The sequence below is a fragment of the Lygodium microphyllum genome, chromosome 30 (assembly GCF_053477565.2).
Source record: "Lygodium microphyllum isolate KBCC chromosome 30, Lygodium_microphyllum_v1.1.10, whole genome shotgun sequence".
In the NCBI taxonomy this organism is placed as follows: domain Eukaryota; kingdom Viridiplantae; phylum Streptophyta; class Polypodiopsida; order Schizaeales; family Lygodiaceae; genus Lygodium; species Lygodium microphyllum.
The window spans coordinates 70092158-70214053 of NC_141164.1; the positions used below are offsets into that span (position 1 = coordinate 70092158).

Sequence of the window (121896 nt, forward strand, 5' to 3'; positions counted from 1 at the left end):
ATAGTCAGTGGGCTACAATGATGTACTTGGCTTGTTAGTATTGTGCCGCAGGACTAATGGGTCCTATAAAGTTAATTTCCCATTTTTCGAAGGGTTGTCCTGCAATTATTGGGATTAGCTCCATCTAATCCTTGTGAATCAGGACCTTTGGCTGTTGAAACTTGTCACAGTGCTTAACGAATCGTGCCGGATCACGAAAAAGTGTGGCCACCACAATTGAGAGTACAGTGCTTTGCAGGCTATTGTATCTCCACTAAAGTATCATGCAACAATTTCGTTGTGCGACTCTGAGAGCACATCGTGCATCTCATGCTCGCATACACATCTACACAATAATCCATCTTGCCCTAGCCTACGTAGCTGGCATGCTATCAACTGATAGGGTTGGATCTTGAGGATAAGTTGTGTGAGTCGGTCTTTCTCCATCGGTCGTTCAAGTAGTCCATGCTCAAGCACTTGGACTATGTCATCTACCCAATATGGCATCAAGTCAGCTTGAAATAAATTTCTCTCACTAGATAGGCTAAACAAGTTCGCATCTGGCAACTCATCGGCGATGCCTTGTCCATCGGCCTCTCTTGTGGGGATGCGTGACATGTAGTCGGCCATGTAGTGCTATTTTCCCTTTCATACAACCACGAAGAAGTGAAATTCTAAAAGCAGAAAGAGCCATTGAGCTATGCGTCCTATAGCACAAGGTTTGTTTACTAAATATAGCAAGGCTTGATGGTCCATAAAGAAAGTGAAAGGCATGGCTAATAAATAATACCAAAATTTCTTCATGGCAAATACCATGGCCAAACCGTCTCTTTCTATTGTCGAGTAGTTGATCTCAGTCTCAGAGAGTTGTCTGCTAGCAAAGCTCACTGGATAGCCAAGATTATGTTTGCTAGGTTGGCACAACACTATCCCCACAACAAATTTCGAAGCATCAATATGCATGTGGAAGGTAATGGTCCAATCTAGGGCTCGTAGAATCGGTGATGTGGTCAGAGCCTTTTTCAATTCCTCATATGCGCATTGGAATTCTTTAGTCCATTTGAATATAATCAACAGTTTGTATAGAGGTCTAGCAATCAATGCATAGTTCAGCACAAACCACCGATAATACCCCATACGACCTAAGAAGCATTGAACTCCCGTATAGTTGGCACAACACTTCCCCCATAATGAATTTCGAAGCATCAATATGCATGTGGAAGGTAATGGTCCAATTTAGGGCTCGTAGAATTGGTGTTGTGGTCAGGGCCTTTTTCAATTCCTCATATGCACATTGATATTCTTCAATCCATTCGAATATAATCAACAGTTTGTATAGAGGTCTAGCAATCAATGCATAGTTTAGCATTGCTGATAATACCCTGTATGACCTAAGAAGCATTAAACTCCCTTATAGTTGGTTGGGGGTGGAAGATCAACAATGACCCTGACTTTCGAAAAATCTATGTGGCAATGCCGTTCTTCGACACCACGTGCCCTAGGATGCATCCGTGTTTTACCTAGAACTCGCACTTTAAGGGATTCAGAGAGAGATGATATAGGCGACACCATTCAAAGATTGCTCGGAGTTTGTCTAAGTATTCTCTCCAGGTCGAGTGAACACATAAGTCGTCTATGAAGACTTCTAACTCTTTCTTGAGCATGTCTTTAAATATAGTGCACATAAGGAGTTGAAAGGTGACTGGACCCGAAGGGCATGACTGTGTAGGCATAGAAACCCCACTTAGTGTGGCGAATGCAGTCTTATGCCTATCGTTAGGATGCACTTGCACCTGATTGTATCCAGAGAAGTCGTCTAGAAAACTGTAGGCCTCTGCCACTCTCTCGAGCATGTGCTCGGTGTGCGACAATGGGTAGTTGTCCCTCTTAGTGGCAGCGTTCACCTTCTTGTAATTGACACACACTCTAATCTTTCCGTTTTTCTTCATTGCAATGACTATGGGTGACACCCAGTCTATGTGCTTAATTTGGTAGATGAATCCCACTCTAATAAGCTTGTCAATCTCTTCCTTGATAGCATGAGCGTGTTTTGGATTCATAGGGTATGGTCGATGCTTGATCGGCATTGCGTCTGGCGTCATGGATATATTATGAGTCACTACACTCGGATCTACCTCCTTAAGCTCTTCTAAGGACCGAGTGAATACATATATATACTCTCTTGGGCTAGGTTCACCTCCTTGACTTTGACAGGTCCCTCGATGGGTTCACTTGCTTGCCCTTGAGGTTTGGCACCCAGCAGGATTACTACCCTATCACCCTTCTTGAACTTTGTAAATCTCTTAGGGAGGTCATGTGGTTTTTGTTGTTCATCTACTCATGCATCCTTAGGCCATTTTTCCCTTTCTTCCTTTAACCGTCTACGCCTCAGGTGGACGGATAGGTCCCCCTTGGTACGTCTACTCTTGGAAGGCCTAGGTATTTCCGGGTCGCTCTTTGAACTCACTTTCGACTCAGAATCAAACTCCCCGTCTTCGCTAGAAGAGGTAGTCTCTCCTAGTGGTCGCAGCTCAGAGGGTGACTTTTTTCTAAGGACTGGCATGGCACCTAGTTGGGTTAGGCCTTCTTGTTCAAAGTCTATGGCTCCTATATGTTCCAACCTAGTGCAATCACAATCCACATGCATGACCCCTCTCTCTATTGTGAAGGTGTTCTTTCTTTATGGATTGAAGTATGCTCGTATTTGTTCTATCTCTCATCCTTTAGTGTTGTATTCTATGGTATCTATCCTACCCTCACTCTCGTCCACTTAAGGAGCAATAGTCTTTGTTTTCATCATCGAAAGTATCTTCGTCTGATTGCTCGTCGTCTCCTAGGTCTTGGTATGCCTCGTGTCTTTGATCGGGGACTAGGGCCCAATTGTACATGAGGTTTAGGTCATGCACCTTGGTCCATTGCCACCTTGGTTCATCTAAGAGATCTTGGAGTGGCTTGAAATTTGTTGCTGGATTGCCAACTAGATTGCCGGTCAAATACTCTAAATTCTCCTCGAGTTCCCTCTTGTTGTTTGGCACTTGGAAAGTGACAGGGTTGGGTCTATTGTGAAGATTTCCTGCCATCATGTAGACTGCTAATGAGGGTGTACCCTTGGGCTTGTCGATCATTTTAATGGCCTATTCATACTCCTCATTGTCTGAGAACAGAAGGTCGATGGTAGCAAGGACATGCATCCAATCTCGCTTATCTTCAGAACATGGGATATACTTAGTCAGAGGCCCGCAAGATTTCTTGATCTGAGCATCACCCTTAAGCATTGCGGAAATGGCATTGAGGTCGAGTGGTGTAGTCTTCCAGGAGTCCATTTCTACCCTTACAACTTCTGTTCTATTGCCTAGAAAGATGAGACCATTCCTCCAATCTTCGATCACTCTAGCATTGCACATCCAGGTTCGACCGAATAGGATGTCGTAGTCCACTCCCTTCATGACTATAAAGTCAACTGAGAATTGGACTCCTGCGATTTTTACTGGCCAAATTTTTAGAACCCCAAATGGCTTCACTTTCATTCCGTTAGCTAATGTGAGATTGAACCTAGCAGTCTCGACAGGTGGGTTGCTCCAAGTCTGGAGCACTACGTGGCTTAGTACATTAACTCTCGCTCCCTGTGTCTACAATCCCTTTCCTTGTTGTATCGCCTAGGGCTAAGATCGGTAAGACCGCATGCATCTTGATGCCTTCTCAAAAAGCATTAACGTGAAAGGACTTAGGCATGGAGCATAATATCAAACTCGGTATCTATGTCTCTACATCATGTTCTTGTAGGTCTGCAATAGCTTGCTCTTGTGATCCTTCAACCCACTGCTTCAAGTCTTGCCATAGGGGTTGGATGTTGCCTAAGAAGATCTCCTAGGCTTAGCATCACAAGGGTGATCACTAAAGTGGTGATAAGGTCGTTGGCTACTCATCTTTCTCCTATTCTGGATTGTCCTGGCCAATGGGTGTGACTAAATTGCTGGCCTGTAGCGTTAAGGCTTTGCCTAAGTGGTACTGCTTGTGGTGTAGTCGCATCTCTCGATTTTTTGTCGAGGAGGTGAGATTGGCATGCTTATGTTGGAGATATCCTCGATCTCATCCTCTAAGATGGGCTTAGCATCTTTTAGGTGTTCTTGGGCCTCCTTTACCCACTCCTTCACCTTCTCGATGGCCTCTAGTTGGCGCTTCAGGTTGGGGTACTCCTCGACCTTAGCACTTCCCTTTTTAGCCATCTTTGGGGTTGATGTCTTTGCCTCGACGTCAGTGACATTCTTTTTAACAGGTAGCATTGTGGCACTCTCAGTTTTGAGCATGATTTTAGCTTAGGGTCACTTCTTCCTTTGCCTACGGCTCTTCTTTCCTATCAAGGATGCGTCAAGATTGCTAGGACCTGGCAATGATATGCCAGCCTTCTTCATTTGTGCATAGGTCATGACATGCAATGGGATATGTGTAGCCTCTCCATCAAGATTCTCGACACCGAATAGCCCCAATGGGATAGATGGCACATTAGCCAAACTCGAGGATGGTTTTTGCTTTGGACAGTCAACGAAGAGATGAGTGATTCCACACTCAGGGCACCTTAGGTTAGCCTTGTCTCTATTTTGTTGCTCCCTTTCAAGACAGCGTGATGAGATGTGTCTTGGGTAATCGCAAGTCCAACATATGATTGGTTCTTGGGTCTGCCCTCCTAGGCCTCTACCTCATCCCCTACCTAATGCCATCACCGGTATTGGTCGATAGTCTATAAGGACTGCGTTGCCCTCATCGTCGTGCGAGACGTAAGGGTATACATAAGTCTCTTCCTCATTTGGCTCTTCCACATAGTGGATTGGAGCATCGCTTGGTGAATGGGTCACATAGAGACAAGGCATTCTAGGTATTCCAGTAGGATTTATGTCCATTCTAGAAAAAACCAGCTTAATGTCATTTGGTGCGGGAAGGGCCAATGGAGCTTCCCTTTCGAGGAATTATTGCGGCCTATTCGCTAGGAAAAGTTGACCATATGGTTGTGATTACGGAAGTCTTCTAGGCAATCTACAATGTGCAACGTCGTGACCAAATCTACCACAATTAGCACAAGGTCATGAACTGGGGTCTTGACACTCGACATGCAAGTGGTTTTTGCCACAGCACACGCATTGGACATATGGGCGCATTGGTTGTCTTAGCATCTCCTGCATCTTGGCTATTTCCATTTTCATGTCAGCCAATTCTTGGTTGGTGTTCGTGGCCTTTCTCTTATCTTGGATACTTGTGCCTAATCACTCGTTGGATGCTGAAGCTCTCTTTGAACTTCTAGTGTTGGTCTCTTCTTGGTTTGAGTTCCTAGAGCTCCTCTCCTTCAACTGGTTATCTACTTGAATGTCTTCTTTGAACAACCTAGCTAGCACGTCTCGCTGCAAGATCGAGTTGCCTACCAAGGCTTTATAAAGCTCCTCATTTCGTATTCCACTGATGAATACTATCGACATTGCTCTTTCGGTCGCCCATCGAGATTCTCTTGAAGAGACTCCTCACGTGGGTCACATAGTAATGGATGTCCTCTTTTTCTTTCTACTTGACTTTCATAAGTCATACTAGCAGGTTGTCAGAGTATTCGAGCTTGAAAAATCTCTTAATGAAGACGTTTTTGAGGACATTGAAGTTTGCTCGCTCTGCGGTATCTAGACTCGTGTACCAAGTCCCCGACCCTTGTCGCCTAAGCATAGCTCAAATACTTGAGAGCGCTGAGTCAAGCCAGTGAGACCGTTGGCCTTGCAGACCTGCTCAAACTGCTCTATGAAATTGTATGGATTGTCATGGGGCTGGTACTTATCAAGCTTCTTAGCAACAACTGGTATCTTAGACTGGCTCTTGAAGCCTTGGTTTACCCCTAACCCTACTAGTAGTGACGTCACTAACGCTGCTGTGCTCTGCTCTGCTACTATGTTGTCTAGCAATTGCTTCATGAGAAGCTCACTCAGTGCTCCTTCTATCACTCTCTCATGGTTATTTCAATTCATGCCTGCTAGGTTCAGCACTCACTGTAGCTCTCACATCTCTGTGTTCTATCTCAGGCTCCTAGTCTATTGGTCTCGGTTGTATTCCACTATGCCTTGCAGCGCTTTGTAGGCTAGCTTCCTTTCCTCCTCTAGGTCAACTATGATGGCTTCTACCGTTCTACCGCGGTGCTCATACCCAACGTGAGAATCATAGCTGTTCACCAACTACTGGATCACTTTTGGGAAAACTTCCAAGTCGAGTTCCTCATTCTACCTGCGGTCTACTTAGCTTTCTTCTAACATGGTTGTATTCTCTTGCTCCACCAAGTTGTCAATAAGGTTAAGCAAGTCGGGTAGATCCATGTCTTTGTCGCTATTCACTTGGTCCTACACTGGGCTCCGATTGCATGTCTATGTCTTGGGATCTTCTCCTATTTGTTGGTTCCTTCGAGTTATTTTATTTGAGTGAGTTCCTTAATTATTGCATACAATCCTCAAATTACCTCCACTTAGTGTGTGTGTTTTTTTCCCACTTGTGCTCAATCAGACTTTCAGCTGTGTTCTTAAGTGTACTTCAAGTGTTGGAAATCAAGGTGAGTGCGAAGAACAAGTGTCTAAGTGGCTTGCGCACTCTCATTTCGTCTTAGGCTTGATAGGATTGTTCGATCAATTTCTGGCCCATCTTGATAGGTTTTAGGGTTTCTTGCTGCATCGTCTTACTCGTTTTAGGTTCGTTTCAGGGTCTATGACTCCACTGGCTGCCATTAAGGGGCTGACTCTCTCAACAGACTACTTAAGCTGCTAAGCTACCGTGTCTTGCAAATTTGCCTATTCCTTGTGTCAGAATCGAGTTCTGGGCATTAGGATGGCTCACAAAGGTTTGCACGATTGAAATCTAGCTGGGTTTGGTGTAAATTTTCAAAAAATTTGCAAAAATCTGACTCAATCCAACTCGTCCAAATTGTAGGGGTCGAGTGGTGGATTCAGACAGGCCAAGGGCCGAATAGGAATAGTGTCTGAATTTGCGGCTCAGATGGCCGAATGGACATGATCGAGTCAAAAAGGGTCGAGTGGAAATGGTCAAGTTGGTTTGGGCCTGTCGAGGGCCGAATCAAAATAGGGCCAAATGGTACATTTAGACGGGCCGAGGCGAGAGGGTGGAGGGCCGAATTTAAAGGTGTTGGCCAAGTTGTCTGTTCGGATGGACTGGATTGGCCAAATGCAAGAGGGCTAAGGGCCGATTCTAGGACTCGGCCCAGAACCAAGCCACTCAGATGGGCCAAGTTGCGCGCGATGACGGCAACGCCGAGGATGATTTCGTTAAATCCAACGATCCAAGCAATCACACGACACACAAACTTCCAGATCACAACAAGGACATAGGAGGAAGGGTTTGATATACTTGATGCGTGCAAAGAACTTCCCGATGGCAAGATTGAATCGAATCACCAATGGAAGCTCTCTCTCTCTCTCTCTCTCTCTCTCTCTCTCTCAATGCTAGGGTGAAAAATGAGCTCTTCTATGGTCTCTTGGCCCTTAAACCCCTTCTCGGGAAAGATCTTGCTATCCCCAATCACTCACTTGCCAACATTAATAATTTCAAACACTCTTTTTTCCTTGTTTACCACAATTTGTGCCTTGTTTTGCCATGTTTTATAGCAGTAAACCCTACGCTTTTCCAATCCGATTTCTTAATCCTAACCTACGCTAAATGCAACAAGAATCAAAAGCAAATAACTGAAATGATTTCCCCTTCTTTTCCAATCATCAAACAACGAAATTAGCCAAAATACTTACTTGTATCAAATATCAAAAACCCAAACTTCCTACCTATCTCAAGTTCCGTTTCGGGGATGAATCCCTTACTTCAATACTCGATATGAGGCACGCAAGTGCTCAAGCTTGAATCCGTTGGTCCTGGCAAAACGGAACCAAAATGTGGAGGGAGCTCACACTCAATCGCCAAGACCCACAGATTGCTTATTGTTTCAAGCATCTTAAGTGAGCTCTAATGGCTATCTCTCACCTAGCTGATGTGCCTTTGAACCTACGAATGTAGTGAGCTTACCTCGATGCCAAAATGAGTTGCCTCTTCCCTCGCACACAACGATAGCTCCACAATCCTAGATGCTAGCTCAAGTATCCTGAAGCCTCCTCCATCAAGCTCCATCCACCATAGCCGTGCGCATGAGAAAAGAGAAGAGAAGAGAAGAGAAGAGAAGAGAAGAAGAGAAGAGGAGATGGTGAAGAGCTTCTCTCTCTAGATCCCTCACTTCCACACACTCACTCCCTCTCACACTCTCACACTCCCTCTCTCAAGAGCGCACACACAAGCAAGGTGAAGAGAAGAAGAGAAGAAGAGAGGACTCTTGTTAGCCATACACCAAAGAATGAACTTCCATTCACCTTTTGAACTTTATATACAAGCCCTAAAATCCCATGGGCACCCATCCCTTTTTACATGACCGACCATTGTGGCAAGGTCGTTTTTCCTATTTCCCTCTTCTTGCCTCATGCCTTAAGCCTACACCCGTCTATTTTTTTACAAATGGCATAGGAGGGAGCCTGGCGCTCTTTTACAAGAGTTTTTAGAGTTTTTTGAGGCACCTTCCATTTAAAATTGAACTTTTTGCCTCAGCTTAGCTTTAGGGGCTGCCTCTGTGTCTTTACTCTTTTTTTGTCATTTTTCTGCTCTTTGCTTCATATTTTCACCATCTCGAATTGAGGTTAACAGGGTAATAAATATATGAGAGAAGAGTCACAAAGAGAGGGGGGGGTGAAAAGGGGTAGGGAAAGAGAGGGAGAGAGGCAAAGAAATGGTAAGAGAGATTCAAGATAGAGAGAAGATAGTGAGCAAGCATGTGATTTCTTACACTCAAGGATACAAAATATGCATTTCATATGTCTTTTGTTTGTGGTCAGGTGCAATGTTATTTTTGATTATAACATGCAAAGTAAGTATGGGTAAAGTTTATAGGTTTGGTGCATAATAAAATGTATTGTATACATATATGAGTCTCTATACACCTAAATGCAAAAGAAGAATATGTGTTCATGCTATGGTTGTGCAATCATGTAGATGTTACAACTCTACACATGTTATGGTTGTGCAATGAAAGTGAATTGTATGGTGTTTTTACACTCAATGATGGTAAAGTCACTGTGTGATAGGGCACTGTAGCTTTGCTTCCATGTTGCCTCGCATTATGATAGCGAAGCGAGATATCATTCCTTATATACCTATTTAATGTGCCTTACGGGATGCGGGATGCAAGGATCAAACTCACACATCTTAAAACTCAACCCACGCTTGATCCACCATGCCACAACCCCATTGGCTGAAACATCCAAAGATTGAGAGCAATGTTCACCAAAAACATTTTCAATACGAGATACAAAAACCTTTTAACTTAAATTTTTGATAGTAGATAAAAAAACCTTTTAACTTAAATTTTTGATAGTAGATACAAAACCTTTAACTCAAATTTTTTATAGTAGATTGAGAATAATGTTCACGAAAAACATTTTTGATAGCAAATACAAAGACATTTAACTCAAATTTTTTTATGAGATTGTTGAATTAAATTGAAAGAACTGTGTAATAGTCGTCTGGGTGGGCCCCTCTCTGACTGGGACCCGCTGTGTGCTCTGCTCTCTGATGTGCCATGCCTCTCCCAGAAAACGGCCAAATGATCTCTGATCCATATCAGTCATACATCCCTGAAGTGAGCTGCTCAATGTGTATCTAGATCTCAACTCTGAGTATGCCGGGCATCTGAGAACAAAATGCTCCTCACTCTCCACCTCTGATCTGCAAAGGGGGCATATCCTCTCCTCCCGCGGGATGCCACTGGCTCTGCCACTCTCAATCATAAGTTGATGTGATGATATCCTGAGCTGTCTAATAAGAACTCTCAATCGATGTGGCATATAGATCTGCATATATCTCGGAATCTCTATGAATCCCTGCTCTGATATCCTCAAGAACTGTGTATAATAATGTGCCATCTTCAATGGCAGTGGCTGTGCAGGGCTGACCCATGTCCTTTGTATATAAATATGCCATATCTCCTGTCTGATGACTCTGTTCCTCTCAGAGAGAGAGAGGGTGTAAGTGGGAGCCTGATTTTCATATAGAAGAGGTGGGAGTCTATCAATGTCCAGCCCATGTCTGTCAAACCAAGCTCTAGTCTGTGCATACCATGATGTGGTATCCCCCGCTCGAGCCATCTCTTGAGATGCCATATATGCTCTATATGCAATGCGATCTCTGTCCATATCCTGAAATCTGTGTAGGAAGCAGACTGTCTGAAATAATGCCTCGACTAGCATGGGCAGTGTGGCAAGCTCTGCTCGCACAATGTCATGTGGGACTGAGGCCTTGCTGCGAATCAATCTAGATATCATGATCACCTGAGGTCTCTCCATCAATGTCCATACATAATCGGCAAAGCCTGGCCCCCATATAGCTGCTCCATACATCAGTGCTGGAGTGACTAGAGTATCAAAGAGCCACCCCTTGGTGCGGGGCTCTTGGAAATGTGCCTGATGACACTGTCGCTCCATAAGAGCCAATGCTGAGTATCCTCTAGTGAGGCGGTCACGAGCCGCCTGTGTCATCGAGAAAGTCCCTGAAGCTGCTGTAAAGGTGACTCCCAAATATACATATGATCTAGTGACCTCAATACTCCCTCCTGCTGCCATGAAAATACTCTGTCTGCGTATTTGAGCTGATGTATGGAATATAAGAACCTTGGTTTTACCAAGGTTAAATGTCATGCCTCTCTGTATGCAAAAATCATCCAATGCTAATAAGTGCTGCTGTAATCCCTGAGCTGAGTCTGAGACCAACACAATGTCATCTGCATATAGTAAGATATGAACAGTGGCTCCACTGAGATCTATACCTCCACTGGCTCGCTGTTGAATAAACTCTGCTATCTCATCAATGTATAGCCCAAATAGAGTCGGTGAGAGTGGCCATCCTTGCTTCACACCAATGGTGCTCACAAGGGGATCTGATATACCTCCCAGACATCTGACTCTGCCAGTAACCCGCTCATATAGTGCATAAATACCCCACATCATGTCATCATCCACCCCCAGATCAAGTAGGCGTCTGAAAAGCCTCTCTCTCGGAACCGTGTCAAAGGCTTTTCAGACGCCTACTTGAATAGAAAATAAGATTCGATGCTAATTAGAGGTAGATTAAAAGCTAAGATTACCGGTTGATTAGGGTCTATCATGAGATTGAAATCAAGAGAAAGAGACAAGATCCAACTGGGTAAAAAAAACATAGATATAGTGAATCAAAGGGGTGTAATTGTGTGATTTGAATGTTAATCCAAGTTAAAATTGGCATATTATTTTCTTTGCAAAATGCAGGTGTAGGACATACCAAGAGAAATAGAGATATTCACTTTCAATTGGAGGATGAATTGAATATGCACCAATGTTCAAAAGAACTGTGAAAAGGGATGATGCAATAAGATATAGGATGCAACAAGAAAGAAATGCAAGGGAAAAAAAAGTGAACCTTTGGGTTGATGGATGCATTTATCCACCCGATCCAGTCACTCAAAGGCCACCACAATTTGAAGGGCTTACATAATTTATAAAGTTTGTTTGTGAAGGCAATGAAGGATTGTATGGATACACATGTAGACTTGTCACGCGAGGATTAGCAAGATTTCATCAAGCCTTGACAAATATGCAAACCAAATTACAAGGGAATATGCAGTCTTTGATGGAAAAGGATAGATTATTGGCTGAGAAGGATAGGGAGAACCAAAGCCTACAATAAGCAATGTCTATCATTGAATATGCGATGCATGATACACACGTGTAGAATATGGAGTTATATTCTAAAGTTGTGGGGACTTGGAGAAGGATAATCGAAACATAAAGAGGAAGCCCACAAAAACTTTGGAGATTGGGCCCAAACCAAAGAAGTACGTCGGTGCATCCGATTAGTTAAACCAATTCATCAGTTAACCAAAGGAAGTGGACAAGATCATAGATGGATATATGCTCAATTTGCTACAATGAGAAATATATTCCCTCATGTAGAGAATGATACTATTGCCAAAGTCCTAAGCAAGGATATGGTAAAAAATGCATTGGACAATTGTAAATTCAGGGACATTGTAGATGGTGCCACAAGTGAACATCTTAGGGTTGTGAGCAACTTGTTTACTGCTACAGATGCTCAAGGATTATGTGACAAGGTGGGAATGAGTTTTGAGTCATACAGTATGCTCTATCAACAATTGGATATAGGTTTTAAGCAAGTCTTCAAAACTAAGCAAGTAATGCCTATGCCAAAACCATTTCACGTGAAGAAGGCTCAAAAATAACTAAATGAGAAAGTTTTAGAATTAATTGGTGAGCCAATGCATCTGAAAAACACACACATATTGAAGTATGGTTCCAAAGAAGTTGCATTTGTATTGAATGCATCCAACAACTTTGTATTGGATATATGTAGGGTTCACGTTGCTATGGTCAAGTTCTACAATATGTCTATGGAAGAATATAGAGGCAAGCTTAAGTTTGTCCTCAAACTTGATGAGAGTGAGATTATTAAGGGGAAAAAACTTGAATGTGTGAGTATAACACTTATGAATCAAGCATTAGATCCAAACATCGATGAAAACCATTCTTTATACTTCAGTGCACAATTAGAGAATGAAATATGGTGGCTTGTAGCATTTGGTGTACCAAAGGAGGACCATGAAGTACTTGAAGTTTTTTTTAACCTCACTAATATACTAGTGTTATTCAATAGCAAAATAATGGAGCAATTTTACACATTGAGGCTTTCGGGGACTATCAAGTTGAATGGCATCTTACAGGTGATTTGAAAACATTGAAGTGTATATTTGGTTTATCAAATGCAGTGAATGCAAAATTTCTGTGCATATACTGCATGCATACTAGGAAGAAAGGGAAAGATGGAAAGAAAGAATGGCTTGCTAAGGCAGGAAACAACAAGGTGCTCCAACATGTGATCAAAAGTCATGATAAATGGAAGGCTGGTTCTTGTGGATCCAAACTAGCGCTCTATTTTGGAAATACAGCCCGTGTCAGAAGAAACTGATGCTACATGCAAGAAGGTAGAATAAGTCCTCTTTGAAGTTGGATTGCATGGGGGCCAAGTAGAAATAAAAAAGGACGAGAAAAAATCAGGCAAGAGTGGAAATATCCCTTGTAAACCATGCTTTGGCGGACCCAAGGCAAGGAAGTTTATATCTCCACCTTGAGATGAGGAAGGCAATATACTTGTAAAACAACCATAGAAGTATGAAGCATGGAAAAAGTTGCACCTTGATGTTTCGGATTGGAGTAATGGGGGACGAACGAGGATTGCGAAGGAAGAACTGTGGATACACCTAGATAGATTAGCAGCTCTCTTATAAAAGTTGAGGTTTAGGGATGGTGATGCAATACATTTAAAGACACAATTGCTAAATTTCATAAGTCCATGGTGGAGGCATGGACTACAAAAAGCATAACACACTACATGGCTAGTATTGTCACCACTACAAAAAAAAAATCATCATTTCGAATTAGTTTGTATTTCTAATCTCTCTTCTTGTGCAACATATACTTGAAGCATATGGTCCATACTTTGCAGATCAAGGAAGTTTGGCAGTATGGTCAACTCAAGGCATGGAATGATCTCACTGGCAAGCTCGCTGTGCTTTTCAAAAGGCAATTAATCATGGAGGTGGCATCAATGATTCCAATTCTATGAGGCAATTATTACAATGGTGGTATAGGAGATTAGAGATACGATACGAGGAAAAAGAAAAGAAGTCCAAAACCTCTCAAGCATAATTTATAAGTAGGACAATATATGAAGTGAGAAAAGCAAGGTATGAAAATAACGCAGCTAGACAATGCCACACAGAATGGTTGGCAACCCAAGAGAAAGATGGTAACAAATGGAGACCTAGATAAAGATAATAATTTTGATGCATTTAGAGTCCATGAGAGAGCACATATACTAAGGATATGACACATCAATACTCCTATCTTTCACATGATATGCCTTGCAAATTTTGTTTAAAATTTCGAAGGTTGTCGCTATGTTTTTCAAAGTTGATTTCAAACTATGTTTTTTAATTATGAAAAATCAATTTCGAAATCCTAAGACAAAGATATGAAAATTTCAAACCTTGGAACATTCACTAGCCTAGAGAGAGGGGGGCATGAGGGGGGTGGTAGGAGACAGAGAGAGGCAAATATGGGGTGGAGAAACAAAAAGAAACGATAATTTTAAATTTTATTTACACCACAATAAGTTTAAAATTTTCGTAGTACTGTGAGTGACAAATGTCCCTTGGTAGCCGACAACAGTGGCCCTATTGTAGCTAATAATGGTGGCGGTGTCTGTGGTCAACAATGGTGGCCCTAGTGTAGTCAATAATGATGGTTTGCCATTGTTCAGAAATGGTGGTCCACATGCTCCAGTTACTCCACCTCTCACTACTGCTCCAGCTGGTAATACACATCCTCCAACACATAAGAAGCAAAGATGGAGACCAGGCACAGTTGCACTACGTGAGATAAGGAAATTCCAGAAGCGTGCCAACTTGATTATTACTAAGGCATCATTCTCTAGGTTGGTGCAGGAAATACTACAAGATCTGCAGTTAGGGCATCATCACAAGCTCTTTTCAAGGAACCAGGCAAAGAATGTGGGGCGATGATGGTCAAGCCAAGCCTTGCTTGCTCTCCAAGAAGCAACTGAAAGTTACTTGATTGATCTAATAAGTGATTGTCAACTTTTAGCCATTCATGCCTGACATATCACTATTAAGCCCATAGATATGGTTTTTGTTCGTAGGATCTGCAACAACAAGGATGCATTTCATCTTACTGTCAACAATATGCTTTGAGAAGCTACCTTGTAACTGGATCTATGTTTTTAGCTCAAGTTTGGTTGTCGATTGGGGTTGTAAGGATCTTAGTTTTGGGTTATCTTTCCAGTAGACCTTCAAGTATTTGTTGATAGCAGTGGCTTGCAAAATGGAGCTAAATTTTACCTAGCTCTAGTTGTACTTGGTGTGATGCACTATCTACCATGTATTTCATGGTTTCGTATTGCCAAATCCGATATGTGATATTGTATTTTGACCATGATTTGCATTGTGCATATTTTCAAGTTTCCAATTTTGAAAGTAGTCTCATTGCTAATAAATTCAATGCGCAATCACGCACACATCAATGATCAATTGTACATGCGTCAATGCACTATATCTTTACTGTATTTAGCGGTTTGGCAACACTATATCCGATATGCAATATTCCATTTGACCCATGAATTATTTTTTGTAAATTTTTAAGTTTCCAATGTTTCACGTAGGTTGACAACACATTTAATATGCAATTGTGCACACTAGGTGGTGAGTTTTTTTGTTATCAGTGAAGTATAATCTAGTTAATGCATTTTTAAAAAATGATTGAGCCATCAATTTTATAAATTGAAATCTAGTGAAGCTTCATCCATATGTCGGTCATCATAAAGACGCATGGATATTAAAAAATTAGCCCCATCAGAAGCCTCTAGGACACCTATACAGATGCTTGCGCCTAGGTGAGCCTCCAAAATGGTGTCCCAGAGGCTTCTGATGGGGCCTTTTTTTTGGATAGTTGATGTGTCCTAGAGGAGTCCACAGGTAAAATTTCATGTCAATCAGATCACTAGTCATATTTTTCCAAAGCCTAGATACATTGATTCAAGTTTAAGGATTTTTAAAAAGTTTGGCTATAAGTTTAAAGTTTCACCTCATTTTACACATTTCACTTTTGAGTTTTGAGTTTTCTCTCCTAGAAAACATGGTACGCACCAAGCAAGTGGCCTAGAGATACCCCCTAGAAATCCCATGCATAGGCCACCTCCCCCAGCACCACCACTATATCAGCATCACAAGCGTCGATGGAGGCCAGGCACATTGGCTTTTTGCAATATCCACCATTACCAGAAGACCACACACCTCTTGATACCAAAGGCTCCATTCTAGAAGCTGGTGCGGGAGATTATGGACTGCATATTGATTAAGAACAACATGAGGCACTTTCCAGATGGATCATGCTTGCAACAACCCAATCGATAGACTACCTAGGCCCTCCTTGCACTACAAGAAGCTGCTAAAGATTATCTCATTGCCTTGTTCTGAGACGACTCGATCTATGCAGTAGTGCATGCAAGGAGAGTCACCATCACCCGACATGGATTTACGGATAGTGAGGTTCTTTTGACGATGAAAGGATAGTCCTTGCGGAGATCAACAACGATAGGGGTGTACTAAAACATATACGGAATGTAGCTTCCAAAGAGATTTTGTAAAATCATGGTTGTAATTGTTAAAGTCTCGGATCTGGAGCATGGCAGGAGCTATGGAGGTTGGAAGATGAAGACTAAATTCATGTTGACATGGACAATGAGTAAACAACTGTTACACAAGTGAATTAGGTTTGAGGTTGGAATCTTGGACTCATAAAGACAATCCTGTGTATTGGACTGAAAATGACACTAACTAAAAGAGGAAAGCATCATGATATTGTATTCATCATTCTAAAAGTGATAATCAAGTACAATGCTTTATAAAAGTTGGGTTGTTCCACTCTCCTCACTGTGCATATGGGATTCAGGACATCTCTTCCTGGAGCATACATCATTTGCCTATTTCTCAATGCCCCCCCCTCAAATGATGAGTCTCTATACTTGCTGGCTTTTGCCTCCCCTACATGGTGACATGGCCCAAGAGACTAGCTCATAGGCAGCCTAGTCAAGTTAAAGCTTGAAACTTTACATCTTTGGAAAGGGTTTTTACAAAGAAAATCCACTAAGGGAAAAACATATGAAAGATACATTGAATATTTTGTAGAACAATATGTAGAGGAGTTATTGATGATAGCGGAAACATCTTCTTCTTCTTCTTTTTCATTCATGAATTGGTTCTAGTGGTGATCATTCTACATGTGCTATACTCTTTTCTTGTGGAAACATTCACTAGCTATATGGCAAGTCTTGCCAGAGTAATGACATATAATCTGATCCTTGTTGTTGTTGGTGCTAAGTCCTTGACATCGACCACGGCCTCTTGCTCCATAAGTGCCCTTCGTGTATAAGAGAATGTTGTTGGTGGTGTGTTCCTTTGCATCCTTGCTTTTAACTTTGCTTTCTCCATCAAGTAGTGAGTGCTCAATATCTTTAAGTGAGAGACTTGTAAAATTACTTAGGGTGGACACAAGATTCTCAAATGGATCCTTATTTACACTTGCAAGCAGTACAACTATTGCTTCATCTTCATCAATAGTCTTCTTCAGAGTTGTAAGCTGGGTTTTTAGGCTCTTGAACTTGTTAATGTGTATGGTCATGGACGTACTATCTTTTATATCTAGTTTATAAAACTTTATGAGTAATTTTACCTTTGAATTCTTTGCTTGGGTACCAAAGATCCTGTCAGTTCTAGCATCTCTGATGCCTGAGATATGATGTAGCACATCATCACTTAGTCCCTAGACAATGATGCCTAGTGCCTTCTTATTCATATTCTTCCATTCTTTTGCTTTTTTGGTGGAGCTACTACAAGGATCTTGCTTTCTAAGTCTTCTTTTCCACCATCTGCATCACCTTCATCATCTTCAAAGAGATCCCAGAGGTCTTTCCTCATGAGGAAATTAAAGTCGAAGGGCTTACGAGCACTCTCTTGTTGCTCCCAGATTATGAGTTCAGCATTAAAGCTTGCTGCAAAGTCATCTTGGCTTGGTGGGATAGGTATTGTTGGCACTACAGTTGGTTGAGTGTTCAACCTCATGCGTGCTTACTCTACCATCTATTATCTCTTTCTTTTAAGTGCAACCTTCCTTGTTGCACAGGTGTCCACTTGTTGCTGCTCTTCTGGTCTTGGGGATGGGGGCAGTGGGACAAGTTCTTCCTCTTAAGGTCCCATCTCAAAACTTGTTCCTGCCTCTTCCTCTTATTTGTCCTCATGTTGTGCTTTCTTGTGAACCCTAGGGTATCCACTTCTTGTGGGGTTCCTTTTTAACCCTAAAGTTTCAAATTAAAACTCTTACCTTAGTTTCTTTATTTCAATACTTTAAAGTCATCGTTTAAATTACTCATACTACAGACAAACACTTCGTTCTACATTATTATATTCTCGAATGTACTTGGATCACTGAGTATATTCAAGTCCAACTAGAGAAAATATTGAAAATTTTTAAGAAAAGAAATATAAAAGACCTTCAAAATCCCTTTGGATCCAATTTAATATTTAAATTTAAGAAACTAGTAGAAGAGCTGAGCTACAATATTTCATTATGCAAAGACAATATTGCATAGATTATAGAACTCCAGCCTGCAATTTAATTATGATTTTAACTAGCACGATTGACTAATTACAATATATATTATCGTACGCTTGGATCACAGTAAACTAAGATGATCAAAATTGAAAGTACTCAGAAGTTTAAAAAAATTTTGCATTCATTCTTTATTAATTTTTTTTTACAATTGTTCCACTATCTCAAGGATATGTGGAGAAGCACATTGTTTACATGTCATGGATTGCTCACTAGGAATCCTGACTTTTCTATTATCTAACTTGAAATAAAAGTTGCAGAGGGGCTCATTGGACAATAATTGGATTTTTTGTCTCAGAAAAGAAATGGGCCAATGGCTCTTTGTGCTGACCAGAAAAGGATTATGACCATTTCATAAGATAACCACATCTATGAGAGCTATATGTGTCTTATCTTGGGTATCTTGATCCAAGCTGATCCACTCCCTTTGCAAAAGCCGCCATATTCTATATCGAAAGCAAATCCATAGAGTTTTTCTAGTGATGAAATACCTGTAATAAAAACAAAAATAATGGTAAGTAAATGTGACTAACACAACAATTCATCTAAGCAAGACCTATGTCAATTAACTCAAGGCATGTAATGTAGTAAAAAAGATTTACATGAATGTGAGATCAGATTGGTTGACCCTATATTCAATCATCTTATCAAAATGTGTTCTTTTGACTTACCAAGACTCACCCAAGAGCTGACTCATCCATTCCAGGATGGACACTTGCATTGATAAGTAATCTTTATTTTCTTCATAAGATCACATGAACCAAATAAATGTACAAACAATGAGAATGGAATAAACCAACTAAGATGCACATCTTTGGAGCATGTGGTGGGTTTCATAGCACTATTGATGTCAAATTTTATATTGGACTTACATGCTCCTGACAACTCCAAGCTACCAACAATCAACCATTCACCATTAGATAGTGGCAGCAATGGGACATGCTACAATCTCTGGCTTTCTACTACATACAATTAAGTATAAAAAAATATTTTTTGAGTTGCAAGTTGACTTGTAGAGTTATTATCATAGATCAAAGAACCTATGTCTTCAACATGTATCTTGCCGGTCAAACATTCCACATTTTGCCATTGATGCAAAGTTGATGGATATACATGTATCTTGCCGGTCAAACATTCCACATTTTGCCATTGATGCAAAGTTGATGGATATAGAGCTGTCTCAGTAAAACAAGATTGAATTAGAACACTGCAAAGATTTTAAAAAATAACTCTAATGCAAAAGGATAAACTATGATAAAATTTAAAAACTTACTTTTTTGTTTATAATTTGCAATATAGTTCTCATCGTGTACAGAGATTTGTTTGTGCATATAAACATGCTGGATCATCACTTCTATTACTGTATTTATTCCATTAAACACTTTTCTGAACTCTAAAATTCTACCTTTCCAATGTTTGTTGGGGTTTGCAACATCCTTACACCTGACCTTGAAACTCCCTCGAGTACTTGGGTGTATTAAAATCCAAACCAACTTATAGTACTTATCACAAATCCAATTACCGCCATTATCTTTCCTATTGAAGATCTCCATTGCATGTTACTGATGTTTTTCCTCCATGAAAATATCTATAATAACCAAATAGAAAAGTTACCTATCAACATGTGTAATTTGCAAATGTTATCTCCAAATGAAATGAAATTTAAATGGAGAAATTAAAAAAAAACATTGTACTTTTAATTCTTTTCACAAAGAAGCCTAGAGATGTTAAACAAGAAGTTGACTTATAACAAGACCATTGTTCCTTCACTAACAAATTCCTAGAGTAAAAAAACAAAAGATATCTTGGGTTAAAGCATACATATAACTTAGATAGGCTTTGTCCAAATGAGTTGAAACTTAACCATGGAGCAGTAGAAAAAAATGACAATATACCTGTGGCTCTCTTTGCAAAATAAAGAACCCCAAAGATGTTGAAGAAGTTGAGTTTTTAAAAACTCATTGTTCTCCACTCTCGGAGACTCTTGGAGTTAAAAAACAAAGCAATGCTCAGTATGCATGTAACTTGCATACATTTTGTCCAAACGAGATAAAATTTAACTATGAAGCAGTAAAAAATCAAGACAACATACATGTAACTTTCTTTACAGAGAAACCGTAAGATGTTGAAGAAGAAGTTGAGTGTTTAAAAGATCATTGTTTTTGACTATAAGAGACTCCTAGAGTACCACAACAAAAGAAATTACATGTCAGAGAATGCACATAACTTGCACAAGTTTTGTCCAAATGAGATAAAACTTTACCATAGAACATCCATGGACGAGAACAATATAGCTATAAAGTTTTGTGAAGAAAATCTTAGGGCTTTGGTAGAACAAGCTCTGCTCTCATAAAACATGTGAAACTCACTTTGTGTTCGTGTAGAGGAAATGAAATTTCACAAGTTGCGGATAGGGCAAGCAACAATGAGGCTGTATAATTTCGTCAGGAAAGAAGAAGCAGAGAAAGAGATATGATAAATTTGAGTTCCGCCTAAGAAAGAGGGGGAAACTGAAAAGGGGAGAAATGGCAAGTCAAACTGAAAAGGGTCTGGGCATATTAGGAGGACTAGCCATGCAAGTGGGTCGAAACTCCGTCGCCAAGAAAAGACATGCGGCAATCTTGTTATGGTCTCTTTTGGCGACTCTCTTCTCAGACATGCAGTGCCACATCCCACTCGGGGTTGAAGCAAGCTCATCTTAACCTCCTCTCCTCTCCTCTCCTCTCCTCTCCTCTCCTCTACTCTACTCTACTCTACTCTACTCTACTCACATGCAGTGCCACATGCCACTCAGGGTTGAAGCAAGCTCATCTTCATCTCCTGAACTTGCTTAACCTCCTCTGCTTTGCAATGCTATGCTATGCTCTGCTCTACTCCACTCTACTCTCCTCTATTGCCATGGTCTCTTTTGGCGACCCTCTTCCCGGACATGCAGTGCCACATGCCACTCGGGGTTGAAGCAAGCTCATCTTACTCTACTCTACTCGACTCCACTCCACTCTTCTCTTCTTTGCTCTGCTCCGCTCTCGTGACCATACATGGATTGGGTTAGAAGCCCATGAAAATTCTAAGCATGATACAATAATACAAACTATTTGTTGCAATTTGCACATGTTGTAGTACTAATATCATTATGCCAAAATAGCCAAACTCTACATAATATTATATCGTTCCATGCACATCAATTACACTTTCATGGTTAGCATGGGTTAGGGGAAGAACGAATACTAGTATAATTGTAAATAGAAAAATTTACATCATCTAACAATGAAACACAAATGGGGCTAGAATATTTCATTAGTACAAGACAAATTGCAAGATAAGTTGCCATGCATTAAAATAACAAGGCAAAATAGTAAGTGATTAGAATACAACTCATGCATACCTTCAAAATCAATTTTCTAAAAAAATTTGAGATTAATTTTGTGTTAACCAAGCTTAGCCTTGAAATGTTAAACTATTAAATGTTGCCACACACACAGATGGAGTTTAGATAAGAGGCTGAAATATTGAATTTATATAACAATAAAAATGAAAGATAGGCGTAGAATAGAGCAATGTTTCGTTATGGTAGCCTGAGCTTGATGGCCATAGTTCTTAAGGTCGTGACCATGACATATAGACAATACTATAAGTTTGCCATCATGAATGAGACCCTTAATAAAAGAAGCGGGGGAGTGATGCCGATCGCGTTGAATAAGTAGAGAGAAGGCTGGTCAAGAGAAGAGAGAAAAATAGCAAAAGATAGAGAAAGAGGAGAAAGAAGACTAGAAGAAGTGAGAGAAAAAGAAGACAAAAAAAAAACAAAATGAAAAGAAAGAATGTGAAGGAAACCATGGAAACTGCTACAAGAAAGCTTGAAGATATAAGAGACTTTGATTATTGTTGAATGGTGAAAAAAATAAGCCTAATTTTTACACCATGCAAGTGTAACAGGTCTTTAAACTTATTTTTTCCAAAATAATAATGTGTTTCCACTTCTTTACAATCCATCCCAACCCAATGTTTTTTGCTTTCAATTAATTAAAAAAAGAATTTATTGCAATTAATGGCTCTAAATAATGGAGATGACAGAGTACTATTTTATTTTAGCATTTCAAGAATCTAAAGTCTAGAAAAATCGAAAGAAATTGAATTGGATTTAGAGTCAAAGATCAAGTATATAATATATACATCCATCTCAAAACATAAAGCTAGAAACTTGGCTATAAAATCATCATGATTAAACTCTCATAGATAGTAGATAGCATGTTGTCTACTACAAACCTTGTTATAATAAAATTGCAATAATTTTCTATAGACTACTTTGAATTAAATGTGCCATATGCCAAAATAAAGCTTATTTCATGTACTTTTAGTCTATATAAGCTTTATTTTTTTTGTTATTAGTTCAAGATGAAAAGTGTTTTAAAATAATGAGTTGTCAAAATAGTCTCTAGTAAAATAGGAGCCAAATTTGACAATTCCTTACCCAAAATAATATCTTTGAGGTAAATAAACTCCTCAAGATAGTTTATTGGTCTCCAAAAAGCTTCTTCAAGAGGAACACCTTGCCATTTGACCAAACACTCCTAGATTGATCACATTTTAAGCTTCTTCTCACTCTACCTTAGAATTTTTGGAGGAATGTGTTGAATCACGCATTCTTTATCCATATATGATAGTTTTTCCACATAATCCATTTGGGATCCAATATAAGGTTTGAGCTTACTCACATGAAAAACATTGTGAATCCTTGTGGATGAAGGGAGTTCTAGGTGATTCTCATCAACATAAAGCTTCATTTGATCATGTGCTTTCCCAAGATTCACTTCACACTTCTGAAGTAGGGCCTTGACCACATACTCTCTAATTCTTCGTTTCCTCGAGGATTAATCTTCTCATCAAACACGACCATAGGAAGTTGCACTCTATATTTGTACAAAAACCTCAAAGAGAGAGATGCCCATGCGACAATATGTGGAGTTATTATAGGTAAAATTAGCCAAATGAATCCATGAATCCCACACCTATTGTATATCATAAAAATAATCATAATAAAAATATCATAAGTAGGTCTCAAGCCACTTATTTACCCACTCCCTCCCCACTCCATTTCCCCCCCCCCCCCCACTGAGTTGAAAATCACTTATAAAAATTTGCTCTTCATAAACTTGGTATCTTAGTCATGAACTATGACTTGTGGTAGCCTATGCAATTTAAACATATGCTTCATAGATTGACTTGCAACTTGTGATGTTGTAAACCTAGTCTTTGTGGGAATAAGATGATCTACTTTGGTGAGTCTATCCACTATTACATAAATGTTATTCCATCCCTTCTTGTTTGTAGGTAAGCGAGTGATGCAATCATTCGAACTACTATCCTCTTCCGTTTCAAGATGAGATCTTGGATCAAGTGGCTAGTCATGAATTTTATAGTGTGTGCAATGGATACTTTGGATATTTTCAGATCAGAAGAAAACAATGTTCATTATCCCATGGGGACGCTTTTGCTATAGAGTAATGCCCTTTGGTCTAATGAATGCATATGCCAGCTTTCAAGATGGGTTAGCCAGATATTTGCCCCTTTCATTGGGAAATCTTTACGAGTGTTTATGGATGACTTTTGTGTTCCATTTGCCTTTGGAAATGATGGTTGTAATAAAAAAAAATGTCGTAAGTAAGTCTCAATTCACTTATTCATCCATTCCATTTGACCGTCAGTTTAGGGATGATGTGTTATAGATGGATTCAATTTTGTCTCCATTGAGTCGAAAATCACTTACAAAAGATTAGTCATAAACTTGGTATCTCAATCATAGACTATGACTTGTGATACCCTATGCAACTTAAACATATGCTCCATTAATTGACTTGCAACTTGTGATGGTGTAAATTCAGTCTTTGTGGAAACAAAATGACCTACTTTGGTGAGTCTATTCACCATTACATAAATGATATGTGTCCACTTACCTTCGAGAATAAATAATGTTTGTAATAAATCACCCAAACTAAGAGTACCGTCCTTATTTTATGGACAACATCTTGAGACAAAATTTTTGACATCCTTCCATAGGCCTTTCTAATGAAAACATTTGAAGATTTTGTCATAGGTTTTGAATACACCTAAATGACCGATTGTGTGTAAAGAATGTATTTTCTCCATTATCTTTTTCTTGAAATAAGAGGTATAGGGAATGAAAATCTTGCAATGAGACCATATGAACCCATTCTTGAGTTGAAACTAGGAGATCTCCTTCATCAATCCTTGCTATGATTTTTGGAATACATGGCTAAATTTTTCATCTAATAGGTAGGCCTCTTGGAGCTCCTCAACCCAATCACTATGAAGCTTGGTTATGAAATATATCTTGCATGCCTAAATCCTTGATAGAGAATCAATCACCACATTGTCTTCGCCCCTAGTAAGAGTGATGTCAAAATCATAATTTTATAATGTAGCTACCTACCTCCATTGCTTAGGAGTCGAATTGGATTGTGAATGGAAATACTTGAGGTTTCTATAGTCACTCTTTACTCTAAATTAGTTGCCATAAAGATAGTGATGCCACTTCTTGATTGCATTAAGGATTGCCTACATCTCTTGATTGTATACATGCATTTCCATCTCCTTTTTTCTTAGCTTGCAACTTTCAATTGTGCCTTTATAAGGCAATCACACCATGCTCTTGGAATAATACAAAATCTATATCTTGCCTACTAACATCACATTATATAGTAAACTCTTTTGAATAATCATGGCAAACTAAAATAGGACTCAAGTAAGTAGTTCCTTTAATTGGTTGATGAAGCTACTATTAGAAGTTATGATATCCTAAAAGAAAGCTTCCTTCTTCAACATACTCGTCAAAGGTGCTATAGGAGTTGCATAAAGAGGTTGTAATATTGGAGCCACCACTAACATTTTCTTGAGGATGCTAAAAGATTTTTCTTGATATTCCCTCCAGATATATTGCATACCCTTCTTGGTTAAAGTGATAAAGGGAAAACAAATATGTGACAAGTACCTTAAGTACCTACTATGCCATTTCACTTGACCCACAAATCTCATCACTTCCTACACATTAGTCGGAGCTTTGGCCTTCTTAACAACTACTATCTTTATTGGATCTATAGCGATGCCTTCTTCAGATAGAATATGGGCCAAGAATACTCCCCTCTTTGCTACAAAAGCAGGCTTGAAAGGATTTAAAAACATTCCAAATATCCTACATCTTTCAAAGCATAACCTAAGATGCTTCAAGTCCTCCCTCCTATTGCTAAAGACACAAAAATCATCAATAAATACCCTCATAAAAGTTGCTAGATATAGCTCAAAGACCTCCTGTACTTCATCCTCTCCCACTCTTGTAGATCTTCTCATAGTGTACTTATACCTTTGCTTAGCTTGAATAATGGCTTTCTATCCTTCCTGTTCTAGCACATCAGAGCTATCCATACCCTGAGACTCCTTTGTCTACTAATTTTCAGATTCCTCTTTTAATCCAAGTTTGGGATGGGTAGTTCGTGAGTCCAGAATCACTTTATGCTCCTCATTTCCTCACCTCTCCTAAAATTTAAACTGCTCCTAATCTTCAAGAAGGCTACGTGAATGCTATCCTGACTAGTTTTTTAATGCAAGTTGAATAGTTTGCTATTCCAAAACTGCATTTTCATCACTTATGGAATAATCGTGATACTCCTTAATAATACTATCAACATCTATATCAAACACTGGAACCACAAAATAATTTACTTGTAGGAATAGTTCCTCCTCATTATCTTCCACTTCATCTACAAGGTTGATAGTTTGAGCTACCACAGGTCTTGAAGTACTCTTCAAGTTTACCTTATTGATTGTTGATAATCTAATCTCCTTGAGTCCTCTAGGGATACATACATAATCATTCCCCCAATCTTGCCTCAATTTGGCCAGTTTAAACCACGGCTGCCTGAGAGCATGTTATAAGAATCCCCAATTTCTAACATCCTTAGCACAACAAAACTTACCCTAAACTTCAAGCCATCCACTTTTATTTGTTGATTCTTAAGGATACCTAATGGCTACAACCTCCTCCAAGTAACTCTATGAGGATTGTTGCAACTGGGGCATATGGATGATGTTGATGAGATGCTCTTGCAGGTCTTCCATCATTGCGGGTCCTTGCTACTGGCATTCCTCTCTTAATCCTATGCCTTTCCCATAGTTTAGAATTTTACCCTATAAAGTGTCCTTGACCTCCACAATAATGGCATGCTCTTGTTTGAGCAATTTGTTGCTATGCCTGGAAATTTTCCCATGGTTGTCTTGCTGGCATTCTTATAGGTCCTTTGAAGGGTCTCTACGGCATTGTGCTAGTAATAACTTGATTGACTACAACTGGATGCATAGCTCTTGGCCTAGTCTACATAACTAGCATATGTTGTGCCATCCTAACATTGGGATTCTACCCATGAGTGATGGTTTCATGGCCATTCCTTTGGCACATTTCACAATACTTTTCCTTCCTATTGGTTTCAAAAAGACCTAAGTCTTTCAACTTTTGTTTAATCTCCTTATCCAATTTACTCTCCTCTTTCTTTTTCTTGGTTTTATCCTTTGCCTTCTTCTTCTTGCTCTTTGCTGAACTTGATTTCTCATTTTTCTTTCTATGCTTCTTCTTGCTAGAATATTCATCATTAGAGTCACTAAATTCATCTTCTAAATTCTAAACTTAACTTACTATCCTCATCCTCACTATCACTTTTTGATCCTAAATTTGAATCTGAATTGGAATCCAAATATGAGGAATAATCATCCTTATAGCCTAGCCTCCTCTCCACCCTCATAGTAGCTCTTATCACGGTATTTAATGTATCATTCTGACCAAGCTCCACATTGGCTATTGGGTTCCTAATTTGACCCCTCAGACCCTTAATAAAATAAGTCTCTACTGATGGTGCATCTACAATATCCAGCTTATTAAGCAGGTTCTTAAACTTCTAAGCATAATCTTCAACCAACATATTCTTCTACTTGATCTTCTTAATCTTTCTCAAGATGTCTCCAAGATTTTTATTCTTCCCTAAAAAATATTAATCAAATTACTATCACTACAACCATTCCTGAATGAAAAAATTGACACGGACAGCACTAGTTTTCGAGAGACAAAGATAGATTGATAAAATTAGACATAAGAGACCATATCTAAGTGATGTCCTAAAGATCTCTCATTTCCATGACCAAAATATTTGAAAACATACAACTGATAATGCCAAGGACATGCACCATCCTTTTAGGTGAAATCATATAACATCCAATGTCACTTTACATATGTTGATTCTATGTGCCTACATACATACAAGTACTAAGGTAGAAAAGTACTAAGTGGATGATGCAATTCAAGCCCTCATACTGTGCAAAAAGGAAAATTTTACATCCATTTGATACATGATTCAACCTTTTGATGCAACCACTACTATGACAGTCCTTATAATGGCCATTTTAGCCACTACAGCAAAAGTCTCCTCATAATCAATACCATGAGTTTGTGCAAACCCTTTGGCAACTAGTCATGCCTTATAGTGCACAATAGATCTATTTGACTTATGCTTAACCTTGTAAACCCATTTGCAGTCAATAGCTTTCTTGACTTTAGATAAGAGTACAACTCCCATATGTCATTATCCATAAGTGTAGCCATATGTTCATCCATAGCACGATCTCAACACTCATTACCCATTGCATCCTCAAAACAAGTAGATTCCACATCCTGCACAATCTTAGCCATATATGCATAGTGAAGAGCTAAATAGCTATTATATATCAATTGTTGCATTGGCTTTCTCACTTTACTTAACATGTGTGGACCTAGATCACTACCAGGTGCTTTAGCAACCTCTTTACCTTCCACACACTAGGTGTTTTAATAGACAGAATCCCAAAATCCTTATCGAAGCTCTACTTAGAGCCATCTGAATTAGTATCAACATGAGAGAAACCTAATGATACATTTTTCACAATAGGTGAGTCCCTAACTTTCTCCTTACCTTTTCTTGACATCTATGATGTACTTGGTGAAGTAATCTATGACCTCAATCTACCACCTTCAAGGTCTATCAACAAAACCATGACCAAGAGACTCTTGTGGTCTAGTCAATGTCTATGACTCTTGACTTTTTTTTTTTGCACAACCACACTCTCATGCTCATTAATACCTAGTGTATTCTACACATTATTATACCAACTTACTGATTTCATCAAGAACAACATCCCTAGTAACTCTTAGCTCATGTGTAATAAGGTTATAGCATCTATATCTCTTCTCTGCTCTGCTAAAGAAAATATCTAACAAATACACATTTTTCTGCTTTGGGATCCAATTTTCTACTATGCAACTCATTAGGAATATGTATACAAGCAATACATCCAAATACTTTCACATGGGATAGATTTGAATTTCTACGCGTATACTTCTCTTCAGATATCATACCATGTACAACAATAGTGGGTGTCTTGTTCATAATGTATACAATAGCAGCAACAACTACTTCAACCTAATAGTAGTGAGGCAAGTTTCTTTCTAACATCAATGCACAAGCCACCTCTACAATATGCCTATTTTCTTCCTTAACAACTCCATTTTTCTATAGAGTATATCTACATGTATACTGCTTATGTATCCTATTTTTCTATAAAAAATAAAAAAACTCATTGGAGAGATATTATTCCCCTCCATCCAATCTTAGGCATTTAATATGCAACCATGTCTCCTTTTCAACCAAAGCCTTAAAGATTTTAAAGTGAGTAAACACCTTATGTTTTTCATTTATAAAGTAAACCCATACTTTGCAAGTATGATCATCAATGAAGGAAACATAATACCTACAACCACTCAAAATTGCAATCCTTGTAGGATCCATGCATCAAAATGTGTCAATTCAAGTGGCTTCTCGCATACATTCTTTTCATGTGGAAATGTGTGCCTTGCTTGCTTTCCATGTTGGCATACTTCACATACTTTATGCATCCCATCAACTCTAAACTTATGTAAGCCGTCAACAATCTATTTTAAGTGCATATATTTGAATCATCAATACACATTCACATGGCCGATTCTCTTATCCCAAATTTCAATATCATCCACAACACCCAAACCTTGTGCAAACATGGCAGCATCCATTTCAAGCAGACTTACATCAAGACTAAATAATCTGCCAACACATTTCCCTTTTACAATCAACCTACAATCATTTTTTAGATCTTCTTCATAACAACCATCACATGTGAACCAAACCTACAATCCATGTTCTACCATTTGACTAACAAAAATTAAGTTTTTAATAATATTTGGTATATGTAATACATCAACTAAGCACTTAGTTTTTCCATCTTGCATACTCAAAGGAACATTTCCAATATGAGTAATGGGATGAGCTATATCATTTTCTATCTCCGCTCTCCATAACAAGTCATGTGGTTAGAATTACTTGAATCTATGTACATACACCATTCTTTGATGAACCATCAATAGTCATAGTATTTATAAAATACTACATAACAAACAATTGTTCACTTCTATCATCATTGTTTCTGCTTCTACTAGATGCATATTTATCTTGCTTCTTTTTTCCATTTCTAATTTATGCCTTCTTTTTTAAGTAATTTTTAGAAATGTGGCCTTTCCGACCACAATGCCAGCACTCTCTGCTATCACCAGAATTCTTTTGCCTATTAGAATCTACAACTTGTCCTCTTTGACTCCCCTTCCTTGGGACTGTTCTCCTCTATTTTATTGTGCATCATAACCTTGACCATGACTACCACCTTGGCCTCTAGCAAGACCTCTATCTTTGGTAGTAGAGTAAAACACCTGTTCAGAATTGTCTTTACCTTGAGAAGAAGAGTAATCCAAGCCAAGATTATTCTCCTCCACTATTAGCATGGAAATCAAGTCTGCAAAATCAAGGATATCATTCCTTATATTCATACATGACCTAAAGCTCTTGTATTCATCTCCAAGTCCATCTAAGCATGCACACACACATCATCATTATCAACTACCACATTGATAGATCTAAAAGCTTCCACAATACTCTTGGTCTTCAAGGCATAATCATTCATGGAGAGACTCTCTCTTTTCACTTGGTTCAGCACTGCATCCTTCTAGCCTTTGTATTTACTTTGAATAACCTTACCAAATTCTTCCATGCAATAGCAAGGATTTTAGATTCCTACAAATAGCCCATCATACTATCTGTGACACTAATAGAAAGCCAATACATGACTTTACTTTATGTTTAATCCCAATCTTTCTTAGCCTTTACCTGCAGTAGCATTTCGTATAAGAACTTCAGGTGCTACTGCCATGTCTCCATCAATGTAATTCCAAACAACTTTTCCTTTCAACAAATTTATCATCGTAAATTTCAATGTAGAATAATTTTTATTATCAAGCTTCTTGCTAATAATTAGGTTGAAGTTGTCAGTTGGACAAAACAAAAAAGCTTGCAAAAAACTATAATCTACAAGCAAGCTAATACCAGGTGCACCATAACTAAATATGTAGCCTTTGTCATTAACTGCACAATAATAATTGAAATCTACAATTTTTATGCAAATGCCTTTTATGTATGTAACCCAGAAAACACCTAAACCTTATAAATTTAAGATCTATAACATGTGTGTTGTAAACAGCCAACACAGCTGGAACTATAGTATACGCAAGAACTACTATAGTAACTACTTGTAGGTTCAAAACAAAGATCGGAATGATCTCAAATGCCAAAAATCACAATAAAAAATCCCATAAAGGGCTTACAATATAGACAAAGTTCTTCTTGCTCATTAAGTTTCACTACTGTCGAAGATTGCAGCCCTGCTAGCCTCAAGAGCCTCTTATGGCTATAACTTGAGGTAAATCAAGCAAGGTGAAACATCTTCTTTCATGTTGCTTGCTTTCTTGATTTTATGCTCTAATGCCTTCGCCTCAACCTTTAATCAAGCTTTGTGTAGCCATGGGATGACTCTAGTACCATGAAAATAGACAAGAGGAAAGAGAGGTGAAGAGACCAAGAGCACATACACAAAAGCAATGGAGACTTGAGCACACAAAGAGATAGGGCTAAAATCTTCTTCTTTTTCTTTCTTCTTCTTCTACTCAAAAGAATTAAGTTTATAGCATGCTAAAAGACTAATATGAAGGTACCACAATGTGTATATATGTGGTCACTAAGTGTGAACTCGCTAAGGAAAGAAGAGGTGGCACAATGAATGTGCCATAACCAAGGATGGATTAGTGGGTGTAGTCCAACTATAGAATCACTGGTGTATCCTCATGTCGATCACCTAACATGCCAGTGAATAATATCATGTCACATCACCAAGGTACATGCTAGATGCCAACTCATGTAGAGCTTAATATCTTAATATACAACTTAAAAGCAATAGCAAAAGTTGATAAGAAAACATGATTCTCCATGTTGCCATCTTTCATTAGGGTCAAAAAATACTTGAAAAAATGCACTTCTAAGAAGTTGAAGACTAATTCTAGTAAATATTTTTCATTTTTAATTTTCACTATTTATTATTTAATTTTTAATCTATTAAAAGGTAAAGAAAGACTAAACTAGATTGTATCAAAGTATTAGTGGCATAATTATATATATTCAGGATTGAGAAGATCTCGTGTATGTAGGATGCTTCAAAGAAGATAAAAAATACACCTTCTTACTGGATATTAGCTCTTGGGAGTCCTTTTCTCATCATACCCTCAGTGGTGATCCTTAGTAGTGCTATTAAGTTTTCAATACTTGAATGGTGGCTTGATGTCATGAGATTATGCTCCCTTTGTTTTCCTATCCTTATGAATCTCTTAAGATCACTTCCCTTTTGTAGAAAGAAATAGAAAGGACTTAACTCCATTTCTTCTCTTCAAAACTTAAATAATAATATAGACTTAAAATGTGTAGGTTGGGGGACATGTGGATATTATTTTGGTGGTATGGGTTGCTCTCTTTGGTTATAAATATTTGGCCTTTTAGGATTGCAAGCATCACTACACTCCTAATATCTTATATTTATATATCTTTCTTCTAATATAATATATTTCTTATTTCACAAAAAAAAATCTATTGAAATAATCCTTCTAATTATAGATCTCCTTTACTCTATAGCATTATTAATCTTGTTTATTTTTTGAAAATGGGTTAAAGGGTGTTACTAGGATGTTATACAAAGTTCTCTACATGCATTAACATGAACAAGTCAATGGAGTTGGATAAATAAGTCATTAACTTTTGAAAAGTCAATGGAGTTAGATAATTGAGTCATTATTAGTCAATTTCTTACAACAATACAAGAGACCTACGAGAATAGATATAATTAATTCAATACCTCTTCTATCCTTTTTTGTAGCACGAATTAAAGATAGGTGGTATTATTTAGCAAATATATTCAATAAGTCTTCAAAAAGATAGTCTCTCTTAAATATAAATTATGTTGTGATTGATAGAACAATTAGTAAATGAATGGCCAAAAGAATATATTATCATAAAAAATGTGTTACTATTCAACACCTATTACATATATTTTTGTACCTCAAGAAGATAGACTGTCTTATGTACTAAAGATATACTGCATTTAATATCTCTTCAAAAACATAGTCTCTTTTAGGTCCCAACTATGCAATAATAGATAGAATAAATAGCGAAGGATTAGCCCAAAAAATTCCAAGCCTTATTATGTTTAAGATACTTCAAACTACCAACAATAATATTTCCATTGAGTGTGACACTTCAAACTAGATGTTATAATGTTTATATCAAGACACATTGACCAAGAGTAATTGGAAAAATCATGAGATAAGAAATGACAGGTACAATATGAATATATGGTTTTTACAAGAGTACCATATTCTTATATACATGGAAAACTCTCTTTGGTTCTTTTCTTAATCCACAAATTAAGAAGATTGCATTTCTTTGGGCCTTACTGTTTGTTACAACTTTTTATCTTCACTAGCTATATTCAACTTCATTGGCTTTATTTTCCTTGCTTTGGTATTATTTTATCTTTTTAATATCTCCATGCAATGTAATGTGGTAAAATAACAATGTAGCCCCTATAATTATCTTCATTACTTGGATAAAGAAGGTACGACATACATTTTCTATCTTCAAATTTTGTATGAAATCTATACAAGTAACTGGAATATGGCATTCAAATTTTCCCATCAAGATCTCAATTCATTGTCGTTGGTGGGTTTATTGATACATTTCTTTAGATCCTCCTTAAAGATGCTTGAACATCTTACATACTCAAAAAATATTTGTATCATTATATCAGGCATAACCTATTTAGGTGAAGAACAAACCAAGCAAAGAAAGTAAATGTCAAATCTGAGAACCAAGCTCACTCCAAAATGATAAATTAGTTGCAAGGATCATTTTAAAATTAAGAGTCTATAAAATAATATATTCAAATTTATAGATAGTTTCAAACATCCTATGGAAAGAATAAAAGGACAAATGTAAAACATGAAAAAAGAATAGGCTACAAAGAACTCACCCGTGATAAACCACCCTAATGTACAAAATCTTAAAATTTAATGAAAATTTTATTATTGTGTGTGCTAACCTAGTGCCTACTTTTCAAAATTCTTAATTTTATCTTTTGGTGGAAAAACAATTGTGTTTTGGATTTTCTTGATTGCTTGCAAAGGAGAGTAAGGATTATTGCTATCACCACTATGAGGATTGAGAGATTGAAATGGATTTTTCAATTCTTCATGGGTAGCATAAAGATAATTGTCTTCATAATTTGCCTCTTCTCTTGTCTTCTTGTCTTCTCCACCATCATTGTTCTAGCAAGTCAAGGTATAGAGGGGGAATCTTTCACTATCATAGCTTGTGCTTTTTCCCCTAGCGCACCCTCTTGAGCATTTGACAAAGCTTGACGAATCACGAGTGAGAGCAACATTGAGATCTTGAGATGGAGGCATAGATAAGTTGGAAAAGAGCCTTAGAGCTATGTAGATACCATACTTGGAGGTGACAAACACAATGATATTATGTCTAAGGATTTACTACACTAGGCAAGGTAATGGTTCTATCTTATCTTTCTTCTATCTTCTTTCTTTGTGTTTTCTTTGCATCCTTGGAAATAGGAGAAAGATAGCATCAACTAGGTAGACGAAGTCAAAAACTAGGAATTGTAACTCTTTACCTATCTCTCTCTTTCTCTATGTCTACCTCTCTCTCTATCCTTTTCTCACTCTACCTATCTCTCTATATTTCTATCCCTCCCTCTCCCTCTCCCTCTCTCTCTCCCTCTTCTATTTCCCTCTCTCCCCCTCTCTCTCTCTCTCTCTCCTCTATCTCCCTCTCTCTCCTTCTCTATCTCTATCCCTCTCTCTTTCTATCTATCTATCTCCATATTGTGTGTGTGTGTGTGTGTGTGTGTGTGTGTGTGTGTGTGTGTGTTGCAAAAAAAGCAAGAAATACCAACCAATTAATCCTTTAGCCAAGGCATATATAGCCTTGTAAAGTCTATTAATTGGGCCATTGTTGCATTGAACTCTCCCTTCCTTCTCTTAGTGATGCCCTTGAGGCTATTCTCTGACAACATTTGTTTGTGTGGTTCATTAAAACTTTGATGCCAACCAAGTGATGATCCTCATGTGATATTAGCAAGGCAGAGAGGTGGTGGCTTGAGGGGCTCATGGCATGTGCAACTAATTTTCTAATTTTCTTTCTTTAAAATTTTTTAAGGTAATAAACCTTTAAGTCCCCCCTTACAACAACCCATCAAGCCACCACCTCTCTGCCTCATTAATATCACATCATGCATCACCTTGGTGGCATCAAAGCCATTGTGAAGCACACAAATGAATGTCATCAAAATAGTCTCAAGGGCATCACTAAGAGAAGGGAGGGATAGTTTAGTACACCAATGTCCTGATTCATAGCCTTTGCAAGGCAATATAAGCATGGGCTAAAGGTTTAATTGGTAGATAGATAGATAGATAGATAGATAGGGATAGAGATAGAGAAGGAGAGGGTGGGAGATAGAGGAGAGGGAGGGAGGGAGGGAGGGAGGGAGGGAAAGAGTGAAAGAAGATAGAGAAGAGGGAGAGAGAAATACAGAGGGAGGGAGATAGAGACAAAAATAGAGAGAGAGAGAGAGAGAGAGAGAGAGAGAGAGAGAGAGAGAGAGAGAGAGAGAGAGAGAGAGAGAGAGGTAGGCATAGAGAAAGTGAGAGATAGATAAAGGGTGATAGAGATGAATAGAAGACTTTAAGTTACCTTCAAAGTGCTTGAGACTAATAGTTAAGGCTCAAGGATTCAGAAGATGTAAGCATTGATCCAATCTAAAGAAGCATTTTGGGTCCAAGATATCCAACTACAAATACAATAACTTCGTGGTCATAATACAAACCCATGTGCTCCCTATCAACTTTGAATTTCTTTACCTAGACTAGCATTATTAATACCATAATTTACTTAAATGGAAACTTAGTGCGCATTTACAAGGTATAACTATGAAAAATATTAATAAAAATGACAAGTATTGCTTGAGTTTGCATGAGTTCCATTAATTGCATCTTCTTTTGTGAAATATCCAAAGGACATTCTTCTGGGTTGTAACTTTGTCTTTTTAAGATAAGGTTTATTACTTTGGAAAAGAATTGGTTTTCTTAGCCAAGGATAAGTTGGCTAAGTCTTCTAGAATATTCAATGTGATTCAAAGTGATTGTTGGTTGATATAATGGAAAAGGAGCATTTTCTAGCTATTGATAATAGGCAAACTACCTTGGTTGTGTATTTGTAGAAAAGTTCTTATGCCCTAATGGCCAGGTTTCTGGTTACGCATTAAATCTCCCCCAAGGTTATAGAAGGAGCTATTTACAACAAAGCTAGTTTGTGACTGGATTGGAGTCTAGGACTAGCCCTAGATGCAAGAGGTCTCTCTATAGGGAGGACGTTAGGCTAGGAGGCATCAACAGTGCTAGTGGGGCTCTAGCCATAAATCCCTTGGGTCTATGGCCCACCCCTACAAGCCCAAGATGAACTTCTTAGAAGGCCTTGTTGTTTGCCAGATAAGGGTATATTGGTAGATTGTGTGCCATGCAATTTGGACCACCCCTACAAGCCCAAGATGAACTTCTTAGAAGGCCTTGTTGTTTGCCAGATAAGGGTATATTGGTAGATTGTGTGCCATGCAATTTGGACATGAGTCTCAAATTAAGGGACAGATTACCAACGTGGCATTGCACCTTGAAGAAGGTGCATGATAAATACATTTTTAAGGGGGGAGCTTAAAGATTATTAACCTTTAAAAGCTTTGAAGGAACAAAATCAAAAAATTAGTTGCACATGCCATCAACCCATCAAGCCTCCACCTCTCCACCTTGCTAATATCACATCAAGATCATCACCTTGGCATCAAAGCCGATGTGAACTACATAAAGGAATGTAGTTAAAACAGCCTCGAGAGCATCACTAAGAGAAGGGAGGGAGACTTTGGTGTGGCAACGACGCCTAATTAATAGCCTTTACAAGGCTATACAAGCCTTGGCTAAAGGCTTAATTGATTGGTTTTTCTTTTTTTATGCAACACTGTGCAACCCAGAGAGAGAGAGAGAGAGAGAGAGAGAGGGGGGGGGGGAGGGAGGGAGATAGATAGAGAACATGGAGCTAGATAGAGAATAGGGATATATATATATATATATATATATATATAGGAGAAAGAGGGGGAGAGAGAGAGTAGAGTAGTTTATTATCATCCCCACGGAAGGCCAAATTATGACCCATGGGACCTTTCCAGATATACAATGATTCTCCTCCCCCATGGTAGGAAAGGGTAGCTACAATGAAAGAACGATCTATGCAACATGGTTCTCCCGAAAGTGTAACATGCAAGTGATGAGAGCCCCTAGCTTTGATATAGGAGTAGTGGTCGAAAACTGGTGAAGTGGCCCCTGTAAAGGGATATCAAATTAAGCTTGCATGTGTGCATATGCTGGGCATGTCATATTCATGTGCTCCTCTGATTCTACACTCTGTAGTCCACATAGCCTGCATAACCTCATCTCTCTTGCCTATCCACTCCATGCACCTGTCTCGATCAATAAAGTGTGTGATCGAGTACGAAGTCGTGCAATACTCCGTCTAAATACCACTGAGAGTGGGTTGGCTATGTATGGTTGTGTGTGTGCCTTTGCCTACATGTAGGATTCCCAACATGAAGGATAGATATGCAGAGAGAGAGAGAGGAAAAGAGGAAACGAAGAGAGTGTTGAGAATAAAGGCCCTCATACCTTTAAATATGCTTGGGTGTGAACACACCCTTAGCACTTGTACTCATATATATATCTATCTAAAAAACCTAAAGTGACACGCTCATCATTGTACCCAAGAATCATGCACACTCTCTACTTTGCTCTCTCTCACTCTCTCTCTAAGGAACAACGACTGTCTCAATCTTGGTGCCTCCCCATCACTACAAACTGGTATGAGAACTATGGTTGAAGCATTGGTACTTCTTGGAGTTCGAGCAGGAGTTGTCACAAGCGAGTAGGTCGTGAGGTCATTTTCTGACCCGACAAGCAAGTGTGAGGCAATTGACGTGTTGCCAGTGCTGGTAGGAGCTGTAGGCGTGAATACGGCGGCACTTGTTTCTGCCGCTGCAAAGCAACTAATGGGTGACGACGAGCGAGCTCCAACCTCCACGACGGGGAAAGATGCGAGTTGCACATGCGCTGACAAGCTCAATAAGCTGACGAGCTGCACACGTGCTGATGAGCTGCACACGCAACGGGACTGACAGGCATCCTGCACACATGACGCGACTGTGAATCCTTGGCATAATGGGCATATGGGTATGGTCAACGGCCCATTTATTTGTTTACTTCTTCTTCTTTTTTTACCCCTTTTTTGCCAAGTGTTCACACCCACAAGCATAGATAAAAATTTGTGTCTTAAAATTTGGGGGTTTTCCCAAATTTGTTCCCGACACACATTGCATTTTTATCTAGACAAAAAATTATAGACATCGAATGTCTAGGCCTCAAAAATCTTTTGGTGATTCTCAAATGCAAGTGAGATTTTTTCTTGGATGAGTCAATTTCATTGAAATCTGTGCAATCTTGGCGTGAAAATTTGGGGTTTTTCTCGGATTTGGGGATTGTGATGCAGGACATGATAATTTGTCTCAAAAATAGAAATAATTTGTGACATTTTGCCTCCGACATTTGGGGGTTTTCATGTACATGCACAAATTGGACCGAAATTTACCCAATTTCTCGACATTAATGCACATTGTGCACCATTTGGTCATTTTATGTACATGTAGGTTCAATTCCATGTAATTTGGACATCCAACACTTCAAAAATTTGGGGGTTTTACTGAAATTGCTCTATTTTAGCAAAATTGGCATATTCTATGCATGATAGAGAAAATGCAGATGTGTGGTTGATGCTTTGAGCACAAAATTTTGGGGCTTTTGACCGTGTGTGTCAAATTTCATGCCCGTGGGTGTATGTAGAATAGAAATTGCGGCTAAAATTTGGGATTTCTCATGTAATGTGATGCATGTGCCCTTGGAATAGCTATAATCAGTTGTGGAATATTGTACCACATGATTTGGTGCTTCTAAAAATTTAATTTCAAATCTGAAATCTTTGCTTCTACATGGTCCTTTATTGTTGGTTAGTACTTTTTTGTACCTTGGTCATTTGGGTGACATTTTGGGCCTGCATTTGCTAATTTTTTTGTCACGTTTGGGTTGAAAATCTTGAATGGCAACAGTGATAGCAGTAATCTCATGCACATAAAGAAGCTTGAAGGAGCACATAACTTTGCAGTTTGGCAAAAATGGTGCTACAATATCCTGTTGCAAAAGAAGCAGGCAAAGCCAATTAAAACCAAAGGGGCAAAGCCCGCACACATGGAACAGGAAGATTGGGATGAGTTAAATGAGCTTGCACGCTCAACCATCGAGCTATCGATTTCTAATGCCTTGCTATTTAACATTGAAGGTTTGGATTCTGCATAAGCTATATGGACTAGACTACAAGAACTGTATGCACAAAAGAGTGTTGCAAGCAAAGTGCATTGATTGAAAAAGCTTATGGATTTGCGTATGAAAGAGGGTACAGCAATGTCTACTCACTTGAGTGAGTTTAACTCTATTTTCAGCCAACTGGTTGCCTTGAAGTTCTTGATTAATGAAGAATTTAAGGCTACTTCTTGCTTTGCATTCTTCCAGAGAGTTGGGATACATTCAGGACTGCTATGAGCAAGTGGAATGCAATTCTTTTGTATTCTGATGTAGAGAGTGCTCTACTCATGGAAGAAATGAATCGGCATAACAATGCATCCAGTAAGTCTTCTAGTGCTTTGCATACTAGGGACAGATCACAACAGAAAGGCAAATCTGATAGCAAGGGACGCAATAAATCACATGGCAAAGATGTTGAATGCTACCATTGAGGTAAGAAGGGTCACTTTAAACATGATTGCTACAAACGGAAGAAAGAGAAAGGAAAGGGAAAGAAGACAGATGATAGCAAAGAAGAGAAGAAAGAGGGTCAACCCAAGAAGAGCAGTGTCAAAATTGAAGAGGTGATGAATGTAGTCACTCATGACAGTGAGGACAATGGGAATGCCATACTTTTGGTCTCTTCACATGTTGGTGCACATGCTTTACTTGAACATACAAAAGAGGAAATTTTGTGGCAGGGCAGCTGCCCTGCCACATACAGCATTGTGTGCTTTATTTGGGCCATACAAAATAGTTTATGCACTGTGTACAATGCTCGTATAAACAAAAACAAAGTATACTGAAATCATAACATTGATACATGAAATAAATACATGATCGCATAATGAAAGCGACTGGTACAATCATGACAAGATATCACTACTATATAAAAAATGTCTACACAGATCAAACAACCAAAAAAGAAGGGTGTGTGAGCTCCAAGGATCCAAGGGCAAGCTACATATCCTCGCCATCCAAAAGCTCGTCCCGCCGCAAAGGAGCATTGAACGGACTTTGCAAAAAAAGAAACAACAACACATCAGTCCCCCATACAATAATGCATTCTAATTAAACATGGTAACTACGGAAAAGAAAGATGAGTGACTTACAGGGCCACCGCATCTATACAATCGATCAATGCAGTGAGACCGTGCCTCTCTGCATATCGAGTCTCAAGGCCGGTCGAATCGCGATTTGTGATGGAGTGCTGCAAAGAAAACAAAATACTAACTGTTAGAAACATGATTGTCAGTACAAAGGATATTGCAAAAAAATAACCAAGCAAAACAAAATAAAAACTTACAAAGTCCTCCAGATATGTCCTATGGTCGCCACTCCCAAGATGTGGACCACTCTAGCCTCTAGTCGTGCCCTTGTCACCTCACACTATAGTCAATATGACTATATTGAGAACCATTTTAGGCTTGGTTGTAGAAGATATGCAGCTCATCCAGATGGATGTAAAGATTACATTCTTACATGGTGATTTGCATGAAGACATATACATGCAGCAACATGAAGGGTTTGTGGAAAAAGAAAAAGAGAAGACATTATGTAAACTCAAAAGAAGTTTGTATGGGCTGAAACAAGCACCAAGAGAATGGTATCATAAATTTGAACATTTATGCAATCTCAAGGTTTCCATAGAAGTCAAGTGGATCACTACTTGTACAGTAAGAAGGCAGCAGATGGCAACCTGATTATCTTGGTTATGTATGTTGATGACATGCTGATTGATGGCAAGGATACTCATGCCTTGGACTCATTGAAGCAAATTCTCCATAGCAGCTTTGACATGAAGGATCTTGGTGATGCAAATCACATTCTTGGCATGCGAATACTCAGAAATAGGTCAAAAGGATTGCTCTATCTATCTCAGCATGAGTATATCTCCAAGGTTTTGCAGCATTTCAATATGGAGGGGGGAAAACAATTCGGGTTCCACTGCCTCCATATGTGAAACTTAGTGCAAAGGACAGCCCTACATCTGATGATGAGAAGGCTAAAATGACCAAGATACCATATGCTTCAGCTATTAGCAGTTTGATGTATACTATGGTTGCTACACGTCCTGACATTGCCTTTGCAGTGGGAGTGGTTAGCAAATACATGGCAAACCCTTGCAAAAATCATTGGGATGCACTGAAAGGTATTATGAGATACCTCAAAGGCACAAAGGAGTTGTGCATCTGCTTTGGAAAGCAGAAGGCATTTGTTGTTGGCTTTACGGATACAGACTATGCTAGCCATGCAGATTGCAGAAAGTCCACTTCTAGGTATGTGTTTACCTTCACAGGAGGAGCAATCTCTTGGATAAGTAAAGAGTGATTGAGAGAAAGAGAAAACTTTAAGTTACCTTCAAAGCATTAATACTGATGGGAGCTTTAGAAGATGGGAGCATTGAGCCAAGCTAGAGAAGTGTTTTGGGTCCAAGGCATCCAACTACAAATACAATAACCTCCTAAGCCTAGGTGCCCCTATCAAGTTTGACTTTTTTCACCTAAATAAATGGTTAGAAGGATAAGTGGTCTAAGCAAAGGTTAGAGTAGCATAATTAATATTAGGATTTATTTGAATGGCAGCTTAGGCCCCATTCAATAGCAAGAGCCCTTCACCAAGGGGAAATTTTAACTGCAATGGAGGCTAGGACTGGCTTCTAGGAGGCACCAAGTGTGTTGTAAATCCCTTGGGTCTTTCAAGGATTGACCTAACCCCCCTACGAGCCTAGGATGGACTTCCTAGAAGGCCCTAATGCTAGACAAGGGTGGATTGGTGGATTGTGTGCCATGAGAATTGGACAAGAGCTCTTAATTAAGGCACAAACTTCTAGGGTGGCATTGCATCTTGCAGAGACTAGTATTTGTGGCTAATGAAGGAAGCTATCCTTGCATATTAAACATAAATGTGTTAGAATAATTAAATAACTAAAACACGCCCTCGAGGAAGGGGGGTAGAATCTCGATGAGTCTATCCTGTAGATGGTTGATCTTGATGAGCTAAGAGTTTTCCTTAAAGGACCTAGAACTAGGAAAATGCCAAATGCTTGATTAACTAGTGTGTTGTCCTAAACCTTGATCAATGCCAATTTTTGGACTGGAGTGGAGACTAAACCTTATAGGCAGAGGGCTTGATGCATATCGCTCCCCCTTATTTCTCACTCACTATGAACCAAGTGCGGCATTGATCTACTTTGATTTGAGTCAACTTATGAATGCAATGGCTCAAAGATTGATATTAGACAAGTTGTTAGGTGACCTTAGCACCAAATTAGGAACCTGGAATTAAGTCAATCTTTGTGGTTCATGGCCAAAACCTTTCATTGTGAAGTGAACTCAAGTGAACCTAGGTAACAAACCCTGTGTTATTCGAAGGAGTACTGTGGGGCGTCACCTAGGAATATATCTTAATGGGCCACTAAATAGTGTCATTAAGGGCTGCTCAAATGAGCACATTATAGTTTTATTTATAGAAAGGAAGAGAACTACACTAAAAGAAATTTTGATTCTTATGTGAGGGAGTTTTGAACTACAGAGATAATTAATTGCAAAGGGCATGTGAATAGTGTATAGAGGGATTAACCTCTAGATGGTTAAACTTAGCATTTTGACTTTCTTCTCAAAGAAAGAAGTTGGTGTTGTCGTTGCTAAAAAAGGATGCAGAAGACAGACATGGAATATGCATGCAGGCCATGTGGACAAAAGTAAGCAAATGATGAATTGGCAATATGAAGGCAAAAATAGTGTTAGAGATGGAGTTGGAAATGGCAAGATTTTGTAGCAATGCAAGCATGTGAGGGGTGGTGGGAAAAAATGTAGGTGACACTAGCTTGAATAATAAGTGGAGCATAGACTAGCTCATTTCATCATGGAGCCTATGCAAGGGCTGGAGGAGGCATGTAAGGCATGAAGAGGATTTGGAGTGAGGATAGAATATCCTAGGGAAAGGGAAAATTGAAGCATCATGTTTCCATTTCTTCCTCTTATGACTTTTGTTTTTTCTTCTTTTCCTTCACAACAACTTGGCAGGTCCTCCCTTATAAATACCAATGATGATGAATAGGTTGTGCAAATTCTTGGACCTTTTTACTTTGTAATAGACACATGGATCAAGAGAAATGGAATGGAGTATGATGTTGCCTATCATGTTTTTCTTCTTATTCTTTTGATGAACATGGAGCTTGTACCTTCCTTGAACTTGTGAAAATTGCAGCATACCCTTTCTTGCAAGCCTTGAGACAACCTCTTCTCCTAGAAAATGTGCCAATGATAATAGCCCTTCAAGAATAGAAAATCCCCCATATCTTGGGCAAGAGAGGTTGCAAGTACACTCACATGGCCTCGAAACCTATGAGAAATAGTCTCTCCAACAAGAAAAATCAGCCTTCCATTCAACAAGAATGGAGCACACAAGAGATATATTAATCATCCTCATCCTCACTCTATCCCTCTTCCATGATTGAAAAGAAACAAGAAAGGAAAAAGAACAATAGTTGTGGCAATGCAAGAGAGAAGGAAAGATACATGCAAGTAGGATGATAAAGAAGAGAGAGAAGGAGGTTGCAACCACCTCTCTCACCCACCTTTCCCCCCAAGTCGCACAACTCCCAAACCCACCTTTTCATATTTCTTAAAAGTTTATTTTACATGAAGCTCTTTGTAGACCTTACAAAAGAGAATTTTAAAAATTGAAACACTAAAACCTCTCAACTTTTGCAAAACACACACACAAGTTTTCATGCTCATGGCTTTACAATGTGGACCTACTAAATAGCCATCCCAGATTATAAAGGAGTTTTACAATGATAGCACACATTTAAAAGAATTACAAAGCCAAAGTGCTTAGATTTTTGTTAGTGAAGCCTACATATTATGCCTTTTTCTTACACAAATTTTAGAGCTATCAAACACCCCCCCCCCGGAACTTTCTTGTCACGACCAATCCTTTAACTTTTAAAACCTATTTCCACTAGATCTTCTGTCTTTGATACACTAGTCTCCCCAAAAGCAATCAAATACTCATCATCATAATTTCTTGGAGCTTGTATAATAACTAAAATAGTAAAATGACCAGTATGCCACAAAAGTCAACATCAAATGTTACAAGGATTCTTGAGTGATCCTAGTCATGCATGCCCTTGTGTTTTCTAGTTACTTTTGCAAGTAACACTAGTAAAAAAACTATAACGCATCATTTACTAGAGCCTTTTTTAGATTGGCTAAAAGATCCCATCAACTTGTGAAAGGATCGATCCTAAACTTTCTCATTTGGTAGGCCTAGTGAGGTAAACATTAGTAAAGAGTCCCACGTCCCTTAGGCATTCAATTTAAAGGTTGATAGGTAAAAGGAAACCTTCACCCATGTTGTAATTCAAAAGGTTTGTGAGCATAACTTGATAAATTAGTCTTTCTATCTTCATACCATTAATCATTAATTTCCTTTAAGTAGTAAACCCATATGCATAGATGCATGTTCACACATATGCTCTCTCTCTCTCTCTCTCTCTCTCTCTCTCTCTCTCTCTCTCTCTCTCTCTCTCTCTCTCTCTCTCTCTCTCTCTCTCTCTCTCTCTCTCTCTCTCTCTCTCTCTCTCTCTCTCTCTCTCTCTCTCTCTCTCTCTCTCTCTCTCTCTCTCTCTCTCTCTCTCTCTCTCTCTCTCTCTTGCATGCAAAACTTACATAAACTCAAGTTTGGATCTCATGAAGATCAAGGTGGTATTCCAAGTACTCATGGAGCTATACTCATGGATTTGGTCCTAAAAAATAACATGAATAATATTTGTGGAACAAATGCAATATGATGATTCTATTATCAAGCTAAATGCATGGCATGCCAAATTTGGATAGAAGTCCTATTATTTTAGGAGCTTCAATGCTCTCAAAGTTTACTATCTTTCACATAATCAAATCACTCCATTCTCACCACTATCTAGTTTCCTCTCACTCTCCCAAGCAAGCAAGAAAGCAACAACATGAGCTTGTAGTAGACTCATCTTCTTACCTTCATATACCTTTAAAAAGGATTAATGATGGTCTCACAATTTGGGCAATATTCTCTCAATTCACTCATGTCATTCCTCCATCATCAATGTGCTCCTTGAAGTGCTCTACAATAGAGGAGAAGCTAGAGTAGGAGAAGGACAATAATAATAATAACAATAATAAGATAGAGAAGACCTTCTTTACTCCCAATCCCTCACCCTCACTCCTTCACACACAACCTCACTCTCAACCTTCTCACCATAAATGGGAAAGAGAGAAGAAAGGCAAGAGAAGGATAGAGCTCCTCTCCACCAAGTCCCTCATTGACACTTGAAGCAAGAAGGAGAAATGAGACTCTTAAGTTTACACACACCCAAGTGAGCACTTTCATTCACTTTTTAGCTTTTATTCATAGGCTTACTGTTTAGGGTTTCCTCCATATATTGGCCATCCTTCCCTCTTTTTGGCCTCTTGACCGGTCTTTGCCACTTCATGCCTACATCTTGAGTTAATTAAACCGATCCCCTCAAGTGAATAGAAGATTGATGCTCGTAACCTCTTAGGCCATGAGTCTTCCTATCCATCTCGAGACATTTTGCACTTTGCATCAGAGGAATTGAAAAGGAGGGCTAGGGGGTTAGAGACAGAGATGTGGACCAAAGCCATCGGGTATTCTAACTTGAGGACTCATAGGTGCAGTGTAGTGATAATGTATGTATTCTTTTTTTCTTTTTGTTGGTGAATAAACATGTATATAAGTGTTATATAGCGAGGCTTATAGCTTTAAAAAATAGATGGACAATAATAATAATTAAGAGGCCAATCACAAGAATGATTTGTCTCATCAAATTGACATGTAGTAGAGCATCCGTGGTTTGAATATCAAGCATAATCATTTCGAATTGCAAGCATCACTATTGGATCCAATGAATTTGATGAAGAACCTAGAGTACAGACAGTGATTGGAGTTCGTGGATCAATTCACACATCCTTTTCGAGGAAGTAGAGGCTCTTGGGATAGAGATCAAGGTACACCTTTTATGTACAATTTAGGGCCTCAATGTTGATGGTTCCTTACATGCCTTAAAGGTAGCAAAGACTTTTGAGTATTTTAGTGTCTTCAGTATTTTCACTCTCTCAAGCTCTATTAAGAATTATTTTCATCGGTACTCCATTGATGCTTTCCTTGGCTTTAGTGTATTAGTAGAAAACTTGAGATTACATGTAGTTGATTTTGATTTGAAAATTAAAGTTTTTGGCCATGAATTAAAGTTCCATGACATTATTGTACCATGAGTCGTAGCTTGTACCCTCCCTCCCCCACATAAAATGCTACAATGCTTCCAAGCACTATAGGGACTAAGTTATTAAGGTGTGTACAGAATTTTGTTTAGACAACTATTTATATACAATATTGTAGAAAATTATTTATTTATGCACAAGTGGGTAACTATAGTACAATGTTTCTTGACCATGGAACAAGAAAATTATAAAAGTTGATATTGTATTGAAACTATATACATTATGTAAGCAATAACATGTCATAGTACATCCCCTAGCCCAATTGGCAAAAGTAACATATAATTCCTCCTCTGTGAGAATTTATTCAACAAAGGGTGATTGAGCACCAGGTCATGTATTTCAACATTGCACACAATTGCAAGTATTACATAAGTTATATCATTCATGGAGTCCCATACTGCCTATGTTTTCTCAATAAGATTCATTTGTTGAATTCCAAATTTTGTCACTAAAGCTCATATGGTAAAACATTATTTTTCAAACTTGCATTTCTTGGGCTTTGAGCTTAAGCACCTTCCCTTCCTTCATGTTTTCTTCACAATTGTCACTATTATGTAGGAAGAAATCCAACAAAGCACTAAAGCTCATATGGTAAACCACTATTTGTCAAACTTGCATTGTCCTTGTGCTTTAAGCTTAAACACCTTCCCGTCCTCCATGTTCTCTTCACAATTGTCAAACTTGCATTGTCCTTGTGTTTTGAGCTTAAGCACCTTCCCTTCCTTCATGTTTTCTTCACAATTTTCACTGTTATGGTAGGAAGGAATCCAACAAAGCGCTTTTGTGTCGGCCTTATGTGTGTGCTATATTAGCATAGCAAGCATGTCTCGGTAGTGTGCATAGATATGGTCTTGCTCATTCTTTGTTAACAACCACTTTAGGAATTTTCCACACTCGACCAATGTCCCTATGTACACATAAAAAATGACATATGTAAATAATTTTATCTCACTTATCAATTTCCTTGAGGCACTCCATCACTCCTCATTTTGCACCTTCTCTTTTATCATTTCCATAATCTTTCATTTAGGCTTTAGGTTTGCTAGGGATTGTGATCAAGAAAAGAATTTCTTTGCAAGAACTAAATTAGTGGCACTCTCAATATTTGCACTTATGCCCCAATTTTTTAAGTGACTATTGGTTTGTTCTTGAGAAGAGTTGGTTGTTTAAGCGATAGCTGGGGATGCAACTATTTGGATTCCACTTTGGATAGGAAAGTAGTAACTACAAGGCTAGTAGATTTGGTGGGATAGGTAGTTGTGAGAAACTATTGAAGAGGACCATGGGATTGGTTTGAACTATTATGGGGCTCATTTGATTTGGGAGCATAAGGAACAATCTTCTAGCTTCTTTTTGTTGTGCATCCACCAGCTCATTATCTTTCCATGTAGCATCTATGTTATTGGTCTTAGCGGAAACGCAAGTTTGTTAATATCATGTTTCCTCTATCTTTTATAAGGTGATGAAGGCTTGGACTTATCAAACTTTGATGCTCAATTGGACTACCAACCATTGTGGGTGGTTGCTTTTCGACATTTAATTATTTTGCTACCTTCATACTTGGTTTCTTTTACTTGAACAAGGTAACATTGCAGGAATTCAACACTTTTGGCTCCTCCATTTATATAAGGATGGTCATTTCGAAGAAATGGATTTAGTTTTTTGAGCTTTGGAAATTGTGTATTCTATGACTTTCCTTAGAGGATAATACCAAGTGTAGGGTAGTCATCTTGACTACATGAGAGAATATCTCATCAAAGTCAATTCACTTCTCCTACTTAAAACCCTTAGCAATCAATCTAGCCTTATATACTAGCTCAAGGCAACCAAGGGTACTCTTCAAATTGTACACCCACTTGCATGGCAATGCATGTTTACCATCTAGAAATGAAACCAAATCCCATGTGTAATTTTCTTGCATTGAGTAAAACTCAAATAGCATGGCCCTCTCCCAAGAGTGACTAATCAAAATTTGATATGTTCTCATCAATATGAGCAATATGAAAGTGTCTACCATGTGATTATATATAAGAGAAGTTGGATAGTGCCAATCACAATCACATGAAAACTCTCATCCTTTATTAGTTATGTGGGTCGAGTTGTATATCTCTACAATTTGAGCTATTATCATGGTTAGAGATGTCTTTGCTTTCTCATCTTGTGTATAATCTCGATGTTGTAGGTCGCGGGGCATGTCATGAATAATATCATCTTGTTCCTTTAAAAAATCCCTAGATCATTGGGCCGTTGTGCAAATGTAGGCAGCAATTTGGATTACAAGGCTAAGTACAAATTTATGTACATGACCTTCGTCTTTAGCCCTTGATGCAATTCCCTTAATATTTTCTCCTTGGGATAGTCAAATATTTGACAATTTCTTCTTTGAGAATAAAATGGCATTTGATGGCTTGAAGATCACTTACTCACACTAATGAACTCTCTCCTACCAAAGCACAAGAAGTCTAGTTGGTAAAGTTATACAAATCTATCCTGCCAAAGGACACAATACTATTTATCATGTCCTTGCCATAGCCAATCAATGCAACATCGTTTCTTCTTAGTCTCATTTGTCCTTACGAAAAAGGCTCACATGGCTAACTTGCAATGATACACATTCACCCATGCCTAAATAGTCATGTATAGTCCACATCAATTAACATCATAAAGAAAACTCCATTTTCGTTCCTAGTTGTGCCATATCGATTGCCTCTACACTTCTCCATGGTGCTTTAAGCTCTTTAGTCAACAATTCCAAATCCACACACATGCCCTTAATCCTATGTTTACTTGGAATCAATAGAGAAGGGATCAAATGACCCTTCTTAATGGTGGATAACCAAGGTGGGATATCATAGTTCACCAACACAACAGTTGACCATCCATTGCAATTCCAAGCCACAAATTTCTAGACTCTGCTACAAAGCCTAGAAACTATGTCTTGATACCTTGCTACAAAGTCTGGATACTTTACAACATTCCTTTCATTGATATTGCATTTGTATGCCATGACATGACACTAAAAATCTCGTAAAACTTTGGAACATATGTCATCTTCTTGTAGATCTTATTAATATCAATAACTTCCACACTTGGGCCATGCAAAGTTGATTCTCAATAGTGGGCTCTATTGTTTCACTTGATCCACACTTGATGCTCTATTTTGAAAGATTTGATTGTTGATCTCTATAAACTTTTAAATTTGTATTTTTTGGCTTGAAAAGAAATGCTTCATGGATTTCAAATACTTCTAGAAAAGCACCAAGTTTCATGAATAGCCATGCACAATGCTATATTCAACTCCTTAAGAAAAGCTATTGTTACACATGTAGCTAAAGGAAGTCTTTTATTTATCTTTTTTATAATTTATTTGATTTTTGTTTTTTTAAATTGGTTATGAAACTATAAAAATAAGGAAAATGAAAGAAAAACTTATATGTAAGTGAAGGTAACCCTTGAAGAATCTTTTGACTATTGTTCTTCATTGATCATGTTGTTGTTGCCAATTTTCACCACTATCGACGCGTTGCTTTAGTAGGCAAGGCTCTATTGGGGGTAAAGGCACCTCCGCCTAGCCGCCTATGTATTACTACACTGACAGTACCTGCCACAGCACACTGTAGGTGGCGGGCACCCATCACTGTCACTTTATTCTTTATTCTTTTAGTGATAGATTGAATAGAGGAAGGCCCAGTCACACATTGTGACTGTTGGAGTGTCCATTTGATCTCTCTCTCTCTCTCTTTCTGGCTCTTGCTCTCCCGCCATAGCTCTTTCAAGAAAGCTTCGATCCTTTTCACCTTTCAACTAGTATTAGAGCATGGATTCATGACTACTTGAGCTTGGTTCGTGGAGTCTTCAGCTTCCTATTGATTACCTATACTCATTGGGTCTTCTTCCCGGTAGCCATAGCTGACTCTCTTGAGCTTCCATCACTCCCCAGCTTTCCGAGCACCTATCTGGCCCCTTTGGGCATCCTCATGGTATTGCATCAGAGGTTTTTTCTTCATTTATTTTAAGGTTTCATTGTTGTTCACAGATACAATAGGGTTTGCAAGATCAAGGGCAACCATAGCTCCCACCATTGGAGCTTATTCACATCATATCCTACCTGAAGCCTTTGTAGGCCATCTTGGGCTTGTACTAGGCCTTCATTGGCTCAAGGTTGAGCCCTCTTCCACCTGGTATAACCTCAACATGAGCAGTAGAAGACATCAGCAAATTAGCGTGATTTGCGCATGTTTCTTGCAGCCCCTGGACAACTCCTCTGCTCTTGCTAATGATCATGCTTGGACACTTGGACATTGTAGCACTATTTGGATCGATCCTTGCCATGCTTTGAGCCTTGTAGAGGCTTTGGGGCACTGATATTCAACTCCAGTTTGACTGTGTATACAGCAGACCTGTTATCTATATCAGTCACATACCTTTACATGAAGATTGGAGCTCGTCTACACTTCTCTTAATGCCCGTATGCTAGGCCATTGATGCCTATTGGTTGGTGGATGTAATGCTAGTGCTTTTCCATGCTTGTGGCCTGATCTAAGGGTTGCAAATACTCAATTCTAAGCAGTAAATCACTCATGTACAACAGTGGGCTGAAGCCTATTACTTCATGTTTGCTTATGCCTCTTGGAATCGGGACATGCTTTGGAAATATACATTGATGTATTGATCATTGGGGATCGACTTTGAGCTTGCTATTGCTTCGGATCATTGGTTGAGCTTGAGCTCGCTTCGCATAGCATTTGGATCTCCATCTTTGATGTACTTATGGCATGTACTTTACTTATGTCTGACCGGTCTTGACATGCTTGGCCTATGCCACTACTACATGCTCGTTACATTGTCTGGAGTTGGATGCTATTGAGCCTTGCTTTGGCTTGACATTTGATTGCCTGGAGCTTACTTTGGCTATTTCTCGGCTTGCCAAAGTTACAATTTGAATGTACTTAATGTCTACGAATGCTATGTACGAATGCTACACGGCCTATATGCTCATGAGGTCTTATTGATACTTGATCTTGGATATTCTGGCACTAGTGCTATCATATGCTCTTATTGAGCTTCTTTGCTTGATATTTCCTACTTTTGTGCCAGTGGGAGCATCTTGATACACTTTACGACATTGAGGAGGTAGTTTATGCTACTTGAGCATTCAGATACTTGAGACTGGGATCTTCACCTGGATGTTGCATGGTTGATATGTCGTGGTCCTCACAGATGTATTTGGGCTGATTTGGGCTTTGCACTTCTTGAGCATACACCTATTTCTGTCAGGTCTTGCTAGTGTTATATACACTTTGCCCTATTACACAGGGGGTGTGCCGGCTTACTAATGGATTCATTTGACATGCTTGGGTGTTTGATCGATTTTCATATGACTGTCACATGATGATTTATGTCCACTTAATGTTGGTTATGCTTTAACAGTCACTAGTTGACTTGGTGCATTCATTTTGCCTACATTTTGCTCTCATTGTACCTAATTGTAATTTATTACAACAAACAGTTATGCATGGACTGACGTGGAATTTTTATGTTGAATCATCCTGATTTTATGTACTTTTGATGGTGCTTGGTGGGTAGCATCATTAGCTATCAGTTCGTGGTCATTTTGCCTTGATTTTGGTGGTATTTTGGCTGTTGACAAATAGAAAACAGCAAGCAGTTTTGAACTGTCTGCACCATTTTGGACTATAGTATGGCATATTCTTCCACTGACAGTGCTATCTTCAACATCACTAAGCTTGATGGCACGAATTATCCCTATTGAAAGAGCCAAGTTTGACAGGTATTGGTGCAAAAATCTCCGATAAAGCCACTAAGGATGCATGGTGAGCAGTCTGAAACTATGACTTATGACGAATGGGATGAGCTTGATGAGTTATGCAAGTCCACCCTCATCTTGTCTCTCATTGAACAAGTGCATTACAATGTGGTTGAGGAAGCACATAGTACTTGGCAACTTTGGGATAAAATTAAGAACCTCTATGACAAGAAAAGTCTAGCAAGAAGTCAGATGTATTTGCTAAAGCAGCTTATGGACCAGCACATGAAGGAGAATATGACAATGTCTACTCATTCAAGCCAGTTCCATGCTAATCTTAAGAACTTGACTTCGCAGGGCATTACCTTCAATGATGAGGTTACTCTATTGTTTTTACTTGGGACTCTGAGTGAGTCATGGGATGTATTCCGCACTGCCTTATGTGCTCCTACTACTATTCTGAACTTGCCTGATGTAGAGAGTGCTCTTGTGTAGGAAGAGATCAATTGTAAGAACTTGGATGCCTCTCGTGTGTCGCATGCTTTGACTATTAGAGGTAGAGATGGTAATGGAAAGAATGACCGTGGGAATGGCCGTGGCAAAGACTCGCAGAAGTCTAGGTCTAAGTTGTGCAGCAAGTCTCGTGGGAGAAATACTGATGTGACATGTCATCATTGTAGCAAGAAGGGTCATATATGCCCACAATGTCATGAGTTGCACAATGAGAAGCGCAAAGAGAAGGGAAAAGACAAAGTACAAGAAAAGTCCTTTGATCGAAGCATGGTACCTATGAAATCCAGTGTGAAAATCGAGGAGATAAATGTCATACAGAGACTAATGACTCCAATGGGAAGTACATACTTGCAGCCAGTTCTTGTTATGCTACATCGTTGATCGAGGTTCACTCTATGTATGCGCAGTGCTAGCTTTTGGATTTTGGTGCTTCATTTCATGTTACACCATGTCGTGAGTGGTTCCATTCCTACCGCACTGTCTCTAGTTCAGTTTGCTTGGGTGATGACATGTCACTTGCTATTGTTGGTATTAGGGATGTACGACTACGGTTCTCTACTAGCAGTGCTTTCCTATTATAGAATGCACATCATGCACTTGCGCTTACACACAGTCTTATGTCTGTAGGGTGGCTTGATGATGCTGGATTTCATGTTTCATTTGGAAATTCTGCTTAAAAGATCACCCATGGCAGACTTGTGTTTGCTAGAGGTACCAAGGCTGGCAGCCTCTATCCTCTTGTAGTTGATGGATCCTCTGTTGACCATATTTTGTCAGTGGGTTTCATCCCACATGTATCTCTTTGGCATGCCCATTTGGGCCATATGTCCTTGAAGGGAATGAAAATGCTTTCTGGTTTGCAGTACTTACTGCCCCTTGACTATGCATGTTTTGATTCATGTGAGCATTGTCTTTATGGCAGACAGACTAGAAATACGCACAAGAACTCTGGTAGGATACGCATGAGTAAGCCCCTGGCATTGGTACATTCGGATGTTTGTGGGCCCATGCCCTGTCAGTCTATGGGTGGTACAAAGTATTTTGTGACGTAAATTGCATCCAATCTAGAAATTGTAATGAAGAAAAAAAGCTAGTGGAGATTAAGCAATCAAGGGGTACTCACAACTCAAATGTAAGTATGCAGCTTACACCATAACTTATATATGAACTTAGAAAGTTGTCAATTTTCAATCCATTTTCCTAAAATTTCCAATGAGGCATAAAGATTTTTGCTTGCTTGTCTATGCACCATGTGCTTCAAACTAAGTCTCTATGTTAGTCATCTCAAGGGAGAGCTTCATGCCCTCATTCTCACTAGGATTGGCAAGCAAATACTAGATAAAAAATAATCTCTACTTATCAACCAACTTGATCACATCCTCTATTGTCACCCACCTACTCGTGGTGCTATAACCACATGTTGATTGGAGAGGTGTGTGGATTCCAGAGGCATATTGATTCTTTCAATCATGTAATTGGTTATGTTAAATGTACGAAATTCACTTACAATTTTAGTGTGAATTTGAAATATCAAGAGAGGTTAAAATGTGCACACCCACCAATAGGGCAACCAAGGTCATTGTTGCTACTCACAAGGAAATAATGGGAATGGTTTTAGGGTACCACACAAGTTTGACACCTACATGTATTCCAAAATTAGTAAAGTCATAACAAAGCTCTTCCTAATGGCTAATTAAGGTGTGTTGTTCAAGGACATCCTCAAACTTGAGCTTTGTCTTTAGACCTAGCTAATCCATGCCCTCTTCCCTGCACTTTACTACCATTTCACACTTGACAAGGATTGCCCTATTTGTCATGGAAGATCTACTCACAAGAGCAATTGTCAAGTTCCTCTACTACTATTGAATCAACCATGTGAAGGAAGCAACTTAAATTGCAAGAAAATACCTAGAAATCTTTATAAGGGGAACATCAAGAAACATCAGATAGAGCATCTTGAGAGGCAACAAAAAAGATAAACATTCAAGGATAAATGAGACCATGATGATCAAATTTGGTCCCCCACTCACCATTATCATTGAAGATGACATAGAAGATGTTCTCACCACCTCAAAAAATGAACCAAATAGCACCACTAGTGAAACAACTACTATTAAGCTACATGACAAGCCTCAGGAACAAGCCAAGAAGTAGAACAAACAATACAACTAAAGGGGTAAAAAACGATATAACTAGAGGGGTAAAATTTTCAAGAAGAAATAAGACAAAGAGGAAGTATGAATTTAATATGTACTGGAAGCATCTAAGCCAAACCTTGAAGCATAAGTAAGGTCACATGATTGGAGTGAAGCAAGCAAAGAGACAAGGGGAAGTAGAACAAGCTAGGTGAGAGATAAGTTTTCCAAGGACAATGTAGAACTTCTTGAAGGATAAGAGGTCCATTGAGTCCTCTTCTTTGAGCTTGAATGGGACATGTGTTACAACACTTACTTATTACTATGTTATTTCATTGGCCATGAGATTATGTGCAATCTATTGGTCGCTCTTCTTGAATAAATGACAACTCCTTGAGTTTTTTTCTAAGGATTTGGCTAATGCTTCCATGCAAATCACACTTGAGAACCAAAATTGACTAAGCAAGTTCAAAAAAGCTATTGCTTTAGCATTGCAATTTTTTAAACACATCATTCATCCTTGGATTATACGCAATCAATTAATATGCTAATGAGAAAAGTATATTGGCTAGGATGTTAATGTTGCAAGAAGAAAACTCTTCTTATTCTAGTAATATCCTTTCTCATGCCAATATTCTTTATTGTTCAAAGCCCATGATTTCCTTAGGTGTTGCAATTCTTTCTTGCCATATGGGATGCCTGTAGTGATGATTTACGATAATATGATGAACCCTCTACACAACATTTTAAGTGCTGCCTAGATGGAGTCATAGAATAATATCTAAACCATCTACATGACATTTACATAAAACTGATTTCTAAGGACATTAAAGGAGGTGGCTTAACAACAAAGACCTATGTCTTCATCCATGGTGACATCTACATGACATTTAAGTGATGTCTAGATGTAGATGGAGCCATAGAGCAAATTCCTTAGGATATGAAAGGAGGTGGCATAACAACAAAGACCTCACCATGTTATACATATCATTAACTCTCTGCATTTGGGCAAACCATCCACAATGGTTTTATGGGACCTATTTTTTAGCTAAGCTGGATCAAAGAGTTTAGTCTGCGATCTTTTGGTGGCCACTAAGTTGGCAAGCTATTTTGTAGCCTCAAACAAGACACGCCTAAATGTGAATGTTGAATTGGTCAAAAGTGCTATAAGTAAAGTCAAAAAGCCTTTATAAAATCTATCTTCAAAATGGATTGGGGCCAATCCTAGTTCAACATCCTCAATCATTGTATGCTCTTTTGATTTAAAAGTGGCACCTATAATGCATTATATGGGAAGACATACCTGATATAGCAAGATTAAGATTAAGCTTAAGTGGAGATGGTAGTATAACTAGTGAATACATGGAAACAATGGCTTGCAAATGGCAAGTGAATAAGAGCAACTAATCATAGATGAGTTCCATCACATGCTCAAGCAATCTAGCTATAAAATTAGACTTTTGGGATGATAATATTTGAATGTTTAACCTTCCGAACCTCTCGCTTGCTCTATGTATAACAATAATTCAAATACTGAAGGGCATTTGTGATGCCAATCAACTTTCCCTATAGCTCACATAGTTCTTGGAGAACAGTACTAAGACTGAATGGATGCAAAAGGTTATAAGCCAGAAACGAAAATTGTTAACCCGCTCATTTCATCAACAATGAGACACATCAGATAAAATTCTAGGCAAATGCTTCTAGGAACCCCTATGATCTAATCAAGAAGTTAGAAAAGTTTATAGGTCAACTCAATGTGGTTACACATATCTTAGTGGACAATTACTGGAGCAAGGATGACCCTTATAGTGATCTTGCTACTTGGAAAGTACCTAGGGATTGTGTGGGATGAGGAAACATAGGATATAAAATGTGATGAGAGCTTTTTCACTCAAAGCAATCTACAAAAATTCAGAAAAGGTGTATAATTAGATACAAGAAAGAAAGATACGAGGGCAAAATAGTTTGATAGACAGAAAACCTGGTTTGCTGAAAGAGGTTCAAAGTTTTTTGGTTAAGTGTTGGAACTAAGCTTAAGACCTACAAAGTGGTGGGCAAGATGCTAATAAGATTGTTTTTAGTTTATGGCTTGTCCACTATGGATGATGTAAATCTTGTTACCTAGACATCGATATGAATGTCCTCGAGTTTATCATCAAAAGAAATGAGAAAAGATTCATATGCAGGGTATAGAGGAGACGGATCAAGGAATAACGCCCTCCCACAGATACATATGATCAACAACTCGTGTTTTGGAAAGCTAACCAAGAATATGACAAAATGAAAGCAATTTTATGGAAGTATAGATAGGTGGGCCGTTGAATGAGACCAATTACCCCATGTCAGGGTTTCTTATGATTAGTAAGGGAAAAGTTACCAGAGGGATTGGCTGATTTTCCAATGGGTTCACCCAAGAATTCCAAAACATAATTTTATGCTGCAATTTCGGGACTCCCCTGAAACCTTTGCCAGTGACTTCTCCCCTTGTGTCAGGGGTAATCCCCTGATTTTGCAACTCCAATTCTGCAGGGCAGTGAGGATCAGCAAATTCTGATGTTAAGTTTCAGTATTTAGCTATTACACAATGCCATAACTTAATATTTTCCCAATGCTTTTTGCCTCTTTCATCAGAATGACCCCTTGACTTTGCAACCCAAAGTCTGTAGGGGCGCATTGTGCATGCACGATTTCTGATTGTAATTAGAAACAAGATTTGGCTTTAACTTCTTAATCCAATGACGCTTCCTCAATCAATGACAATGTCAAATCCTTAGGGAGTCCCATGACGCTGTCCAAAGATCCCACCTGCAATGTATCAGGACCCAAGTGCTTTTAAGGACCATCAAAGATCTGAAAATTCTCTTGTATTTAGCTAGCACTAGCTAGCACATACCATAGCTGCAACCAGAGGTGAGACCAAAGGATGCTCCACCATCAACCCACCTGCTGCATAGAATATGGCACCTTCTTTTATCTGTCACATGACCCTCTTGAAGTTAGATTTAAAATTGTTAGAAGTTAGATTTAAAATTGTTAGAGCTGATTGCTGTCCCATATGATTAGCTGAAACAAAGACTTACCAAGTTTTCTATCACTTCCTCAGGTATTGGATGGAAATAAATCTGCACAATTGTTCCATGCCAGGGGAAGATAAGAGGCAGAGACCATGATTCACGAGACAAAACACATATCAATTTCACATCATACCTCAGTTCTATCCACACCCCGGCTTGTTTTTCCAGTGCTCAAATTAGTAACAAGCACCGCCCCGACAGTGCTGGCTGGAGCTCTTGAGTAGCCTGCAAACATAAAGGGAGATGCAGCCATACTCTAGTAAGGCTTTCCCAAAGCAGAAAAGAAAACTCAAGTTATGTAGCAATCTAATTCTGGTTGGTGGCCCACATGACTACTGACAGACCATCTTGCTTAAAAAATTGCCTACGGTAAATGTTCTGCTTATTTACGTCCATACAACCAAATGCTGTCGATATGCTTCTAGCAAAAGAAATCCTATTATCGAAGTCGAGCAAAGACAAAGTATGTAACCCAATCAAATTATGGTCTCATAAACACAACTTTACCCTCTATAAATGCTCGAGCTTCCGCTTCATCAGATGGCTTCTCCCTAATGACACCATCATGTACCACAACCTGTCACAATAAAAAGCTTAAACGCCTCTTGAAGGAGACTTTTGCTAATGATAGTTTTTTGCATTGGAGAAGAGCATTCATTCTCTGTAGAAACAAGAAATTACCAAATTTATGTTATATATCCAAGCAAGACATCTTGACACTACCTACATTAATGACTTATAAAGTTTGGTCATGGGACAAGAAGTAACACTTCACAACTGGATGGATGCCCAGTAATAACCTTGCAAAAAGAGGTTTACTGATCATTGGAAACAAGATAATGTCATGGATATACCATAGAATATCATGCATGAAAAAGACACAATTATAAACAGTTATACATTCAATAATGGATGAGGCGAGATAATTGATCATGATAGATCGCAGCATTAAAGACAGACATGCCTAAATCAAAACTTCAATCATTAGCAGTTTTGTTACTTGACAAAAGCCACAGCTAAGCTATAGCAAGCTATTTCATGTGCTGGAGAGACCCAACATTTGCATTCCATGCAGACAAAGAAAGCAATTGCCAATTCCTTGCATTAACAACGAGTACCACAAAAGCTGATGATGCTGCAAAGGGGAAAAGTGCATCTGATGCAACAAAACAGTTCTCCAAACATTGCTTGATATCAAGCAATGATTGCTTTGACCAGACTTACTGTGTGACTGTCTGCAATCACCAATCTCTTGCATATAACAAACCTGTGCTGCAAAATCTGGTGATTATGTCATAGAGGAAAAACATGCATCCTATATAGAGAAAAAAGGTCTCTACAAGTTGCTCGATATCAAGCGATGATGGCTTTGCCGAGATTTACTGTGTGCTACTGAAACACCATTTTAGTTTTGATGTAGCACCAGTGCATGTTAATATGGAGGAACTTATTAGTTCACTATTGCATTTCATGTGTTTAAAGTTCCCGATTTGCTTAGGATGGCCGAAATCCAATTGTGCCTGTAGAAGAACATGACCCTGCACTTGGACAAAGAGGAGAAACAATCACCATTGTTTTGCATCCACTTGTCTTGCATATGGTTTCTATCTTTTTTGCTGAACTGTGTATGCACAAAATTGTGGTCATCTTTGGCTGCAAATCACCCCATAATTGAGATATATTTGAGGTAGAACTTGTATCCAGAAAATAATGCACTGATGATTAGATTTCAGACTATTGAGATATGTCCTAAGGTTTATGATTTGCATCGAGGACTGCATGTTACTAATTTACTTTCAGGTACAGTGGACCCATGGCAGCACCAAATATGAGGATTCTGAATAACATCCAAAAATCTGTTTTTCTTTCTGTTGGGAAATTTTCAGCATATGCCTATCCATGTCTAATATAGGAGAAGCACTTATTTTACTAACTTGTTTGTCAGGTTTCTGCACTAAGCCATATTAACACAGATGGAGGAAAACTGATGGGGACTTTTAAAATGGCAATCAATTTGACAGCTTGAGTATGCACTCAATTTGAAGCATATTCCCAGATTGGCAAACAAATCTTTGGTTCCCTTGACCATATCCTTCAGTATTGAGGTGACTCCTCATATTTCTTACCCTGTAAACTAGAAGAGTTAAGCTGCAGTAATTAAAACAAATAAATGCTTCCTCTCTAAACCATTGTGCGACTCCAACAATCCTTCCACACAGATAAAAGGTGATGTAATTACCCCTTTCTAGGGATTTCCCATTATCTGGATCGCCCTGATGGTCTGCCAAATTAGTCAAACATAAGGTTGTTACAAATCAATAAGTGTCTATCTGTTTCATCAATTGAGCTTGAAGGTCTGATAAATGCTTTACTTTCAAAATGTCCAAGCCGCTACAGCAGAGGAACCAAGAGGGGAAGGAAGCAAGCCGATCTCTATCTCAGACAGTAGACACTTGCTAGAAACCCAGTTGTTTCCTTTCTTGAAAATCATTTCCTGAAAAAAACTAAACTGAAGGGACCGAATCAGTCCCTTATCCATCTGCAGGCAAGAGCCCTAACACCAATTTGTAGATCGGAGCTTTACATTGCACATTTGAATCATTACATCTCGATCAACCTTCATGCACAAAGAGAGAGTTTTCTAAGGCCTGGACTCTACAGGTTAATGAAGACCACACCACAAGAAGCTCCAAACCAGTCCCTTTCAGCTGCTGTATGCAACATCTACCAAAGCATTAATAGAAAGTAAACCCAGTAGTGGCAAGTAATATTTTCTTTATCACAAGATCCCTTGAGATTAATATTACCTCTTGGCAACTCCAATGAATGAAGGTGATGTCCAAGGAGTACCCAGCATTTTTCAATATATAACAAGAGCTCAATGTACATCTAACTCTTCACTAGCTCAGTAAACAAGCTTTCTACAAATGCAAAAGGACAGGAGCAACTTGTTGTGCCAACAATGAATGAATGCTAGCATCATAGATAGCGCATATTATTTTATCGAATGGTAACTCCAATGCATGAAGCTGATGATCCAAGGTGTTGGATTGAATGGACAGCTCAATAGACAATAAGTGCAGTAGAGAGTGAGAATGAGAGTAGACACACAAAAGAAGCATGCAAGAGTACTTTCACTAAATGAATCACAAGAATGAGAATACAAGGTATGACCCTAAGGTTATATAGACCTACACACTGAAGTGTGTTCATGCAGTGAAAAAACCCCTCCCACGCAAGAGGGTAAAAACTGCCCGTGGATAGGGTGTATTCACATCAAAACAACTCAAAGGAAAATACAAGATGTGTTTAACAAACCCCCTTGGAGTGAATGATGTGAACGAAATAGGGATGTCACAGATCAATCCCCAAATGGAAGTAAGCCTAAAGCTTTGCAAAGAGCTTCATACTTTTCTTTGGATCTAACCTTGGTGCATATGTCTGCTATGTTGTCCTATGTAGACACATAGACCAAATCAATCTCCGCTACATGGAGCCTCTCTCTTATTTAGTGATAATGTACCTCACTGTTCTTTGGAGTGCATCAAATATTGGATTTCATGCAACTATCAATGCACTCTAACTGTCAATGTAGATACATGTAGCTAACGGAAGTGCAATACGTAGGTTTGATAAAGGGTGTTTAAGCCAAACATGTCAGAGTGCAGCGATGCGGAAGCGTAGGACAAAGACTGAGAGAGAGCGAACACAGAGAGAAGAGAGAGAGAGAAAAGGAGATAGTGTAAATGCAGAAAATCTGCGGTGTAGTATGTTGTATAAGAGTGCAGAAATACACAAGGGGGCAGATGAAATATCTGCGTATGTATCCGACTTGATGACCTCGATCTCCGTCAGCCCGAGCACAGTCTGTCTTAGCCAACAGATCTCAAGATCAGAATCTGAAATCACTGAATAATCTATCAACAATGTGCTGGAGGACTGCTATATAAAGCAGCAATAAAAGGCATAAAAATAAACAGGTCGGCCAAATACTGTCCGACTGCACTGCAGGCTGCCATGTGGCACCTGCACAGTCTGCTGACGTGGCTGGCTGCTGACGTCACATTGTACTCTGTCTGCTACTGACGTGGCTCTGTAATCTATCTGCTGTACCAAACCCTAACTGTGCAAAAACCCTAACACAGCCTGTCCAAGGGATGACTCTAATGCTAACACCCCCTCTCAAATCTTGGACGAGGCATCAGACTGAGGGATCTGGAATGCTGCCGAAGAAGAGCCTAGGGAAGCGCCTTTGTAAACAAATCTGCAAGATTATCCTCCGTCTTGCAGTACTCCACATCAATGGTCCCATCCAAAAGCTTCTCCCGAATGAAGTGATACTGGATCTCAATGTGCTTTGTCCGGGCATGGAATACAAGATTCTGTACCAAGGCAATGCAACTCTCATTTTGCATTGCAGTAGAGTAGGACGAGTCCGGGGGCAGCCAAGCTTCTCCAACAATCTCCGAAGCCACACAACCTCACATGTGGTGGAAGACGCAGCCCGATACTCCACCTCAGTAGAAGAAAGGGCTACCGTGGGCTACTTCTTGCTACTCCAAGAGATAACACTTGTACCCAAGATAAAACGGTAGCCTGTAGTAGACTGTCGGTGGTCCACATCGCCAGCCCAAATCCAAGTCACTCCAACCTGCAAGAACCATATCTGAAGCATCTATACCTGCGGGATAAGAAATCCCTAAATCAGAGGTCCCCCTCAAATACCGAAAAATCCTCAGGACAACCTACCAATGCACCTGTTTGGGTTCCATCATGAACCTTGCCAAAAGACCTATAGCAAAACAAGATCAACACGAGTGTTAAGAAGCCAAATCAAGGATCCAATCAACTGACGATGGCGTGACACATCCATCACCGGAGAATCTGAGTGTGAAGTGGCCTTCCAATTCGGATCCATAGGAGTAGTAATGGGCCGACAAGTCTCTATCTCAAAAGTCACCAAGAGCTCCTGAATGTACCTCTGTTGAGAGATGAAAATCCCCCTCTGAGACTGATAAATCTCGTGATCCAAGAAGAAATGAAGAAGCCCCAAATCCGTCATCTCGAATGCCTAATGTAAAGTTATCTTGGTCTCTTGGACCTTCTGTGCATGATCCCCTTTCAAAATCAAATCATCAACATATAACACAAACAACACACGACCAACCTCGGAAGTGTGCGCATAAAGCTGCGGATCGACCTTGGAGCGCCGATATCCCAACTTCGACTAAAAAAACGAGTCAACCTTCTCGTTCCAGGAACGGGGAGCCTGCTTGAGGCCTTACAAGGCCTTCTTCAACCTGTAAACTTTCCCATCCGAGGATCCAAAGCCAAGAGGCTGCTCAACATAGATCTCCCTCCTCCAAGTCACCATTAAGAAAGGCTGACTTCACATCCAATTGATAAACAGGCCATCCCCTACGGCCAACCAAGGTAAGAACAGCTCGAATAGTCACCATACGAGCAGTGGGGGCAAAAGTATCATGGAAATCAATGCCTGGGCGCTGAGCAAAACCTTTAGCAACAAGGCGAGCCTTGTGCTTATCCAAAGAACCATTGCTAAGGTACTTGGTCTTGAAGACCCACTTGACACCAATCACCTTCTTGTGAGAGGGACAAGGCACAAGAGACCAAGTGCCATTCCTCTCAATAGCCTCCAACTCAGCTTCCATGGCCTTCCGCCAATGATCAGACTGCAGAGCCTTCTTCACTGAAGTGGGCTCTCGATCCTGCATAACACGAGTCAGCAACAAACAATAGTTGGAGCAAACAAGCTCCGAAGAATGTGCTTGGGTCCTTCGTGACATCTACGATCCATCCTGCAGTTTCCACTCCTCAGGGACCCCATCGATCCCTGAAACTTGGAGTGTGTCACAGGCCCAACGAGGAGGAGGACGAACCTCTCCCCGTCGCTCTCCATCTACTGAAGACTTAGGAACATCCACCGGCAGAAACTCCTCGGGGGTGACCGATGGAAGAGAAGACTCTGAATCAGAAGAAGAATCTCCATCAAGAGGCTCTGGCTCCAAAGGAATTGTCTCGGGAGCCCAACTCTCCCCTGGATCTCCAAGGAAGGGGTGCTCCTCACCCTCCGCTGTGGTTGGAACTTCCACGAACCACACATCTTGGCTCGTATAGACATCCCGCTTGACGGGATCAAACAAACGATAACCTTGGGACTAGGACCTATAGCCAACAAAAACCTATAGTTGGAAAGCCGCCTCAAACTTATCACACTGCGTCTTCGAAATGTACACATAAGCGTCACACCCAAAGATCCTGAAATAAGAGACATCACGCTTAGTCTTGAAGTAAGCCTCAAAAGGGGTCATCCTGCTAACGGCCGAAGTGGGAGATCGATTGAGGATGTGAACTGCAGTAGCCACCACCTCGGCCCACAGAAACTGAGGTGTCTGCCGGTGCTCCATCATGGTGCGCGCCATCTCAATCACACTTCGGTTCTTCCGCTTCAAAATGCCATTCTCTTGGGAAGTGTTGGTGTTAGCAAACTCCTGGTGAATGCCCCTATCTACACAAAAACGAGCAAACTCATTAGACATAAATTCACCTCCTTTGTCTAAACACAAGGTCTTCAGTCGCCGACCAGAACAGTTCTCCTCAAAGAGAAGCCAATCCTTGAAGTGAGAGAAAGTCTCCGACTTCAAAGTCAAGAAATAGGCCCAAGTCATCCTGCTGTAGTCATCTACGATCAACATGAAGTACAAGCTCCCCTTTAGGGACTCAGTCCTCATTGGGCCACATAGATCCGTAGATACAAGCTCCATGGGTGAAGTAGACCGCCTAGAAGCTTTGTTGGGAATCGCATCCCGATACAATTTCCCGCGAATGCAGGAGACACATGGCTGATGGCTCACCACTACGTCCGGCAATCCTCGGACAAACAACCCTCGCGACGCCTTCCGAAGGTACTCGTAGTTCAAGCGGCCAAACCGAGCATGCCATAACTCGGACTGTGTCTGAGAAGTAAGAAGAAGAGAAGTAAGAGCTGAAGAAGACTTCAATTTGTAGACGCCATTCTCCTCATACCCTGTAGAGAGGACCTTCCTCGATCCACGATCAAGGACTCAAACATTATCACTGTCAAACTCCACCAAGAGGCCAAGAGCACAAATCTTATGGACCGAAAGTAAATGATACCCCAAACCAGGCACATGCACCACCTCAGAGGTGTGGGTACCACCATGTCCATCTGGAATAAGCTGCATCTCACCCCGCGCAGCGATAGACACAGAAGAGCTGTCTCCAATGAAAATCTACCCACACGAAGGTCGTAAATGGGTAACACCAACACGAGAAGGAGTCATGTGCCGGAAGGCACCATTGTCCACGATCCATTCACAAGCTTGGAGAGCTATCATCGCAGCATCAGAAGGCTTCGGTGTAGAGTCCTCAATGATTGCTAAGTATAGAAAAGCAGCTGATGAGGGTGCAGCCACTACTCCAGAGTCCTTCGTCTTCTTCTTCTTGGTATCCTTCTTATCTTTGTCGGGGCAATCCTTCTTCCAATGACCGGTCTTGCCCCACAAATATGGCAAGTCGATTCCTTCTCCTTGTTCTTATTGATTTGTTGTCCTCCTCCTTCTTCTTTTGGTCCTTCCCCTTCTTCTGAGAGGCTTGACCAACCAATGCCTCCGATTTGGAAGCATTCTGTCCCTTTAATTATTCCTCCTGGTCCAAGACCATAGAAACCAACTCTTCCCACCGAAGAGTCGACTCCTGCCTTGATGCAATAAGAGCAGAATAAAAAGTACCAAATCGTGGCGGCAACTGGGATAGTAAAGTGATCACCATGTCTTCGGAGGAAATAGGCTTCCCTGCATTTTGAACCTGCATCTGAAGTTGCCGAAGCTTGTTGATATGTTCCCAAAGCGAATAAGACTTATTCACGGACAAGGTCCACATCTGCACCTCCAAAGAAACCCTCTTCATCAGGGTCATCCGATTGTACATTTGATCGAGCTCCAGCCATATCTCTCAAGCCACCGTCAAGTGCTCGATGTGAGCTATCACGGCTGTAGTGCAAGACAAAAATAGAAAAGATCGAATCATGGCATTCAGTTTGTCCCAATGAGACTGAGCCTTGGTCAAATCCGCACGAGCATTGGAAGAGAGTTTGGACTCATCGCTTACCGAGGGCCTGTTAATCTCCTCCATCACCGGTTCCACCAAATCATAAGACTCCAAAATGGCCAACATCATCACCTGCCAAACGCGGTAATTGTCACCATCAAGCTTTTGATCCGATGGGAAGAGCTGGTAGGACAAGCACCTTCCTGTCCATGATCGCCTGGAACTCCAAATCAGTCTCTGTAGACATGTTAACCTGCAATACCGGCACAAACGCAAAATCAGCCCCCTCTGACTGTGGAAACGCAGCCTTCTACAACTGGTTCCTTCACTGCCCAAACCTTCTTCAATTGCCGGAAGCGATGAAAATGTAAAATCTGCAATGGAAGGCCTCAAACACAGCCTTCCTCCCCTTCGAACAACAATAACCTGTAGCAAATTCACCGATTAGACTCCTTTCCCGCACGCCCACGCTCGCTTCAGCCTTGATCCGATGCGCAACCCTCCTGCTCACCCTTGAATCCTGGAAACGCAGCCTTGTGTCGCGCTGAAATTTCCTCTTCAGATAGGTTCAGCCCTCAATCAATCCATCTTCACCACTCTGATGCCATGTCAAAGTGCAGCGATGCGGAAGCATAGAACAAAGACTGAGAGAGAGTGAACACAGAGAGAAGGGAGAGAGAAAAGAAGACAGTGTAAACACAGAAAATCTACGATGTAGTATGGTGTATAAGAGTGCAAAAATACAAAAGGGGACAAAGGAAATATCTGTGTATGTATACAACTTGATGACCTCGATCTCCGTCGACCCGAGTATAGTCTGTCTCAGCTAACAGATCTCAAGATTAGAATCTGAAATCACTGAATAATCTATTAACAATGTGCTGGAGGACTGCTATATAAAGCAGAAATAAAAGGCATAAAAATAAACAAGTTGACTGCATTAAATGCAGCCAACTGCAATAAAATAATGCCAAATATTGTACGACTGCACTGCAGGCTGCCACGTGGCACCTGCACAGTCTGCTAACGTGGCTGACTGTTGATGTGGCATTGTACTCTGTCTGATGCTGATGTGGCTTTGTAATCTGTCTGTTGTACCAAGCCCTAACTATGCAGAAACCCTAACACAGCCTGTCCAGGGGATGACTCTAATGCTAACAAAACACACTCATCTGTAGCTGTAAAAGCTACCATGTATTCAACTTCACAACATGAAGTGGTCACTATAGGTTGCATGCAAGCATTACTAAGTAAGAAACAATTTTCACTAGCAAGCACTTTCATGTCAAAACATCCTACCCAATCACTATATGTAAAAGCATACAAGGAAGTAGAGATGCTACAAGGATAAAACAGCCCCAAATCTCGTGTGCCTTTCAAGTATCAAAAGACATGCTTAACTACTTGTCAATGCCATGAGCCTAGGCTATGCATAAATCGGCTCAACTTGGATACAACATATTGAATCTCCGTCGTGTAGTGCACAAATCGATCAAACATCCAATTGCCTGCTGATAAAGAGAAGATTCAAAAGGATCACTAGCATCCTCAAGGGAAAAATGAACACTTGACTCAACTAGAGTAGAGACAGATTTGCAATCCTCAAACCGAAACCACTACACTAATTGTCCAATGTACTTGGACTGCATCAAAACAACACCCCCCTCAACAGTATCGAATTGGATACCAAGATAGTTGTGCAAGTGGCCAAGATTTGTCATAGCAAATGCTTGTTGTAAATCATCCTTAAACGCTGAAATTTTCTGCTCATCACCCCTAGTCGAGAGAATATCATCAACAAACAAGATTAAAACGAGGAGAGCATGCCCCTCCTATCTAATGTAAAGAGTACTCTTAGTCAGGCTATTCTGAAAGCCTAGGCCAATCAAGTAAGAATGAATCTTCTCGTACCATGCCCGTGGTGCCTACTTCAGCCCATACAAGGCTTTTCACAATGGTAGACTTTCTTTTCCGTATCCTCCCTTACTAACCCTGGTGGCTGGTTGACATAGACTTCCTCATTCAAATCACCATGTAATAAAAAAATCTTAAAGTCAAGCTGATGTACATTCTAGCCATGATGTGCAGTTAAAGCAATGACTATACAAATGGTCATCATACATGATGTGGGTGCAAAGGTCTCTTTGTAAAGAATGCACCGTCTTTGACATACCCTTCGCCACAATTCTAGCCTTGTAGTGATCAATGCTAACCTCTGCATGGCATTTAAGCTTAAAGACCCACTCCGTGCCAATGGTACACTTGCCGTTAGACAAGTCACATTATTCCCAAGTATTGTTAACTTGAATGCTCTGCAACTCTAATCACATAGCATCTGACCAATGTGTATCCTCCAAAGCATCCTCAACACAAAGAGGCTCTTCACCACAAGTAGTGGCCAAAAAGTACAATCTATAAAGTTCCCTGATGCTTGATGAGAATTGCTTCCCAAACAGCAGCCCTCTCTACAATCTCTGCATCATCATGATCGGCTGCCTCAATGGAGGGAAAATCAGGTTGAAAATCAACGTGGGCAGGTTGCTAAATTTGCTGCAATGGTGCATGAGATTGAGCGAGTGTATGCTCAATAATCTTTGGCAATGATCTGAATAATGGCATAAGCAAATCAAACACATTCAAGGCCAATAGTTGGTCAATTTTTGCAATCACACAAAGGAAATTCTGAATTTTCAGCAAAGACAACATCTTTACTCACAAGCACGTTGCTTGTAATCAGTTGATACAACCTATATCCTTTGCTCTCAATATTGTACCTGATAAAAATGCATTTAATCCCTTTGGTCCTACAACTTGTCTCTTTTGAGATAGAACATGAGTGTAGGCAAGACATCCAAAAGTACGCATGTGTGCAACCATTGGCTTTTTGCCATTCCATGCCTCATAAGGCATGACAATCTTTAATGCCTGAGTAGGCGAACGATTCAGCACATAGCAAGCTATATAAATCACATCCAACCAAAACTTATCTAGCGAAGACTTTCCTTTAAGCATACAACTCGACGTCTACCTAAGAGATCTATTCTTGCGCTCAGCAAGACCGTTCTATTGTGGTGTATAAGGCATAGTACACTGATGAATAATGCCCCTAGAAGAAAGAAATACTTCAAATTCCTTTGACATGTACTACTCTTCTTTGTCAATGCGAAGAGTAACCAATTTGCAGCCACTAGAGTTTTCAGCCATGGCAATAAAATGTTGAAAGCATGAGAATACCTCTAACTTGGCCTTCAAGCAAACCACCCAAGTGTGACATGTGTAGTCCTCAATGAAGGTAACAAAGTAGACACATCCACCAAGAGAGAGAGTACACATAGGACCACTATGCACAAGTTGCAATCTCCGTGTAGCACACACACTCCCATCCTTGGAAAAGCTGAATCTATACATTTTGCCAAGCAAACACCCCTCACATATATGCTTACGAGGCACACGCATTTCAGGCACAGAATGCACCATATCATCTCTATACAAGTGCGACAAGCTATTAAAATTCAAGTGCCCAAATCAAGCGTGCCATAACTCAACAACAAATAAGGCAAAGAATCCACAATCATGGTATCCGAACGAGGTTGCCTATCATAAACATCAAGTCTATACAAGCCACGGCACAAAGTACCAATGACAGCATTCACATCATCATCATGTGTATCCGTACCACATCCTTTAAGGTGACAACATCTCCATTCACTACATTAATAAGGATTTTCCCAATGCCTTTGATTGTGTAAGTAGCATTGCTGACACATGTGACATTGCCCTCCTGTGTAGCAACAACCAAAGAAATAAAAAGATATCTGCACGAGGTGATGTGCTTCTAGCACCACTATCAAAATACCAATGCTGCTCACTATCCTCTTCTGAAAAGCCTACATCATGTATAGTGGTGTCATAAGAACAAGACACTACAAAAGCATATGAACTGAAAGTCTCTCCAAGATGAGCTGTCTCATTCTTTCCGCCACTAGACCACTAGATGTGGTAGTCGTAATAACCGATGAGGCTTGTTTCTTCTTCACCTCCGCAGCCTTGCGCTTGCGACTCTCAAGATCTCATGCAATGGCTTGCAGCAATAGTTGCACCTCTTTTTTTTCGATGAGTTATCCTTGCCCTTCTGATGGCTGGATGAAGAACATGATAATTTCCCTTTGTCTCTATGATGAGATAAGGCAAAGGCCCGATCATCCGAGGCAGTAGCAAAGTGGTTGAGATGACTCTACTCCTCTTGCAATAGAATTGCAATCAACTCATCAAGAGAATACTAATGCCCAGAGCCACCTGAAGTAGAAGCACTAGCATCTTCGGGTATATTAGGGCTTGCTCATCATATCTTTGAACCCATGACATTTCCCCAAAAGCCTTTCACAACCAATACATGCTTCATCATGTATGACCAAGTGGAATAGTTGGCACCATCCAACTTGTCATCAACAGAAAGCATCCCAAACAACTCATTCTGATTTTTTGTCATCTTTGCACATACTAAATACACAAATGTAGCTGAGGCAACTGCTCAAATTTGTCTGAAAATGGACAAGCGAGCTGTGTCCCAATACCTGTGCGCGAAAAAAATGGTGTAAAAGTAAAACGAGATGAAAAAAAACATAAACCCAATACAAATGTCGATGTTGGTGCTATTCAGGCATTTGCAATCAAAAGCGTTGGGGCAGTAAGCTGAAATTTGTCAAAATCCAAGTCGAATTGTGTGATCTGGACAAAAATCCCCAAAAATGTCAGAGAAATTACAGAATTTTCACAAATTCAATGAAGATTCGTGAATGGAAGAAGTACCCAACCAAAAGCCCCAAGTTTTTAGATTGTTTTGCTATTTATAGCCACCTCTGTAGGCATGATCTAGCACTTATCCCATTAATCTACCTCCCAGTGATCTCACTGGCAGCACACTTCACATTCACATGCAGGGGTGGCTGTACTCAGGACATCACATAGGCAGCTTGTTTGTTCCTTCACATTCATGATTGTATTCTCTTTTCTGATTTTTCCTTCTGCTTGCACTCTCAACAGGTGGATGCTGGATGAGAATAGAATTAGCTAATGAGTGCAAGGTGCAACATTAGTCTGAGGTCTGAAGCATTTAGAAGGATACTCTCAAAATCCAGGGAAACACATCTGAAACCACCTTCTGCAGTTATCACAAACAGGAGGACAAATTCCAATTCAGTTTCAAGTCTCTGAAAATATCCTCAACACATAAACCTCCAGGTGCAATTCCAACAATATTGGCCCGTAATAAACTAGCAAATGCAAGTCTGCAACACTCGTGATTAATATAATAGAAAGTACAATTCCAACAATATTGGCCCATAATAAACTAACAAATGCAAGTCTGCAACACTCGTGATCAATATATTAGATAGTACAATAACAAAGGAATCTGTACTAGCAGCATGTATCTAAACAATGCTGTTCATGGAATCCATGCTCTGTTTGGGTACTCTCCTCTCAATACGAGCATCACTAAAACAAGGATTTTGCTGGGAGTACAAGAGTGTAAGTTGGAAGCACATATGTACAGGCACTGATTGTGGCACCTCTATAAAGCAAGCATTCATCTGTCTTGGCTGACCGAATGATCCAACTTCTACAGTTGAACTGACTTGCATAGCTAGTCTGTTTGCATAAGCATCTTTAAATGCATATGTATGTAAATAGAGTGTCTCTGTGCATCCACCAGCTGATAGACATGTTGCTAGACATGGCTAGATGTATCCTTGAATGGGTTCATCTTGTTTGGTGTTAACTAAGCAATTGACAACATTTGGCTAACGTGCAGGCAAGAACAGCAATGATTCCAGGGACTTAATAAAGTTACAATAAACCTTTTTTTACTTTTTGTTGTCCTCTTACAGGTAGAAAACTGAAACAGAAGACCACTCGCTAATTATACTCATAATGGGAGGTATGGTGCAGTGATTTCCTATTCTCTTTGTATTAACATACATAGTGAAAAGGTATCTACATAAAAATACTTCTCAGCAAATAGCATGTTTCAGGAGAAAGCATAAAAGACATAGGTTAGCTAACTTTTGGTTTTGTATAAGAAGGATCCATCAGTTTGCATTTCTAACCTAAGACTGCCATCCTGTGCTCAATCACACTGCAATGCACTAAGTAAACATTTTGATTCTCTCCATAAGCTTGTGGCATGAAACCCAGAAATGAGAAGAGAAACAATTTTAAGTAGACAATCATAAAGGCAACCTGGTCAGCAGTAATCAAGAGGGTTGTTTCCCCATCAATGGCATCTTTGTCAGTGTGATGTGTTCCTATCTTCCCCAAGATAGCCTCTGCCTGCAAAAAACCAAGAATCCACAATCTTCATCCTTGAACCAAGAGTAATCTTGTTGATTCAAGAGAAGAATCTATTTTTTCCTAAAAAACCAAAACATGGTCAAAAGTTCCCAAACACACAGGAGAAGATTTTACAAGTACTCAGTAACACTGTTGTATATTATTGCTAGCTGCTTCCTTCAAATACTGTCAACCCCTCTTTTAAGCACATCCTCTGTCAGCTCTTTTCACAGCATAAGCATGGACTAATTGTAACAAGAAGCCACAAATTGTAACAGGAAGCATGGACTAATTGTAACAAGAAGCAACAAAATCTTTCACACATATTCAATTTTTGCTCTGGAAGAAGGATTCTACATGATTGGGCCTTTCTTGGACTTCCTAGAATCACATCTGCACTCCGAAAAGAATGGGAGGTGGGGCTGTTTTGCATCTGGAGACACATATGATCACTCTTCATTGGTCTCTGTTCAGGCTTTGTGAGAGGGACAGGTTTTTCCTTTAAGACCAAGGTATTAAGCATGAAGACACCAGGATTCCCACTTCATGGTGGCATGTGATCAACGCTGAACAGCCTATTCATCTTAAATCCTCTATGCTCTTGAATCATTTGGTACATTCCTGAAGACTGTGCTTGCCAAATCTACTTGGCATCCCCCTCCTGATCGTGAGCAAGCAAACTCTATGAGAGAAGAATTGCTAACTGTTTTGAAGCTTGTTTCATGGGAAGGCAGACAACAAGACTCCTGCCTACAAGTGCTGTCATCATGTCTTTTAGATCAGTTCGCCAAGTCTTTAATGTTCCCAGAGGCTATCATGATTTATGGGACACCATTTCAATTTCTTTATGTGCTTTGCAGTCTTTTCCCCTTTTGAACCAAGACACCCATTGGCAAGATTGGATGCTTAATGGTCGGCTGCATTAAGTAATACTTGGTGGAAATCTGTGGTGATGGTGGGCTAGCTTAATAAAACTCCCTTCAAAGTTTACATACAACGTCTTCATCTAGTTAATGTTGGCTGGTACTCTTCCTCTTGACTCTGCACTCTTGAGACATATTTAGAATGGTTGCTGTTTCTTTTGTACAACATGTGAAGAAACTTCTCATCATCCATTTCTCTCTTGTCCAATGGCGAGAAAAGTTCCGTCTCTACTGTTTGCTAATTAGTCTTGAGTGGTAGGGCTATCAATGCTTGCAAAGGACTGGGTTTTTGGACAACTGAAGTTCTTAGATCATGTGCAGCCACAGATGAAAGGTCTCTTTCACTTTTTGTGCTTCTGGGGCTAGTGGCACAATAAGACCATCCAGTGAGTATAGGGGGATATAAAATGTGATAGCTGGGTGAGGACTCCTAGAACAAGCAAGCTAGGGCCAGATATGTCTCATGCTGCTGTTGAATTTGGACGACCTCTCGTTGGTGGCAGTATGGCCTCCTCCTGCTAAATGCACTAGTGGCCCAAATCTCCTGTGCTCTCTATAGCAACAACCCTCCCCATCTCCTTGTCCCTGGATCTCTCTGTCCCCTAACCGGTGCGGCTCCCTGATAGAACTCTGTCAAGAGTGTCTGTCATGCTCTTCCCCTATACCTACTGCCAGGAGGGATGCTGTGACTCTCTGGATCTCCAATATGTATCGCCCCAAATATCTCTGATCCGATGTGCTCATCACCGACTATATAGTCTGCTGCCTCTGAAAAAGTGTATGAAAATTCTCTCGTATCTGGGCATAGACACCACACTTGCATAGGAAGTGCTCTTTTGCCTCCAACTCCTCCTAGCATAGTCGACATATCCTCTCCTCCCTGGGTACCCGTGAGGCCTTGCCTATCTCTATCTCCAGCTAGTGTGACAATACTCGGAGCTGGCCTATGGCAACTCGCATGGCTTGTGGCATGTAGCAATCCATGTACAATGATCTAGTAATGAGCCCATCCTCAATGAGGCTCATGAAAAGGTCTCTGTAGTGTTGCACCCTTGCGGGGAGAAGGACCTGGGGTGCCATCCATGTGCTGTGTGTGTGTGTCTCTGAGACACAAGTCCTGCCTGATGATCATGTTCCTCTCTATCCACGAGAGCTCGACAAAGGGTGAATCAGGTTCATACAGGAAGGGAGGGAGGCCCGTCATGTCGGTGTCATACCTAGCGAATAGTTGCTCCACCTCCAAGTACAATGAGATCTCACATCCCTCACGGGCCATCTATCTAGAGACCTCCAATGCCCTCCACGGTAACCTATCAAATGTCATGTCCTATACTCGCTATGTAAAAGTGATGATCTAGAAAAGGGCCTCTATCTCCATGGATGTCGCAAGAAACTCTACTCTTAAGTATCTCGTGGGGCATTGAGTGTTAGCTACGTATCATGCATGATAACAAAATGATCTAAGACCGCTCTATCTGTGTCCAAACTGATGTGGCTAGTCCAAGGGCCCAAACAACTGTTGAATACATGAGACAGGCATGACCATGGTGTCAAATAGCCATTGCTTGGTATATGGCTCCTGCAAGTATGTCTGTGATACTGTCTCTCTAGCCTAGTTGTCCACATCTGACGGATGGATTGACTCATCTGATCCTTCCTGTCCAAGATTATATGTCCGATGGAAACTGTCCAACAATTTGAAAGTGCCTATTTCTAACCATTTGGGGTTACTTTTTGGTTACGTTGTAGGTGTTGTTTAGGCTTCCTCTCCCACAACACACATATACATAGCCCCAATCTGTGTGTGTGTGTGTGTGTGTGTGTGTGTGTGTGTGTGGCAATATATTCTCTCCCTCTCTTTCTTTCTCTAATTTCAAAATCAAATTTCAATCTCAACTTTCAAGCTCTCTATTCTCAAACTCTCTATCCCTACTCTCTCAAGCTCTCCTTCACCGTATCTCTGCCCTACCTCCACTCTCAAGCTCTCCATCCTCTCTATCCTCAAGCTCTTAATATGTAAACTTCTTGTATAAAGTCTCTAAATGTTTGAAGTGTATTATTGTATTATTCTAAGTCCCAACATTAAGTATAGGAAATAAAATTGTATGTACAATTTTTTTTCATTGGAAGTAGTACCAAACATAGGTCCAAGATTTATTAGTCCAATTAGTATTGTACTAGTATCGGATGGTACTAATCAAACACCATCAAACATGACAACCATACTCTCTAGAAGCACCGATGATGCATATCCCTTGGTGGGACGATCTCATGCCACCTGTGCCATGGAAAAGCGGCCTAATGTGGTAGTAAAAGTGACTCCCAAGTAAACATATGAGATCACTATCTCTACTAGCTGCCCATCCAGAGTGAACAATGATCCCCTACGGACCTCGGCTGATGTGTGGAAGATGAGGACCTTGGTTTTCCCAAGGTTCACTAACAATCCTCTATCTAGGTAAAAGCGGTGGAGGGCTTTGAGGTGTCTCTGGAGTCCCTAAAGTGTCTTTGAAATCAAAACAATATCATGAGCACACAACATAATGTGGATATGAATACCTACCAAGTACCAAGTAGCTCCTCCTCTGGTGATGTAGTCCGTGATCTCATCAATGTATAGCCCAAATAAGATGGGTGATAATGGGCAGCCCTGCTTCACTCCGATGGTGCAAGAAACTTCTCTAGATATTCCTCAATTATCTCCTCCCTGTATGTGAAATGTGTGTGCGTGTGTGTGTGAGAGAGAGAGAGAGGGAGGGAGGGAAAAAGAAACAAAGATAAGGCCAAAAAAATGGCTTGTGAGACAAAACCATATACAACAATGATTGTCACTAGATATCAGTGTTGCATGCTGAAAGATAATTACTCATATATTGTGCAAAGAAGCTAAAAGTGATGTACAATACAATGCCCATGTAGAGAAACAAGAAGAGGATGATGGGGTGGATATAGGGAGCAATACATATCTAGCTGTGTGGCAAAATATGAATATGATACATTGAGAACTAGCTCCACCCAGTCGAGATCAGCAAGTAGATTATGTCGTAGATCCCTAATGAGATAGTGTGGGGGGGTAGCATCAGACTAATCCCTCGACTTTGTCAAGTACTGCTTGTATCACTAGCAGATCTCCCTTATCCCTCTTTGGTGTAGCCTCTGTGTCTACCCCTCCACCTATGGTCGTTTTGCTACTTCAGTCTCCTTAGCTCTCTATACTCTCACACTTCTTTGTGTAGATGTTTTGTGTGTGGTCACCATTTGGAAAAAATCAGTGAGTTGTGACTATCATCCCCTTCTCCACAGAGTGTCTACCTATAGTAATGATGTGTACAACCTTTGAATCCCAACTACAAATTTGCCCAAGTGGCACTGGTTTGGAAACTCCATGACTAGTTTGAGGGAGGTGTCTCCTGTAAATAGTGTGTGGTATCTAAGCTCAAACTATACTATAGGCCCTGCATTTGCAGATGTAGCACTCCTCGCTCTCCACCTCCTCCTAGCATAGTTTGCGCATTCACTCAACTCTAGGGATGCAAGCTACTCTCCCAAACTCAATTGCGAGTTAATGAGAGGAGACCTTGAGCTAGCCAATGGCTCCTCGCATCTCGTGTGGCATGGTCTGCAATGTATGCAATTGGTAAAGCTCGTCACATGACTAGTTTCACTTAGTGTAAGAGAGGTTTATGGAGGGGGAGTCAAGGTCATACTGAGAGGAAGGAAAGTAGACTATGTCGATCCCATATTCTATGAGCCACTGCTTGATCTATGCATACCATGAGGTCTCATGTCCTACCTATGCTAGCTGCCTCAAGGCCTCAAAGGCTCTCCCAGGTAGTCTGTTTGGGTGCATCTTGAATACTATGTGCACGAAGCTCATGGTCTGAAACATCATGGGCGGTGCAACAAACTCTTCTCTAATGATCTCATGTGTACAAAGCTCATGATCCGAAAAAGGGCCTCCAGCATCATGGGCAGTGCAACAAACTCTTCTCTAATGATCTCATGTGGTACTGATGGTTTGCTACAAATCATCCTTGAAAGCATGATGATCCGTTGTCTCTCAATCTATATCCATAAATATGTAGCCACACCAAGGGTCCAAACACGTGTGCCATACATTATGGTTGGTGTCACTAATGTGTCAAATAGCCAACTCCATGTGAAGGACTCATAGGTGTGTTTCTAACGGCACTATTTTTCCAACATGGCCAATGTTGCAAATCCTCGTGTAAGTTGATCCATGGTTGCTTGTACATAGTGAATCTCCAAGGGGATGCAATGAAAGTGACCCCTAAGTAGCCATGAGTCCACAACCTCTGTCTATCTAGCTCCTACAGTGAAGACCAATCTCCTCATTAGGGCTGATGTGTGGAAGATCACAATCTTTGTTTTCCCAAGATTAACTGTTAATCTACGCTAGGTGCAAAAGTCATGAAGGGCATGGAGATGTCATTGTAGACCCTCATTTGACTAAGAGACCACAACAATATCGTCACATAAAGCATAATAGAGACTAGTGGACCTGCTATATCCTCCCCATTTACTCCTCCTCGTGTGATATGGTCTTCTATCTCATCAATGTGGTCCAAAGAGTGTAGGGGAGAGAGAGCATCTCGGTTTACTTCGATGGTGCTACAAGCCATGTTTGAAAGTCCTCTTGGGCATCTCACTCGGCCTATTACTTCTCGTACAATGCATAGATGATAGAACCCAAAATCCTATACGATGGGATCCCCAATGTCTGCAACCTTTGTAGTAGTCTATCTCATGGGAATCAGGATTGTATCAAAGGCTTTGAAGAAATCCACAAAGCACCAATAGAGTCTCTTCTTCCACACTTTAGCTTGCTCAATCATGCCTCTCAAGGTAAAAATGTGGTCAAGTGTAATCTGAATCCATCCTATCCTATTGCTCTCAATCTCCCTCTCTCTACACAAGTGCTAAGCCTTATCTCCATCACTGCTCCACATATTTTGGTCAACATGTGGCTCACCATGATGGTCTTGTAGTTACCAAGATCTAGGGGATCTCCAAACTTATGGATAAGCACAATGCTATGCATGGTCCACTCATTTGGAAAGCCTTCTGCTAGTAACCTATTAACATGAAAGCAAGGAGAGGAACCAAAATGTCCCTTGTGTAAACAAAGTGCTCACCTTATATACTTGTGTAATCCATCGACCATCCGTGCTATAGGCACTCTTATCGCTCTACTCACCATACCATGTGTAATGAAAGTGGATGTGGTAGGGCGAGGCTCTTGGGAGTGAGGAATCAATGGATGGTGCGGTACATTATATGGTCTTTCTACATAGAAGTATCATATCTCTCGGTCACTAATGGGTGTGGGGCTACATTGCTCTCGCAAGCTATTTGTGGCCACATGTCAGTTCATGAATAAGTGGTACAGATTCCGATATCGTGCCTCCTCATATGCTTGCCATTTATGGCAAGTCACAGTCCCCTTTTACTTGCGGGCCTTCCTCTTTGTAGTATGCCCTCGTCCTCTTTGGATTTGGAGGTGTCTATATACTTCCCTACACTCATCAGCATTCCACCTATTCTAGGCCATGGTCCCAGGTCAAGCGAGTACCCTAGTCTATGCGGAGTGTGGAAATCTTTGGAGGGCAATTGAGTGTAGGATGGAGGTGAGCTGGAAAGTGAGTGTCCCTAGGGGAGCAATGTACTCCAATTATATCAGCCCATTATAGATGTGATGGTTGGAGGGCCCCTTTTGCTTGCGGGCCTTCCTCTTTGTAGTATGCCCTCGTCCTCTTTGGATTTGGAGGTGTCTATATACTTCCCTACACTCATCAGCATTCCACCTATTCTAGGCCATGGTCCCAGGTCAAGCGAGTACCCTAGTGTGTGCGGAGTGTGGAAAGCTTTGGAGGTCAATTGAGTGTAGGATGGAGGTGAGTTGGAAAGTGAGTGTCCCAAGGGGAGCAGTGTACTCCAATTATATCAGCCCATTATAGATGTGATGGTTGTATATGTCAGCTAGCTCATGTGTGAAATAGAAGGTGGTAGGCTAGGTGTGTAGCTTTGGGCTTGAACTTGCGGGTATGGAGAGGTGGATATGGTGAGAAACAAGTAGGTATGATCAACTCCAATTGAGCAAGGAGAGATGGTGAAGAATCTGATAAGCAAGGTAGTCAGGTACAATCCCTCTGATCCGTCCAATCCATGGACTTAGAATGATACTCAACGTACACAAAAAAATGTCGGATAAAATCCATTGTTTCGTAAGGTCATTAAAAAATACATAGAAATTTAAGAATTAGGCTAATAAATATTACTTGTTTTAACATGAGAGTGGCTATCCATGAGATAGAGTATCACAAGGAATTATCCATCCAATACTAATACAATTTGCAAATCACTAATTTCTTTGCTTTAGCTTTCAATAATGAGTCATGAACATGACGAGACTCGAGAGCTTGAGACAAAATGTAAATCCAAGACTCTAATCAAAAGTAATTTCCATGATCCAATTTCATTTATAAGATTGAAAACATGTACAATGGATCAAAAAAAGAAGCTAGCTGCAATGATGCATCATGATTCATGGATCATGGTATGGCAAGTCACAAGTGCCAAGTACAAATAGTAGTAGCTACAAAAAGAAACTGAAGGCTAAGACTCAAGGTGAGATGTGTGTAATGCGAAGGCTTCATGAAGAGGCTTTGGCATTGTGATAGGGGTAAAGAATATAGAGATATAGGTAGAGATAGGGGAAGGGAAAGAAGAGGAGATAAAGAAAGAGAAAATAGAAAGAGAGCTACACATAGGGGATAAGACATGAGAAAGAGGAGAATATAGAGGTAGAGAGAAGTGGATGGAGGAGATCTGAGACAAAAGAGTAGAGGAGCTTATAAGAGAGAGGTAGGACTTAAAAGAAGAGAAGGTGGTAAATGGGGTACAAGTAGAGGTTAGTAAGGATAAAGAGGAAAAAGGTAAAGCCAAAAACCGGTTTTTAAAAAACACCACCTCACCAAACAAAAAAAGGGGGACAAAAACTGGACAAATCGTAAATGTCTGACCAAACTAGACAGATTGTATTATATGGATCCATCCGCGGACAGAAGGCAATCCTGCTAACAAGCTCCATTGTCTTAATGGAGCCTAGTACGTAATCCACCGTGTTAGAACCAATGGGCTAAAGCACGTTAATGCTCCAAATCCAAGCCACTTCTTCATCCCGTTATAGATAATGAGATGGTGTCCCTACCCTATATATTGGCCATATCGAGTATTATCTCCTCTAGTATCAACTAATACCCTTCATGTGTCTGCATCCTCCACATCCATCACTTGTTGTCGCCCTAGATCCTCAAAATCATATGAGTCACACTATCTACTCTGTATCCTAGCATTAAAATCTTCAACCAAGAGAATCTCTCTTGGCTAGCATAGTGTAAATCCCATCTCAAAGGTCTGCAAAAGGTAACTCCCATTTTGCTCCTCCCTTGCCTTGTTGCTCCTACTATTGAGGCTTCCCAATAGCATATCTCGATCCCCTCAAGGGAAATTAGCAAAGGGCAATGTGTAGCATGCGGTCTTGACAAATCTTTACTCTGATCCACGTGTATGGTGCATCATCTATCCTTGTAGCTCCTGTTTGATTAGTATTGCCACTCCTCTTGACCATCTAGTGGTGCCATGGTGTCTCATGCAACTTCTGTATGTGGACTCCCAAACATATCTCTGTAGAAGGGATCCCTAAGACCACATAGTACAGTTTTCTTCCTCATGAAGGTGGTCCTCTCCATCTCACCTTGAAACCTCAATATTAGTGTGCACTTTTGCAGCTCCTTCCCAACTCTCTGGGCCTTGGTAAAGGCAAGTGGGTCTTCCACTTTGTATCCGAGGTGTATGCATAAATCCTTGCCATCCTCTTTGGGTGATGAGCCCTCCTTGTCGGGTATGTCATTCACCATCACATTCAAACACCTTGCTTATCTCATCCTCTCTTTTTCTACTTGTTTTTAGTACAAAATGGTATGGGTACATATCATACCAATCCATACAGAACGGACCAGTCTGTACATAGTACAAGTGCAACTGTCCTTGGAAGCAATTGTATGAAGCACTACCTCAGGCTCAACATACAACAAACAGAAGACTCAAAGACAAGATCTTCCTACCATCAATGCAACTCTTGCTCTTTCCCCCTCTCCCCCGCCCCCCCCCCCCCCCCCCCCCCTTTTTTCCAAAAAACAAAAAGGAAAGTAGTATGGATCCTTAGAGCAGTCAGGCCAGGAGCACCGAGCGTCCCATTTTGTACATTTGAGAGATCTGTATTTCATCTGATAGATCTTCTCATTGCCCCACAAAGGAAGTGTACTGTGCATACGTCTGCATGGTCAATGTGCATAGATTCATTTGGGTTGTTCTCCGCATTGTATTGTGTTCTAGTTTATTTGTATTAAGGTGGTATTTTGTGTTGTTGGCTTTTGTTGTGTTGACTTGTGTTTGAGCCACATGTCATGTTCTCTGCAAAGGCATGCCTTGGAAGTTTTTCAATAGAATGAAAATCACAAAGTATTTGAAGTTCATCCTAATGATGAAGACAAACACATAGCTGCACAAAGGATCTTCCTTACAGCCATGCAAGGCATTGAACTATTTTGCTGATTAATGACTGCTTGATAAGAAGCCTCACACCCCTTTGTAGTAAAGTAAAATAGCTGCATCAACTTTGTTGGCAACTAAGGTTGTAATTCCTTTAATAAAGTGCATAAACAGAGCTTTAAAAACCATATATTTCCATAGAGAAAGAAACAGAAGCATCAAGAACCATCCACATACTGTGAGTGAGAACTTTGGTTATAGACTATTTGTTAGCTTTCTGAGGCAACATATTTTTGGCATAAATAGACTGGCTGTAAAACAAAAAGACAAATGCCGTGAAAGATATTTGTAAGAAGAGCAATCTTTACTTTGGCTTCTGCCAGGGCCATAACAAGGTCTTCTGCTGTTTCCTTGCGAATTGCTTTCTCATCAATATCTGCAGTCTATCAATCCCCTTTTACATCTCAACATTGGAATTGACAGCAACCCACCAATATCAATTTGAAAAGAAAAAAGAGTGTGTTTTTAAGCAAGATGAATACAGTTGATAAAGTCTAACAAATCCTCTCATACCATGACTGTAAAAGAATAACCCATCTCCTTGAGAATTTGTTGTCTAGTGGCAGATGAAGAACCTAGGATAATCTGCAAAATAAGTTATACTCACAAAAGTCAACTGAAATAGGCCTTCACGATGAACACCAAAATCTGCATTGTCAAGAAACTTGAACCTGGATAGGTTTCCAATTTGTGAGAAACAAGGTGGCAGAGGCCCATGTTTGTGTTCTTCTTAAGATACCTCATTTTTGGAATAAAAGAAGCTATCAAAGGATCTGTGAAGTTTGATGGCTATTGCAATCTTCTACTAGAATAAGTGGGTTGTCTACAATAAAATGTTCAAAACCAGAACTCTTAAGCCTTGCTTTCCACAGAGAGAAAATAGAGGCTCTTTGGTTTACCTAGTGTGACACAGATATCGCCTCCCCATGAGTACTACCTGTCCTTTACCGTTTCTTCCTTCCATTAAAACATAAAATCCTCAATCATTGATTATCTGTCCCAAATTGGAATAACCAGGATACAGCCTAGCCATCCCCATGTTGGAATACCCATGCATACCATTTATATATTTTAGGCCTTTCATTCTAACTGAGCTCAAAGACAAAACTCGGCATGACACATTTCATCCCCTCCCCATGGGTGCTACTTGTCCTTTACTGTTTTTCTCAATCACATCTATGTCAAGCTGAAAGAACCAAGATACAGTCTATGCATTGTGATTCTTCATGTTGAAATAACTACATATAGAGTCTAAATATTTCAAGCCTACAATTGAAGCAACACAAAACCTGAACAGTTGAACATCCTTTTTTGTGCCATCAATTCAGCATTCTTCTTGTCTCCCTCCTCTTTAGAAGATATTTGCTCTCACCCAATCAGGTTGACACCGCTTGTACTTAGTCCTGCTCCCCCTATATTGCCATTTGGAGCTCTTTCTCCAGGTCTTCTAATGAGATAGAATCCTCTGGGCCCTCTTTTTGGATGGGGATACTGAAGATAGAATCCTCTGGGTCCTCTTTTTGGATGGGGATACTGAGGCATAACACTGTACCATCCTATTCTGCCAAGGCTCTTTTCTTCTTTTGCTCTACCATTGCAGATCATTCTTTGAGCATCCAATGTCAATGTCTGGTCGGTGTGAGTTTGCAATATGGAAGAAATGAAAGGAAAAAAACACAGAAGAAAAAGTAGAAAATGGTGAAGGAAACAAAACTCAAATATCAAAGAATGCACAAAAGGAAAGCTGATACCAACAGCCCCTGCACATGTGGCCTGGCAAATTCATTAGGGCACCAAACTCCAAAAGGTAGGTGGAGAAGCCGGACTGAGGAGAGAGGAGAGAGAAGATGAGTCATGGCTTGTGACAGTGACAGCAGGAAAAGAGGGAAGTACTGGTTACAATGATGAGAAGGATAAAAGAAGACCCTATAAATGGTGAGGTATCAACTGAATGGTCCGACCTGCAGCCTAGAAAACAACATGCCAGCATACATAAAGTGCCTCGAAAACTGGCCAACTGGTCAACTGCCAGTAAAGAGTATGGTTGCCTCCGAAAAAAATCCAAAAACAGTCCGCCTGATGGTCAAACATGTCCGCCTTCCCATGGAAAGTGCCACCCAGCATGCAACAACTGCAGGAAGGTGATAAGATAACTGCTGCTATGCCACATGGGGTGCCAAAGACTGATCTGTGAATGCTAAGAAATCCTAACCTCTGCTTGATCTGCAGCATGCCTATGATGAAGTCTACTCTCAACAGAAAAAGATTGATGGGCAAAGATCTTGTTAGAACTCTAAAAGTCCTTGCCAAACTCTAGCTAAGGCTTGTGAAGGTATGCTAGGATTTGCACAGAGAAAACACTCGAGAGTGGACAAACACAACTAAAACACGGTGAGCTTAGATAAGAATGCAAAAGGAAAGAGCAATAGAGTAATGAATGAACGCATGGATGAAGAAAATGTGACACAAATGTAGGGAGAACAATAAAGTGATGTGTGAACGCGTGAATGAAGAAAATATGATACAAATGTAGGGAGCTGAAGGAGCAAAGATTGGCCCAACAATCCTCATCTCTCGCGGAAGTGGACTGACACAGAGAGTATCGAAGGGTGTTGTCCTCCGAGAATGGATCCCACATGCAACAAAGCTGCCAATGATGATGTAGAAGCAGTAGCTTGGAAATGAGGGTGATGAAACACGACAGCCAAGGGCTAGTAAATGCAGTAGATGATGTCATGAAGTAGCTTGGAGCCAAAGCACACGCCTTTTGGAGATGAACTGTGAGTGGGAAACTGCTGTATTATCTGATGTGCACAATGAGTCCCTTTTATAGAACGTACTAGAGCCAAAAAAAGTCTAGTGTTGTACAAAAAAGTGAAACACCTTTTTGGTGCCATTTAATGTGAAAGAGGATAATTTAAAAGGCAAATTTTGGTAGCTCAACCTCCTCTCTTAGGACCAAAAAGGGAGATCAAGGAGAGCGAAGCAATGGCTCAGCCTTGATGCAAACGTCCCTCTCCAAAGAGACTAAAGCATTGAACCAAGGGTGTCATGATGGACTACCCAAGGACCTACCAAGATTGCAAGCACCATGGATACCCTCTTTTGAGTCACCTTAGTGAATGGGACTTGGTCTTTTTGTTTTAAAGTATGTGTGTTTTGGGCTAGCTCCGTAGTTCATACAAAATAAGACCCAATTGACACACACAATCAAGGATGTTGATATAGAGGTATAGAAGAAGTAAAGGGGTAGTAGATGTAGTGTGGTAGCTGCTCAGGAGTGGTCATGAATGATATGCTTGATGAGGTAAAAGGGAAACATGCTACACAATGCGTGTTTCCACCTCGGAAGGATGCTTACTCTTGTAAGTTTTATCCATGCCCAAGGGCCCAACATATACAGCCAATGCAAATGCAAAGGAATAGTGCATACAAGGGCATACTCTTGCATGCAAGGTGCCACTTGGACAATGCCCTCTTTACAATAATGAGTGATGAAAATGAATAATGCATTGAAATTTGATATATGCAATGCAAATTGAGATACAACATGGAAGGGATGCCGACGTCGCAAAGAAGAAGACAATGCTAAAGCTTGTATGCTCCATGTGGAGTAAGCAAACCCCTCTTGAAACCATGGATATAGATACCAAAGGTAGAGAAGGAGCTGGTGTCAACTTGTGGTGCCAAGAATAAAATGAAAGATGAAACCTAAAGTAGCTTGTTGTCGAGGGTACACCTAACACCCCTCAGCTCAAAGAGCTTGAAGAAGAGTCAGCTATCTAGGTATGTAGGACGTACGCATACTTAATCTCACAAGATGGCTCCTATGCTAACCAAGCGCTCTAGGGGAGCCCGGAACTCGACCTTAGGAGATGGCTCCAATGCTAGACAAGAGTCACTGAGATAGCAATCCACCATGAAAATAAACCTAGTAGATGGAGAAGAAAGACCTAACATCCCTTAGCTTGTAGAGCTCAAAGGAGAATCAATCACCTAGGCAATTGAGATATGCCCATACTCGATCTTGGTAGATGGCTTTTGTGTTAACCAAGAGTTGTAAGCATACCCAAAACTTGACCTTGGAAGATAGCTCATGTGCCATAGCTCATGTGCCAATCAAGAATGTGAATGCACAACCACCAAGGTAGGAGTGATAGAATTTGCCAATTCTATAGGCAATGCCCAATGTTTTAGTTAGTTGGTTTGTAGTGTGAACACAACTACATTAATAACTTGTGTCACCACTTCTAGAGTTAGTTTTAGAGTTAAATTAACTCTAGTTGAGTTAGTCACTTTTAGAGTTAAATTAACTCTAGTTGAGTCAGGGATACGTCTAACTTACTTAAGACCTATTGTACTTTCATTCTAGCACTTGCATCTTTTGAGTGTGGAACTACTGCCACTCTTGCTCATTGTCTTGTGTTCTCTCTCTCTCTCTCTCTCTCTCTCTCTCTCTCTCTCTCTCTCTCTCTCTCTCTCTCTCTCTCTTCAACATTTGGTATCGTAGCAATTCACAACAGCCACCTTCAGCCAATACCGGTTTGCCAAGGTTTTTTTGCAACCAACCAGCCCGAGGAAGAGAAGTTGTCGTTTTGGCGGAGGTGCTGCTACTATTTTCAACCTACACATGTGACACAGTCTCGCGTGCAACTCTGCACACATAGCCTCTCTCAACCTTAGCCTTGCCCGCCATTTTCTACAGATCTAAGAAAAAATGCAAAAAACCTAATTTTCCAAATTTAGGGGTTTTCGAAAATTTCTGCAATTTCTCATTTGTCTTACTCATCTCATATCTAATTTCAAAGAAATTTTCAATTTTCCACACTCCATGCCAAGAAATTTGGGATTTTCGGCCAACTTTCCCAATTTCTAAAATTGCCAACATTGCGCAATTTCTTCAACATTGGTGCAAGAAATTTGGGGCTTTTCATTTTTTTGGCTCCATCACCCATCACAAGGTGGATTCCAACCTGCTGGTTACTATTGGCACACGTCATGAGGCATCATTTCTATAGAAATTCAGACTATAAGGTATAAATTTCTTCAATTTCTTTGAAATTTTGTGAAGAATTTTGGGGCTTTTGCCCAACACTCATTCCAAGGCAGATAACACGTACATCAGCATTAATTTGCCATGACAATCAGATTTGGCAGCAAAATTTCAAAAAATTTAGAAAATTTCGTGAGACTCACATTAAATTGCTGTAAACTGATTTCTTTTGGGCACACATTTCGAGGCAGTGCATTGCTGTAATTTGCAGGCTGAGTGCTGATTTTTATGGCATTGGGTACATTTGGCAAGATTTGTGACAATTTGGTACTTGCATTCTAATCCTGTGGGGATTTTTGATATTCCATAGAGTACATTCTATACTTCAACGTCGAAGTATTTGGCTGTAAATTTTTGTCCATTACTGGCAGCATGGCACGTCAGGGGAATAATGATCAAAGTGGCATTCTTGATGTCCTCACTCAAGAGGACAAGCTTGATGGCTCCAACTACCCGTTGTGGAGTGTTATGGTGCACAACCTTCTTGTTGCAATTGCAAAGGACTTGTGGAGCTATGTTACAGGTGACTTGCAGCAACTAGGAGGTCTAGCACCTCAGACACCTCAATGTAACACTTGAGGATAAGTTACTGGCGCTAATGCTACTATTGCCCCCCCCCCCCCTCCTATGAAGGATCAAAAAAAATGGGATTTGAAGGATGCACTGGCACATTCTCTAATTGCCTTTTCTGTAAAAAGGGCAATTATTCCGCACATTCAGTCTTATAAGACCTCAAAATCAGCATGGGACACACTCTAGCGTATGTTTGCTGCCCACAATGAGGCCAAGATCTCCTATCTTCAAAAAGAGTTAGCCAATGTGAACATGGATGAGGGTGATAGCATGAAAAATCACCTTACTCACATACAGGATTTGCGTCAACAGCTACTCAATGTTGATGAGGTTATTCAAGATACTGAATCGGTGAACATCACACTGAACTCTCTTCCAAAGTCGTATTTCGGTTTCCACGTTTGATATTATCTTTGAGAGGGAAGCAATTGCCCCTTACAATTGTGGAGTTGGAAGGCCTCCTATTGCATGAGGAACGGACTCAGAAGAATATTACATTGCATTCAGGTGATGTAGCTATGCTTTCCACAAAGGCAAAGGTAAACTCGGACAAAATGCAAAAAATCAACAAAAGAAATATGTTGGACAGCCATCAAATAAGGCTAGAGTAGACGGAAAAGAAGGGGTTTGAAGAAATAGAAGACGTAGAAGAATAGTAACAAAAAGAAATAGAAAATGAGAAGAATACTAACAGAGATGAAGCCTGTCAGTTTATTTCTGCACTATGAGAAGATAAAACTCTAATAGACAAAAACGTGTATAAAATAAAACCTTCCTCTATGCTACTTAGATCGTCAATCTGATGCTTCCATTGGCTCCGAAAGGGGGGTAAAATACCAACACACCTGGCTAGAATTCTGCCAGATCACTCCCTCTTCATCTCCTACTTCACAGTGTTGTTCACTGCCTGAAAACAACGATCACGCGTCGCGCGATTTCGCTAATCTTTCTTTTTACATAAAATCCTTTCAAAACAACTGAAAGCTACATACATTCTTTTACATGTTATCCTAATCTAGAAGTTGTCTACAGTTTTATGGATTTTTACGAGAGATAATATCTAAAATATCAAAAATTGGCTAAAACTTGTCCAAAACTCTAATATTTTTGAACCATGGACACTAACACTAATGTCTAAAATGGCATTGGCTCTCTAAATCGATAAGAAAGCTACACTCTAGATTTTTTTACATGGTCTGCGCATAGCGGCATGACACCACTCTGGCACAATAAACTATGTACTAGGTTCCATCAAGATGATGAAGCTAGTTAAGATCCTTCACCATCCCTCCCCCCCCCATCCAATTGAAGCAAATCATACCTACCTATCTCTCACCCTATCCTCCTCCCCACACTGACATATTCCAGCCACCACCAATACACCACCTACCTATTTCTACTTCAAACACAAGCTAGATGACATATACAACCATCACATATATGATGGACTCGCATAGTTTGAGCATACTGCCCCCCAAGGACACTCACCTCCCAGCTAACCTTTATCCTCCACTCGACTACTCTCCAGAGCTTTCCACACTTATCCCACCCAACCTAGGATCATGCCTCAAAACAGGTGGTACAATGATGAGTGCACGGAGCTATATAAACACCTCGGGATAGGAGTAGGGTCTATTACACAAAGGGAGACCCGCATGCAAATGATGACCTTAATTCATTGTAAACAATGAGTATATGAGGAGGCATAGTATAGGATCTATACCATTTATCAATGAGCAAAAATGAAGCCACAACATGGCACAAATTGTGAGAGCCAAGCACCATTGGAGTGAAGCAAGGATGTCATCTCTCCCCTACTCTTCAGTCTCTACATCAATGAGATAGAATTCACATCACGCAAGGAGACTATGGGTTGAAGATTGCATGTATACTTGTCTCTATTATGCTTTATGTTGATGATATGGTTCTAGTCTCTAAATCACAAGAGGATCTACCGCAACATCTCCATGCCTTTCATGATTTTTGTACACGTGGATTTACAGTTAAACTTGGGAAAACCAAGAACTTGATTTTCCACACATCAACCCTAGTGAGGAGATCAATCTTCACTCTAGGAGCTAGACAAGTACAAGTTGTGGACTCCTATGTCTACTTAGGGATCACTTTCACTACATTTGCTAGGAGATTCACAATGGCACAGGCAACCAAAGACCATCTCACAGGAGGGTACGCAGCATTGGCCATGATGGAGAGACAATGCGACCAAGCACACTTCTAGGAGCCTTGCACATGGAGATGGCTGTTTGACACACCGGTCACACCAACCAAGGTAGCTAGCTCATGCAGGATAGGAGACTTCATGGTATGCAATTTTAGGACATGGACCATCTCCCCCCCTTTTAGTATGACCTTGACTCCCCTAGGACCTTTACCAATTGTATATACAAGATACATGGATTTCACCCAAGCAGCCCCTTCCCTCAAAGATGTTGGACTATAGAGACCACTTCATGAAGACTACAACCGATGGCTTTATTGAGAGACTTGGATACCTAAATATATACATGCCACATGAGAGGCAAGGTGGTCACTGGCCAACTCAAGGTTTCCTCTCACCAACTTGAGATTGAGACCAAGAGGGCAGCCCACATCCCCAAAGTTGAGTAAGATCTACAAATTATGGCAAGAGAAGATGGAAAGCAAGCAACACTACATCTGCACATGCAAAGCCTATAGCACAGTCCAAGCTAGATACCCCACACTATTTGGAGAAGACACCTCCCTAATTCAAAGGCCCTACACATTACCACTACATGCTAACACTACACAGAGAGGGAGGTGTTAGTCCACAGCTTATTGATTTCTTCCAAACAGTGACCACACACACAACACCTACATAGAGAGGGTTAACAATCCAAAGAGTTGAGGAGATTAGAGCAGCATGCCACTCGCGGATACAACTTACAAGGGTACCAGACACAAATGCTACATCAGAGAGAGATGAGGTAGATCTACCAGCGCCATGAGCAACAATTGACAAAGTTGAGGGCCAAGTCTAGATGCTACCCTCGTACTATTCATCTAGGATGTATGACATACTCTACCCACTAATCCTGCCTGGGTGGAATCAAATATACGAGTATCATTCAGTCACACAACTAGACATATACTACCTCATCCTCCCATTGTATCCCTATATGAGCACTATTTTGTCTTGTACACCACCTTAGCTTCTTTTACAGTATATCACTATCCATGTTTCAACACGTCACACTTTGATGCCTAGTGACGATTAGCATTGTACATGGTTTTGCCTCATAGGCCGATTTTGGCCTCAAAAGATTCATATATTTTTCTTTCTTTCCTTTTCTCTCTCTATCAAGAACACCCTCCTTCTCATTGTTTGGGTGAGGCTCAGTTAGTGTCCAGGGCTAAGGGGTGAGCCAAGGAGTTTGGCATTGACAAAATGGCTAGAGATGACTGCATTGTCCCAGTGAATCAAGGCGGCAGCACTTGTAGAAGGAATGTCAACTATGAAGGGACTGAAACACATTCATCTAGACAGGGTGATGTTGAAGACAACTCTAAATAGACATAGGCAGCCATTGATGACAATTAAATGTTCATGCAAGCCTTGATTTTGGTGGCTCATCGTTTGCTATCTCAAAGGTATCACATTTTCTAGCATTTGGTGTGCCACTCAACATGACTGTTAAAATTTATAATGCATCGATGATATTGAAACTAAGATCTCACAGGAAGGATATTGCTTCAACCCCTATTGGTCTAGCCAAAAGTAGCAAACATCGTCGGCTCTTCAAGAAAGGTAGAGTATGGGGTTTGTTATGATGTTACTTGGAGCTGTTGTATCTTTGTCAACTTCTTCAAGAGTTAGAGCGTGCATAGGAGCAACCCACATCCAGAAATGTATCAGCCCAGGATGATATTGCAGACATTTTCCCCTAGACCAGCCTTGGAGACCAACTGTACAGAGTTGAAATTGGAAAGATATGATTTTCCTCTTTTGGAGGCTTTCATATTTACCACTCACTTTCATTATGCACATGCTTTTAGTCTCTCAGCTTATTACTGTTCTAATTACCTGATTGTCAATGAGAGGGGGTATTGAATCTTCAAGGTCCACTGCTAATCATGAAGCTTTTTCAGGTCTTTTTGTGGCCATCTATGGGCTCTTGGTTTTTGCACATTTTGAAATACTGTTCCGACCAGAACTTATGGACCTTGGTTTCATCACTGCAGCCTATTTAGTCTTCAAACTCTATACAATGCATCGGTTCTCAGTTTCAGTCAACAGCCTGGGTTCTACGTTTCTATATCTTTATCACATTCGTATTTTTTTGGTGTGCACTTCTTTGCATCCCTGCCTTCATCAAAATAAATGGAAGGAAAAGTAAATATTAGGCTTTTCTTCAAATCCCGACACTTTCTATGACAAGGGTGTGCCATGCTTTCTTTCTTAGACATAAGAGCATTTAATTGCTGAACCATGTGATAGAAACACGATGCCACCAGGTACTACCCTGTAAGTGTTTGCAGCAGTCTGTCATTATGTGCTACCTCTAAGCATTTCACTATATGGTTGTCACAATGCTGCCCTTACAAGTGGGGGCCTAGGTGTACAGTGCTAGATTAGGATATGCTGTAGTATGGTCTTAACTTATTCTTACAAGTGGGGCCCTAGGTGTACAGTGCTAGATTAGGATATGCTGTAGTGTGGTCTTAACTTATTTTGAGCTAGTGTTAGCTTTACAGTTCAGTGGAGCTATAAAGTGGCAATTGAATTGTAGTAAGTCTAATGAATGGAGGTAGTGCATTGATTTAATGCATGCTTAATTCTTGGCCTACGAGATAACACTTACTGATTGGGGCCTAGTTCTAGGGTGCTAAATTACGAGATGGCTGATTGGATGAGTGGCTATGGTTTTGCTTTGTTTTGTGTCATGGTTGGCTTTTCATATTTACGACTATAAAACAACAATGATAACATGTGTTATAGTGTAGATGATAACATGGGTTACAGTGAATGCCGAGAAGCAAAATTAGCATTTCAGTCACAGTTTTGGGTCTCTGACGCAGGCCCCTTCGAGTGATGGTATAAGAAGCCACTTTCAGTGCAATCTTTGGCAAAGTTCACAAACCCTGGTTGGTGAAGTCTATAGAGGTGCCAAAATCCCTCTAGAATGTAGAAGCAGGGCATCTATTCAATGCTTCCATTTACTATACCAAAGTCAGAGTGTAACTTCGCCTGTATTGACAGACCTGAGACACATAACTCATAAAGGAAGGTGGGGCCAGTCTTTCCCTACCATTGACATCCACTACTTGTAGTTTGTCAATGCCAGAAGGTGCAGCACGTTTCCTGCTTCATGGCTCACCATTATCAAAACGATCATCCGACGAATATCCACTATTTCAATGCAGTATACCTCGCTTTTGCGCTTCGATGGCATAACTTGGTGAAACAATGCTACATCATCACATTCTACGATGGAACTGATCACAGAGAGAGAGAGAGAGAGAGAGATTGTACCTTCGCAGGTTTCGCCATAGCTCTGGAGGCTGGAGCAATGCAAGGCAGGATACGCTTCGCAAAAGGATCGAAAGGAACACTGCGTTGGAGGTGCGTTCGGGTAGCGTGCGTTGTCAGCGGACAGAAACCGAAGATTCGATTCAAGAAAGAAAATAAAAATAATAAATTTCCAAAAGTGTTGGAAGGTTTCTTTCGGGCACTGCCGCACTAGTGTAAAAGGGCTAGGGCAAGGGGACCGGTGAAAAGACAACCCACAATAGAGACTACAGTCCCACCAAAGTGACCACACACACCCCCTTGTAGATTGTAGCAAGGTCCCTTGTATAGAGGCAGAAACTCGATGTTTTGATCACAGGAAAGGAAGCGGTTCTAAACCCACCCAAATACCTATATTGCTATGCACATAACTTATCGAACCTCTCTTTAGATACTTTTGTGTTCCTTTATCATTTTGGTTGTGGCTTTGGCAATAATCGAAGCACCAAAATCCTTCCAAGCCTACCCAAGAACTCCCAAACCTAAATTCAAATCTCCCTCCAAAAACACACAATTCAATGTCTTTACTGCTCCATTGTTGTGGAGGAGAGACCATTCTCCCCTTCCCCTCTCTCTCCCCTACTTCTTTTTCTTTGTCTCACAACAATGTAGCTCTCTCTCTCTCTCTCTCTCTCTCTCTCTCTCTCTCTCTCTCTCTCTAAATGAGTGAGTGAAGAAGAAAGAAGGAAACATTTAGAGAGAATGAGATAAAGTGAGTGAAGCAGAAGAAAGAAATAAATAAAATTTTAAAAGAGAGGGGAGGGAAGGAAAGGAGCAAGAGAGAGAGAGTGTGTGTGTGTGTGTGATAGAGAGAGAGGATCTAAGTGTGAGTAACTAAGTGAAGAAGACGAAGAGAGAAAGAAAGAAAAATTTAGAGGGAGGGAGGGAGGGAGGGAGGGAGGGAGGGATGGAGGGAGGCGGCACATAAAGGAGGAGAAGGAGAAGAAGAAGGAAAACAAAGAAAGAAAGACAAATGTGTGTGTGAAGAGAATAAAGTATGTGAGAGTATGTGTATAAAGAGAAAGAGAAAATGAACTAGAAACAAAAAGAGAGAGATGGAGAGAGATGAGACACATACAAGAGGAAGAATTTAAGAGAAATGCAAGAGAAGGAAGACGAAAAAAGTAAGATAAAATGTGAGGAAGAAGTGGGAACAACAAAGTAGTCATGAAATAGCATGACAAATGCTATTTGAGCATTATAATTGAAGTTGTGTTCAAGCTCTCATTTGGACCACTTCATGAGCACTACTTATGATCATACTTCTTCAAGCTTGTATGGCTATTAGAAGTGCTTATAAACATTGTGGAGGAATTTAAACTTTTAATCTAGGAGAATCGTGGGGCTCAAATTCACTACACATTCATTAATTACATTAACTTAACTTATAAAAAATAAATGTATATATTAAATAGGCTAGCGCTCAATGGGATGGCAAGAAATCAAATTAGCATGCTCTATCCATAGCTCCACCTAATTGGCTATAGTAGTACTCATCATCTAGTCTAGCCATGTTTTTAATGTTGGAGTAGATAATGTGGTTTCCTTGACCATGGTAGTAGGCACATATACTTAAATCCTCATAAAGGCACCATAGCAGCCATAGATACTTTACACCCTCTGAGGAGCATTACCATTACTTGCTACTAATAGCCACATGGAGTTTCAAAATGGGAGCTAGAGTAAAGAGGCTTTCTATGACTTCTACATTTATTGGTATCATGCAGTTGACCAAGGTTGTAAAGATAGATAGCTTTGAGGCAATCAATAAATCAGAATATTCTTTATAACTTTTTGACATTAGTAATGGTTAAAAAACCTTTCAAAATAATAACTTATGTGAAAAAAAGATATAGTCATTTAGCACATCCACACTAATTCTATGAAAAATTGTGCCCATGTGACCAATTTGTTCTGTAGGTTGAAAGAAAATGTATATGATGGGAAAGACATGGGTATTATGTAAGACATAAATCCACTACATGTAGTACATAAGATTTGATACGTTAAATCTATCTACATAGTCTATAGAGACTACTTATCTATGAGCAAAAGGGTGATTAGATAATCTTAGCTATTGTGGAGGACAATCATGCACTCAAAAACAATGTCATCGTCTACATAAGCATAGTTTGATGAAGGCACCAGCATGGGAAAGGAGGCCATCATCAATTTTGGTAGCCTTTTTGTAGTTAGAAGGAGAAAGTTGAGTAGTACCACAAATGTAAAAAGGGAGAGAGAAGATATTGATCAATTTCCTAAAGTTGCATCCATTGGTTTGGGGGACTTCCCCGTGAAGAACACCAACATTGCTCTTGTGGAAGACATTTTTTATCACCTTTTGTGCATCCAAGGTAATCTTGCGGCATGGTCCCTCAACTTTCTCCTCCATGAACTTGTGGAGACTTTTGGCCAAGATGTCAAAAATGACTTGTGGGTTGACTTCTATCTTGAGCTTGTAGTCTTCTACTGTAGAGAGTTCCTCACTTTGTGCATTGCCACTCTTCTTCTCTTTGTTGACCATCTCCTCTTTGACTTCCAGCTCCTCGTTCCCTCACTTCCTCTTCAACGATGATTTAGTCTCACTGTCCACATTGCTCTCATTGTCATTCTCCCCTATGCTCTCTAACATCTCCACATCTTGTGCCTCCACCTGATCAACCTTGCTCAAGATCTCCTTTGCCAAGCTCCATGCATCATGGTGCATGGAGCTATTCCATGTGATAGGCTCCCTTAATTCAGCTCATGCATGATTAATGTGGATTGTATGGTTAATCAATCAACTATAATGAGCTCATAATAGCCCCATGGATAGTCACTATTTTGCCTATTCTAATAGCTATCTATTCTTTGTACACACTTATGTTCTCTTTAAAGTAGAACAACTTAATTGGGGATATGTTAATTTGAACCTCTCTCTCTCTCTCTCTCTCTCTCTCTCTCTCTCTCTCTCTCTCTCTCTCTCTCTCTCTCTCTCTCTCTCTCTCTCTCTCTCTCTCTCTCTCTCCCCCCACACACACACATGTGCACGCGCGCGCATGCGCACACATACAATGTATGAGAATGTACTACGATCAATATCATTTATCATGCTTGTCACTTATATATCAAGAAAGACATTGGAACATACAAGTAGGAAGTTACATCACCCAATCAACATTCAACTAAGCTTTTATGCACTCATTTAAAGCTATTCACATGGATGGTGATGCAATCATCATGCCCCTCTCTCTAATGTGTTAAAGATATGTGCATTGAGGATGTTGCAAATGTGAGTAGGCATGGAAATTTTGAGCATGATTAAAAAGTAAATTTACTTAATTGCATGAGAGAGCCAATTTATTCTACTTTCCAATTGTTGCTTTACTCTATAGGAGAGATAGGAGAGTTACTTGACATGAAGTTGCTTTCTAAAAACCTTAATGTGATTTATGTTGCATTCTATAAAAACAATGGTGATTTGATGATTGTAGAGACAACGCGAGGACATTGAAAAAAATGTTATGGAAATATGATAGGAACTTGCAAAGAAAATAATAAAAAATAATTACTTATTTAAGATTTAATATCATGTCATACATATTTGTAATTACTAAGCATCTCATGAAAAATAAAGGATTTATAGATAATGACCAATTATAAGCTTGCACGCAAAAAGAGCCACTTAGAATCTAGATGTCCAAATTACATTCTTGGTAGAGTTTTTGAGGATAGAGACCTTTACTTCTTTTGCCTTAACTACACACAATGGTGTCCCTTTCGCATATTTACATTTTAACTTATTCATTATCATGGTAAAATATTTCTATATGCTCCATTTCATGTGGCATGGCCTTTTTCCCTTGATGAACCTTCCACCATTTATACAAAGAGATATGCTGCAAGTATTGCAATGCTTCACAAAAGAGACGAACATGGCAAAACATGAGAGGATACCTTATACCATATGCAAACATGAGGATGTTCATACATGCTTGCATATGGATGGAATAAGGCAAACAACAATCATTTGTAATCTTCCATGTGTTAAAACCTTTCTCTTTCTCTTAGATCCACAATCAAAACCTACTTCTAAAACCCCTCCACCCACCCCTGAATGTCCCTAGATTCTAGATACAAGAGTAAGATGTCCATCCAAAGCCAAATGTTGGTACATGTAGATATGGAGGGAAAGAAGTACATAAATTTTATCTCCTACAATTAACATTGTGATGGCTCTTCAGTAAAATTGATCCATTATGACATCACTTTGATTTTTTCCATCTACAATTAGAATAATCTTCTCCAATTACGTGTCCTTTTTAGACTTCGCCAAGAGTTGATTATAGTCAATTGTGAACTCTTCTACAAAGGTTGGATTGATTTAAGACGGACTGACTAAAAAATCATAGTGCTTTCAAGGTGCAAGAATAGATATTGCTTGAGATGGACAAATTATCTATGCCTTGATATCAAGCATGGTTATTTCTCTCCCCATGAAGAGTGTTCCATTATCCACCCCCACAACTTGCTGAGCAATAGGTGATTTATTATCAGAATAAAAATTTCCAAATCACATCTTCATTTTGCAACAACAATTGTAACGTAATCTCAAATTAGAGGTTCACTGAGGCATATAATATTATTACTACAATTTACTATGCTATGTCTATTCAAGAGAGGAATTTCAAAAGTTCATTTTTTTTGTTTTTTTGGGGTTTTTGCTTCATCAAGAGCAAGGAATTTCACTATAATTAATAAAGTGGTGAGTATTAAAGCTAATGATTGAGTAATTAAACATTTGTGTAGTTGATATCATCATGATTCTTTGATAAAAATGCACATGATCCAGCATTGCTTTTTCCCACATTCCGAGGCGAATTGATAATGAGATTAAGAATTATTGAAACACACATCTCAAGGAGAAACTATGGACCAAGAATCGCTAACTCAAGTGATAGTGAAATGGTGTAAAAAAACCAAAGGTCACAAGTTCCATTCTTGTGGGTAGTGATGCAACACCTTGTATGATATATGATGTAAGAAGTTGATTGTGGCTCCACTTGGTTGGTCACCAAGATGGACATTGTACTAAGATCACTTGTAAAAATGCATGGTCAAGGGTTTGGGCACCCTTAACCAGAAGTATTAATGTAAGCGCTGATATTCAATTAATACAAAATAATTTTATGTCTATAAGAAGCTATGGCAAATGGGGATTGACTTGGTGACCCATGCACATATTTCTTGTGTCGATACTAGGCATGTCGTAGATAGTGCGGCATTAATAGTTATACCACAGCTAGTGATACTACCCCTATTAATCCTTTGTCATCATCATCATCAACTAGATCTAGTGCTGCTACCCTTGTTAAGGTGGATGAACTTATCAATGATCTGGCTGTAGTGTCAATTGGTCTCAATCCATATGACCATCATCTCCAAATCATGGCCAATTAAGTGCAAGTGTAGTAGCAGCTCTTGCACATGCATCAAGATGGCTTATCAGTCACCTCTCATTATTGCCTGATTTCACGCTACTTTTGACCATTGCTGCTTGCATTGTTGCCAGTTCACACACTTGCTTCACACATTGTTCTGCCTTGAGCATCCAACATCTTATTACAGAATATGGTGTGAAGCGTCCCATTAAATCCAATATTGCCTCTCATCGTTGCCTAATTGCTTATTGCTTTTGACCAATGCTACTAGTTCGCACATTGGGCCGCTTTGTGTGTGTGTGTGTGTGTGTGTATGAGAGAGAGAGAGAGAGAGAGAGAGAGAGAGAGAGAGAGAGAGAGAGAGAGAGAGAGAGAGAGAGAGAGAGAGAGAGAGAGAGAGAGAGAGAGAGAGAGAGAGAGAGAGAGAGAGAGAGAGAGAGAGATTCGTAACCTACAAATTCATATGATGTGAGTAATCTATACTATCTACACTATGATTCTAAACTATCTTATAATTAAGAAAAATACCAAACCTATCCCCAACCCTACATGGCACATGTAGAGTGCTTCCCGAACCTTGCTAATAGAATCAAAGAAAAAAAAAAGGTTTACGGTTTTGGGGTTAATGACTTAGCTTGTGGCCCATTTAAAGCCTACCAATCCCCCCCGGTCTCTCTCTCTCTCTCTCTCTCTCTCTCTCTCTCTCTCTCTCTCTCTCTCTCTCTCTCTCAATGTGACCTATGTGTGTGTGTGTGTGAGGCCGGTTACACACCGCGATGTGGACAACCATTTCGAGAAAAAGGGTGTCTGTCGATGATGTATTGTGTCTTAAAAGGCCACAAAATTCACAGACACCGGACATTTTCGAGCGGGGGAATTGGGATCTCCCCCCTTATAAAAATTGTCCATGCCCAACACACTAGATGACAATTATATACGTTAGAAAAATTTGTTGTGTATGACAGCAATTGATACAATTGATATCTCCACCAATGGGTGTTTGTCAAAGCCTTTATACCACTGAGGCCTAGGCCATCCTTCTTTTTGTGAAAAGTTTCCTGCAGTTTAGTGTCTAAAAGTAATAAAGGACGGATTGTATGCTGCCCCAGCCGTCCGGGGTAGTGTGTACCCGCCCTGAGAGATCCACCATGGCTGATGAAGCCATTTCATGTTTGGCAAGGAGCTATGTGCGTCCTGGGGGATTCGCCTGGTGGTTGCGTTCTTCGCTGCAATCTATGTGCGTCCTGGGGGATTCGCCTGGTGGTTGCGTTCTTCGCTGCAATGTGCCTATGGAACATGGGAGGGTGAGAAGGAGGAAGAAGGGAGGGTTTGCCAGGGGCAGGAAACAAAGAAAGGGGAGCTGGAGGTCCACCACGATTGCATTCTGCCACTCGAAGAGCAGCCCTGCCCCTCTCACACAGAAAACGAGCTCTCTCTCTCTCTCTCTCTCTCTTCCACTTCCTCTTTCTGTAATGCCTTCTCCTGACAAAATGTAGATATCTTGCACCAGTCTCTTCAAGGGAGCAAAGCACGAGGGCTCGCCATCTATCGTCGTCCACGAATGAGGACGAATCAGTGGCATCTGAATCTGTGTAGGTCGCTCTTATTCTTTTTTGGGCCTAGATGGCATGCTCTTGAAGGTGCTGGAAGGTAGGGAATCCTCTATTTCTTCATCAGAAGGGTCTGGAGAGCAAGCATTTATCTGCAATGAGCTGGGTTCGTTTGATTGAGATGGGGTGCCTTTGGGGGATATGCATTGCAAGGGGAGGCTATGGAGCTAATGGGCAGAGCATCAAGGTAAAGCAGAGAGAGAGAGTGTGTGCGTATGCGTTTCTTTGTGTGCGTATGCGTGTGTGTTGATTCACACTCTATTCAGGAGGCTTCACTAGATAGGATTGATCTATTTTAGATAGCTTCTGTCTCTCTCAACTTGCTATGCTTCTAATCGCAAGAAGAGATATGGAGGGAGGAGGAGGAGCAGGAAGTGGAAGAGGAAGATGAAAGGCATCAATGACCAGGATAGATCAACCATACACTCTACAATGCATCATTCTGTTCTATACAAGATACGATTTTTTTGACTGGAAACCTCGAGGATCTATTCAACGATTCGACATCTCGTGATGTTAGATTGACCCTTCATCATAAGGAAGGATTGAGCATCCCGATCAATGTTTGCAACCACAACTTGATGGCACAGAATCCTTTCTTTGCAGGTAAGTTGTCTTTGTCTGTGCAGCAGTCTACAGAGAAATCCCAACTCCTAAAATTTAGACATGGAAGATTTAGAGATTTATTTGGATATGCTATGTCTCATGTATTGAACAGACTTGAAAGAAGAAGCCGATGAAGCAGAATGTGACTCATATGCATGAGTGGCCCCTTCTCTTGTAGCTGAGAGAAAGCCGATGAAGCAGAATGTGACTCATGTAGCTACAAGAGAAGCCGATGAAGCAGAATGTAACTCATGTGCATGTTATTCTCAAGGTTTGTGGCCCCTTCTCTTGCAGCTGAGAGAAACTCCATGAATCAAGTCATAAGTATTTGAATGTTTCCCATCGACCATCTTTACATTTTAGCAAGATTGCAGAAGTCCAAAACTCTGAATAGAGTTTGCCATTTATATACATGGTATGGAGGAACATTGGGAGCGATCCACTTGAAGCAGAGATTGCCTCTGCTAATACAGTTGTCCTCCCTATTGATTGAGTGATGCAACATTGTGAGATTAGGTGGCATGAACAAGATGGCCATTTTGCTATTACTTTTGCAATTCCTTGCTTACATTGTTTCATTGTGATAAAGTTACATGAGACAATATCTTTACTTACCTGGATGTTGCTTTCTTTGCCTAAGTTGCCTTGTTTTTCCTGGAACCAGACACTAGGTACTGCTTTGCAATGCCAAAACCAGACTTGTCAATTCTGGTAACTTCTCAATGATTATTTACCCAGTACACAACACTGGGTTGCATAGAGGTCGTATAGTTGCATTGTAATTGATTATTGCACAGTTTGCAGTGCAAGACACATGGATGGAAACATGTTAAGTTGGTTTTCAGAGGCGTATCTATCTTATCTTGTTGGCACACATCATCATACCCAATACCACACATTGCATTTGAGGATGGATTGTCCAAGTTGGTAATGATGATAGAATTTCCAGAGGGACCAAGTTTAAGAATCATGGAATGCGGATCATTGGACATGGGCAGCTCTTTAATGCCCCATTACACTGATTCAGTGAATTGAATGAGAAAGTCCAAGGTTGAAATCTGAGTAGCACATTTGGCTCCACTGTAATAGTGTCCTGCACATTTAGATAGGCATTGGCATTTGAGTTTGACACTTTCACTATCTGAGCACCATCACTGGCATTGTCAAGTTCTATCCGAGCAGCGTGTCGCCCAACTGTAGTATTATCCTACACCATTCTATAATCAAGTCTCTGCTCGATCAGCTTTGCAAACTCAAGTATCATAGTTTTAAGATTGGTTTTGGTGTTTATGCCTTCTCCAGTGAAGAGGTAAGGTCTCTCCATTGATGATGTAAGCTCTCACACACACACACACACACACACACACACACACACACACACACACACACACACACACACCCCCTTCTACTCTGCTTCCACCTTCCAACTTCAGTTTGTAAAGCCTTTTACCATGGCAAATTTGGATGATGGAAAATATGTTTTCAAATAGATGGTTACTTTTGTCATATTTATTGCCCACATGTTTTACTAATGGGCAACCATTTACAAACTTCTCTTGTAGTGCATGCGAATGTATATCCAAGCTTAATGACTTTAGGATGAGAGTATGTAGGGAGAAGCTAGTACAAGATAAGAGAGGACATAGGGGAACATGATCTAGTAGAAGATTATATTATCTTACTAGACAAGAGCTTAGGAAGATAACACTTATCGCCAAACAATATGTAAGAGATCTTACTCTCAAGATATGGATGAGTAAGTCTTAGTAGTTCTTTTAATGAAAATAAGGAGCCCATGTGAAGCTAACGTGGGTCTCTAAATCGAAAGGATATCAAGATGTTTTGTAATAATATAATAAAGGCTCATAAATTGGGAAAATTTTGCGGAAGGCTAGCTTTGTGGGACTTTTTACAAGATATAGATACAAACATGGTATGGTCAAAGGAAGGTCAATGATACAGTGCAAATATGAAAGCTTTCTTTAAGGTTGTAAAGATGCGGGGTGGATCATGATTACATGAGTTTGTCACTACTAACCTCAATGGCCCTTTGCTCTTGATGACAAAGAGGGGCCGTAGACAAGTGATACAATTTATGCTTGGGATACATGGATATACCTTTGATACCATTATTGAAACATATCAAAAGAAGAAAAAAAAACATAGCATCATATGAAATATTTCTTTTATTTTGGTGGAAGATGAGACAACCATACAGAAGCGGATAAGGTGAATGTTCTATAACATTTATTCTTTTGACTTACAAAAAGCATTCTAAACCAACTTTCAAACATTTAAATATTCTAAATTGTAGGTGGAATCCTAAAGATGATACTCTTATTGGATTTGATGGATACAAGTATTCAAACCATACGTATAGGAGTTCTTCCAAAACCAAAATTGAAAAGAAGAATGTGATGGATATTATGGAGACCATAGTCATGAATTAGGAGGCTAAGATCAATTGTTTTTTGATGTTCATTTGATCAAGATACTATGAATAGCATATGAGCTCCTTATATGGTATAGAGATACATTTATAAAAACATGTAGATAGAGCTTGCTACCAACAAGACTTATTTTCCAAAGATGTTTCATGTATGTGAGAAGGTTGTGGTGGTAAAATAATTCTATATTTCCAAAAGGATAGAAGAAACTATGATATAGTGTATGCTACCTTACTTGTAATGCAAATACTAGGTCTATATTACAAGTAGCTATTATGGTCATTAAAGACTGAAGACACTACAATAACATTATTTTTCTTTGATAAATAGTTACTAGGACACCTTTCTCTTTGCTATGATTTATGATCTCTATGAAAACAAGATATTATTATATTCTTTTTTTGCATTTTATCATTACTTTCTATTATTCACTACTTAATGGATTTTGTTCTTTTCTATTTGCCACCTAAAAGTGACTTGTTGCATTGTTATTCGATGCATTATGCCAAGCAGATATATAGAAAATTAATGTTTTTGTGTTTTCTACTGGTGCAAATTACTAGATAGTGTAAATTACAAAGAATCAATGTGTTTGCATTTCTCATGAGCATATTACAAATAGAGGAATGTAGATGCAATTATTTTTGTATTACAAATGGAGCACCTTTGGTATGCAGAATTATTATTCACATGTAGCCTTATGCACAATATTATTCACCATTTATTTATACACTTATACAGATATTGTTTAATATTTCGATCATCTTCATATTATGGCCTTAGGTAAGAAAATTACTTTTATAATGTTAGAAATATGCTTTAGAACTTATAAAAAATTAGACAGAGCTTAGCAATTATTAGCCAAAAGTAATTCATTCAAGTAATGAAAACAAAAAGCTCTACAAGATTCTTTTCATGATTTTTGAGCGCAAAAAATACACATTCTCTTATTGTGCACTTTGATCTCTCTTGTTCTCTTGCTCTCTTGTGATTTCTCAATTTGTGATAATAATTGTTAAAGTATAGTGAAGATGAATAGCATTCTCTTTGACCTTGATACATTGGTTATGTGGAAAATTTAAATTTGTATTTTATAACATAATGCTTTGATGGATAACTTTTAAATAGGCTTGATCCCATGTAATACTCAAAAGAGTTGATTGCAAATTATCTAACTAGTGATAGGTACATACTTGGGCCCAAATATTGCCATTGTGTCTTTAGGCAAGGCTTCAATTTCTTTTATAAAAAATTACTTAATACACATTGTTAAGTTATGTCAACAATTGGGAGATTAGATACTACCGATAACTTTACTAAAACTAAATTATCTTTCATTTATAAAGGAAACTATGCTTTAAAAAATGCAAGCTTGTCAAGTATCTACATTTCACATGATTATCAAAGTTGTTTTTTAGCGGTGTATCAATCCAAAGAAAAGTCAGAGAGGTAGAATGTAACACGTGGAAAAATCTAAAAGAATTCTCAAAAGAAAATGAAATATCAAGAGGAGTTTATAATGGCATTGTGAAGAGAAAGAAATAGAGAGAGAAACAAGACTATGTGCAATAGTGTAAGTGTTTTGCAATAACAAAATGATATATTGGACTTATCATTGATTGTATGGACTAGTAGAAGTCACACTTTCCCCACTTGATAAGTCTTATCTTCCAAAAGACTTAAGGGAAGAAACTCTTGTTTGAATGCATTTGGTGGGTTATCTTTCATACCATGGAAGAGTTCATGCTATAGTGTTTTTCACTTATCCAAATTTTTAAAATTATTCTAATCTTACAATCACAAGTCTAAATCTTATATTTACTAGCTAAGATGGAGATTTGCTGCCTCTTTATTTACATTAGATAATACATCATGAGAGAAAAATTTGGTACTGTTCTTGGATACCTTAATAAGTTTATACACAAGGTTATATTCCAAAAAGTGTAAGTATATTTTTTGATAGCAGGTCATGCATATAATCAAAGTCAGCTTGACATAACAATGACCCTCTAAAGCCCTATTACATGCTCAATGTTATGCTAGAAATTAATGGTAGAAGAATCAAAGGTGCCAAAACTCAAGAGATTAGTGGATAAGACCCACATGGTTGTCTATAGGAAAAAGACACCTAAGGCATCTAACTCCAAAGAGTACTAGCTTGCAATAGTTGCTAGTGAACCTAAGAAATTGGAGGTGTCAAAAATAGAACAACCACTACACATACAACATATGAAAAAAAATGAGCTAAAAGATGGGCCTTTAAGTCTCCCTCTTGCTCCTCCTTAAAATAAGAAAAAGAGGAGAGAAGAATAGTAAAATCATCGTCTCTCTCCACTTTTGCAACCTTGTTTTACCTTTTTTATATTATCCACAAAGGGTTTGCTCAGATTCCTTCTCTTTCCTCATTCAAGGAGAGTAGATACAAAGTAATTGATGTTTCAATTGAAAATAAGAAAAATGAAATTTACAAAGTTCATTTAAAGATATTTTGGCAAATTTTAACATTCTAGCTTTTAGTAAAAAAACAAACATGTTAGTCAATTTTGTCATTTTTTGGAGATGTTTTTGGAGGTTAATTTGAATTTTCTAAAATACAAGAACTTTTGGATACCCCTACTCTTTGAGAAAAATTTTCTCATTTCTTTCCCCTCTCATGGCTCTACTATGATCTCTTCTCTATGATTATGCAACCTTCATTAACATAGAGAACTACTTGCACCTCTCTTGCTCACTATCACTCATCCATAACCATTGTATGCAATGTATATGTTTGTCTCTCTATCCTTCCTCGCTACCTCCTTCTCCTTAATATCTTTGTGTGCCTCTTTGTGCATCTCTACTCTATCTGAGACAACCAAGCATGGCTCTCCATTTCTATTAATATCTATGTGTATTCCCTCTAATGTATCTTGTGGAGCATGCTCACACTCACCCGCCAAGACCCATGGACCGCTTATTGTTTCAAGCGTTTCAAGCGAGCTCTAATGGCTATCTCTCACCTAGCCGATATGCCTTCGAACCTACGAGTGTAGTAAGTTTACCTCGATGCCGAAATGAGTTGCCTCCTCCCTCGCACACACCATTAGCTCCACAATCCTAGATGCTAGCTCAAGCATCCTCAAGCCTCCTCCATCAAGCTCCATCCACCATAGCCGTGCGCGCGAGAAAAGAGAAGAGAAGAAGAGAAGAGGAGATGGTGAAGAGCACTCTCATACTCCCTCTCTCAAGAGCACACACATAAGCAATGTGAAGAGAATAATAGAAGACTCTTGTTAGCCACACACCAAAGAATGAGCTTCCATTCACTTTTTAAACTTTATATACAAGCCCTAAAATCCCATGGACACCCATCCCTTTTTACATGACTAGCCATTGTGGCAAGGTCATTTTTCCTATTTCCCTCTTCTTGCCTTATGCCTTAAGCCTACACCTATCTATTTCTTTACAATTGGCATAGGAGGGAGCCTGACACTCTTTTACAAGAGTTTTTAGAGTTTTTTGAGGCGCCTTTCATTTAAAATTGCATTTTTTTGCCTCAGCTGAGCTTTAGGGGCCACCTCTGCGCCTTTGCTCTTTTTCTGTCATTTTTCCGCTCTTTGCTTCATATTTCTGCCGCCATCTCAAATTGAGGTTAACATTACCACCTTCGAGACGGGGGTGCCAGTCCCATGGCACTTCGAGCTCTTTTTTGTGGAAGGGTGGGCTCTGTGCAAGTGATTGGTGGGGTGATGATAGGGCCACATGTGGACTTCGTTGATTGGGAAGCTTTGGTAATGATTTGGATGGAGAACCCAAGGTATGTCAAGTGGATGATGGGGGCCTCCGAAGTTGGTGGTTTGCAGTATCTTGTTGTACCTGAAAGGAGAAAGTGCTTTATCTAAGGGGAGTATCTACCTCACCGTGCAGTGCTTTGTGCTCGTGCTAGTGGAACGGGGAGCTGGGTCTAACCAAGCTTGGGTGATTTTCCACACTTGAGGACTCCGTTCGTGCGAAGGAGGTGTAGTGTATGTAGCTTAGGATGACAGGTCTAACCATAGGAAAGTGTTACCTCCCTAACTATATCCTCTCCTTGAGGTGCCCTAAGCGTGAAGTGGGGAGTCAAAAAGGCCTAGGGGGTTAGGAATGGAGCCGGCCGACCAAGGCCACTGGACGTGCCTAACTTGAGGACCCCTAGGTGCAGTGACTGTGAGCTATGTGCCGCGAATTGTGTTTGGATGTGTCGTGTGCTCCTTTCATTGTTATTTGTTTGCTGTCTTTGTTTTTGGCCTTCTCTTTTTTTTTTTTTTTTTACTGAGTTACATGATTTGGACAGTAGCTAATTGCTAGTTATCATCATCAGAATGTGGTGGGGAAGGGGATTTAATGGAGTGACTAAAAAATTTCCAACTTTGCATGTAACCCTTAAGGTTCAAGCGGACATGGAGAGAGGTGGTGTAGAGGAATGGGTGGTTATAGTGGGTGAATTGGCTGTCACTCATATCCTCGAGAATAGCTAGGTAGAAGGAAGGTAGAAGGCTGGCTCACATCATTAGACGGGTCATTGCATAACTATCTATGGTGTTAGGATAAAAAAAGAGTGGGATGAGACCACGTTCTACCGGGGTGGGATCTTACTTAAGTAAGATTTTTAATAGCCTAAGGTAGTTGCATGTGGTAATGAAGGCGGGATCGAGACAGGAGGAGAAGTCATCAATGAAGTGGGTCAAGGTAGCATCTAGGTTGTCCGAGGTAAAAGTGGGATCTTACTTAAGTAAGGTAGTTGCATGTGGTAATGAAGGCGGGATCGAGATAGGAGGAGAAGTCAGCAATGAAGTGGGTCAAGGTAGCATCTAGGTTGTCCGAGGTGAAAGTGAGGGTTTGTGCTAAGGTAGTAGTACATGGGTTATATATGATGGGGAAGTCGTAGCGACCATGGGTGTTTGTATCAAAATCTACTCCTACCCTACGAGGATACGCCATGAAGGTGGGGTTGTTTCTCTCAGAGGGGAGGGTATTACAAAAAGCTATCCAGGAGAACACATTGTCGTCGCAAATGCATCTTCATCACAGTGGCTGGTACTCGTATCCGGGCACAGATCGAGACACTTCAAAAACCTTATTTTTCCAATACTCAGCATCCTCGATGCCCTAGAGGGTGGGATTCTTCTCTTTTTCTTCTAACCATTTTTAGTCTAGCTGGCTTCCAACGGTGATCACCTCTTCCACTAGTTTAAGGGAAAGGACTTTGCGCAGGCCATTGGGGAGGAGAAAGTTGAAGTTAAAAGGCTATTTTTCTTTTTTTTTGTCTCTCCCAGACTACGAGTTCTGCATGGAAGTTGGTCGGCAGGTCACTTGGGCATGGTGGAAGAGGTGCGGGCGGTTGTGCCATAGGTTTGGCCCTCAATCTCTGTCTGGCTTCTTCCACCATTTTCTTTCTCTTTTCTCTCAAGGTGGTTTTTCTTTCCGCAGATGTGTCTATTGACTGTGCTGTTCTTCAGAGTGGGATGAAGGGGATTGTGGGATCACTTCTTCTTCGAATCTGCCCATGTCAAATTGCAGTTCAGCTTTACTCCTTTGGCGATCTTCTTGCTATACCTCCTCTACAAATCCTAGTGCATCAATCTCTTGGGGGGCTAGGGTAACTAACAACAGGTACTTGCGTTGTTCATCAAGGCTCAACCCAACTGCAACGGGTTGTGGTGGCATGTGTAGCCCTGGTTGTAGAGCTTTGTGTGCTATGCTCAGCTTCTTCTTTACCACCTTAAGGGACTTCCTTCATCTGTGTGAGTGGCATCCATTAGAGTATTTAGAAAAGCTCATTGTTAAGTATTGAAGCCCACTTGGCCTGCCTTTGCTTTGCTTTCTACTGCTAGGACTTTCTCTTTTTCCACGAGAGCCAGGCGATGCGCCAAGGTCTTTACTCTTCGTTCATTTTGGCCTGCCCACTCTTAGGTTTTCTTTTTCATCTCCTCCACACTTTCTCCTTGTCTTTGTACCAAGGTCGTGAGTCTCTGCTCCTGGTTTTCCAATTCCCTGCTCATTCTCTCCTGCTCTTTTCTTTCAAGGCTAAACTTTTCAGTCATGGTTTCCATCTCTCTGTGGGTGTTTCTCCTCTTCTTTCTTCCTTTTTTCTTCCTTTGCTGCAAGCTCTTCCATGCCTCGTACGATCCGATCTATTTTTGCTGCCAAATCCTCATGTTTTATGATTAAAAGTTTATATTCTCTTTGCATTTCCACTAGCTCTTGATTTTCATCTTCGAGTCGTTGCCGCAAGCTTTCCTCCTTGTCATCTTTGGCCTTTAGTTTCTATTTTAGATCAAAGATCTCCTTTTGTTGCATAGCTATTTGCCTCGTCTTTTCAAGCTGGAAGGTTGCCACCGACTCCTTTTCTACTTCCAACTCGGCCATCGCTTTCTCTCCTCCTTTGCCTTCTCTAGCTGAGAGAGTAGTTCAGCAACATATTCATCATACTTTGCTGGTGGCATCATAGTAGTAGGGATTGGAGTGGTCGAAGCTTCCACCTTTTGGTGCTTTGGATCCTGCCTAGAGACTCGGCATCTGTGGCCGATCTTTTTTGCCCAGTGGCCGTAGTCTCCACACTCTTTCATTGGGCTAGTTCCTTATTAATGAAGTACTGCATCCAGGCCAAAAAACTCTTTACATCGGCGCTAGCCGAGATGCTTGGAGTGAGAGTGGTTGCTTCACTGGTGGGCACCAAGAGGGGCGGGATGGGATGGATGGGAGTCTTGCCCTTGCCTTCAATGACCATAGGCGGTATAAATTTGGGTACATGAGCACTTGAGTTAGGCCCCTCATCCCTGGGCAGACTTAAAGCCCCTAGGTCATCGAGTCAGCGTTGCTATTCTATGGACCGACGAGTTGCTTCGGCCATGTCTTCCTTCTCCTTTCTCCTCAACTCCGCCTCCTTTTCCATAGCTCTTCTCTCTCTCTCTTCCTCTGCTTTCCTTGATTCTTCTGCCAGATTTTTGGCTTTTTCCTTCTCTTTCTTCTTCCTCTCTTCAGCCTCTCTTAGGGATTCCCTTTTGGCTTTCTCTAGATCTTCTTTTTCCTTCTTTCTGTCCTTATCCTATTTCTTCTTCTGAGCTGTCTTTTTAGTGGGCTTTTGTGCTTTTTTCCTTTTGGATCAAGCCTCCTAATCCTCCTTCTTTGTCTTAGTTTCAGTCCTGTCACTCGATGGCTCTTTCTCTTGGTGGATCAACGATCTATCTCTGAAGTCTCATCCTCTCCTTCTTCTCCTTGCTGAGCTTCTTTTACAGCCTCCTGGATGATGATTGTCAGTATACTTCCATATTCGATGAAAGAGGCTTTCGAGGAAGGTTTCTTTCTCTTGGTACTTTTAGAGGTTGGGGACTCTCCACTTGCCGGTCTACTGCTGCCCAAGGCTAGTGCTTTGGATGCTTGGTCTATAGTCTTACGCACGTAGCCATTCCAATCTACCTCATCCAAGGTGTGGGCTGCCACATTCTCTAGCATAGGTATATTGATTTGATGCATGAGGGAGTTATAGCACTGTTGGAGAAGAGTGAGTGCACCAATTTTGCCTACATGTGGCCCTCAGCATCGGGGATATTGTGTATGCTGATGCCGTCGTTTATCAAAACATCCTCTCTCTTCATCTTTAGCATAGCATACACATCTCTCTTCTGTTTCTTCTCCACCTTAGGTTCCAACCCCAGTGCCTTCTCCACCAAGGCCTGGTTCAATGGCACTTGCACCTATTTAGCATTCTTCCTCTCCTCCCATAGTCACCGTTCCACATTCTTGATCAGGGTTGTACGTTCTTAGAAATTCCACACACTTTGTGTGGTCAGACTCTTGCGCAAACTTCTCTAGGTATTTCGAGAGGTTACACTGTTCCACCACTCTCCTCGCAGCCTCCTCCTTGGCTACCACCTCCTCAAGGTTGTGGATACTGCGGAATTTTAGCTGATCATAAGCACGGTTTTCTAAGCTAAGGCCATACTGCATCCTCTTCTCCTCCGTGAAGGGGAGTCAGTGAGCACGATCTTGCTGCGACATCTTTTGTTCGTGGCATGAACCATGATTCCCATTAGTGCTTCCAAAACAATTATTTGCTGAAAAGAAAGACTTCATGTTTGTTGAATGAAAACATTTAAGCTCCAAAATAAACTTTCCTTTAAGACTTTTCACTCTTTATTTCAAAAATTTTGTGACATTTTTCCTTAATCACAAGTTAACATGTTTCTTTCCTTTCTGTGTTTAAGTATAGACTGAGGTTTTCGCGACGGTGTGTCTTTTCTTATGCATTTATGCATTTGCTTGATTTTGATTGGTTCTGATTTGACTCACCTTACCCCCTCCCCTTCCGAATTTGAGAAGAATCCTTCCTAGGATTGAAGGTTAGCGGGCCAAGCGCATTCAACGTACGGGTCGAGTGTTTACCTTCGCATGAGCCAAGCATAGAAATTTGGATTATACTCCAACTGAGCTTCGCGGTCCAGATTGAAGGGTTGGCTACCTACGTGTGTGATGTAAGTAAGGACATCCGATAGAAAGTCACCGAAAATCGACACAGCTAGCAATATGTAACTCTTCCTCGGTCAGGAGACGATCAAGGTAAGGATGTCCTTTGATGTGCTCTTTCATGGGTCGGCCACAAATAGTTGTTAACACCCTATACGAGGCTAGAGCGATATAAGTTGGATCATACTCCGATGTCTTGATTGCACGTTGTTGCTTAGTGTTAGTCATTATTTGGCATCCTTCGAGTTCCCATTGCAATTGAAGAGCGTACGAGTTCTGTAAGAACATGGATTCGGTTTCAGCAAGTTGTTTCAACTCCTCAATTTCTTGGTTAGTGATAGCAGAAGTAGCTCGCTTATCGTATGACGTAATGAGATGCTGTTTGATGGCTTACTCTCTAGATATCTCAGTGTTGAGAAACTTTGCAGAAAGCTGAGTGGGGTGCTTTAACAAATGCAAATTTGAATGTGTCCCATGAACAAGGCATCGTACGAACTTCGGTTGCTAAGGGCTCTTGCAAAAGGTCTAAGTCCAAGTGGTCATAGCTCAAATCCAGCAACATGAATGTGGCATCTAAGTGTCTAAGGCAAGCAATCACGTCATCCCCTATGTCTTCGGCTAGATCTGCGGCCAGTGTCAAGAATGATTTCCGCTCATAGGAGGGTCTAAGGCCTGCGGGTGGTTGGGGTTTGACAAAACTGGAGAATTTGGCAGCAGATGGTTGCGATTTCCATTGTTCTTGAGATATCGATTGGGTCCCTTGCACAATGGGCTGAGATTGGGTTGCTAATGGGGCATTGCTACTTGTAGGTGCGGTTTCCTGAGTCTTGGTAGAGTTACGTGGTACTGGTTTGGGAGTAGCAGACAGAGATTTGGGCCAATAGACTTGGTCGGTCTTCAGGGGCATAATCAGGTGTGAGTCTATGGGCTTGGTGTCTCGAGTCTTATGCAGCTTTAGGCCTTGACACGTTGCATGGATGGGTATGGTTAAGTGTGAGGGCAATGTTTGATCAGTGCCTTTGGCTGTTTTAGCCTTAGGGATCCATATCAAGGCATTACCCTCATAATAGCCTTGCGCTTGCAATAGGGTCTTAGGAACCCATTGCGGCTTCACCATACGTCACTGTCTGTAGCTTTATCTTGGCCTCTTAGATTTTGAGGTTGCGTTCTTAGCCTTGCGAAGGCGTGGCCGATTGCTCCTCGGGGGCAGGCTCTGATGTTTAGGTACCTATCCTAGGGTTCATGGGCATTGGCTTTGGCCTTAGTGGGTTGTTGGCGTAGAGGCTTGGCGGGTTGTAACAAGTCACAACTCCCCTCCTTAGACTTGGCTGTAAATGTTTCTATCGGTGGCTTTGCGGATCTCATAGGAGTCGCGCAACCCTTGCTGAAAGCTGCTACTATACGAACATTGCCAATGGCTAGGTAAATATGTTGTGACTCATAATTGACATTGCAATGAGCTTGCTTTTTAAAGGTTCGACCTAGCAGTGACTTTGTACCTACATCTTTAGTGTTTGGCAACATATAAAAGATCATTGGTATGCTCTTAAACTCGATAGAAACTATAGCCTGCACTTCCCTAGGAGTGTGTATGATCAGCCCCCATATGGGCTTAGTTTGTCGATAGTGGGTTGTAATTGTGGTTTGCCAATGTGGGTCCAATGATCGTGGGTTAAGACATTGAAGTTTGCTCCCTCATCGATCAAGGCGTTGAAAGTGCATGTGTGCTTGGCAGTGACCGTGATGCAGAGATAAGCAGGTTCTACAGCTTTCACATTTTCATCATCAATCTCCGTGATTGTGGCTACTCGTACCTTGATAGGGGGTTCTAACATTGGTGGTTCATGCAAAGGATGCGTGGGAGGGTAGTACTTATTGATTCGACTGCCATTGAAGAAGCCTATACCCTCGCCTTCTAGAGTATCGAGTTCAACATTACCAGTTCCGGCTGATGGCATAAACCTTGAAAGGCCTAGACCTTTAAACTTCATTTTCTGTTTATGCCCCTTAACGGAGTACAAGAGCACTAAGTCTTCCTGTTCAAAGTCGTGCTGCTTAACATGCTTGTCAAACCAGCTTTTGCGTCGTGCTTTCTCGCATATGAGCACATGGGTAGCTAAAAGTTGAGTTTCCGAGAGGCGTTCGAGTTCAACTAGACATTCCATCCATGCCTTCTTCCCTTCCCATCGTTCGTGAAGTGCGATCCAGGCTGGGAACTAAGAACTCTACAAGTAGAATTGTTTTAGTTCCATAGGTCAATCTAAAAGGCGTCTAGCCTCCTACAACCGTTTTATAGGCTGTGCGGTAAGGCCACAAGGCTGCCATCAACTTATTATCCCAGTTACTGCGTGAAGTAGAGACTACCTTGGTCAGGACGTTTACTAGAATTTTATTTGTGGATTCCACCTGGCCGTTTGCTTGAGGGTAGTATGGCGAGGATTTCTGATGAATAATTAGAAAGGTGGATAGAGGTGCGCAATCACTTCATTAATGAATTGTGTGCCCTGGTCATCGCTAACCAGTTCAATGGGGCAACCGAATCATGAGATTACCTGCTCCCATAGGAACTTGGCAGTCATTCTAGCATCATTCTTTCTCATAGCTCTTGCTTCTGCCCATTTTGTTAGATAGTCAGTGGCTACAATGATGTACTTAGCTTGCGAGTATTGTGCTATAGGACTAATGGGTCCTATAAAGTCAATCCCCTATTTTTTGAAGGGTTGTCGTGCAATTATTGGGGTTAGCTCCATTTGATCCTTGCGAATCGGGACCTTTGTCTGCTGACACTTGACGAATCATGCCACATCGCGAAAAAGCGTGGGCAACCACAATTGAGACTATAGCACCTTGTGGGCTATCGTATCTCCGCTAAAGTGTTCTCCAGCGATTTCGCTGTGTGCCTCTGAGAGTGCATTGTGCATCTCATGCTCACATACGCATCTATGCAACAATCCATCTTGCCCTAGCCTATATAGCTGACATGCTATCAACTGATAAGGTTGGATCTTGAGGATAAGTCACCTAAGTCGGGCTTTCTCTATCGGTCGTTCAGGTAGTCCATGCTCAAGCACTTAGACTATGTCATCTGCCCAATATGGCATCAAGTCAACTGAAATAAATCTCTCTTGCTAGATAGGCTAAAAAAGTGCGCATCTGGCAACTCATCGGCGATGCCTTGTCCAGTGGCCTCTCCCGTGGAGATGCATGACATGTGGTTGGTCATGTAGTGCTGCTTTTCTTTTTGTACAACCACGGAGAAGTCGAATTCTAAAAGCAAAAGGAGCCATCGAGCTATGCATCATGTAGCACAAGGTTTGTTTACTAAATATAGCAAGGCTTGATGGTCCACAAAGAAAGTGAAAGGTGTGACTAATAAATAATGTCGAAATTTCTTTACAGCAAATACCATGGCCAGACCTTCTCTTTCTGTCATCGAGTAGTTTATCTCGATGTCTCAGTGAGTTGTCTGCTAGCGAGGCTCACTAGATAGTCGAGATTGTGTTTGCCAGGTTGGCACAACACTGCCCCCACAGCGAATTTCGAAGCATCAATGTGCACATAGAAGGTAATGGTCCAATCTGGGGCTTGTATAATCGGTGCTGTGGTCAGAGCCTTTTGCAATTCCTCATATGCGCGTTGGCATTCTTCAGTCTTTTCGAATATCATCAACAATTTGTACATAGGTCTAGCAATCAATGCATAATTCAACACAAATCGTCGATAATACCCTGCATGTCTTAAGAAGCATTGAACTCCTTTATAGTTGGTTGGGGGTGGAAGATCAACAATGACCCTGACTTTCAAAAATTCCATGTGGCAATGCCATTCTTTGACACCACGTGTCCTAGGATGTATCTGTGCTATACCCAGAACTGGCACTTTAAGGGATTCAGAGAGAGATGAAATAGGCGACACCGTTCAAAGACTGCCCGGAGTTTGTCTAAGTGTTCTCTCTAGGTCGAATGAACACACAAGTCGTCTACAAAGACTTTTAACTCTTTCTTGAGCATATCTTTAAATATAGTGCACATAAGGCGTTAAAAGGTGGATGTAGCGTTAGTCAACCCGAAGGGCATGACTATGTAGGCAAAGACACCCCACTCAGTGGCGAATGCAGTCTTATGCCTATCATCAGGATGCACCTACACCCGATTGTATCTAGAGAAGCTGTCTAGAAAACTGTAGGCCTCTTTGCCCGCCACTCTCTCGAGCATGTGCTTGGTGTACGGCAATGGTAGTTGTCTCTCTTAGTGGCAGCGTTCACCTTCTTGTAATTGACACACACCCTAATCTTTCCATTTTTCTTCATTACAATGACTATGGGTGACACCCAGTTTGGGTGCTCAATTTCATAGATGAATCCTACTCTCATTAGCTTGTCAATCTCTTCCTTGACCACATGAGCATGTTTTGGATTCATAGGATATGGTTGTTGCTTGATTGGCATTGCATCTGGCGTCATGGGTATATTATGAGTCACTACACTCGGATCTACCCCCTTAAGCTCTTCTAAGGATGAAGCGAATACGTATATATACTCTCGTAAGAGAGCGATGAGACTTGTCTCCTCTTCCTCCATCAAATCTTTGGCAATAAAGACAAGTCGGGGTGTCTCCCCTTCATGGGCTAGGTTCACCTCCTTGACTTTGGCAGGTCCCTCGATGGGTTCACTTGCTTGCCCTTGACATTTGGCGCCCAGTAGGATCACTACCCTATCACCCTTCTTGAACTTCGTAAATCTCTTAGGGAGGTCATGTGGTTTTCGTTGTTCGTCTGCTCGCACGTTCTTAGGTTGTTTTGCCCTTTCTTCCTTTAACCGTCTACGCCTCAGGTGGACGAGTAGGTCCCCCTTAGTACGTCTAGTCTTGGAAGGCCTACGTATTTTTGGGTCACTCTCTGAATTCACTTCCCACTCAGAATTGAATTCCCCGTCTTTGCTAGAAGAGGCAGTCTCTCCCAGTGGTCGAAGAGCTCAGAAGGGTAACTCTGTTCTAAGCATTGGCGTGGTACCTAGTTGGGTTAGGCTTGCTTTTTCAAAGTCTATGGATCTTGTATGTTCCAACCAAGCATGGTCACAATCCACATGCATGACCCCTCGCTCTATCCTGAAGGTGTTCTTTCTCTGTGGGGCCTGGAGTCTGCTTGTTTTTGTTCTATCTCTGGTTCTTCAGTGTCATATTCTATGGTATTTATCTCACCCTCACTCTCGTCACTGAAGGAGTAGCAATCTTCATATTCGTCATTGGAAGCATCTTTGTTTGACTGCTCATCGTCTCCTAGGTCTTGGAATGTCTCGTATCTTTGATTGGGGACTAGGACCCAATTGTACATGAGGTTTAGGTCATGCATCCTGGTCCATTGCCACCTTGATTCATTGAAGAGATCTTGGAGTGGCTTGAAATTTACCGCTGCATTACTTGTTAGATTGTCGATTAAATACTCTAAAATCTATTGCAGTTCCCTCTTGTTGTTTGGCACTTGGAAAGCGACAGGGTTGGGTCTTCTGCGAAGATTTCCTGCCATCATGTAGACCAGTACCGAGGGTGTACCCTTGGGCTTGCCGATCATTTTAATGGCCTGTTTGTAATCCTCATTGTTCGAGAATGGCAGGTCGATGGTAGCAAGGACATGCATCCAATCTCACTCATCTTTAAGATATGGGATATACTTAGTTAGGGGCCCATAGGATTTATTGATCTGAGTATCACCCTTAAGCATTGCAAAAATGGCATCGAGATTGGCTAGTGTAGTCTTCTAGGAGTCCATTTCTACCCTTACGACTTTTTTTCTATTGCCTAGGAAGATGAGATCATTCCCCCAATCTTTGATCACTCTGGCATTGCGCATCTAGGGTCAACCCAATAGGATATCGTAATCCACTCTCTTCATGACTATAAAGTCAACTGAGAATTGGACTCTTGCGATTTTCAATGGCCAAATTTTTAGCACCCCGAATGGCTTCACTTTCATTTCGTTAGCGATTGTGACATTGAAACTAGCAATCTCGATAGGTGGGTTGTCCCAAGTTTGGAGCACTGCATGGCTAAGTACACTAACTCCCACCCCTGTGTCTTTAATCCCTTTCCTTGTTGTGTCGCCTAGGGCTAAGACCCGGTAAGACCGCATGCATCTTGGTGCCTTCCCAAAAAGCATTAACATGCGAGGACTTAGGGACGGAGTGCAACATCAAACTCGGTATTTGTATCTCTACCTCATGTTCTTATATGTCTGTAGCATCTTGCTCTCATGATCCTTTAACAACCCACTACTTCAAGTCTTGTCATAGGGTCGTATGCTACCTAAGCAGATCTCCCAGGCTTAGCGTCACAGGGGTGGTCACTAGAGTGGTGAGGAGGTTGTTGGCTGCTTATCTTTCTCCTATTCCTGATTGTCCTGGCCAATGGCCATGACTGATTTGTTGGCCTATAGCATTAAGGCTTTGCCTAAGCGGTAATGCTTGTGGTGCAGTTGCATCTCTCGATTTTGATCAAGGGGGTGAGACTGACATGATTATGGTGCAGAGATCCTCGGTCTCATCCTCTAAGATGGGCTCATCATCTTTCAGGTGTTCTTGGGCCTCCTTTACCCACTCCTTCACCTTCTCAATGGCCTCTAGTTGGCGGTTTCAGTTGGGGTACTCCCCGACCTTAGCACTTCCCTTTTTAGCCGTCTTTGGGGCTGATGTCTCTGCCTCAGCGTCGATGACTTTCTTTCCAGTAGGTAGCGTTGTGGCACTTTCAGTTTTGAGCATGACTTTAGCTTTGGGTCTCTTCTTCCTTCGCCTACGGCTCTTCTTTCCTATCAAGGTTGCATCAAGATTGCTAGGACCTGGCAGTGATATGTAGGCCTACTTCATTTGTGCACGGGTCATGACATGCAATGGGATAGGTGTAGCCTCCCCATCAAGATTCTTAACACCAAATAACCCCAATGGGACAGATGGTATGTTAGCCGAACTCAAGGATTGTTTTCGCTTTGGACAGTCAATGAAGAGATGAGTAATTCTGCACTCAGGGCACCTTAGGTCAGCCTTGTCTCTACTATTTTGTTGCTCCCTTTCAGGACAACGTGATGAGACGTGTCTTGGGTGACCACAAGTCCAACATATGACTGGTTCTTGGGTCTGCCCTCCTAGTCCTCTACCTTGTCCCCTACCTAACGCCATCACCGGTACTGGTCAATAGTCCATAAGGACTGCGTTTCCCTCATCGTCGTGCAAGATGTAAGGGTATACGCAAGTCTCTTCCTTATTTGGCTCTTCCACATGGTGGATTGGAGCATTGCTCTCGGTGGATGGGTCACATAGGGACTCTGTAAGAAAACAACAACAATTAGAACCAATATCAAGGTCTATTGAAACACAATAGAAAAGAGAGAGAGAGAGAGAGAGAGTGTGTGTGTGTGTGTGTGTGTGTGTGTGCGCGCGCACGTGCGTGCGTGCGTGCATGTGTGTGTGTGTGTGTGTGTGTGTGTGAGCGAGAGCGAGAGATAAGCACATGTGGCTCTTACCCAAAATAATCTCTACAACAAAACAATAACAATAATAAAAAATGATATCAAACCCTATTGAAAAAATAGCAAACAAGTGAAAATGCAAAGAGAGAGATGGGTATATGTGTTTTACCCAAATTTTGGATCTGCATAAAGGAGAAGAAAGTGGAGAGGTAAGTAGAACACTCAAAATCCTTATTACTCTCACTAGAGAGCTTCAATGGAGATGAAAATTTAATAGAATGGAAAAGAGCGAAAAAGTAGTCTATTGCTAAACTTTGGGTCAAATTAATTTTATAAGAGGAAATTTTTTGAAAATTCACTCAAAAAGGGGAAAAAAATATGAGGTGAGAGACACAAAATTTTGTATACTATTCATTCACCCCTTTTTAAAATCCCCCATACCCCTTTTTTAAATAAAAATCCAAAATTTGGAGAGAGAAGATTCATCCTCCATAGATATCAACATCTAGCCTTCCTATTGGACAATATAGAAGGTCCATATCTTAAACTATATTATTTTAAAGTGCCTATTTTTTTAGTCCAATTTTTTACTAATGAAAATGCAATAGCAATGTTTTCATTACTTTGCTTCATCCAAGAATTGGGGACCTAAATAGAAAACATCTAGAACATTAAAATATCATCAATAATCATCTTAAATCACATAATTAAGTAAGCCATCACCCTAAATTAAGGATAATACTAAACCCATGAAACCGGTTGTTATTTAATTCCCACTCAACAATGGAATCGGAATACTTGTAACCTCTGATTACAACTACATCCATCAAGTTAGCAAACAAAAAAGCAATCACCATGTCAAAGAGCACAACTAACATGTAAACTCCCAAAGTATATGACATATGCTCATCTTGACTGTAATATTTCCACGCAATAAAAGTTAGTTGGTTAGTTCGAAAGTTAGTTAGTCAATTAATAAGTTAGTAAGATTACTAACTAAAGACTAACTAAGGTAAAAACTGACTAGCATTAATAGCTAATAATTTTCATTCAATTAAAAATATATTTAAAAAAATCGAGAGTCATAAATCTGACATTTTTCTCGGATTGATAAGGGGCCACCCTTCACGAAAAGTACAATGTGAACGGGACTTATGAGCCATATTAATCACTAGTATTAATGTGTATAGTTTGAATGGTCCAAAAATATTAGATTCTTGGGGGAAAAAAAACTATTATATTTTAGATATTATCCTGAAAAGATAGAACTAAAACTCATTTAAAAGAAAAGACAAGTGATGTTTTAGTTAGTTTTGGATATTTTATAAAAAGAGAAATAAAGAAAAGTGACTGGCAAAATCACGCGCGCCGCGATCGCAGTCTATAGGCAGTAGACAACACTTTGAATAGAGAAAAGAAGAAGGAGTGAACTAAGAGCTTTCTAGCAAGTGTCTTGGAGTTTTACCCCCCTTTTGGAGCCAATGCAACCATCAGATTTATGATCTGAGCATCAGATCACTAAGTCTTCTAAGAGCCCCTCCACTCTTGTTCTCAAACTTATCCCCTCCTCTCTAATTCATTATAAATATGAGGCATGGGGAGGCACAAGGGAGCATAAGGAGACCCCGAAAGCAAGAGAGAGGGAGAGAGAGTATACCTATCCAAGAGATTGTGAGAGAGAGAGAGAGAGAGAGAGAGAGAGAGAGAAGAGTTACCCAGAGAGGCTGCACAATTTCCCTCTATCTCGATCCTCGATTTAACCATCTTCTCTTTCGCTCTCCCATCTTGAATCTATTCCACCTTCTTAATCTCTTGAGTCTACTTGCGGACGATGGCCTCCAAGCGAAGAATGTCGCGTGCGGATGACAATCCTACAACCAGCAACAGAGCTTTGAGCAAAGGCATCACTATCAATCCAATTGCAGTACTGGTCGTAAGTAATGTATTTTCAAATTGATAGATGCTTGTTTTAATGCTCGCAAGGTGCATTAGGCTCTGTACCTTATGGTGCTAGAATAGGTCATTGAAAATGATAAATCGCATCTCAAATATTCAAAGATGAAGTTTGTGAAGTGCTTATATCAAAGGGAGTTAAATTGCACCTAGTTGCTATGTAATGAATCCATGCATAGCATAAGCAACATATGGGACACTAAAGTATCGAGCATCGATAAGTCTTTGATTAATATTTACCGAGGATAATATTGTTAAAAGTTTACAAATGCATATACACTGTACATACATGGGAGAGATTATGTAAACTTTACATCGATGACATGCGACTCCTTGCCTTAGGAGAAAGGAAGATAAAGCCAAGAAAAAATGTTGCATAGTAGGAAAATGCTAAAGATAATTGTCACTTGGAGAAGAGGTATAAATGCTCTTGCTAGATTGATTAATTTGCATTGGAATGATAGGACTTATGTCATGTATAGTATTGGAACCTTTAGCATATGCCTTAGGCTAAAGGAGGGAATATTAAGTAAATTCTACTCTTTGGCCCCAAGGGGGAGAGTGAATATGCGATGAAATTATTATCGAGTCTATTATTGTATTGTTTGGGAAAAAATACAATTAGTTTTGTTGGTTGATTAAACAACACCTTAAATGTTTT

The 121896-nt window shown here is 40.3% G+C and overlaps 1 protein-coding gene and 1 long non-coding RNA gene across 3 annotated transcripts; one reads left to right on the forward strand and one right to left on the reverse strand.

The window, feature by feature from the left end:
• Window positions 1-57254: 57254 nt before the first annotated feature.
• Window positions 57255-93382, reverse strand: LOC148009975 (uncharacterized). Of its 2 annotated transcripts, none has more exons than XM_087672349.1 (9): window positions 93225-93382; window positions 82600-82671; window positions 82395-82469; window positions 72440-72529; window positions 58616-58685; window positions 58242-58333; window positions 58115-58156; window positions 57978-58008; window positions 57255-57839 (listed from the first exon to the last, which is right to left on the reverse strand). In XM_087672349.1, the coding sequence occupies exons 1-9, from the start codon at window positions 93240-93242 to the stop codon at window positions 57805-57807; spliced, it is 525 nt and encodes a 174-aa protein (XP_087528475.1). In that variant the 5' UTR covers window positions 93243-93382; the 3' UTR covers window positions 57255-57804. The 2 variants fall into 2 exon arrangements, with proteins under 2 accessions (XP_087528475.1, XP_087528474.1); XM_087672348.1 differs by having other exon boundaries at window positions 57281-57839; window positions 57928-58008; window positions 93225-93381.
• Window positions 93383-99919: 6537 nt separating this feature from the next.
• LOC148009976 (uncharacterized) lies at window positions 99920-101530 on the forward strand. The gene is made up of 2 exons (XR_015689693.1): window positions 99920-100896; window positions 101009-101530. It is a non-coding gene; the product is annotated as an uncharacterized LOC148009976 (long non-coding RNA).
• The last annotated feature ends 20366 nt before the right edge of the window (window positions 101531-121896 follow it).

Bases quoted from the DNA above. Each gene is read 5' to 3' on its own strand.
- LOC148009975 (XM_087672348.1), bottom strand. The intron at 72,530-82,394 runs GTAAAGATTGCT...GGTTTTTTGCAG, and splicing joins TGGCCCTGGCAGAAGCCAAA to GCAGAGGCTATCTTGGGGAA. The intron at 58,334-58,615 runs GTAAAGTTGTGT...TTATGTTTGCAG, and splicing joins AGCTCGAGCATTTATAGAGG to GCTACTCAAGAGCTCCAGCC.